This window comes from Parasteatoda tepidariorum, chromosome 10 (assembly GCF_982258835.1).
Source record: "Parasteatoda tepidariorum strain Cologne lab strain chromosome 10, Ptep-v5.0, whole genome shotgun sequence".
Classification (NCBI taxonomy): domain Eukaryota; kingdom Metazoa; phylum Arthropoda; class Arachnida; order Araneae; family Theridiidae; genus Parasteatoda; species Parasteatoda tepidariorum.
This window is the reverse complement of record NC_141764.1, coordinates 60501177-60629303: the sequence shown is the minus strand read 5'-3', so window position 1 is coordinate 60629303 and position 128127 is coordinate 60501177. Positions and strand designations below refer to the sequence as shown.

Sequence of the window (128127 nt, the reverse complement as noted above, 5' to 3'; positions counted from 1 at the left end):
TTTCCCAGGCTTGATGAACTGAAGATTTACAAATGTGTTTGAGGTCCAAACATGTCAAGAGATTACTGCTTAAGTTTTGAGTAGTTTTAGCTATGATATCAGCACGGTCATTTCCAAGAATGCCGACGTGTGAGGGTATCCAACAAAAATATATGTTGAACCCTCGGACTTGCAATTGCATAAAGTGGTGTAAAAAAATGGGGAAACCTCCTATTGCGCAGTGCCGTTAACGACATATTTGAGTGCCGTGAACTTGCATTTACGTTCCCTGGACGTTACACAAAGTACGGTTCGTACCAATTTAAACTGTCCAGTCTGCCAAAGTCAAATTACGAGGAAAACATGGCTCAATGTGTCTTTGACAGAATACATGGACTGTCAGCACTTGGTGGACATATGCATTCCGTGATGGAGAGCTTTGTCATCTCGGAACTTTGCGAGAATCACAGAAGCAAAAAGAGACCGTATGTTGCCATAAAGGGAAACAAGCATCTGGCCAAAATTTTGGATGGTTTAAAGATCAAATATGTGGATCTGGAAGTATTGGGCTGTCCTCGATTTGAACTTTTGAAGGGGTACGAGACTGTAACATGCGGAAAGCACAACCAAAACTTTCGATGTGGCTAAGCTATGGTTTCGGCGTATAAGGAGTGGATTGAAGAAAAATGTTAATGGTTTAATCCCTTTTTTTCCTTAAAAAGAGGGTAAAAATATGGGGAAACCTCCTATTGCGCAGTGGCGTTAACGGCATATTTGAGTGCCGTGAACTTGCATTTACGTTCCCTGGACGTTACACAAAGTACGGTTCGTACCAATTTAAACTGTCCAGTCTGCCAAAGTCAAATTACGAGGAAAACATGGCTCAATGCGTCTTTGACAAAATACATCGACTGTCAGCACTTGGTGGACATATGCATTCCATGATGGAGGGCTTTGTCATCTCGGAACTTTGCGAGAATTACATAAGGCAGGAAATAAGGAACATCCTCGCATTCATTTTGGCATCATGATAACCATCATAATATTATAACTTCAATGAAGGGATTATACGGATCTGACAATTATTGTCATGAACGCGATAAGCTTATCAAAAGGAATATTGACCACCGATGTGTCTTAAAATGTGCTATCTGCTACTCCAGTGATTATAGTATTGGGGAGAAAATTCGCTGCACTGCATGCGACAGTTTTTGTCAATCCAAAGCATGTTTTGATTGGCATAGGGCCTGTGCTGGAGAACAACAGTTTTCAAGCTGCGACCAGCTCTATCAGTGTCGAGATTGCTGCAAGTTGATAAGAACAAGGGAGTGTCTTAAAGGGCAGCATCGATGTGGTACTTCTAAGTGTCCATCATGTAAGAAGTTTAAAGTGATGTCTGAACATCGATGTTTTCTGAGCAGATTGTCATCGATACAGTCGAATCAAAAGTTCATCTTTTTTGATCTGGAAACAGATCAGAGTACAAATGAGCATATAGTTAACTTTCCCGTTGCGCAGTATTTGGATGGGCGAGAGTTTGTCTTAAGGGATATCAGGCATTGAACCTTCTTTGTAGTTTGTTTTTTAACCGTCTCATAATGGATATACTGCTATTGCACACAATATGAGAGGTTTCGATGGGCAGTTTCTTTTATCACGGATGTTAAAGCAGAGCATGACCCCATAAATTATTCCGAACGGATCCAAGATAATCTCTATACACCACACTGCTCTAAACATCAGGGTTACCGATTCTAAATTTCTTGCCCATGCCACTTTCCAAATTTCCCAAGACCTTCAATTTCAGAGAGCTGCCTCTCATCTCTTCAATATTCCTGCCAAGCAAGAATATATCGGAGCACTACCTGATGCTAAATACTACTCCCCAGATAGTATGTGCACCCAAGATCGCGTTGCTTTTTTTAATTGGTAGGATATAATATTTACACTCAGTCAGATGCACATATTTGAAGCTTTTGAAATTTCAATTTTTATTTACTCAGCGAATAATTAATTCCTGATTAATTTGCAAGTGTGAAGAATAATAGGAATGTTAAAAATATTTTTTGATATCAGTTAAAAGTCTGAAGAAAAATCAAAATAAATTTGTATCTATACACACTGTATCTGTATACAAGAAAAATCATTTGTATCTGTACACAAGAAAAATCAAAATAAATTTGTATCTATACATGATAGTTTGTATAATATGATCTTTTTGTTAATATCATATTCACTCTATCACATAAATTGTTATAATATAGGATTATATTTTACGAAAATACCAAATTGTCACCTTGTTATTTGTATTGTTATAGATGTTTGGTTATGAAACATGAAAACTTTTTTTTTATTTCTTGTAAATAAATGCATAAGTTTTGTAGATAAATTGTGTGCTTTATTTAATTATCTTTTTAAAAGCATGTTTGCCTTTTGCAGAAATAATATCATGCGAGAGAAGCAAAGATGACCCATGTGATTTCAAAAAAGAAATGTTAAACTATTGCAGGTATGTTTGCATTTTTTACTCTTTTTCTTATTATTTTTACGTAATATTTAAAAAAAAAATACATAATTTCTTTTTCTCAAAAAAAAAAAATTTTTTTTTAGATCTGATGTGGAAATTCATCGGCGATGCTGTGTAGACTTTCGGGATAAATTTATCCAGATTGCTGACATTGACCCTTTTACGTATACAACCATTGCTGTTACAGATGTTTGGTTATGAAACATGAAAACTTTTTTTTTATTTCTTGTAAATAAATGCATAAGTTTTGTAGATAAATTGTGTGCTTTATTTAATTTTAATTATCTTTTTAAAAGCATGTTTGCCTTTTGCAGAAATAATATCATGCGAGAGAAGGAAAGATGACCCATTTGATTTCAAAAAAGAAATGTTAAACTATTGCAGGTATGTTTGCATTTTTTACTCTTTTTCTTATTATTTTTACGTAATATTTAAAAAAAAAATACATAACTTCTTTTTCTCAAAAAAAATTTTTTTTTTTTTCAGATCTGATGTGGAAATTCTTCGGCGATGCTGTGTAGACTTTCGGGATAAATTTATCCAGATTGCTGACACAACCATTGCTGTTATAGATGTTTGGTTATGAAACATGAAAACTTTTTTTTTAGTTCTTGTAAATAAATGCATAAGTTTTGTAGATAAATTGTGTGCTTTATTTAATTATCTTTTTAAAAGCATGTTTGCCTTTTGCAGAAATAATATCATGCGAGAGAAGCAAAGATGACCCATGTGATAATGTTAATTATCACAAGTTTATTTTCTCCTTAATTTATTTTGTTTTTCTTAATTTGCTCTACTTTTATCATCTTAACTTTTAATTTCTTGTTTACGGATCCCTGCTGTTAACTTCATTTAATGTTCAGTTTACATTTAATTCATTTCATCAATTTACATTGTACATGTTAATTACTGCATATTTTTTTTAATTATTAACTTTTATAGATTTATTGTGTTTTATAATTTTTTATGCAATAGTAATTTGTTTATATTATCAATTGGTGTTTTTTTTTTTCCATTTTCGGTCAGGCACTCCCCTCATGTGATATTTCCCAATCTTATTTTTTTGCACGTGCAGTAATCTGATATGCGCTGCACCCATCATCTTGGTTCCCCTCTTCGTGAACACATGGTGGGAATCACTGTCACATAACATTTAAATACTAAAAATAGGAGGTGCCTCTGCCTTGTTTAAACCAATTGTAACACCCCATCTCATCTATTCTTTTTTTATGAAAAAAAAAAGACAGTCATAAGTGTAATTTAAAAAAAGTATTACAAGGATTTTCTTATAATCAAGGATTAAATTGTTCACCAACTTGGAGAAATGAAAAATATTTTGCTTTTGGAGCAGAAATGTGCAGTTAAATACCTTGTTTTCGCGTGGAAACTTTTGGATAAAAAACCATACAGACACCATTCGTGGTACCCATGCTACGCGCAAATGACTCAAACGTTAAGAAGATTGCGAAAGTTTATAAAGCAATCAAAACTGCCCAAACTGCTGATGGACTTCGTTTTGTCACCAGTAAATGACTTTTAGATGTTGGAAAAACATGCAATGGATTTTTATGGAGATTTTGAAGTTCACCCTTCAGAATATTTAGATACATTCATTCGTAAACTGTGCAGAAAAGAATATTTGGAGAATAAAAGACGACAAAGGGAAAAGAAGCACAGAAAATAAGATTTGCGTGCTGCTGAGAATTTGTCATTGGGACTTACTTATTTGACATTATTGCAATCTTTCATCCAAATTTTGTGAGTTTGGTGTTTTCATTATTATTCACTTAATTATGAACTAGTATTATATTTATAGTAGCCCTCATAATTGTTACTAGTACCCTTTTGACGAATGCATGAATGTAAAATTTTCTCGTTTCATTTGTATTCTGAAACTTAATGTCTGTGTAAATGTGATCATAGGTACAAGCTCTATTCTGAAAAAAGATCGTAGGTTCAAAACTTTAATATTATTAGGTGAAATTTTTTATTAATTGTGTGGTTAAGATCATGTTTGTTTGTTTTCTGCTTATGAAAACGGTTGAATAAGAAGATATTTTCCAACCATAATAATGTACAAGATTTTTTTCTTCCTTTTTTTATGCAACTGACTCAACAGTCTTTATACTGAAATCCCTTAAAAAATAAAATTAAATAACTAACTTTCAGAAGCGAATGTTCTAAAATGCTAATTCAGTTCTTTTTCCTAATTCAACAAGAATGTATCAAATTAGCTAATTTACCTGTTATTGAAAAATATTTACGATGAATTTTACATTAATTTTCCATTGTTTTAAATTTTTAAAAAATTGCTGTATTACCTTTACTTTGCACAAAGTTTAATTAAAAAAGTTCATTATTATATAACGTTTTGTGTTGTGTATATTACTGTGAAATAAAACTTCTAAAAAAATTTAAAAACGTCATAATTAGTGGGAGAGGCAAATAATTTTTTTCGTGTGATTCATTTCACACAAATTGTTGATTCATGCAAAATTGATTTTATCAATTTATTTTTTCTCAATTTTCCCATTCGCCACAAAAAAAAAAAATCCAGTACTGGTTTGTCGCGTGTGAGACAATTGATTTTTTTTTCTTTTAATGTTACTTCGGTGTACATATTATTTTTTTTTGTTGTATTTATCATGTGTATATTTCGTATACTCATTTTTACCAATATGTTTTTGTATCTCAAACGTATTACCCTGTTGAGATGTATACCGATTCATACACTCAAGCATTGCACTCCATCATAAATTAATTTAAGTGTGGATGGTATGCAAATATTTCACACTAATTTTGTTTTGTTAGTCATCAGTCATGTGCACATAAGGGACATTAATTATCCCTTGATGATTTTAACACACTACATGATTAAGTCAGAGTGTGTTTAATGTGGATGATAAATCCATATTTGTGTTTGTATTCAAGAACACCCATCAACAATTTTTCTACATATCGCAACTTTCATACTCACTAACTAACCACGCTAGCACATTAATAACCACTATAAATGTACCAAGGAATCTGCCTGAACGCATCAATTCAATTGCATATAGTGCTGTTGATTTTAATGAGAAAGCGTCGTGCCCATTCTATGTTATTGCAGCTCATGCCATGAACTATTTTCGACGAGTGTGCAAAATTTAAATATCACACAAGCACTTCACATAAAAAAATAAAAAAAAATGTCTGCATCTGGAATCAACTGAGAACATCTTGAATCAACTGAGAACATCTTGAATCAACTGCCTCATTGATAGACTTCCCATGCCTTCTTCCGGGAGTTGCTGTCGTCGGATGGTATTAGGAACATATCCGGAATGTTCTGAAATACCTGTACTCCGAATGATGATCTCCACTTCGCCAAGAAGCTCTACAAATTACCCAGCAGTTTGAATACAGAGGATGTGAGTTAATTCTTCAGAACAATAGTGATCTGTTATATAGTGGTGATAAAGTGGCTAGCAATAGTGGTTACGTTTGCGTCGATACAGTGAGATTATTGCTGATATGGTTCAGTCTCCTTCAAATAGACTATTAGTGAGCATGATACTAATTTTTCGTTAACGTTATTTTGTAACGTTATTGGTTGATCATACTTAAAGAAATGAAGATATGACTGAGAACTTTGAACTTTTTGACACATGGATTTAGCATTGTCACTTTAGTATAACATTTTACAGATCTGATGTCATGTAAATCCTGTTTACATGAGTTGTTTTCTTTTACGAGTGCAATTTTTGAGTGTACGCGCCTCACAATCATCGTGTCTATTCCATATGCATTATTTGATTTTGGCTATTCTACCCTACTAATTTTTTTGTTTGGCTCAAAATTTATTTTTTTATTCATTTTGTTGGTAAATACCAGCAGCTGTTTAATTTCTTATTGAGGATTATTCGATCAAATATTTTGTTCTAGCACATTGAGTGAACAAAAATCTATCTAGTTTTATTTAATTTTTTTTATAATTATCTCTTCAAAAAAAAAATATTTTTTTTTTTGCATCGTAACCTTTTTGTTAATTATCAAGTGTATAAGTTAACATAATGTTTTTTTAAAATTTTTAATGTACTGTGGGTATACAGTCTCAGCAACATGACAAATTATCCACTTGCTCATTTGAATTTTTCTCTTTTTTCATTTGCTTTTAGAGCAAAATGTGTGTTTATATTTTATATATTTAAATTTTTTTGATGTATGTGGCTTGTTATCTGTGCTTTCTATTTTTGTACAGTCTACTCCCCCACTCTTTGCCTAGGCAATAGAAACAACAATCTGGTTTGTATCTCTAACATGTAATACAGCACGCAATCATCTCATCTTCCAATTTTTTTCACATTTGCAACAACATGAACTTTCTTTTCAAGGAACTTTAAAATAAAAGAATACAATGTATTAAAACTTTCCACCTGTATACACCAATAATTACTGCAGGAACGTACCTCAATTTGTAAATCATTTTGTCTTCCATTTACTTTTAAGTTGATATATGTAATAATTAAAATGAAAAATTTTATTCCCGTTAGGAATATAATTTTTCTGGGAGAAGGTGGAGAATTGTGATAATGTTAATTATCACAAGTTTATTTTCTCCTTAATTTATTTTGTTTTTCTTAATTTGCTCTACTTTTATCATCTTAACTTTTAATTTCTTGTTTACGGATCCCTGCTCTTAACTTCATTTAATGTTCAGTTTACATTTAATTCATTTCATCAATTTCCATTGTACATGTTAATTACTGCATATTTTTTTAATTATTAACTTTTATAGATTTATTGTGTTTTATAATTTTTTATGCAATAGTAATTTGTTTATATTATCAATTAGTGTTTTTTTTTTCCTTTTTCGGTCATGTGATATTTCCCAATCTTATTTTTTTGCACGTGCAGTAATCTGATATGCACTGCACCCATCATCTTGGTTCCCCTCTTCGTGAACACCTGCGTGGGAGGATTTTGGACCCTTTTTAGTTGCAGCTGCATCCGATGGTCAACCGTGAGAATTAGATAGATATATAGGTTTTTTATGTCTTGTCCCCTTCACCGCGTGACTTTTTTCCTTCTTCTCACACAGCTGTGTACTTTTAATTGCGAACCGGACGGTAATCGTCATTTTTAACCTTTAGCCATTTTGACCTCGCTTCCCCGTTCACACGAGGGTGTCGCGACCCCCTTCGACCACGTGTTGTCCTTTACTTGCTCCTTCTATCGGCCAATGGTTTCTTGAGGGGTTGAATTTTGAACAACCCTTATTTTTTTTCATTTGTCTACTTTTAAGTTGTCCTACCCCTCGTTTCCCTCATTGGCTTTTCAAGGGTGACCCCGAGCTTACATAAGGTGATGCATGACGGAAAAAAAGGAATTCTGGCTCTTATCTCAAAATGTGATTGAATTTTTTTGATGACAAGATTTTGATCTGGTGATGAAAAAAATGTTGGAAATGCTTTGCGAAAAAATGTGTTTTTTTTATTGTGATTGTGAGTTTACGAAGGCTATGTTATAGTGTTTGTGTCGATGTATAACAACGATTCAAAATAATAAACAGATTTATTTTTACGAGTGACCAGCGTCATGTATCTTCATATTATCACCTTACAATTTAGTTGTCTCAACGCCATGTTGGGGTGAGTAGTCATTGTTTTTTTAGTTAGCACAGATGATTATCAATCTCACAAGAATGTGTTTTCTTTTAAATATTTCTGTATGCAATTCTCCTTATCATTTATATTAATGGTTTTTGTTTATCTACTTATTTTTCTAAATTTTTGGCCCAATGGACCTATTGGGTTATTTCGGAGTTCAACAATGCTGAACCACCACTATTCGGCCTTTTATTTAACGCGATTTAATGTATAATTTTTTACCTTGCCATATTCATTTAAGTATTATTTTATTTTAATTTGTTATGCATTCTTGTGGGTTTGCCTTGCCACATACACATTTTTTTATTGTATTTATTAGATCATGTACTTGAGCTGTGAATCAAATGTCTCTAGTTAGTGTTTATGGCATTATTCTTTCATTAGGTCATTTAGCATTAACCTAATTTTTAATCTTAACTTTGAATAATTGTTTTAATTTCATAATTTGATTATTTTCAATTTTTAATTCCTTTAAACTTTAACAAACTTCCATTAATTAAACTCTTACAACCCATTTGATTTCAAAAAAGAAATGTTAAACTATTGCAGGTATGTTTGCATTTTTTACTCTTTTTTTTTATTATTTTTACGTAATATTTAAAAAAAAAATACATAACTTCTTTTTCTCAAAAAAAAATTTTTTTTTCAGATCTGATGTGGAAATTCTTCGGCGATGCTGTGTAGATTTTCGGGATAAATTTATCCAGATTGCTGACATTGACCCTTTTACGTATACAACCATTGCTGTTATAGATGTTTGGTTATGAAACATGAAAACTTTTTTTTTATTTCTTGTAAATAAATGCATAAGTTTTGTAGATAAATTGTGTGCTTTATTTAATTATCTTTTTAAAAGCATGTTTGCCTTTTGCAGAAATAATATCATGCGAGAGAAGAAAAGATGACCCATTTGATTTCAAAAAAGAAATGTTAAACTATTGCAGGTATGTTTGCATTTTTTACTCTTTTTCTTGTTATTTTCACGTAATATTTAAAAAAAAAATCCATAACTTCTTTTTCTCAAAAAAAAATTTTTTTTTCAGATCTGATGTGGAAATTCATCGGCGATGCTGTGTAGACTTTCGGGATAAATTTATCCAGATTGCTGACATTGACCCTTTTACGTGTACAACCATTGCTGTTATAGATGTTTGGTTATGAAACACGAAAACTTTTTCTTTATTTCTTGTAAATAAATGCATAAGTTTTGTAGATAAATTGTGTGCTTTATTTAATTATCTTTTTAAAAGCATGTTTGCCTTTTGCAGAAATAATATCATGCGAGAGAAGGAAAGATGACCCATTTGATTTCAAAAAAGAAATGTTAAACCATTGCAGGCATGTTTGCATTTTTCACTCTTTTTCTTATTATTTTTACGTAATATTTAAAAAAAAATCCATAACTTCTTTTTCTCAAATTTTTTTATTTTATTTCAGATCTGATGTGGAAATTCTTCGGCGATGCTGTGTAGACTTTCGGGATAAATTTATCCAGATTGCTGACATTGACCCTTTTACGTATACAACCAATGCATCATCTGGTATGCTATTTATAGATGATTACACATCCCCTCTAATGCTGTGGGAATTATTCCTAGCCATGGCTATGTAAATAACACGCTGTACAGTTAAAATTCTATCAGATGGTTGGAATTCCTCGCTGCTCAAAGTAGCATTTTCATATCCCACGGACTAAATGGAAGTGTCTAGAAGAAAATTGCTGGGTTTTCAGTCGATGGTTTCTGTGCAACCAGTAATACTGTTTATCAGTATCAAGTATGCTTTTTCCATTGATGCAGAAAGTGTTATCAACTAGATACCGTGAACCCTCAAGACATGCCGAAATCTTGAAAGAATTAAAAATCTTAGTTATAACTTGGAAGTTCTTTTGGAACATAATTTCCATCGAATGAAAAAGAATAACCAAGATTTGAAAGAATTTTCGATGAAGCAGGATATTGTTGATAGTTGTCCCTAGGGATGCCTTTTTTGGGGGGAAGAACAAACAGCGCTGCAGTTCTTGATTATTAAGGGGCATCAAAATATTACGATTTCACCAGCTTATACCCTGGAGTGAATAAATACTGCAAGGACCCCATTGGGCACCCTAAAATCATCACTAGTAGCTTTGATGATATTCATAATTATTTTGGTATTGTCAAATGCAAACTAGTACCACCGCATCAACTTTTACATCCTGTTTTGCCAGTTAGATGCCAAAATAAGTTGATGTTTCCTCTCTGTAGGACCTGTGCAGAAAATCTAACTGAAAACTGTCAGCACAGAGCAGATGTAAGATGCTTAGCAGGACCAACAGGGTGTGGAAAAAGTCAGCTTTGCAAAAAATAATTGAATTTAAAATTACTGAACCTTTTCCGAAATCAGTGATTTGATGGTTGATTTAAAACCGGATATTGATAATATGCGCCTGCGTACAGGTATATTGCCAAATGATAAAATGATCGTGTATCAACCACGTTAGTCATTTGTTCCGTGGACTTCAAGTAACACCGTAACAACCATTTTTGCACTGTTGCATACAACAAGATCACTTATTTCCATCTCAAAATACCTCTTTGAAAGTGCTCAGCCACACTATATTCTACTTTGAAAATTTCAAACGGATAAATTAGAAGCTAGATTCGGGCAGTACAGACTGATGAGTGGTGGAAACTATCACGTTTCAGTCACTCAAATTTTTGAATCTCAAAGAAAGTTGAAACTTCTTAGTATATTGACTTTAAAGTCTGCAAAGATGGGAACATTCAATATCAAGTCCTTTTTGCAATCTCTAAAAGAGAATGAAATTCCTCTTCCTGATTCCTTTTTAGATGTTGTTTATCCTCTGAGATGATTGATCTCGGTAATGATAATAAAAAAGTATTATTGTACATTGGAGGATATAATGCACGGGTAGTTTCAGAATCTTGCAATGAATGCAAAGAAAAAACTCTAAATTGACAAACATTCAGAGTCATCGAAAAGCTCCAGGTGATATCAAGCAGTATTTGTGTGGTCTTGATCTAGGAGGCTTAATAAGGCCTAGTGAATTTCATGATAATGCTGTGTGTTACGGTTCATAAAATATTTCAAACATGTATCAATGATCCCTACGAAGAAGAGTTTTTATAATTTCAGAATCGAAGGTATTAAATCTGTGAATTGGTAAAGGAAAAACTGCTGAATGAAGGCATAGAATTTTCTGGTTCTTGCAAAAAATTAAATAGTAATATTATATATCCTTGTATAAATATTGTTTAAAATATATGTCCAATAATGTTTAAAATAATTATTCAAAATTTGGGAATAATTTGTTCAGTGAATGTCTGAGTTATCTAACATTTCGAACTTACTAGTTTCTAAAATGATTCTCGACTCGAGTCTACATAATGCCAAGGCACTTCATGTATTTTCGGATGTTAGCCAAAGAGCATACGGAACAGCAATTTACCTTAGCGTGAAGTACAATGACAAAATCACTGTTCATCTTATCGCATCAAAGAGTCGTGTTGCTCCATTATAGAAACTGACTCTCCCAAAACTAGAACCAATGGCTGCATTGCTTGCAACCAGACTCGCAAAGGAAATAGAACAGGTTGTAAAGTGAACAGGATCTCCCACAGTAAATTTTTGGACAGATTCCTAGATCGAATTGTTCTGGATCAAAGGACCTCATCATAAATGAAAACAGTTTGTTTCTTTTGAAGTACTCTTCGGCGGCTCAACGGAAACTGCGTCACCGCAAAGTAATATCAGAGAGAGCAGATTTTCGAAATTGCGAACTGAATTTCTAAGATGCTCCAAATCCTCCTATTCACTGCTGCTACGTCAATGGGTGGAACGAGCAGAATAGAGATTGGATACCCTTTTGACATAAATCACAAGGCAAACGATTACCGCTGCCCAACGTATATACAAGCAAAATATGGCTACTGGCCGTAATCAAGACATAATGGTCACTCCTCAATAAATTCGTTATCAATCAACTCACACTAATTCTTATCCATCTAAATCATAACTCCTTCATTACTGTTCTTTATTTATTTAATCCTTCATCAATTAACTTTGTCTTCCCAGATCAGGGCCTACTATTACCAATTAATCATCATCAGTCCGATTACTAAATAACACACTATAGTACCAATCTCTCTGATGAACGCCTCCACATGTTGACTCACTCTTATTTTTAATAATAGCAATATTTTTTTCCCCTTCTCGTGGTCTTCAATGATTTTGTTTGCTTAAATAAGTAAGTAACTACTTTAATTAATTAGTTTCATTAATAAGTTAATTAGTATTAAACAAGTTTAATACTACTGATTACTGCTGCTGGCAATTTAATCCTGATCCATTACAATCCCTTATTATTACATCATATTACCTTAATTGCCCCATTAGTTAGTTAATCATTTCCAATCCTTAATTGACTAAGATCAGTCACTCATAACAGTTTCTTCCAAGTAATTAATGTCCCATTAATAATCCTCCAAAGCACTAAATAGCACACAAGTTCACCCACTCCCAAAATCTGCATTAAGCTACTTGCAAACCCATAAAAACCAAACACCACAAGTTCGCACTAGTTTTACATCATGGCAAACAACACGCAACAAATGAACAATTTCATCAAATGCATACAAATAAACAAACAACTGCAGAGCAGCAACTGCTCTCTCAGCCAGGTTCATACAGGACAACAACATAGAAATAGCTTTTCTACTGGACCCATTTAAACAAAACAACCGTCTACATGGCTATCCTAATCAATAGCGAACGCACCACACTAAAAATCAAGAGGCATAGCTGGTAATCACAAAAAGCATACCACTCAATTTTCTTCCGAACACCCAAACAGCTGTCTTTGCTAACATAACACAATCAGGCAATCTTTTCATTGGCTCGCAATATGATAGACCCCACGCAGACCTGTCAGCAGCACTGGATGAGTGGCAAGATCAAATAATCGGCTATCCACTGATACTATGTGCAGATCTCAACGCCAGGTCCATACAGTGGGGTTACAAACATACAGACAGTAGAGGCGACATCATAATCGACCATATGATCCAACACGACCTGATCAGGCTAAATATACACAGTAACCTTTCTACCTTTTATACAAACAATGCACAAGGCAATCCGGACTTTACCATTGGTAACCCGAGGGTGCTACTTTAGTCAATGACTGGTTCATAAGTGACGAACATACTGCGAGTGACCATAGATACATCATTTTCAACGTAAACCAAGATACTATTCAACCAACAGACTTAAAACAAACTTCGGTAACCATAAGAAATTCACACGACTAATCAAAAACAATGCATACAGTCTCAACAAAGAATGCGAAGCAGCTGCAACAGCAACAGAATTAGATAATTACCCCAAAAAACTAATAAATAATGTTACCAAAATCTCAAAGCAGATCTACAAGATAAAAACCTCCAAGGCTCAAACCAAGCCAGCATGGTTTAATAGTAAGCTTAAAATCGATAAGAACAGACTAAGAGCTTTACGTAAAAGATACAACAACTGTCAGGACCCCACATTAAAATTACAAAAAACAAATCAACAAGACATTCTGTAATGCTCAAACACATAACTACGGGGCTGCGTTTAAAATGGCCCATAATAAACTCTTTAAGCCAACCGACCTTAAATTACATATTCCTAACATTAGTCAACCGACAAAACAAGAGGCAATGACCTTCCTCACAAAGCATCACTTCTTAGACAAAGACGCAAACATACCAGACCAGCCTCCTCGAACACAAAACAACACCAACACAGAACCTAGGGTCGAGCAAAACGAGGTATATTCTTATTCAAAACAACAAAAGCACCAGGTCCGGACGGGTCTTTGATGCCGACCCAACAGTCTTAACTAACTGGGTCAATAAATGTCTGGAGCTTAACCATTTTCCAAACATCAAATCAGCAACAGTAGTTTATTTCGCAAAACCAAACAAAGATCTAATACAACTAGATGCCTACAGGCCCATATGTCTTCTAGAGAATGAGGCCTTAAATGGCGTAATTTGGAAACGAGTTCCAAAAGATGTGTTTGTAAGTTTGAAAACATTGAAAATTGGAGCCTATGATGCTGTGGTTGAATTTAATGAGGGATGACTGGGGTATTGGGGCGTGACGTATGGGGTATTGAATTCGCTTCCCTTCCCTCGGGCTGTTTCACGTGATAGGATGAAATATTCTCATTGGTTGTACTATTATGTGATGATTTTTTTTCATGTTTTTTGGCAACACCCAGTATAGATTCGTGTATGCATTTCATACGTACATTTCTGTTACCCACTTAGTGGAGAGTGTGGTTAGCGTTACTCGCTTTATGTTTAGTCGTTAAGTTTTAAAATATTTTTTGTTTAAGTTTACTTTTAGCTTTACAAGCTTAAATAAATTATCGATATGGATACTTCACTGAAAAGGAAACATGCTGAAATAGAAGTAAGTACTATTTTATATTATACTCTTTATAAAAGATTTTGTTTTGTATGTTAATGAATATTTTTTCCGGTAGCATCTTATTGTTAACAGTATTCTTTTATCATTAAAGATTATTTTTAAATACAACGTGGCATCCACGAGATCCTGGATTACTTTCAATGAGATCGAAATTATTTCTGTAAATGGTTACATTTATGAATTTGAGATAGTTTACGCAACGTGGTTGTTGAAATATTGAAATTAGTTATCAAGTAGATTTTTATACTTTGTGTATTAAAAACTTGCTGCGTCACGTGAGCCTGGATTTATTTTTATGAGATTGAAATTATTTCTTTAAATGGTTACATTTATCAATTTGAGATATTTTTGAGCAACGTGGTTGTTGAAACGACGTGATCTTGAAAATGGTTATCAAGTAGATTTTTATACTTTATGTATTGAAACCTCAATAGTTAAAAGAACTTATTTATTAAATTAATCTTGATAGTAAAATTAACTATTATTACTGATCTATTTATTTTTTTAAAAAATTTTATGTTTGTTGTACCTGTTGACTCAAAAATATTTTCCCCTTCTTTTATTTAGACCGTGACAAAGAGAAAAGGACAATTCCAAGAGGGAGCTTATCCTCAACATTACTATCCGATTGGTGACAACTTCTTTGTTCTATCGAGTACCTTCAAGGAAAAGACAGCGATTCATGTTAGAAAGTTTAACCGTTACGGAGACGACTACTATCCTTCGGCAGTGGGGCTCACTCTTACGCCGGAACAATTCACTGTATGTTTCAAGCATGGCCCTCCCACCTCCATTTTCGACATCGTGGAGATCAATCTTGCTCTTGAGAATGTCAATGAATATGACAAGAGAGAGTTTTATTTGCTCATGGCAGACGACGGCAAGTACACGCTCACCCATGAGCACAAGTGCAGAAGCGGGCGCGTCTACAAGTTTCCGTTAGACATTAGTTTTGCTCAGTGGAACGCCATTAGAAAAGTCCAAGATGACGTTATCTCTAGCTACATTGCCCTTAAGTTCAAGTCTAGGAGTGTCTTGGGAACTTTCCGCACTGTGTCAAAAAGGAGCCTCCCAGTTGAGAAGCCTGTGAATGCCCGCTATGAAGAAGCCGAAAAAGACATGAATGTGTGTCTCACCATCGTCTTATATAAATATATAGGACAGAAGAAAGGAATTCGCCCGCCAGTCAGGATTGTTGACGAAGAAGTTGAGATCTGCGACTTAGTGTCCGTCAGAGACTTTAACGAATCTTGCATGTACATGAATGTCACGGGATTAGTTAGGGACTTCGAGAAAGAGCTTAGTGACAACATGCTGTTCATTAATAAACTTTTTAAACGAACAATATTTAAAAAAATATTAAATTAGATGATTGCATAAATGCAGCAAGAAAAGATTTTTGTACTTATGAATTTTAATTTTTAATTTACCATTCTTAAATAAAATGTTGTTGTACCAATTTTGTTATTTTCAATGTTTTTAAGTATTTCTTTTTCAGCAGGCATTGAGATTTTCTATTTCAGGTTGGTTCCTTTTTCTTTCAGCAGGCATTGAAATTTTCTATTTCAGATTGGTTAATTTTTTTTTCAGCAGGCAATTGAAATTTTATTATTTCAAAAGTTAAGTATTTAGTTTGTTCATTAAAGAACTTTTGTTGTAATATAATTACCAATATAATTATATGCAAGTTTTTTACGATAGTTTATTTTATCTCTTAATCTTTGCAGAAAAAGTTTTAGTTATTTTTTTAAAATTTTCTAAACAATTTTTTTAAATAGATTATGGATCATTTACTTTCATCAGTTTATACGAAACCTGAACATCCAGGAAGTTTTGGAGGTGTAAATGCTATTTATAATTCTGTGAAAGGTAAAGTGAAGAAAAGTGACGTTAAGAAATGGTTAGAGACTAAAGATTCTTATACTTTGCATAAACCTGTGAAACATAAATTTAAACGGAATCGAGTGATTGTTGGAGGTATAGATGAACAATTTCAAATTGATTTAGTTGACATGCAATCTTTAGCGAAATTTAATAATGGCTTCAAATATTTATTAACTTGTATAGACTGTTTCTCAAAGTATGCTTGGGCTATTCCTATTAAAGACAAATCAGCCAAAAATGTATTGCCTGCTTTAAAAACTATTTTTAGAGAAAGAAAACCTGAGAAACTGCAATCAGATAAAGGAACAGAATTCACTAATAAACTTATACAGCAGTATCTTAAAAATTTAGGAGTTCATTTTTTTACAACGAATAATGAAACTAAGTCAAGTATTGTTGAGAGGTTTAACCGCACTTTAAAAATGAAGATTTGGAAATACTTTACAGAATATAATACGAAAAAATATATTGACGTTATTTCTAAATTAATCGATAGTTATAATCATACCAAACACAGAAGTATAAAAATGGAACCAGCCTCAGTGAATATCGATAATCAAAAAGAAGTATGGAATAATTTATATAGTGATAAGGTGAATAATGATAAGCCTGTCTTTCAAATAGGTGACACTGTTCGCATTACTAAGTCCAAACGTCATTTTGAAAAAGGATATGAAAATAATTGGACACGAGAATTATTTGTAATAGATAAAATAATTCCACGAAATCCTATAGTGTATAAATTGAAAGATTTAATGAATGAATCAATCGAAGGTACCTTTTATGCAGAAAAATTACAAAAAGTAGTCGATTCTGGATTTTATCCAGTTGAAAAAATAATTAAGAAGAAAAAAATAAATGGAAAGATGCAATATTTTGTTAAATTTCTAGGTTATTCCGATAAATTTAATGATTGGGTGACGGATGTTCATAAAGTATAAATAGCGAAACGTTTTCGTTAAAGGTTCATTTTTAAAAATGTCTTTCTACGTGACGTTACCTTCTGATAGCTCAACGCTATTCTTTCCTGATAATAAAATCTCTCATTTCAAAACTCAATTACCTATACCAGTGGATTTAAGAGGTGAATGGGAAGTAGGCCTATCTGAAATCATCTATCCGCATTCTTGGCTGAACGTAAATGAAAATAATAATTATTTTCGATACACGATTAGCAATGGTAATATCGCATCGACTGTTAAGCAAACAATTGATGTGGGGTGTTATGAATCAATGTTTGATATTGTATCAGCTATACAACTTGCTTTACCTAAAAATCCAAGTCGGTTTACAATAAATTACAATAAAGCTACGAAACGAGTAAAAATTAACGCCGTTAAAGGTTGCAGCCTTCATTTAGAGAAGTTAGGTGAATTGTTAGGATTTCAACGAGATGCAGTCATTACGGGTAACCAGAAAAGCGACTTTGTGGCTGACGCATGGTCTAATTTTTCAGTTTTCTATGTGTACACAGATCTTATTTCACCCCAAATTGTCGGAGATACACAAGCTCCGTTACTGCGGATCGTCCGAATAAAAGGACATGATGGTGAAACTATCAGTCAGTATTATGATAGACCTCAATACTTACCCTTAACGAGACATTCATTTCAAACAATTCAAATCGAACTCAGACTGAATTCAGGAGATTTTGTTCCGTTTGAAAGAGGTAAAGTGATGGTTGTGCTGCATTTCCGAATGCGACAAATACTATAAATATTGAGTGTTTTTTAAAAAGGCTTCATTTCAAGATAAGTAGTCAAGATGAAAGTACCTTATGTTTGCTGTTCCAAGAAGTTGGAGGACCATTATGCTTCCCAAGCGGGAAACGGTTTACCTTATTATCGAGGTGTGTCTTATCAAAAAGGTTATGGTCTGGGCGGCATATTTAGACGTATATTTAGAGCAGCCCTACCATACATTGTTCGCGGGTCAAAAACTGCTGGAAAAGAAGCACTAGTCACAGGATCACGTGTTATGTCCGATGTACTAGCAGGCCAAGATTTGAAAACATCAGCCAAAAATAGAGCAAAAGAGTCGGGTAAAAATCTGGCCAATAAAGCTCTTGGGAGAATACAGTCAATGATTGGCAGTGGACGCTATAAAAGAAAACGCAAGACTAAGAAAAAGATCATTTCATCAAAGAAACAGAAAGTGAGAGGACGTGATATTTTCGACTCATCATGACGTTTCTTTTAAAAGGCTCCCCGGAATGTGTGAAGTCTGAACTGGAATTGTTTCAAATGCCCGGCACGCAAACAGTTATACAAAGTGGACAGTGGGTTGAATTTCACCCATTATCGAACGTGTTTGATGGTGGACCCGTTGAATTTCATATATCTGGTTCTGGTGATGAATTTATTGATCTAAGCCAAACTCAGCTTCACGTACAAGCAAAAATTTTAAAAAATGATAATACCAATTTAACAGCTGATGATAAAATTGGTCCAGTAAATTTATTTTTACACTCCTTATTTTCTCAAGTGGATGTTTCTTTAAACGACCGCATCATATCTAATTCCAGCAATACTTATCCTTATCCATCTTACATTGAAACACTTTTAAATCATGGTTATGACAGTAAAACCTCCCAATTGACGGCCGAACTTTATTATAAAGATTCAAACGATGGTCTTAGAAAAAGATCAGATTATTTCAAGCTAAGTGCAACTGTGGATATGATTGGTTGTATTCATAGTGATTTGTTTCATCAAAACAGATTATTATTAAACATGGTTGATATAAAAATTAAATTAAATCGTAGTAAACCCGAGTTTTGTCTAATAGGAAAGTCGGGATATAAAGTTGTATTAGATAGAATTTCGCTTTTAGTTAGAAAAGTACGTGTAAGTCCCGGAGTTATTCTAGGACACGCAAAAGCATTAGAAAAAGATACTGCAAAATATCCTATCAATCGAGTGCTCTGTAAAGTGTATTCCATTCCTAAAGGAAACATGTCATTTGTGCAAGACAATGTATTTGTGGGACAAATTCCTAAACGACTTATCATAGGATGTGTCGAAAATGATGCATTTCATGGAACATTTGAAAAAAATCCTTTTGATTTTAAACATTTCAATTTAAATTTTATCGCCGTCTACGTAGATGGTCAACCAGTCCCCCATAATCCATTGGAACTCAACTTTTCACAAAAACAATATATAAGAGCTTATCAAAATTTATTCATGAGCACTGAGCATATGAGAAGTGATAAAGGTAACTTTATTTCCAGAGAAGAATTTTGTGATGGTTACACTCTATATGCTTTTGACTTATCACCAGATTTATGTGATGGTGATCATTTCAATTTAATAAAGCATAGTAATTTACGCATTGAAATGAAATTTGAGACACCGTTAGAAAAAACAGTCTGTGTTATTGTATTTGCAGAATTTGAGAACGTTATTGAAATTAATAAATCAAGAGACATTATATATGATTTTGGGAATTAATAATGGACGGAAAAAAAATTTACGAAATTTTATCGCAAGATCCTATAACAGCATTCAGGTTCAAAGGTGTTTATGCAAGAGACAGGATACCCTTATTGAAAGAAAAGGAAGCTATTATCGTCAACACTGATTGACTCAACTCGACCAGGATCTCATTGGTTAGCCCTCTACATGACTGAAGGAAAAACGCTTGAATTTTTCGATTCCTATGGACATTCTCCTGATTTCTATGGACTTGATGTGTATAAATTATTTAACATTTCTAATTCATGTTGGAATTCTATAACTTTTCAATCACTCACATCCAATGTGTGTGGAGCCTATTGTATTTTCTTTATTTATAATCGTTGTCGTGATATATCTATGTTATCCATTATAAAAAATCTCAATGTAAATCGAAAAAATGATTTCGTCATGTATCAATTTGTTAAAAAGAAATTTGGTGTACGTTTTGCTTTCAAACAATAAAATTATTATTTTTTTTAAAAATGTTGTGATAATTTATTTTGTGTTTTTCTTTACGTACCGTTATTTGCGTTATTTAATTTTAATAAATATTTTCGTTTATTCATTCTTCTTTATAAATTATGGAGTTCCCTAAACTTAGGCATTCGTTCACATGCATTTTGGCTGGTCCAACAGGATGTGGAAAAAGTCAGCTCTGCAATAAAATAATTGAATCTAAAATTATTGAACCTTTACCAAAATCGGTTATTTGGTGTTATGGAGCGTATCAAGCTATGTTTTAAACAATACCGAATGTGACATTTCATGAGGGCGTTCCTTCTGATTTAAATACTATTTCAAATGCATTAATTATTCTCGATGATCTCATGTCTGAATTGGGGAGTAATTCCAAATTGACGCATTTGTTTACAAAGCATAGCCATCATCGAAATGTCTCCGTCATTTTTATAGTTCAGAACATATTCCATAAAGGTAAAGAGATGCGAGAAATATCTCTAAATGCTCATTATCTTATACTTTTCAAAAATCCTCGTGATCAAAGTCAAATCACGCATTTAGGCAGACAACTCTATCCTACAAAAGTGAAATTTTTCCAAGAAGTGTATCAAGACGCAACTTCGAAACCCTTTGGTTACTTGTTAGTCGATTTAAAACCAGATACTGATGATAATATGCGCCTGCGCACTGGAATATTACCGAATAATAAAATGATCGCGTACCTGCCAAGGTAGTCATTTACCCATTAACCTTGGAGAAGATGAGTAGTATCGTTCTAGATTTCGAAGGGTTTATATTTGATAAAAACAGATGTATTTTAAAAGAACTTGCTGTTTTCGATATAAATAGCGAAGAGTTAAATCATTGGACATTTCAACCACCGTTTAGCTTTATAAAGCTAAGAAAGTATGAGAAAAGACAATATTTTTGGATAAAAAATAATACACATGGATATGATTGGAGTTTTGGAGAATTCTCATACATAACATTATATTATATTTTAGAAGAGATATTTCAGAATTATGAAAAGATTTTTATAAAAGGAGTCGAAAAGACAAAATTTATTCAAAGTTTCACGAATCGTCATTGTGTGAACTTGGAAACTCTAGGGTGTCCGAAAATAAATGATTTGACTCCGTTTCGTGTTAACTGTAATTTTAGACACTTTAACAGAAATCACTGTGCCTTCATCAAAGCGCACTCATTCGGCTATTGGTATAAATTAAATCTCACAAGTAATGGAACAATCAAATGTGAATAGAATGTCAGACAGTAAACACTGTTGTCTCGAGGTCTTAAAAGCTGTGGCTAAATCAAAATCGAAGCGGAAATTTTTAAAGCACTGCCCAGCTAAATCAATCAAACATATTTGTGAATGCGTTCTTAATTTAATTAAAGGTAACATTCCTCTGAGTAAACACCAAAAGAAGAAACTTTCACCTTTTAAAACAAGTTTACGAAGAATTGCAGATAAGAAAGTACCTCTGTTTCGTAAAAGAGCAGTTCTCGTACAACGAGGTGACGGTTTTTTAAGTTTTTTAATACCGGCTGCCATTACAGCTTTAACAACTTTAATTAATGGAGCACGGTAAAAAATTTATCTTAGTACCAGAAGATAGATTACAAACGAATACTGGAGAATACTTATCAGAGTTGGACAGGCAAACGAACGATATTTTAAAAAATCAAAATATTTCCGAAAATGAAAAAGCAGTGTTATATCTGCAAATTTTACAAAAGTATATCAAATTTCCTACTTTTTGGGAAAATAAAATCGAATCAACTCCAGCAGTGGAAGAAAATCAAATGGAAGAAAATGACAAAGAAATTAAAGAAGAAAAAACGACAGAAAGTGATAGTTTAATAGAAACGCAATTAATGAACATCGTACCTATGCGTCAAAAAGAACAAGCTAAAGACCTTTTACTATTCTTGCAATCAAATAAACAACAGTTAACGTGGACTGAAACAGGAGAAATTATGTATAAACAGAAACTTCTGCCGGGAACCAACATCACTCATTTGATAAATAATCTTCTGAGAAATGAAAAGAAACAACCCAAAGGACAGAAAATATTTTTTGAGGCTGTAAAAGAAATGAAAATACCTGAAAAATTTGTTATTAATAAAAAAATGTTAAATGACTCACCTTCTGTAGTTGATTCACCATTATTCTTCGCTAGAAAAAATAGATGGCTGAAATATTAAATATTATTTGTAAATTTTTTATGTTATAATTTTTTTTTGTAATAAACGAATTTAAAATGAAAAGTTTCTTTTGTTTAGTTATTATTTTTTTTTTTTACATTTTAATCAACATAGGTGTACTTATCCATTAAGCTTAATACTATTTTAAGGATTATTATTATTTTTTAAAATTAAATTCACAAATATTTTTCTAAAATTAAATTAACGTAAATTTGAAAGATAAGGAGACATCGGTTGGTTTGAAGTAACCATCCAGAGTGCGGGACGAGGACCCTTCTCCTTTTGGCACTCCGCGGTTATTAAAGTGGACGTCGCCACTGCTTTTTTCTAAGTGGGTATAGCCTCCACTGCTTTTTACTAAGTGGGTCGCCTCCACTATACACTTAGTCCTCTTTAAAAACCATATGGAAGGGTGGATAGATCAGGCTGAATAACACGTTTATTATAGACCATCCGGTAATTTTTAGTCTCCTCTCTATTGATGACCTTTCTTTTCTTTGGATCACGTGTGATTTTTGAGGGGTTATGTACAGGGATCGTAGCATCTTGGTCGAGAGAGCAAACCAAGTGTTTTACCGATTCAAAATTCAATACCGCAGAGTTTCTGGCATTCAATGAGAAACCCCTTACTTTACAGCACGTTTTGCCGCCCCTAGTAGTGTAGGCATAATTCTTTGCTCCGCCTAAAAAAGAACAGTAATAATAAATGAACTCATAAAGAGAAATACAAATTCAATGTTATATTTACTAACTATATATTTACCGGACACGAATGTAGTGATTACATCACCATCCAGCTCATCTGTGAATTGTCCTAAGAAATTTCCTAAAGGTGGGTCATTATCTCCATTAGTGGCGTAAATAATTGAATCTGTGTCGTGATATAACACATCTTCTCCTAACCTATCCATTTCTTGGTACAACTTAAGTCGTGCCCAGGCTGTTGTAAATGTCGCAACAAAGATGTTAGTGGTGGTGTCTTGCTCTATAAATTCCCTGTGGGATTGCCACTGCAAAGCAGCTATCTCTGGGGTAGGGAAATAAACATCTTTAACCTATAAATGAAGCAAAAAAAAAAAAAAATTAATTTTTTAAAGAAACTATGAAATTTATCTCTTTTGATTTAAAATACAATATACCTTCTTGGTCGAATCAGCCAATATCTTATTAAATTTTGGAAGATCGTGAACGTAGGTCAGCTGAGTTTTGGATAGGTTCATACCGAATCTAAAAATGAAAAATTATAAAATAAGTATTACGTAAAATAATATCAAAGTACAAAAAATGAACTATTACTCACTTTCCCCAAAAACTATTCAAAAACAATTTTGAAATTTGTCTAAGACCAGGATTCATCTTAATTTTCTCGGGATCTAATAAAATTCCTTCTATTTCTTCATAATCTTTTAAATATCGCTCTCTTTCTTCCTCTGAATTACAATCTCTTGGCCAACAGCTGCTCTCTTGTTTAATTTTCAAAAAGAGATCAATATAAGAGCGGAAAAGTTTATCGGAGCTCTCATTGAAGTGACAAACTTCGTAAATCTGTAATAAAAATAGAAAATTAACAAATATAAAAATTTAGCTTATCAAAATGAGCAACAAAAATGTCTCATGATACTTACTTTTTCAACCCGATAACCTTTATCCACAGCTAATTTTACTTCCTCAGTTACCCATGTACCTATTAGAGAGCGCTCCTCGTCTTCGTGGTGGCAACGCAACTGAGACAGGCTCACAAGTCCTACAGACCGGAAACATTAGTTTTCCGTTGCATCTGTAGGGAAGCACAGGCAAAAAGAGACCTCGTGGGGGGACAACTTTACACTTTACTATTCCAAAATAAATGGATACATCCTGGAAATTAGAAGTAATGATTTCTGGGTGGCCGACTGGATACTTGCAGTATTTGCTGACCTGTAAAATTAGTATGTTAAAAATATAATTACTTTAATATAAATTTCAATCTATAATTGAAAAAATAAGAAAAGCTTATATTCACCCATGGATATAATATAATGATGTGAAATCCACATATTTGGCTTCGCCTTCATAAAATAGTTTTATAGCATTTGTCCTGCCACCGAAGAAAGAGTCCCGAGGGTTCAGTCTTTCCTGAACTTCATGATTCTCTACGAATAATACCCTGAGATCTTTATTTTCTTTCATCATGGATTTGAATCTGTGTTCCCATAACTCAATAACTTCGTATCCTGATGCCCTAAATTTATCGGTAGTGCCCTTAGTTTTGGCCAGTAAAGTTGCCATAGGAAGTTTCTTAAGAGGGTGTATGGTATCTCCTTCATAGCAGTCTGCACATCCATGATAAAAACAACCCTGTTAAAAAACCATAAATATTTAATAAGACAATCATGATATGCAATAAAAGTAATCATGCATTATAATAAACTCACGTGAAATTGGTATATGGTATTGGTTTGTCTGCAAAATCCATCAACAGACACGCCTCCAATCTTTATTTCCCCACTTCCATTTAAAGCGTGTTCAATTGTTATTCCTCAGCAGCTACAAAATCTTACCACCTAATTGCATCAGAGCTATAATTGGTGTTGTTTATGTATCCATTAACAGGAACCATCGCAATTGTATTTGCTTGTAAATGTCTGCTCCTGTAGACAGCCATGCAGCATGACGCAATAGTTATATAACTGGAAGAAAAAGTGAGAATCACTCGTTTGAACTAAATTATAGTATGGAATGAAAATTAATATAGACATTATTACAGTACCATTAAAAATTATAGTAAAGAATAGTAAAATGAACTATTAGAAACTTACCAGAATGGGTCTACACCAGATATTTTAATCATCTCTTCTCTAAACATTGAACAACTTCTCCTCAAAATATCCACATCAGATCTAAACATAAAACAAAATACGTTTTTTCATTACATCAAAAACATAAAAAATCCAGTAATAAAAAAAAAAAATTGGCAAATATTAAAAACAACTAATTACCTACAATACTCCAACATCTCCTTTTGAAAATCGAACTCTTTATCTTTATTTTTCTCATGCCAGATCAGAAACTCGGCCTTGCCTTTACTAGCCATCGTATCAGGGCAAAAGAATGATGAATCAGGAAAAGGACCCACATATGTTTGATTTTCCGCTCTATTAAATAGATGAGGAAAATATCCTTTTTTAAGCTCCGTAAGGCCGAAGCAAGATGGTAATCTAGAAAGACTCATTGGGAGGAAATTGATTGAATCTATGACATTGATGCTCAAAGTAGAGTGACGAATACTCATCACTTTAGCTCCATTTGGGATGACATCGGGTGTTAATCCCTGTTCTAATAACCATGCCATAATAAATTGGCCATCAAACCTAGACAAAAGTAAAATTAAATAAGTTTTCTATTTTTAAAACGAATAAAAAATTTAAAAAAGAAAATTCATTTTACCCTTTCATATTGTGGGCTATCGCCGTTTAATTTTTGTGCTGAGGTGAGAATAGCCACGAACAAAACTCCTGCAATGCTGAGTAGCCTTTAAAAATTCTCTCATCTCCGTTAAAGTATTGTGCTACCGCGTAGTTAACGACATGCTCTCCTGAGGTCTGGTCTGTCTCGAAGTCGAAGTAAATTATTTTCTCTGAGGGCCTCTTCGCATCAACTTTGCGCAAGTAACATAGATGAGTACTCGTCACAAAATTGCCGCAGGATCCACACTTCGATGTTCCACATCGATGGAGCTCACGAGGACATATCTTCCTCAAAATTACCTTTGAACAGTGAGGGCATTGGTATGGCTGAAATAAAATTGAATAAAATGTAAGTATTGTATTAGTACGATTTCCAAAACTAATATAACAACAATAAAACATAAAAATAGCGTACTTTATCACAAATTGAAAACTTTTGCCGGTTCTCTTTTGCTTTATGAGTAGGGTGACCAGATTTTTTCGGGCAATTCCGGGGACACTCATCTCTACCCCCCCCCCAATTTTATCGACAGAAAAAATTGAAAAAAATTTTTATTATTTATCTTAAAAAATATTTTTTTTTTCGTTTAAATTTTTTTTTTATAATTTAGTATATAAATTATATCGTTAAAATCGTGATCATAACATTTTTACACAATTTTAAAATCTGTTAACAAAACAATTGTATTGCTTTTAAAATTATACTATTAAACACCGTATTTTTCTGAAGAATGAAAACAGTCTGTATATCTTTCTTCAATTCAAGAAATGCTCACGGAGAAAAAACATTGACAGCGATAGCTTCGCATTTTGTTCGGGCACAAGAAAATTTCTTGTCTACAAATTTCTTCTGTAAATTTGAAGTACAGTCCATGCTTCAAACGATTGGTTGTGACGAATGGTGTGAAATGCAAGCGTTCCTTCATATGTTGCTAAGTCAAACAACTCTTCTTTGGATGGTTCCAGCTTACGAAAAAACTGTTTGGCGGTTTTCGTTTTTGTTGCCAAAGCTTCTTTGTGTTTAATCGTAAGAATGTCTGCTATAGCTGTTCGTCCTCCACATCCAACTGAAAACGTTGGTTGCTCCACACATTGTACATTTTACTTAGGAAGAATTATCAGGATTCGGTTCAATAAATGGAAACTCGTTTTTCTTAATCATCCAAATAATGGCATTTTCTTTTATTTGTTTCTGTTGCCATATTGACGTCTATTTTAAAGAAATAAAAAAAATTCTAAATATCTATTACGATAACAAATTATGAGGTTTTTAAAATGTAGAATAATTAGAATTTATAAAAATTAATTAGTCGTAAGTGATAATAATAACAATTTCATAAAAAATGGTTTTATACTTTATTGGTTAGATATTTATAAAGTGTTTACCTGATTATAAAATGTTTTAGTTATTTTTCTAAAATAAAACGGAAATGTAGTAATTGTTGTTGCTTTTAGTGGAAATTAGCTAATATTGGCAGTTTATGTAACCCAAGATATTAATTGTTTTAAAAGCAGCAACTAATATTATGTTACGTCTTGTTTTAAACTTCTTTTCTTATATAAACATGTCTGGCGTACAGCATAGTAAAAAATGTAAACATAACTAGATATTAAAGTTATGTGTTCCAAAATTTCTGTAGTATAAGTTATTTTGTGTTTTTAAAAACTAGTTTACCTTTAATTTTCAATGCCTACATTAATTTGTATGAAAATTTTTGAGAAAATAAAAATTACATATAACATATTTTTATCAAATATTTTACACAAATTTTTTCAATTTTATAACCGGGGACAAATCCGGGGACGCAAACCGACCGGGGACACGAGGTCATCGCCGGGGACAATCCCCGGAAATCGGGGTCGTCTGGTCACCCTATTTATGAGACACAAAACATTCTTCAGATCTACATAGGCGATCGCAATCATGACATCTTCTGGGACTAGCGGATGGAACACACTCCTTTTTTCGACAAATAGGGCATATGGTGTCGCAATAGTGGTTTTCCTCATGATCATAGGCTTTCTCACACCCTTCACAATAAAAGTTAGATGCGTAGAACCCCTTGAGTGATGTAATTACTTCATAGTGGCCGTCATGCAGCCATAAATTGATCCGTCTCCTACGGGGAATGTCACTTTTGTATGACATCACATCTAATAAATAAAAAACTACATATGAAAAAAATTGGAACACAATGAAGAAAATACTTTAATCAAATAAAAATTCCGTTCACTGTTAGTTTTTTGTAACGATAATAGATATATCATAAAAAATTGTTACATGTTATTTGTATTTATTACATTTTAAATAATTTTATATCTTACAGTTTAAATGAAAAATTAGATTCCTGGCTTTAAGATTTCAGTTATTTTGAAAAACATTATTCATTAATTTCTGATTAACAAAATGTACCAATGATAAAAGGAATAGATTACTATTTAAAAATTATCTTGTTTAAGTAGAAATACAAATTAACATGATCCAAAAGCAAAGTGACAAAACATCGATAGATGCAGAATAATATATGATTTCGAGAAATAAAATAAAACTTACCCTGTTTGAGTTCGTTGTGGAAAATACCACAATTTGCGTATCCAGATGACTTTCAAATATTCCTATCTCACGATACGTGCATGGTCCAACTACTACTCCAGCATCTTCGTGCAACTTTCTCGCACGATTTAATAGGGTAGGGCGCCGTCTATCACGAAGGGCATTTATTGCTTTCTTATCGTTATCAACATGAGCTATAGCCATCAGTATCGCCTTAGCGCAACAAAGTCCTTCAGCATCAAAATCTATGGTGATTATTGATCTTTAGCGAAGTCTGTCGACCTCTGTATTAATCACTCTCATGATACGTCCAGCTCCTACATCCCTCCTTACAGTGATGACGTCCACTAAAAACCCACTATCCAACTTGATCTTATCCTTAGATTGCAGGACCTTCAAAAGGATTGACAAAAGCTTCTCCAAAGTGAATTCGGAGACAGGCATCAAGGTGGTAGAAATCGGTTTATCAAGACCGTCGGCCTGTATGCAAAAACGGACTAAGTCGGTGGATTTCAAATTTAAAAAAGTTCTGTCCATCAATAATCTAAACAGATCTCTCACCGCTTCTTTGGCAGCGATCAAGGGGCGATCTCTCAAACTATGAGGCAATTTTTCAACATCCACGCGTGCACGATATATTTTTTCATTGGCTTGATATCGATGATTCTCCCTTTGGTGTAATTGTTCTAATACAATAGCATCATTCAACTAAAAAAATAATAATTTAAAATCAATGATTTTTTTTCTTAATCTGAAATAAAGTAACAAAAAGTATTAAATACATTTAATAAAATGATTCCTACTCGTGATTGATTATTCTAAAAAAATACATAATAAATAAATGTATACAAGAATAAGCATTTAAATCTAGTTAAAAAAATATTTACTTGTAACCCAGACCCATGTTGTTCAACATCGTCAAAAGTATCAATTCGTTGAATTTCTTGCGAGGCATCCAAGAAACTTTGCGTAAGATTACCCCTGAACTAATATAGAAATAATAATAAATTCTTTTTAAACTATATAAGAAAAAATTATAATAGATTTAAAACAACTTTTAAAAATACACACCAAATAATCATCGCTATCACTTAGAGTAATATCGTCATCTTTAAATAGCGTTCTAGATGACCAGTCATCAGCGTCTACAAACAACTATTAAAAAATAAAAAATCATGTACTCATTTCTAACATAAAAATATATAAATCGATATACTCATTTTTTTTAATTACCTCATCATCAGAGTCCCTCATAACAATTTCGGAATCTGCGAAAAGCGTCTTAAAAAAAGAAAATATATTTATATATATATATATATAGATATATAAAAAGGTTTATATTAAAAAATGTGTTAATAAATAAAAATAAATTTACTTACATTGCTTTCTGATGAGAAACTGTCAGATCTCTGTCTTTTTGCCATATTAATTTTAGTAATTCACCACGTGATAAATTACACAGAAAAAAATGTTAACTAACACATCCGACACGCACGGAAAATATATTCCAACTAACTTCTAACCTGTACGCTTGTCTAAGGTACTTACTATGGAACGAGCCTTATCTTGTCAGCGCTTGGTAGGATGACATCACAGTATCCGCAGTGACGTCAAATCCCCCAAACCAGTATCCCCAACCGACGGCATGATTCGTCTCCACACGTGGCTGATAACTACATGTTGCCAGCCGGAGAAAATAGTAATAACGATAAGATTGAAGTAAAGACAGGTAAGGATGAAATTTAATCGTAATCGCCGTTATGCTTTCTCTTGAACACATGTTCAGAGTTTGAATGCTAAACGTATTTACGCAAACATTATTAACCATCGTTGGGGTAGTTGTCTAAGTGTCAGAAACAACTATCCCAACGATAGTTTTTAAATACGGGTGTTCGATCCCAGTTAAAGACGAAATACAAATTTATTATTATTTTTGATAATAGTAATAATTTTAATATAGATATTATTTTTAAAAAATTCCATGCATTTTAATAAAAATTAAATATTATCTAATTTAAAACAAAAAGGAAAAATTATTTAAAGTATTATTTAATATAATACAGAAAAAATTTAATTTCAATATGATTTTCTAAAAACCCATCACTAATCATTGTAATAATTTTAATAATAATATTAAGATTGATATCATTTTTAATATATTTCAATAAAAATTAAGTATTATCTAATGTATAACGAATCATTATTTAATTAAAGTATTATTTAATATCTGACAGAAAAAATTTTATTTATAAATATATCATTTTCTCAAAACAAATTAACACTATTCTTCTGCTCCTTTATTTCACTCATAGATGGCGCCACGACTGTCTTACATATCAGGTTGCCATCCTGTAAACGAAATATAACACTGAAATACATGGGGCAGAAAAAAGCGCACCGAAACGTTGCAGACATAGTTTCGATATCAATGGGAGAAGAAATAAGCAGCAAATAACTTTCTCTCATTGTGACGTCACTACCTACGTCACACGACAAGGGGAGAGGCAACGCCACAGGGGGGGGGGGTCATGCCTAACCCCTTGGCGTTCCCCGTGACGTCACGCTGCCGCATATATTACGGCTATTACTCATAAAAATATACTAAAATATTATGAAATTGCAGTTAATTTTCCTAAAGTTTCCTCTCTAGATAACTTTATCAACAATCTATATGTAAAATGAAATTTATTTCCTATTATCACAAGAAAAAAAAATGATTGTTTTGGAGCGAAATGTAATACTGATCTGAACTGCTTAGAATTATGTTTGAAAGATAAATTATATTAAGATCTGAACATTTCCTAACTATATCAATTAAAAAAATTAATTTTAAGTAAAATTATAGACATTATGGTAAATGTATGCTAGTACACTTACTAACGGTATATGGAAATACAATATTTCTGTTATATTATGCAATTATAAATGAAGATTAAAAAATTTTCAAAGCATTTACTGAATAAAATGCATTGGTTTTAGAAATATGAAAGGTTGGTTCATGTTATTACACTAGCATATACAGCTATATTATAGATTAAATATTGATGAAATGATAATTAAGTCTTTTTTCTTGTTTTTCTCAAAACCAATTTTTACGCTAAATTATTGATTTGTAAACATGATATCTCAAAATGTTTTAGTTCAAATAACTTGAAATTTTGCATAGATGTTTCTTATACACATGTCTAGGAAATAGACTACTCACTAGTTGATTGAACCATTATTTTTCTTTTTACAACAAATTTTTATAAACAATAGCTGTTTTTTAGAAAAGTGTTACATGTGCTGTAAAATATTTAAATATTATTATTATATCTCAGGAGTAGTCTACTCCCGTAGTTGAGCTTTAATAAGTGTCTTAAAGAAGAAAAAAAATGAAAAAATAATATTTAGTAATGAAGCTATGCTGTTTTAAATAAAGGTCAATTTTCGGCCAATTTTGACCCCCCAAAATTTTAAAAAAAAATTATTTTTTAAAATTTTTTATATTTATATCATGTTTTATTTTATAATACACAAATAAATTCTAATAAAAAGTTTCTCAATAAAAAATTTAAAAATTTTGTCCCCGAAGGTATTCGGGCACCTTAATGGTTTAATCCCTTTTTCCTTAAAAATAGGGTAAAAAAAAATGGGGAAACCTCCTATTGCGCAGTGGCGTTAACGGCATATTTGAGGGCCGTGAACTTGCATTTACGTTCCCTGGACGTTACACAAAGTACGGTTCGTATCAATTTAAACTGTCCAGTCTGCCAAAATCAAATTACGAGGAAAAAAATGGCTCAATGTGTCTTTGACAAAATACATGGACTGTCTGCACTTGGTGGACATATGCATTCCATGATGGAGGGCTTTGTCATCTCGGAACTTTGCGAGAATTACAGAAGCAAAAAAGACCGTATGTTGCCATAAAGGGAAACAAGCATCTGGCCAAAATTTTGGATGGTTCAAAGATCAAATACGTGGATCTGAAAGTATTGGGCTGTCCTCGATTTGAACTTTTGAGTTAGTTATTTAGTGTTTTTGCCATTCGAACTGTAGTGTAAGATTAATCGCTTTTCTAATATCTGAATATGATAATGGTCTAACTGAAAGGTTTTGGGTGAATTTAATCCCTTTTTCCTTAAAAAGAGGGTAAACAAATGGAGAAACCTCCTATTGGGGGTTTCCCCATTTTTTTACAATGTATAATGTGCCAAGATTAGATGTCAATGTAAATAAAAACTTAGTATATTCTGAATGAATGAATCTTTTTTATATTTACAACACAGAGTTTATATTTACACACCACATGCAGAGGTGCACCCCTGCCGTGGATGCAACCCGAAATATTACAGCACAAAAAAAAACATGCGCAGTACGATTCTATTGTAGCTATGCATGCGCAGTGGGTTCAATTCAATTTGTATAATCCCTAAAAGCATTTTAAAAAAAAAAAATTTTTTTCCACACAATTCCCAAACAAAATTTAACACCAGCCCCAAACACGATACCCCAACCCAACAAAATGTAATACATGCCAAAAACACGACATCACACATGCCCTAAACAAAATGCACCGCAAACACGATACAATACAAACACCAAAAAATACAGTTCAATTTAACACAATCCCTAAACACGATACAATACAACCCCCAATAAATAAAATTCACCGCAATCCCAAACATGACACTTTAACCCTAAAATGATACAGCAAAACTCAACACATACCAAACATGATTAAAAATAATTTATTCTTTTTTTTAGCGTTTAAAGTTCTAACCGTTTCTAGGTCACCCATTGCGCATACCAACTGAGCACGACACTAGGGTATAAAAGGGCTCGAATGCATATGATCGTGTTCCTTCCAGCTAGACATTATGATGGAGAACGACATACTAGATTTTGAATTGGATCTATCGTCTCTGACGCCTATGGGACCAGAGATGGAAAATTCTGACACTCTGATTTGGCCTCCAGTATCACCTCTTGAGATTTCTCCACCCAGTTCTCCAGTATCACCGCTCCAGTCTTCTTTGCCCAGTTTTATGGAGTCCATGGTGAAACCGCTTTTCAAGCCCATATCTCCCATCTCGTCGCCCGTGGATAAATCGTTACTACGTCCAATATCACCACATGTGGAACAGCGAGTCTTTAGGCCCATTGCAACCGCTGTGCCTTCCAGTTCATCTGTGGATAAACCACCGTTTCGTCCCCCTGGAGATAAAAAGAAAATGAAATCTGTAATTGTGAATCAGTAATCGAACAGAACCTGGAGTCGTGTGCCGATGGTGTCTGCCGGCATCGATTGAATTCGAAAAAGACGTCTCGAGGTTCCTCACCACAGAGGGTGCAAAAGCCATCTAATTCTAAACAGAAAAGACCCACCACAGCCCCTGAAAGACAGACCACAGCAAGTGTGCCACAAACCACCGTGTCCAAACCCACAGTGTCACAAGCCTATTCATCGTATTCAAGTGCACTGACCAGGTATCAAAAGTTCAGACCATTTCATTCGAAACGGTCATACGGAAGAAGAGTACACATGCACGAGAAAGTTTTAGGTGTACTGTGCATTCAAGACAATGGTTACAGCTTGACTAATGGTGTAAAAACAATATCTTGGGACGGAAAAGTGGATCAGACGCGACTCTTGGGAGATGTAATTTATGCAAAGATGTCTGCCGGAGATGCTCGGCATCGATTGAATTCGAAAAAGACGTCTCGAGGTTTTTCACCACAGAGGGTGCAAAAGCCATCTAATTCTAAACAGAAAAGACCCACCACAGCCCCTGAAAGGCAGACCACAACCCCTGAAGGACAGACCACAGCAAGTGTGCCACAAACCACCGTGTCCAAACCCACAGTGTCACAAGCCTATTCATCGTATTCAAGTGCACCCACCAGGTATCAAAAGTTCAGACCATTTCATTCGAAACGGTCATACGGAAGAAGAGTACACATGCACGAGAAAGTTTTAGGTGTACTGTGCATTCAAGACAATGGTTACAGCTTGACTAATGGTGTAAAAAACAATATCTTGGGACGGAAAAGTGGATCAGAAGCGACTCTTGGGAGATGTAATTTATGCAAAGATGTCTGCCGGAGATGCTCGGCATCGATTGAATTCGAAAAAGACGTCTCGAGGTTCTTCACCACAGAGGGTGCAAAAGCCATCTAATTCTAAACAGAAAAGACCCACCACAGCAAGTGTGCCACAAACCACCGTATCCAAACCCACAGTGTCACAAGCCTATTCATCGTATTCAAGTGCACCCACCACGTATCAAAAGTTCAGACCATTTCATTCGAAACGGTCATACGGAAGAAGAGTACACATGCACGAGAAAGTTTTAGGTGTACTGTGCATTCAAGACAATGGTTACAGCTTGACTAATGGTGTAAAAACAATATCTTGGGACGGAAAAGTGGATCAGACGCGACTCTTGGGAGATGTAATTTATGCAAAGATGTCTGCCGGAGATGCTCGGCATCGATTGAATTCGAAAAAGACGTCTCGAGGTTTTTCACCACAGAGGGTGCAAAAGCCATCTAATTCTAAACAGAAAAGACCCACCACAGCCCCTGAAAGGCAGACCACAACCCCTGACAGACAGACCGCAGCAAGTGTGCCACAAACCACCGTGTCCAAACCCACAGTGTCACAAGCCTATTCATCGTATTCAAGTGCACCCACCGGGTATCAAAAGTTCAGACCATTTCATCCGAAACGGTCATACGGAAGAAGAGTACACATGCACGAGAAAGTTTTAGGTGTACTGTGCATTCAAGACAATGGTTACAGCTTGACTAATGGTGTAAAAAACAATATCTTGGGACGGAAAAGTGGATCGGAAGTGACTCTTGGGAGATGTAATTTATGCAAAGATGTCTGCCGGAGATGCTCGGCATCGATTGAATTCGAAAAAGACGTCTCGAGGTTTTTCACCACAGAGGGTGCAAAAGCCATCTAATTCTAAACAGAAAAGACCCACCACAGCCCCTGAAAGGCAGACCACAACCCCTGAAAGACAGACCACAGCAAGTGTGCCAGAAACCACCGTGTCCAAACCCACAGTGTCACAAGCCTATTCATCGTATTCAAGTGCACCCACCACGTATCAAAAGTTCAGACCATTTCATTCGAAACGGTCATACGGAAGAAGAGTACACATGCACGAGAAAGTTTTAGGTGTACTGTGCATTCAAGACAATGGTTACAGCTTGACTAATGGTGTAAAAAACAATATCTTGGGACGGAAAAGTGGATCGGAAGTGACTCTTGAGAGATGTAATTTATGCAAAGATTGGATACATGTTGACGACCGACGAAAACACACATAAAACATGGAAATCAATTGTTGAAAAACTGGACACTATGCATCTCATTAAACATTTGAAAGTCATGAAACTTGTAGTAAAACAGCCTTTAAGGCAATGCTCATTTTGTACAAAACAATGTCACAGATACAAAGTGGTAACGGGTGGTTTTAGCCAAATTTCTCATGCGCTGTTGGATATAATTCAGCATTATATATGTATTGTAAATTTTAAATAAAGCAAAAATGGGGAGACCTCTTGTGAGGTCTCCCCATTTTTTTAATAAAATATAATGTACCAAGATTGGTTTGTCTGTCAAATTTAGATCTAGTTGCGCATTCATTTGTATTGTAAATATTATTTTAAATAAAGTAGAATACACCAAGATTGGTTTGTGCTAATTTACATCCATGTACACCAAAAGTCAGACACGTTTTTTTTTTCTTTTTAAAATTTATTATTTATTTTTCGAAACTGACTATATATTTGCTCCGGCCTCTGCGCCTTCATTCAGAACTGTTTTGATCTTTGAACGAACCTTGTGTATTTTACATGTTTTTTCAACTCAAGCTCGACTCTGGTAAGACTGTTGCTGCCTTTGTTGCTTTGGATGGCAGTATCCTGTGGAGATTGACAGATGTCGGACGTTTATTGGGCAAAGCCAATCCCTATACACGAAGGTCTAGATACAGAGGCAAAATCGCTTCTCAAATGATACCAACGTATTTACATCGACGGTACAATAGTATGGCATTACGATCACACCTGGTTTTTGGTGATGTTTTGACAGACATTTTGATGAAGCAAAATTCAGAGATGCATCAACGTTTGACACGTCTCTTTCGAGAAGGTAAAGTGACGGTGGAAGACAGACCATTTGACAATTTTACGGTCAAAAACTCTTGTGTTGTGGTGAAATGCCAAGAAGGTGGTGTTCCATTTAAAGACTTTAACATGTATGATTTAAAATTAAGCATAAAGTCTGCAGGCTGGTTTTCAAAATTTGCCGTGCTCTCAGACTGGTGAATGTTCTCAAAGCAGGCCGAATGAATGCTCTCAGATTGATGAATGCACGCTGCCGGAAGAATGTTCTCAAATGGATTCTCAGATCGTACCTGACGAATGTACACAGACCATACCTGATGAATGTACACAGAAGAATGGGGCAACATCCAAGACTTTTTCGGCATCTTTGGAGGTGTTGGATTTACGCACAGGTGTCAAACACGATAGAAGAAGACAATATGCCTTTACTCCCAATAAACCACTGGATTTGTCAGTAAAAAATCAAAGAGTAACGTAAATCTTGTAAATTTAATTGTATTAAATGTATTGTAAATTGTATTATAATATAACGTAAACAAATAAATACCCTGATGAGGTATTTTTTTTAAAACCATTGTGTCATTCTTGAAAATTTCATTTCTTGTCACACTCAGAATGTCTTCAAAAACGTACTGGAAGTCCATACAAATCGAATGGAACCCAATGCGCATACATACAAAATTGCTTCAAATACGTACTGCGCATATCCAGGGGTCTTGCAGTGTTCCAAAAGTCGATACAAATCGATTGGAGTTTACTGTGCATACCTAGCTATAATAGATTCTACTGCGCATATCCAGGGATCTTGCAGTGGTCGATACAAATCGATTGCGCATGCTCTTACATTGAATTTACTGCGCATGCCTCGCTATAATAGATTCTACTGCTTTCTGAAAGTATTGTCGCATCATAGCATTTCTTCCCTTTCGCTTCAAAATGACATCCGAAATTGTACGAATTAAATATCATGAGGAGGGCTACCCACACGCCGAACAATTTGATGTTTTACTCGAGAAAGTAATCCTCGTACTAAACGAAATTCGGGCCCCCGATATCGTCGCAATACCCGTTCGAATGCCATACACTAGAAGGTATTGTGTCTCATTTTATGATTTGTTATCTGAAATATATAATATAACAGATATATGTTTAGCATTAGACGAACATAGATTATTTTTAATGGCATTTGAGAAATGGAGACGGGAGGGCCTGCAGCCCTTTATTCAAATCAATTGGGTAAGAATGGCCCAAGAGAGTTAATCGATTTCATGTACGCTCTGCTCTGGATATGAGCGATTTTTTTTTAGAGAGCCGGACAATTGCTCTATTTGTTTAGAGCAAATGTTCAGTCCTCAGCGACTAAATTGTGGCTATTACTTCCACTCAGCGTGCATTATGCAATGGATGCAGGTGGGTGATAACTGCCCCACTGCAGATCAGATTTACGTTAATTTCTTCTCTACATTTTTCATCCATATTGTTTATAAAAATTTAGAAGGCTCATGCTGGAGCCTCTTCATCAAAAGCATGAGTTTTTTGCTTCTATTTGTCAACTTATATTTATATTTTATTGACATTTTAATGAATATATATATATTACCATTATGAAATGTTTAGAATTTAAATATATTATAATAAATGTATTAATCCCCTCTTTCCAAATCTATCTATCCTCTCTTTCCAAAACTATTGAAAGTGTAGTTTAAATTTTATGTGTGTCATTCTTGAAAATTTCATATCACTCAGAATGTTGCAACACTTTGTAGTCACAACACATTTTGGCCAATCAGAATGCCTTACGTCATAACACTTCCTCCTTTTCGAGTATAAAAGGGGATTCAGAGCCTCTCCATTTCATATTCACCATGAGCTCTAATCTATTTTGCCTTATGTACAATCGTGAGGGTTTTCCTCATGCTGAACAATTGTCAGTCTTTTTAGAAAAAGTAACGCGCGTGTTGGACAGCATTCAACCGCCAGATGTCGTTGGTCCATCTCCTCCTATGCCATTTACTAAACGGTATTGCGGATCGTACGTCTTTAACTTTTTATCCTCTGTGTATAACTTTGCTACATTTGTACACAAGTTGGATGGACCCTTATCACAAATTGTGATGGACGATTATGAAGGATCCATAGCCTGGCAATTTCAGGGAAAGTGCTTTCTCTGAAAAATGGCTTTTGAAAAATTTAAAAGAGACGGTATTCAAACTTTTATCCACATCAACTGGAAAAGAATGGCGCAGGATATTATACAGCAAATATATGCACTGGACATGCCAGAATACTTTTGTAAGGAGCCAGAGGATTGTTCCATCTGTTTCAACCCCATGTTCAGCCCTGCGATATTGAAATGTGGGCACCATTTCCACGAAAAATGCATCAACAGATGGTGTGTGGAGAATAAATCTTGCCCTTTCAGCAGGGAAATTTTATAACTCTGAATTTGTTCTCCCTAAAAAAATGGGATGAGGTCCCTTTATGGGGTTATAGTACAGTATTGGTAAAAATATAATTTATTCAGTGAATAATATTACATTGAATTGAATATTTGATAAGTTGACATTTCTCTATTACACGCTGAATTATCCATAAAGGGTTTTGACCTTTAACTATAATTACTTCGATTTGAATATATTAAGAAAAACTTCATATTTCTGTATTAAATGCCAGCAAAAGAAATATTATGATAAAAAATTAAATAAAGAAATCATTGTTTAAGTAGGAATAGTTACAATTAATTATGATAGAATGACTTACAACTTTTGTGTTTTGTTCTTTGTGTAAAACTTTGCACATTTTTTACACTTCCAACCGTTGCCTTTTAATTAGTTATTATAAAGTTTTATTTAATTGTGAACTTTTTTTTTGTAAAGGAAATGTGTAATAATGAATGCATGCGCTCTTAAGATTTGTTTGTGTGATTCATGTATCACTTGATATTTTACTAGTAAATTGAACAGAATGACTGATGGAACACTGAGTAAATAAATTATCTTATTGTTTAATTTATATACAGTGTTAGAGTGGGCAGAAACTGCTGTCAAAAACTTCACGTTATAATTATTGCTATAATTAGGATTAATATATATCGTGGATAAAAAATTATCACCATATTAAAATTAATTAGCCAGAATTATTGAATCTATTATCTGCTTTTTCAAAAAAACATGGTACTATTTTTTATTTTATTAGTATTATTTGATGTATTATAATGAATATATTCAATTTATATTACAAATTCTAACACTGAATTGTTAACAGTTTAAATATTGATTTTAAATTTTTTTTTTATAATGTAAACAAGTTTTTTTTTAATTTTAGGTGAAACTATTCTAGTCACGTTATTGTCTGATATCAAGTTGCGATTTTTTTTTTTTTTTTTTTAATATTTATTATTTGTATTTGATGTTCATATTTGTGTGTATGTATATACATACATAAACATTATCTATAAATCATGATCACAATATATTCCCTGATAAGTAAGCTAATTTTAATATACAAAAAATATAAATGCTTGTTGAAATCAATTATTAATATCTTCAATCAATGAACTCAATTGATAAGTTATTATCAATATTTAGCACAGTTATTAGAATAACTTTCCTAATGCATGTTGATTTTACATTGTTATAATAGTTTTAATTCAATTATGCTAAACAATTAATGTGTATAATAGGTTTTGATTTTCGATACCAAAATGTTGGATTTTTAACAGCAATTGTCAAAACAAAAGAATGTTAAGGGGATTAAAGAGCATAATAGATTAATCACTTGTAGTTTCATACATACTTTATTACAATTACTTCATTTTTATAATAGCCGATAATTATTTTCTTCTTCAAAAACTTGCCTAGTAAACAAATGCTACATATTTTAGTAGTGATTTATTTATTGATTATTTTTTAAATTATCAGATTTGGAAGCTAGAGAAAGGTAGACCTGTATTAAAACTTGGTGCTGTGCCATCTATTTTCCCAAATGTTCCAGTCTATTTGTCAGATTTTACAAAGAAAAGAAAACTACCTGCTGTAAGAAATATTGTTCATAAAAGAAAGCTTTCTCATTCTTAAGATTTGCCATCGACATTGACACAAAATTTATCTACATTTCCGCAAGATTCATCTACATGCCCACGAGGTTCATCAACTGATCAAGAGTTTGATGGTTATTATTTCGCCGATGCTTTATTATCTTTGGGTGAGACAAGATTTATTCAATTTCATTTTTATCCTTTTTCATCTATCTACTTTTAAAACACTCAACACAGTTTTAGATTTAAAGAGTGCATTTTTTCAGCCGCAACTAAAAGAGCAGGATAGAGCCAAACTTGCATTTTGTTGTGAGATTGGAAATCTTCAACCTACTCGTCTTCCTTTTGGATCTCAGAGCAGTACTTCATATTTTCTTAATTTAATTTCAAAATGTTTAGATGATATAAAAAGGGCCTAATGTAAAATTTTTTTTACATGATAAATTTATTGTTAAAAGTATTTGAAAGAGTTAAAAAATTTAACTTTAGACCCTACAAAAATACAAATATGTAAATCTGAGATAGTTTATTTAGGTTTCAAACTTCATGCCATGGTTTCAAACTTCATGCAATGGTTTTTCACCAGCTCCGGATAATGTAAAAGAGATAGTTTCCTATTCTTAAAAATGTCAAGCAGGGACAAACTTTTTAAGACTTGGTTAATTATTTTCGTCATTTAATTTATAATTTTGCTGATATTGTTAAACCAATAGTAAATTTAATTAAAAAAATTTTTGAGTTCAATTGGAGTGAAGAGTGCCAAAAAGCTTTTAAATTCATATCAGAGCAATTAGTATTCACAACTACTTTAAGAAATATTGAGGAAAATAAATTTTTTTTATATTGTTACTGATGCTTCTAAGAACTCTTTATGTGGTATTTTAATGCAAAAAATCGAGGAAAATTTTGTACCAATTGAGTTTTACTCCAGACAACAACTTTTGCAGAATCCAAATATCCATCGATTAGGCAAGAACTTTTAGCTAATGTTGATGCGGTTAAACATTTTCATCAAAATCTTTATGGTAAAGAATTTATTATTTTAACTGATGCAAAAGCATTAACTTTTCATATTAATTTGCAAAAACGACCAGAAATTGTGAGAAGGTGGCTAATGTATTTACAAGAATTTAATTACCAAACTAAGCATATAGAGGGATGAAAAAATCCTGCTGATTATCTATCCAGGCTACTTATCACTGATGTTGTTGTTAATAATGTAAATATATTTGAGGTGAATGAAAATCCTCAAGTTGAGAGAATATAATTAAATTTCAACAAAATTGTAAAAAAAATTAATGAAATATTGGAAAAACTTCAAGAAAAGATCAATGACAAATTCACTTAAAATTTTTTTTTTTTTTAAATGATAAGGGAATACTTATGATAAGAATTAAACATCCCCATAAGACGATTAGTAGAATTTTTAAACCTGAATCTCTTGGAGGTGAAATTCTAAAAGCAGCTCATGCTTCACATTTTGGTACTTTTAAAACATACAATTTAATAAAAAGAAATTATTCCTGGTATGGCATGTTAGCTGATACACAGAATTTTGTGGAATCGTGTGATGCTTGTTTGGCAAATAAACCTAAAGCAAAAATTACAAAAACTAAATTTATTGAGAAAAGTGATCTCGGTGTAGGACAAAGATTGTCTATTGATATTGTCGATAAATTGCCTAGGTTTATTGATAATTTTTTTTTTTTTTAACAAATATTGATCATTATTCAAGATATTTAGAAGCAATACCTTTAATAAATATAAAATCATCTAACATAATCAGTAGCTTTAATGACTATTTTTCAAAATTTGGTTTAGCTCAGGCAATAATTAGTGACAATGGCACTAATTTCACTTCTGATGAGTTTGAAAACTTTTTAAAATCATTAAATATTGAACATAGACTTCATTTTATTACCCTTTGTCTAATGGTTTACTGGAGAGATCTCACAGAATTTTAAAAGAATCAGTAGCTTCAATGTGTAACAATAGTTGCGAATGGACTAAAAAACTCTTATTTTTCAAATTACATTATAATTCCTAAATAAATGTAGTAACAGGACATACTCCTGCAGAATTATTTTTTGGTAGAAATTTAAATCTGCCATTAAATGTAAGTGATAATGAACATAATTAAGAAAACCCATGTAATTACATTAAAAAATTAAGAGAACACAAAGCAGAAACCAGGGAAATAGTGAACCTGAATAAGAATAAATATTTTGAAATACATAAAGGGTAGACCAACTCTTAATTATGAGTGTAGGGATTTTGTTTATTTAAAAATAAATACAGATGTTAATTCTCTAGATCTCAAATATGAAGGTCCATTTGAGATCACAAAAAAGTTTAGGAATAACAATTACCTGATACATATTAAGGATGAACAAAGACATTTGTTCAAAAAATATCATGTGAGTAAACTTTTTAAGAAAAGAATTAGATAATGAGACAAATGTAAATGAACATGATTTAAGTATAGAATACTAATGAGTAAGATTACACTAAATCAAAATTAAGATGTGAAATTGTTTGAGTTAGATGATAATGACTATGATATTATGGTAAAAATGCAAATGGTTTAAGTTTATAAATATCATTTTGGTTTTTACTCTTATTGAATTGCATTTTTCCAATATTTTTAAGGCCTAGAAATGAAAATTCAGTGAATTGATGGCTGGCCCAAATTTCATTGAATAGGAATTAAGATCTGATAAGTCTTACGAAATGTGATAAAGAAATAATGTATGAGAGAAAGAGAATTAAGTCATTATCATATTGGCAAATATAAGAAAGATATGCCAAAATTTTTTTTTATATGGTATTACCAACACCAGAGTGGGATTGTAAAAAAAAAGAAACCTACAAATATATGATAAAAAATTGTGCTGACTCTGGTGATAAAAATATGTTTGAAAAAATAAATTTAGGATGCTTGATACTAAAGACAATGTTTGTTAACAGCATGAGTAGATTTAAAAGTGTATATAGTATTTTTGCTCTATGTTGGTAGAGAAATGCATTTTTTGGAGAGAGAGTGATCTAAATAATCTCACAGGAGATGACAAATTCATGGTTGTGAATTTATGCATTTATAATTGTATGTGATTTAGAATACTCAAGAATATATATGTAAGTGCTTTAGATTTTTTCTTGAAGTCACTTGGCATAATTAGTAGAATGAAAAATTTTTATAAATTTTTTTTTCCTTAAAAGGAAGGAAAATGTTACATTAATTGTAACACTGTTTTTGAACTATTTAGAACTTTTATGAATCCCACCTATTTCACGAATTCTTTCGAACACTTTTAATTCATTAGCACAGTGAACTATGATTCCAATGCCCGACCATCTGGGAGAAGGCAGAGCCATCTAGGTATAGGTACACCAAGCAACCAGGCAAAGAAAAGCAGAGACATCTGCACTCTGGGGATTAATGGGCTAATTTTTACCTAAAATGTGCCATGATGGATTTTGAAGCAGGCGTTCTAAACGCTCTCAGAGAAACCATCACTTGGAGTTGGGCGTCACTTAAAAGTCCTTACAGATGTCGACGGACTTAGAAAAAAAATCTGTAATCAGTATAGATTTCGATGATAAAGGGCTTCGTTGTGCAAAAGGCATTAGCACACGTGTAAAAATGCCTTAAGCGACGTCATGCTCTGTTGAATCGTGCGAGGAAGTTGCATGAAGACGCTGGAGTGCCCATAGGAACGTGCACGCATCGCAAGATAGCGTTGTTCGAATGTTATTTTGACACGCAAATTGTGGTATTTTCCACAACGATTTCAAACAAGGTAAATTTTTTGTTTTATTTATCTAACATAAATTTTATTTTGCATCTATCGATACTTTATTCATCCGGCTTCTTAATCACGTTAACTTGAATCTCTAATTAAACAAGATAATTTTAATTAGTAATTCAATTCATTTATCATTTCTATTTTTCGTTAATCATAAAAAAATTGTCTTTCAATCATAAATTATGAAAAATGTTTTTCTTTCACTATTGTGTTACCATCTATCGAATTTGGTTGGTTGGATTTTATTGGCGCAAGAGCCAGAAATGGCTCCATCTGACAACCCCAGAAAATGTCATGATTGTGATAGTTTGTGTGGATCCGAGCAATGTGTTATATCTCATAAAGCGAAAGAGAATAGGCAATAGTTTTCAATTTGCGTTAAAGTATGTATTTTTATTATTGTTACTTTGGTTTTAAAAGATTTTCATACTTTGTTTAAACTTTGTTCAATTTTAGCTATACCAATGCCCTCAGTGTTTGAAAGTAGTTCTAAAGAAGATTAGCCCTCGCGATTTCCATCGTTGTGGAACATCAAAGTGTAGATCATGTGGCCACACATTTATGTCACCTACGCAAAAGTGATGCGAAAAAGCCATCAGGTAAAATCATTTATATTCATTTTGAAACTGACTAGAGTTCCGGAATTGAATTGAATGTACCTTCTCCTCACCTTCTTACCTCATATTTTACATTTGAGAAAACGATGTGAGAAAACCTTAAATATGTTGCGAGTACTTTCAAATACCTTATGGGGTGCGGATCGTGTAGTTTTACTCCGTTTGTATCAAGCATTAATACTTTCACGCCTAGATTACGCTTGTGCTGTCTATGGAACGGCATCTGCATCTAACTTAAAACGTCTAGATACGGTGCATCATACGGCGTTACGCATATGTAGTGGAGCGTTTCGCACTTCTCCTGTTGAGAGTTTGTATGCTGTGTGTCATCAACCTTCTCTCGATTTCAGACGCATGCAGCTCTCCTTGACATTTTACTCTCTCGTCATGTCATCTTCATCGAACCCTCTTCGACGTGAGATTATTCCACTAAGTTTACAACGATTATATGATGCACGACCCTCATATATACCACCTTTTAACTCTCGCATGCGATCACTCATTCAGACTTTGGATTTTTGTGATATACCATCGCAATCTGTAAATTATTTTCTCATCCCACCATGGACTATTTCATCATATTATCTTGATTGTTCATTTGTGTCATACAGTAAGTCTAATGTCTCACCTAGCATTTTTCAACAGATGTTCACTTTCCATCGTCATCAGTATATACAATACATAGCAGTTTTTACAGATGGATCTAAGTTCCCTGGACATGTTGGTTGTGGGATTGTTGTGGCTGATATTACTTACAGCTACGACATTCCTGCAATTTGCTCTGTTTTTACAGCGGAAGCATTTGCGATCCTTTTAGCTTTAAGACTCATTTCTTCGCATTCGGCTAGAAAATTCTGTATATACTCGGATAGTTTGAGTGTTTTAAGACAGTTAGAACATGTGAGAAACGAAGCTCATCCAATTTTAATTTTTATTCAACATATATTGACTTCTCTATACAAGAAGGGTTTTAAAATTTTATTTTGCTGGATTCCCAGTCATGTAGGTATTAAAGGAAATGACAAAGCTGATTCTGCTGCACGATCTGCCTCTTCTCCAATAACATTATCTGTCCCATTTTCTGATTTAAAAAACCACATTCGCAAACTTGTTCAGCGTTTATGGCAGCAACACTGGGACCTGCAAGGCGAAAACAAATTACATTCTGTTGCCTTGGCCTGCATTGCACATGCGCAGGGCAGATGTCAAACTCACCCGCTTGCGAGTAGGACATACTCGACTTACTCACCTTCATTTGCTATTTGGAGAACCGCCTCCCAAATGCAACGATTGCAACGTTTTACTCACGATTCATCACATTTTAATACTTTGTCCATGTTTTAACCAGCTTCGCCTCACCTTTTTTGGTAGCTCCATTTTATGCATAAAAGACTTGTTAGATGAAAACCATCATCCTAACATATTTGCTTTTCTTCGCACTATTGGTATTTTAAACAGTATATAAGAAATTTATCAAGTTTTATCCACATATAAAAATACTTGCATTTTCACTGTTTTAGAATTCTCATCATTTTTACTATACTTATTGTGTAATTGTACTCTATTCTACCTTTTAATATGTTTTTAAAACCGTGTGTCTGGCGCAGCATGTCCTCTCTGGACCTTGTGCCATCAAATCTTACATTCAATTCAATTCTAGAGTTCCGGAGAGCATGTAGTCAATTATGTTGTTGAGCAGTAATTTAACGGCGATGAGAAAGTAATAAGGTTAATTAAATTAGGTCCCCGACCCCCCCCCAAATATGGGTATGCGGGAAAAATTTTCAACTTGTCGCCGTGTCAGTCTCCCGCACAGCCGGAGGTGGATAGAGTATCTGGCACACGCACTGGCCGAGAGGCCCGGCGAAGCCCCTCTGTGGCATTTGTTTAAAAACAAAGTACTATTTTGGCAACAGCCCGCAGGTAATCGGGCAAAAATACAAAATACATGAGAAAGTAAAGGATACATAGCGCTGCAAGAATTTTCCTGGCTGTTCTCTCTTCATACACAGTTTACAGCAATTGCTCATAATATAAAAAGGTAAGATACGAAAATTAAAAATTTTATAGGAGCATTCTAAAAAGAAAACTTATTTATTTATATTTTTTCTAGGTTTGATGGACAGTTTATTATGGCGTGGTAGTTAGAACAAGGATTAACGCCCGATGTAAATGAAAATAACGAGTATAAGACATAGCTGGAAATCAAGAAGTTATCCTAAATGGATACAAAATTATGAGTGTAAGACATCGTTGGAGATCAAGATTTAATTAGTTCAACATTTAGAAGAAGGTGTAAAATGAAAAATGATGATTTTATTTTATAGGTTAAAACAGATCTTGTTTTTTTATAGCTAAAATTTCTAGGAAATATCATTGGCCCGTTGTAGTAGGGGAAAAATGGGGTTCCCCCACTTCGTTAACATGAATCAGTATTCAACCCCACTGATAAGTACTAGTCATTTTTTTTAAAACTCTGTCTTTTGATTTAATCAAAATTTGATTTTTATCTGTGTTTTGGTGTGCTATCTCTATAAAGCATTAAAATTATTATTTTGAGACTTGGATTTTTCTTTTCTAGTGTATAAAATTACTCATTTAATGAAATAAGTTAAATAGTTTCATTAATTTCCTTGAGGATTATATTTGATTTAGGAATGTTGAAGATTACATATATTTTCTATAGTATTTCTTCTCCTTTATTGTTTCCGTAGTATTATACATTACACTTTTCATATAACTTCGATTTTCTTCTTCTCGACACTATCATTTTTGCTAACTTTAATATGATTTTATAGTTTTTGCAGAATTTTTACTTCTGTCAAAAAAAAAGTACCTCATGTCATACATTACGTTTTAGATAGCATAAATAGAAATAATAGGTTTGATAAAATTTAACTATTGTGAGTTATTCATTATCAATGGAATGTTAAGAAGGTATAACACATTTTTACTTAAAATTCCTATGATTCAGAAAGTTTCTAGAATTAGCACACTAAGTTATTCAGACTTATGGTGCCACACCATAAATGGTCACATGTGTGTTTAAGCTACTCTAATTGGTTGACGAATGCTAGAAAAGCTCTGTGGCTTAGAAACAATTTTTACTTTACTAAAGTTGGTAGAAGTGTTGTAAGAAATTTTCTTTTCCCGTGACCATGAAACGTTCTTTCGCTGAAATAGAGAAGAATTCTAGTATGCCGGCTCCTTTGTCATCTACTCCGATGGAAAAGAGTATAGTTTTACCTAAGCACCACTATCATCTTAGTGAGTTAAACTATGTTGCAATGACATACTTCTCCAACACTTTACTTATTCATCTTCGAAAATATCTGCTTGGAGAAAAGTTAGTTAAGTATTATTGGAGCAAAAGCCATACCGCACCTACAACTTGTTTTATAAGAAACATTCTGCTATAAGTTATAGCTATATTGATTTATAAAAACCAATGTCCCTTAGATAATTAAAAATGCTATTGTGTGGTTTATCCCCAATTAAAGTCAATGTTGGATTAAAGCTACCAAAATGGCGTCTCTGTGTTTTAAATTTGTTACAGTTAGAAAAAAAAATATGTTTAATAGTGAGCGGTTCTCTACAATGAGAACATCCGGGTGCCTGCTTGGAGAAAAAGGAAATCGAATTCCAACAAGGAAAGGCATCACATTGACTATTCCACTTTGGCTATCCATTCTAAGAAAATCAGAAAGCTACAAAGAATTTGTGTTAGCTGGGGATATAGTCATCGTCAACGACTGTTTCCTTATTGCAAAGGTGGACCTCGACATCGAACCTCACGTAACTTTTCAATGGTATTTTAGGAAAAAAGACTTTACAAGACAATTTTGTACTTCTATGTTTGTTATGTGCCAGAAAGTTTTGTAAAGTTAATGTCTGATAGAGACTTTCAAAAGAAAATTTCCTCTAGCTCCTTCAAACTGTGCTGCTAGTCCTGCTATCTCTCCTCAAATGGAACTATGTGACATTTAACTTGTGTCAACCATTACCATGGTAGAGCTCCTAAAATCCAACATCGAAGAGAAAGTGATATCTACATTTGAGTGTACAGGCTGGGAGCTTCATTATGAAAATCAGCTGGGACATGAATGCATCAGTTATAATTATGCACAGAAACTTTCAAGCTGTGGTGATATAGACACACTCGAAATCACTTTAGAACAATTGTCGTGGAAAAATTTAATGAGCCTGAGTTACCTCCACCTGAGTACTTAAACAATAGTTTAACCGATGAAGAAATTAGCGAATCAGATTACAATCACGCTCGCCATGTTTTTCAATCTTTTAATATGCAAACACTAAAATATTAGCATGTCAAGACTGACACTCTTCTATTGGCTATTTTAGTTTCTATTTCATTAATTAAAATTTTGTTAGTGTATAACTTATTATTACTTTATTTTATGTAAAACTAAATTTGTATAAATCATTATTTTTTTTATTTTAGGTTTGTCCCATATGCTGCAAATTTTTCAGCCGGAATTACAATTACATACAGCACAGTAAAATTCATGAGGAAATCAAGGAGTTTAATTGCCCTCAATGTAACAAGTCCATCTCGCGGAAGTATGACATGAACCAGCATGTGAAAATGTTTGCACAGCTAGGAATGCAAGTATAACTTCAATAACACAGAATTAAGCATGTTCTACTTAATTTGTGTATTCATTACTGTAATTTCATACAGGTTCACTAATGTGATCAATGTTCTTCAAAATTTTCTAAAAAATCCGAGCTGCTTTCTCACACAAGGTTGCTTCATTTAAAGAGGAAATCGAGCGAGGAGTCATCATCGTCCAAAAGAGTTTCGCCATCACCAGCGTTAGGGGTTTTCTCATCCTCATTTTTAACTCCTAGCGAAGACTCCATGTTTGACTTCAATTTATTCTTCGACGAGATGCGTCCGAAAACTGAACGAAAAACTGAGAGGTGAAGTTCGAGAAAAGGGGAACATTAAATTCTACCTAGTGGTAAAGACCTTGTGCAGTAGAAAAAACTCTGAGGGGGGGATACCTGAATATGCAACCCCCTGCTTTAGAAGCAATTGTTACATCCAGTTGTTAGAAAATGGTCTGGAGGTAAATATAAACACTGGTTTTCTAAAAATTCATGGTGCTTTTGAAAAATTTTGCAACAATGGTTCAGGTTGGATACTTGAATTTATTGATTTTAAGGAAGTATCCAGTGCTAAATATTGCCCGTTAAGCATGAGCAGTTAGTTATATTCCATTGCCCACTAAAATTTTAAGTAAAAAAGCAGTTTTAAATATTCAAAATTTAGATCAAAAATATCTCGTATGGTGTCTTTTGGCTTTTCGAATGAATATTCATAAATCTCAAAATCCACGAGCTAATATTTGATTCGAATGGTAAATAATGGTTAACTTGGGCAATTGAAGCTTGCCAGTACCCATATTCCAAATTCCTAAAATCGAGACACTCAATAACATTCGTATTAACGTCTTTGGGTATGACGAGGTAATATTTCCACTGTATATTTCCGAGCGTGAAGATGTTGAATGCTGCAACTCACTTTTAATTTCAAATGAAAAGCAAAATCATTATTGCCTCATTCGAAATTTCTCTCGTTTGATGGTTGATGCCACTAAACATAATCCTAAAAGCTTCTATTTTTATCGTTGTCTTCATGCAGTAGAAGAGACCCTTAAAAAACACTTAACTTTTTGTAAACATAATTCCCCTCAAGATATTAAAAGCCTGATGATAAAGATAAAATTGTATCTTTTCATAATATTAATTTTCAGCCTCCCATTCCTTTATAATTTACGCAGATTTTGAGTCTCTCATTGAGAAAATTGATAGTTGTCAACCTAATCCTTTAGCCTCATATACTGAGAAAATGTCAATTCATACACCCCGCGGTTATGCTTACGTAATCGTAGGACCTGATGGAAAAACATATAAACCTGTTACGGTCTATAGAGGATCTGATTCTGTAGACCACTTTTTGGATTTGAATTGAATGTTGGGTTTAATGGCAGAAAGTCCTCAGAAGGACATGCTGCGCCAAACAAACGGTTTCAAAATAAATCCTATGTAGATGTTATACTACAAGTTTTTCCCCTCAAAAATCACACGGAATTTATAAAACTGAATACAACGAAACCAACGCATTCAAAAGTGAGTAAAACCAGGTAAAATGTAAACATAGTAAAGCATCATAACAGTTGCATTCAAAGCTGAATAAAATCACATAAAAGCTGAATAAAATCACCCAAATGGATACAAAATTATGAGTATAAGACATCGTTGGAGATCAAAATGTAATTAGTATTTTTAGTAGAGGTTCAAATTCAGAACAAGGTGTAAAATGAAGATTTTATTTTATCGGTTAAAAGAGATCTTGATATTTTTTCATAGCTAGAATTTCTAGGAAATATCATTGGCTCGTTGAAGGTTTCGCAGAATGGAAAACAAAAACAGTGGAAAATGTTAATTATAATTTATTTAATTCTAGTTTTTGAACTTATGCAGATTTTGAATACATTTTAATTAAAAATGCATCTAATAGTGATACGCGCACTGAAATAACTGCGTAACATATACCCTGCTGTTATTCATATGTTCTTATTGATAGCGAGGGATCATGTCTAAAGTTGCCTTGTGTTAAACACTGTTTAACAATTTTAATGTCTTTAAGAAAAGACATAGGTTGCAAAAATATAAGACTTTAAGTATTGCTTTGTACAAGGAAGAAATTGCATGGACTGATCCTATAGGAGCAGATTATCTCGAGGAGCAGCTTTTGAAACGCCATGGGATTAGGTTGAACTTTCCCCGCAGCGACACCTGTCAGCTGAGTTCCCGAAGTGCAACTGTATTCAACAAAAAGTAATGGCAACGTGGGAGTGAGGGACTCCTTTTCCCCCTTTTTCGAGAAGATTCAATCGATTTCTTTGTGGGCCCCCTGATGTACGTCTGTGCATCAGGGAGGCGTGGAGTCTGATTTTTAGAAGAAATTGATGACGATTTTTTGAGCATGAGACAAATCCATTTACATCTCTAAAATTGTTCTATAATTTTTAATTTGTGGTCTGTGTGGCTGTAGATAGTGATGTTTTGCATTTATACGTTTTTTAATTTTTTTAAAAAAAAGAGTGCTGTCTAACAAATAAAATGTGGTGAGTTTACAAATTTCTGTATTTTTGTTTTATCTGTCTCATGTGTTTTTTAACTCTAGGCAATCCATTCCTTTTCAGCTATTTATTTTTCTTTCAGGTTATTGCGACAACGCAAATCTTTTTAAATTATACTTTTGGCCATGTTTCGAATTAAGATGATACGTATCCGTTTACAGGATATTGTTATTCTAGTAATTTGTAATTGTTTATTCTAAATTAATTCTTAATGGTTCATTCTAAATTAATCATTTAATCTTTGGTTTTATTTATTAAACCTTTTTCCCTAAGCCATTAAGAACACACGTTATTTACCTTGTTAAACTTCGTTTAACCGTTATAGAAATGTCTTGACGTGAAAGACATGTTTAACGCAAAAATGCGATAATGGAAGAAATGCTTTGTAGTGAGATGCTTTGCAGCAAGAACGCAAACGAAAGTGCGTTGGACTGATCTTGTAGGAGCAACTTTTTGACATTCACTCTTGACGTAACGAGGTTAGACTGGATTTTCCCCCTCAGCTGAGTTGCCTAGTTTCCACAGAGTTCGCTAAGAAGTAATGGCAAAGTGGTAGTGCAGGGATTCCTTCCTTTCCCCTGTTGAAGAAAAACCATGGCAAATAATTCCTTTGATAAAGATTTTCGGGAACTTATGAATAACAGTGTTTTTGGAAAGACTATGGAAAATCTGAGAAATCTTGCAGCTGTAGATCTAGTAACCGATAAGAAAAAAAGTTTTAAAATTAATTGCATCACCCTCTTTTAGTTCATTTAAAATTATAGACGAAGGATTAGTAATTATATCACGTCACTTTTCATCTCTTACTCTCAATCGTCCTATTTATATAAGTTTCACTGTATTGGACATTAGCAAAATTTTTATGTATGAATTTCACTACGGTCACATTAAAGCAAAATAAGGAAGTAAGGCAGAATTATTGTTTACAGACACAGACTCGCTTTTTTACGAGATACAAACGGATGACATCTACCTTGTCATGGCCTAACACATTAACTTATACGATACATCAGATTATCCATTGAGTCATTAAAAAAAATTTTTTTTTTAAGGAAAATGAAAGATGAGATGAACGGTGTTGCAGTGAAAGAGTTCGTAGGTTTAAGATCGAAAATGTACTACTTGTTAAGTAATAAGGGAGAAAAAAAAGACAGCGAAGGGGGTTCTTAAAAGCATTATAAAAAAAAGAGTTAAAACATTCTGTTAGAACTTAATTGTAACACTGTTTTCCAATTATTGATCCTAACAATTTCACGAACTCTATAGAACCGTTTTATAGAACACGTAATGGCTTCTGATGTGCCAGACTCCATACAAGCCATATCTAGGAGTGAACAATTGTTAATTGTTTTAATGAAATTAAAACTGAATTTATTTGCCACGGATATTGCCTATCGATTTGGGACATCCAGAAGGACCGTTGGAAGGATCTTTGATCTATGGTTTGAACCGCTTCCTGAGAAATTGAAATCTTTGATAAAGTTGGATTGATTTTGAGAGGGACGCCAGTAATTACTGTTGTTGACACTGTCCGACAATTGTTCGAGTTATTAATTTCAAGAGTTTGCAATACGACAGATAGGTCCCCTTGTCTTAGATTACCAATCTGTGTTTTAAAAGTTTTGCAGTCGAAAGACCAAATAGAGTTAGATTAGGGATTTATAGTTGACATCATTACTATAAGGAGAGATGTCGGTGCCGGTAGAGGAAATAGAACAGTTAATATTTTTAAAGACAGGAATACCAAAAAGTCGATATTAACTATTCATCCAGACGAACAAGTGTTGTGCTGTGCTAAAGCCATTGTTTATGCTTTAGCACATTTAAATAACGACAGAAAGCAGATTGATGTTTTGCGGAGGAAGAATCGACCTGCTCTTTTGAACAAGGCAAAAGATTTACACTTTGCTGCAGGCGTATCATTAGGCCCCTGCACATTCAACGCAATAGCCATTTTCGAACGATTTTTGGACATTCAAATCTCTGTCATGTTTTTTTTATTTTTATGAATTAAGTATTAATTATTTTGTATGAATGTTTAATAAAATTATGTATTTTAGGTTGCTTATACAGGGGAGTACAAAGAATCAATCTTCTATTATCAAATAACCATTACGACGTGATAAAACGCATGAAAGGTTATCATGCAAGTAATTTTTATCGTGAGCAGTGTGAAAAGCCATTTGCACACATTGAGGATCATTTTTATTCTAATTCATGCAGAGTTTGTGCCAGAGTTGACTGCGAAGATGGACAAAATATAAGATGTGGAGATTGCTTCAGGCTGTGTAGGTCACAAGAATGCTTTAATGCGCATAAGTTTACATCTGGACTGCAAGAGAATTCTTTGTGCGATAAAGTAAGACAAAATTATTTTTTATATGTATGCGTACGTACATTTATAAATTTTTTCTCAGTGAATGTAACAAATATTTTTTTTTTAAATTATTATTTTAAATTTACCAACGCAGAACCTGTTGTAAAGTCGTTCGAAGGCGAGAATGTCCACCAGAGCTACATCGTTGTTGGACAATAAAATGTCCTTCCTGTAAAACCTTTGTGAAGTCTTCAGAACATAGATGTTACTCTAAAACCATCAAATCACAAACGCCGTCTGATAAGTTGATCTTTTTTGATTTCGAAACGGACCAATCGTCAGGGGAACATCTGGTAAATTTTGCAGTAGCTGATGGAGTAGAAAAAATTTTCAAAGGGTATTCTGCATGTGATGATTTTTGCTCGTGGCTGTTTTCCCGCCCTCATAAAGGATTTACAGCGATTGCTCATAAAGTATGATTGACTACCTGAAAAAAAGTGGTGTTAAACTGAGATAATCTATCAAGTAAACAGAAAAAGAAGTTGTGATGTGAAGGCTAGTTTAAATTCTTGACTATTTTTCGTTTTGAATCCTTTTCCTGAACATCGATTTGAGAACTAATTTTTAAATTCTGTATCACGTTGTTTGTTATAATTTAAGTTACGTCGCATTAGTTTAACTTCTCATTTACAGTTTTGCTTGTTATTTATTATTTGTTAAATATTCGAAAGTTTAATAGTATATTCAGAGTGTTTCTATTTAAAAAAAAAAACTTCTTTATTCATTCATGAGCTCTGTGAAAAAGTCCAGTGAGATTTGGTCACATTTCACTGCAAGTGATTAGTTTATTACAAAGGAACTTTCTTCAACAGCTAATTTGAAAAAAAAAAAAACAAACAAACAAACATCTGAATCGAACTCATCCAACAGTACTACAATGGAGTATTGAAAGGCAAGAAGAATCCTCATCAAATGAAATAAACGACGTTGAAGTAAATAACATGGCAATCAAAATCACCAACGAAAAAAAAAACTAAACTCCAGCAAAGCAAAAATTTTCAGTTTGCGCCTAAAAAGTTGTGTTTAGATGAAGGGCGGAAAATTGATGACGTCTTAATGGACTTGTTCATTACTGAATTTTAACCATTTAGCGTGGTTGAGGATGAAGGTTTTAAAAAATTTGTGAGAGCACTGAATCCTTCTTATCAGCTACCGAGCAGTAAAACTCTTTCCGGTTGTTAACTGCCAAAGAAGTACAAGCAATGCATACATGAAATAAAACAGGTGATGACAAACGTTGAACAATTTGCCTAACTACGGATTGTTGGACGTCATCGATATGTGAATCATATTTAACCATAACTGCTCACTTCATCTATGATGAATTCAGGATGAAATAAATTTTGCCTGAACTTACAAGAATGGTGGACTCTCACACTGGAGAAAATTTCTCGCAAGAAATGGAGAGAATCATTGAAGAATGGGGTATATAGAGTAAAATAAAGTGCATTGCTTCAGATAATGCATTAAGTATGAAACTAGCGGTCAAAAAATGTCTCAAGAAAGAATTAGGTGCTATGCCCACACCCTAAACCAGATTGTTCAGGACTCGTTAGAGATTATAAAAGAATAGCAGGATAAATGTAAAAAGATTGTGTCCCATTTTAAAAGAAGTACTACCGCCAGTAAACGCTTACTAAATTGTCGAAGTTCGACTGGCTAATTTCTAGGAATAAATATTAATTTAAGTACTGATTATTTAAGCATGGATCTAGAAACTAATATTTTAAGATTACTTAATAAATATGAAATGTCAGATAGCAAACATTCTGCATTACCCATACAGCCGAAATCGACTTCGGCATATTTTATTGATAGTTCTCCTTTCATAGGAGAATATAGAGAGTTAGTAGGCTCGCTTCTTTACTTGTCTCAAGTATGTAGACTAATAAATTTAATTTAGATGATATTATGTATTTGTGTAAATTTGTTGAACATTACTCATGATTATGGATTTTAAAATTTTGTTGAATGTAACATATGTTTCTAATTTATTGATGATTTATTTTAAGGATTGAAAATGGTTATGTGTATTGCCCCTGGTTGTAAACATTATAACTAGAGAGACACCTGTCGCTTTTTTCGAATACCTGCTAATCCAAAGGTGCAAAAAATATGGATTAGGAATATAAGGTAAATTAATTACAACTTAATATAACTTCAAAATTTTTTTGTCTCTTTAATTGCATAATAGTAAAGAATTTTAATTCGCTTTATAGGAGAGATGATATTCAAATTTCGAAAAATCATGTGATATGCCAGTGCCTTTTCAAAGATGGATTAAAAGAAAATGGGCCAACGCTTTTTGAGCACAATAAGGATAAAATTTTCAATTTTCAATCTCCTGAAAAAGCTTGAAAAAAAAAGGTATTTCGATATTGGATTCCAACAGTTTTGTCGAAATGGTATGTAAACTGCTGTTTGTAGAAAATGCAACACCATGAAGGAATCATCAGAATCAAATGAAATTCGCAGCAAATGTCAATTATAGGATATTATGCAAATTAATAAAGTTTCACAGCCATCGCGCGTGCGTGGCGCGCGCAGCGCCCTCTGAATTGATGCTGAAAGCGTATAAATAAAGTGCTGTAGCGGGACGTTGAAAATAGTCTATGATTATTTGTTAGTGGCAAACGTTTAGTGAGACCTGAGTATGCCTCCACGACGGAAGAATAAGAAATTCAAGCAACTTACGGAGTTTGAACGAGGGAGGATAATCGGCCTTCGAGAAGGAGGATTTTCCTATCGCGCAATAGCAGCTCGTATGCAGCGGAACAGTTCCACAGTGATGCGAGTTTGGAAGCAGTGGACCGACGAGCACCGAACAACTCGAAAAACAGGCACTGGACGACAGAAGGTGACGTCAGAGCGCGATGATCGACACCTGCTCCGCATGGCGGTGAATGATCGCACAGCTTCCTCCAGGCAGCTGGCAGCACATTGGTCTACTGCTACAGGTGTACAATTGTCGGCTTCGTCAATTCGTCGTCGTCTGCTGCGCCGTGGATTGCGTGCAAGGGTGCCATTATACAGGATTCCCCTCACGGCGGATCATCGACGGCTGCGTCGGCAGTGGGCTCTTGAGCACAGAGACTGGCGAGCTGATTGGCACCAAGTTGTCTTTTCAGATGAATCACGCTTCAATTTGTGGACCCATGATGGCCGTGTTCGTGTTAGACGTTATGCCGGTCAACGCTGCCTTCCTGAGTGTATTATTGAACGACATAGTGGTCGAACACCCGGAGTTATGGTCTGGGGTGCGATTTCGTATCATGGACGATCCAATTTGATACGAATTGAGGGTAATCTCAATAGCAACAGATACGTCCGTGAAGTGCTACAGCCCGAAGTCGTTCCTTTCCTTCAAGGCATCCCTGGAGCTATCTTTCAGCAGGATAATGCACGCCCACATGTTGCGCGGACTGTTAGAGACTTCTGTTCAGCACAACGCATGCAACTTCTTCCTTGGCCTGCTTATTCGCCGGATATGTCGCCTATTGAGCACGTGTGGGATATGGTTGGTCGGCGTCTCACTCGTGATCCGCGTCCTGCAGTTTCCAAAGACGAACTTTGGTTGCGCATACAAGCGATATGGAATTCTCTTCCTCAAGCAGATATTCAACATCTGTTTGACTCCATGCCACGTCGTATAGCAGCACTTATTGCAGCGCGTGGTGGCTGCACCAAATACTGATTTCGGACGCTTAATTTGTTTTGAAAATTTCATCATTTATTTGTATCAGTACAAGTCGTTTCTGCATTAAATTTCATTTGATTCTGATGATTCTTTCATGGTGTTGCATTTTCTACAAACAGCAGTTTATATTATGTTTCTCCTCCTCAGTATATCTGATATGTCTTCCGCATTTAAAAGTATTATCTACATAAATGTTTTGTATAATTTCTTACAATGATGAAAAAAAAAAATTAGCAATTTTCTTATTATGACTTTCGTTCAAGGTATATCTGTTCAAAGTATGTGTAAAAACTACATTATTTTACTATTTATTACGCTATTACTAAAGTAGTTTTTGACTACTTTTTGTTAATGTAGTGACTACAAACTGCTTTGAAATTGTAGTAACTACTCCGCTACTCGATGGAGAACTTAATTTACACCTATGTTCAAAGTGGTTTTGAATAAGAAATTGGCTTACATTAAATATAAGGGAATAACATTAGGCCAGTTTGTTATTCCAAAACATTTTTTTCTTTTACTTTGTTCATATAACCTTCAACTTTCTTGACAATTGATTTGATCTTTACCTGAATTAAAATTATGCTTTGCAGTATATATTTATTTTATTATTATATATTACTCAATTTATGACATGCTTTTTTTTAAATGAAATATGATTACAATACATTTATGTGTTTTTATTTTAGAAACATATCAGCAAATCCTTCAGTTTCTGACTGTTCACTAACCTCCACTGTTCCCCAGTCTCTTGCTGCTGCTGATATTCAGACACTTACTCAAATCGCCAATTTGAAGGAGGAGAACCTCAAACAGAAGGAGGAGAGCCTCAAACAGAAGGAGGAGAATTTAAGTTTGAAAAACGCTTTGGCAGAGCAGGAATTTTTAAAGAAGAAGCCATTCGGGTTTTATAGTATAGAAAGTAATAATGATCATATCATGCAATATACAGGTTTACCTAATAAGGAAATTTTCAATATTATATTTTATTATTGTGATAAGGTGTTAGACACGTATTATGAAGAATGAAATGCAACTTGCTTGGATCGAAAAGATCAGTTGTTGGTGACTTTGATGAAATTAAAGTTGAATCACACTCACACTGATCTTGGTGTTCGATTCCAAGTAAGTGAAGGTACTATAACTAATGTTTTTTTAACTTGGCTTTACTGTCTGCATGAGGTGTTGTACAATTGTCTAATGGCAATTGTACCAACACCAGTTAAAAATGAGTTGCGTTTGCCCTCATGCTTTATGAATTTTAGGATTTGCCGGATGGTTATTGACTGCACTGATTTTTGTGTTCAAAGACCCAAAAAAAATGTCTCATCAGCGGCTGTTTTACAGCTCTTATAAACATCGGCATACAATGAAGGCTCTAATTGGAGTAGCTCCAAATGGTGTTATTACTTACACTATTGAGATGTATCCGGGATCTACTTCCGATAAAGAGCTTTTTAAAAATTGTAATGTAAATAATGTTTTTCAGTCTGGGGATCTTGCTGCGGCAGATAAATAAACTATATTTAGCAACTTTTATTTAAAAAATATTAGTGAATAGAGTTTAATACAGAATGTAAACACATTGAAAAGAGTGGATTTAAAATTATGTTTAGTTTTGTAAATTAATTCAATAACATAATTTTTGTGAAAGTTTCATCTAAGGGATGTATTTGAGACAAAAAGTACCAGCTTTTTGTATTAATATAAAAGAAATGGCTTTTACTAATCTCATATCTGAATGTAACTATAGTATTATAATATTCATAGCCTAATTGCTGACTATTGTTTATTCGAATAGGAGATTCTGGATATCCTCTTGAGCCATGGCTGCTAACTCCCATCAGTGGGGACAATTTATCTTCCTCTGAGGAAGAGTACAACAGGAGGCACGTTTCCGGCAGGGATACCGTTGAACGGTGCAATGGAACACTGAAAAGTAGATTTCGGTGCCTTTTAAAGCACAGAGTACTGAATCACTCGCCTGAAACTGCAGCACAAATCATAAATGCCTGTGCTGTGTTGCACAATATGTGCATCAAAGAGAATGTAATCTTTGAAAAAATAAGTATCTGCGGAGCCGATGTGCCTTTTGACACAGGAGTTTCCTTAAATCCAGGGCAACGAGAAACTAATGTGAGAGAGAAAGTTATACGTGTGTTTAATGTTTAAAAAAGAATTACCTTTTAAAATTTCTCGCAAATTTTTTAAAAAAAAAATGCAACGCGACATGCAATCTCTTTCTAAATTCAATACAGGGTACAATTACTTATTAACGTGTATTGGCGTTTTCGCAAACTATGCCTGGGCCATACCGCTAAAAGATAAAACGGGAAAAAATTTAAAAGTAGCCTTAGAATCTGTTTTTAAGGAACTAAAACCTGAATTACTTTAATCTGATGATGGAACAGAGTTTAAAAATAAAACTACGGATGTGTTGGAGACACCACTAGATAGCTCAGTCGGATACATCCTGGACGTCGACTTAGAATATCCGACCTCCATCCACGATGCTCACGCTGATCTTCCACTTGCGCCTGAGTCAGCCATACCACCTGGCTGTAATGAAAGGAGGCTCCTGACTACCTAATTCAACAAGGAGAGGTATGTGTTGTATTATAGAAACCGACAGCTCCGTTTGCAACACGGCCCCAAACTCACCAGAGTTCACAGGATCCTCCAATTTACTCAGGCTCCATGGTTAAAATCATACATTGATTTAAACACTCAACTCCGAACAGCTGCTAGCAATGAGTTTGAGAACTTCTACAAGCTCATGAATAACGCAGTGTTCGGAAAGACCATTGTGTACATCAGATGTCAAACTCTGCGGTAATGCTAGGAAGGCAGAGAAATTGATTGCGAGGTTCAACTTCCAGGATAGAACGATCTTTTCTGAAGATCTGGTTATTGGCTTTTATACGATTTTCATAAAATTTTGCTGAGAAAGCACATCCACCTAAACAGATAACAAAAGATAATACTCCTTTTAAGTTTGATGAGAGTGCGTTAGTTTCCTTTCACGAACTAAAAAATAGCCTTAAAACTTATCCCTGCCTTTTTCTACCTGATTTTGAGAAAGAGTTTGTGCTGAGCACTGATACTTCGAAGTACGCTTTAGGTGCTGTCAGTATGATAAAGACGAATTTCTACACCCTGTCGCTTTCGCCAGTGAAAGCTAATGGGGTGCCGAGATAAATTACTCAACGGTAGAAAAGGAATTACTAGGTGTAGTTTATGGTGTTTCATATTTCAAGCAATATCTCTTAAAGACTTAAAATTTTTTGTGATCAAGCCAGTCTTTCACATACCCTTAAACTTAGAGATCCCACATCCCATATCACTCGTTGAGTTATGACCTTACAGCAATATGATCATCAAATAATGCATAAGTCCGGGTAATTAAATATTACTGCTGATTACTTATCTAGAAGTGTGGAGCAAATAAATAAAGTAAATATAACTTCCATTCAACCTACCTTATTGTCTAAGATTAAAACTGATCAAAGAAATGACCCTTTTAGCCAAAAGATTTTTTCTGAAATTGAAGCTAATGCTAATATGTCTAAACACAAGTTGAATTTTTTTTATAAAGGATGAGGTTCTTTATTGCACAACTAAAAATAGTCCATCAAATTGTATTGATCGCTTAGTTATTCTAAATTCTGTTATACCTGAAATTTTGGCACTTTGTCACGATTCACGAACCGTGACTCATCAATGTTTTTGTAAAACGTTAAAACGTATTCAAAGTAGATATTTTTGGCCTAAAATGTATGTTCAAACTAGTAATTATGTAAAATCCTGTACCTCTTGTAACGAGCGCAAGGCTCATTTAAAGAAAAAGTTAGCACCTTTGCAACGTATGCCTATTACTACTAAACCAATTGGGTATGTTGCTATTGACGCTGTTGGTCCACTTCCTCTTACTTATTCTGGAGATAAATTTTTGCTTGTTGTGTCTGATTATTTTACCCGTTGGCCGGAAGCATACCCAACCCCTGATATTAAAAGTGAAACGGTTACTAAGATTTTAGAGCAATTTATTACTCGCCATGGCGTCCCTAAACATTTAATTTCAGGACGTGGTACAAATTTCTTGTCTGCTTCTATATCAATTGTAGCGTTTTTATGGCCGAGCTGACGGCCATTAACCATGCTCTCTTATGGCTTGCAGAGAAGGACTATCCACATGCTGCAATATACACTGACTCGCTCTCCTCATTGCAGGTCCTAGGCGACTCAACTTCTAAACTTGCCATCATCGAAGACACGAAATAACTGTGGAGACAAAACATTAAATGCCATTGGGTAAAAGCGCATTGTGGGATTACAGGCAATGAGGAGTGGATTAGGCAGCCAAACAGGCTATCAGCATCGGTCCGGTCAATATTGAGGTTCCGAGTACAGCCGCCCAGATCAAAACCTTTTAAAAAGCTCATAATATGAAACAGTGGAAATTAGAGTGGCAGAGTTCTGACAGAGGCCGGCAGACGTTTAAATTTTTCACGGACCCTTCAATAAAACGTCTGCAGGTTGACTTTTATCGAATTCAATTTTTAACTGGCCACGGGGTGTTTGGGGTACACCAAAACAGATTATTTAGCAAAACTACTAACTGTAATTATTGCCAAATTGTACAGACAATAGACCACCTCGTATTTGACTGCGCGCACTTCCAGACACTCCATGGAGATCAATTAGAAGGTAAAAACAAACTTCAGTGTTACGCAGAGTTGGCCTGCAGGAATAAAATCAAAACAATCATCAAAACCACGCTTGAAGAGGTACTGGCAAATACAACCACCTAGCATCAGAACCTGCCTGCTCCAGACACTTTATCACTTATCTTGTCCACTTAGGCTGGGATTCAACTGAAACAGTCTTAAGACACGCCACTCGACGGTCTTAAGTTCGGGAACTTACGCCACTCGTCTCATATGGCTATTCAAGTGAAACACTTACGCCAAATCTTAAAAGTAGCTTAACTTGAGACGGGGATTTTGTTACTCGTTTCTCCCTCGAGCTTATGATGACGTAGGATCTATTTATCCAATGAGATTGCTTAAAAAAAATAACAATTTAATACTTAGAAAGCTACAAGCAAACCTCTTATATACACTGGTTATCATAAATTAAGGAAAAATCACAAAAATAGCGATAACTCTTTCAAAAGTAAGCCAAACCGTGCAAAATTTGCATATGTTGTCCACTAAGAGTAGCTGAGTAAAATTGCAATATGCAAATTAGTGGCGCTGCACTCGGCTTACGTCATCTGCCTGGAGCATAAAAGTCCAAGTTTGAGAGAAAGCACACAAATTTTACTGTGATTGCGACATTGAAAATCTGAGATAGCCAATTCGTAATAATGACCTCTAGGCATCATTTGCCTGAAGAACTACGATGGAGAGCCATCGGGAGACTAGAGGCAGGGCAGAGTCAATCAGAAGTGGCCAGATGGCTAAATGTGAGTCCATCTGTGGTTCATAGACTTTGGAGGCAATTTCAAACCACAGATTCGGCATCTAGGAGGTTCAGTCAAGGACGGCCAACTGTTACGACCAGTGCCGATGACCGATATTTGACATTAAGTGCACGCAGGAATAGAACCGCTACTCCGACACATCTTAGATCCTCTCTTGCTGCAGCCAACGGAAGGTTGGTGTCAACGTCAACTGTGCGCAGAAGGCTCCACGAAGGTGGTCTGTATGCGAGACGACCAGCCATTTGCGTGCCGCTCACATCACGCCATAGGAGAGACCGTTTGCAGTGGGCCCGACAACATGTCCACTGGACGTCAGATCAATGGAGGCCTGTTCTCTTTACGGATGAGTCCAGGTTTAGTCTAGAAAGTGACAGTAGACGTTATTTGATATGGAGAGAACCTGGGACCCGTTATCATCCATCAAACATCCGTGAAAGAGATGCATACGGAAGAGGCAGTGTCTGTGCTTGGGGAGGCATATCCTTAGGAGGGCGCACATACCTCCATGTCTTTTCCAAGGGGAACCGTGAATGCTCAGGTTTATCGAGACAACATCCTTGATGCTTATGTGCGCCCATATGCCGGGGCAATTGGTGATTGCTTCCTGTTACAGGACGATAATGCAAGACCACACAGAGCTCGCATTGTTGATGATTATCTTCAACAGGAAACAATTACTCGCATGGAGTGGCCAGCTCGATCCCCGGACTTGAATCCTATCGAGCACGTTTGGGATGCTCTAGGGAGGCGTGTATCTGCCATCAATCCGCCCCCTCAGACCCTTGCAACTGCTTTACAAGAGCAATGGCTCTCACTTCCTATTGAACTGATAGACCGCATAATTGAAAGCATCACACATCGCTGTTTGTGCTGTATTGCTTCTAGAGGCAATCATATTCCATATTAAAGGTACTTTTTCTATTGCAAACCGATACTTCCAATTTGTTTATTTTATACATGTGCTAATTTCTATACTACTATTAATGTCTGATAATTTCTTTTTATGTTGTTTAATACTTTTTTTTATGTTGTTTATTATGTTGTTTCTTTTTATGTTGTTGTTTTTGTGTTGTATATTGTGGGTAAGTTTCATAAAATTCCATGTGTAATTTCTTGAGTTATCGCGATTTTTGTGAATTTTCCTTAATTTATGATAACCAGTGTAGTATAAGATTATATATTTCTTGACACATCCCAAATAAACTTGAACTTCTCAAAACGTGTTTCTGCTGTCAAGGTTATTTTGAAGCATTGAAAATACCCAAAACGACGAGCACCGAATTTTTCTCAAGAAGAGATTGTTTCGATTATTGAAGAATTAGAAGGAAAACGTGAATTCGATTTTGGGGCAATTACGCCGCTGCTACAAAACAACAGCGTGAGTACCAGTGGTTACATTCGTTCCGGGGAGGAAATATAGAAAAAAGGTGGAAAGATTCAGAATCTTTCACAAAAATGATGAAAAAAAAGCATGATGATGGAACGAACATTTGTGAACCAGGTTTTGAATTTAATGAATCAGATGATGAGGTAATAATTGTATAATTTTTTGTTATTTGTAATTTATATTCGTTATTGTATAATTTTTGTTTGTTAAACAATATTAATTGTTAATACTATAATATTATTTTTCAAATCAATAACTCTAATTTTAGCTTTTGGGAGAATTAACGCAAGAATTTCTGGAAGACGAAGAGCATTTAATTGGGGATCTCTCGCAAGGTTTTGCAGAAGCAACACAGGTGTTTAGAAATCTTCCCCCTTACAAGTGTATGTTAAATATTTTTTAGATGTGTCTTCTTAATAGTATTTAAAATATATAAATCTAATTTGAGATTTTCTTTTTCAACTGAGAGATGCTGTAATATTCGAGCCCTTTTATAAGAAGTTTAATTCAGACGAAAAGACTTACAGAGCTAGCGTAGATGTCAATAGGTCATCGTATGATTTGAGAGAAAGACCACTTATTGCTACTAAAGAGACCGTGCGGGAACTTTTTGCTCTTTTAATGGAGAGAACTTTTAGTGGATTGAGGCCATCGGATCTGGTGAGATTTTGTATACAAGCACATGGTTTGGATAAACCGATATCCACATGTCTGAAGACAGTTAGTGAATTTACTCTCGAGAAGCTTCTGGCTATTGTGTTAAAGGTTTTGCAATCCAAAGACAGAATCAAACTGAGTGATGGTTTCACAGTTGATGTGATCACAGTAAGACGTGATGTAGGTGCTGGGCGCAAAATGAAGGTGATCAACATTGAAACAGACAGGCTCAGAAAAAAAAGTCTATTATTACAGAAGATAATTAGTTAGTTAGTTAGTTGGATTTTATTGGCACAAGAGCCAGAAATGGCTATGCTGCGCCAGGCACTAGGTTAATAGTCGGACTCTAGGTCAAACTACTGATTTATTATTTAAAGCTGAGAATGTATTATTTTAAAGCAGAGAATATAGTCCAATAGTTTTGATGAACTTTAAAAGGTTGTGATGTATAGGGTCACCAAGTAAAGATTGAAGATTAGGATAAAAGCTACCAAAAAGTTTGTTCCTCAAATGTTTGAAACGTTCGCAGTCTGTTAAAATATGTTTAATAGTAATGTCGACATGACATAGAGAACAACTAGGTGCAGGTTCAGATTTTAGTAAATGCATGTGAGTAAAACGAGAATGACCAATGCGCAGTCTATTGATAATAACCTGGGTTTTGCGATCAATATGTATTGTTTTAAAGTTGTCAAGATTAGGATAAATTTCGTGCAGTTTATTATTAGATTGTTTATACCAATGTTCTTTCCAAGCCTGTTGTATTGTGGATTTACAAATGCGTTTGAAATCAAGAGATGTTATAAGGTTATTGCTTACGTTTTGAGTGGTTTTAGCCGTAATGTCAGCAAGGTCATTCCCCCTTATGCCGACATGTGATGGTATCCAACAAAAGTAGATATGGAAACCTTCACCACACAATTCTGTAAAACAACTTTGGATTTTACATATCATGGGGTTTCGCCCGGTGTGAGGAACACTTGATATAAAACTGCGAGAGTCAGTATAAATTATCCACTTGCGGTAAGTTTGGTCAGAGATAAAATTTAGAGCTAGTAAAATAGCGTAGCATTCTGCAGTGAAAATTGATGTGTCTTGGTGCAATTGTTCAGATATAGTAAAATTTTCAATAACCACACCACAACCAACATGGTTATCATGTTTTGAACCATCAGTAAAAATTGGTTTAAAATTATTATAATTATTACGATGTTCATAAAATTTTTGGCTAAAAACACTAGAGTTGGTGTCAGATTTCTTGAAATTTCCAAAAATATCTAAGACACACATCGAGAGATTAACCCAAGGTGGGATCGTCTCTATATTAGTAAAAGCTGCGAAATTGAAAATATTAAAATCATTAAAAATTTTTATGATTCTTAACCCAAATGAAGGGATGTAAGATGGACGTGAAGAGAAATGAGTGGTAAATTGCGGATTGATGACACCTGAATACAACGGATGACGTGGATTTGATTTAATTTTGAAATAATAATCTAGGGACAGTTTAGAGCGACGAAAATAAAGAGATGGCTCGGAACATAACGCATACAGACTCTCAATTGGCGAAGTTCGAAACGCCCCCAACGATATTCTAAGACCTTGATGATGAATTGTGTCTAGATATTTTAAAACAGATGAACGAGCTGATGAATATACGGGAATGCCATAGTCTAGTTTTGAACGTATAACAGCACGATATATTTTAATCATTGCGTCCATGTCAGCCCCCCACGAACAATTAGTAAGAACTTTTAAAATATTTAATGAATTAGATGTTTTTTTCCTAATGTAATTTATGTGAGGTTTAAATGTGAGTTTTGAATCAAATATCATTCCCAGGAATTTCGTTTCAGCAACAACGGGTATAACGCAACTATTTAGAATGATTTCCGGATGAGGATGTAGACCACGTTTGCGGCAAAAATGCATACAGTGAGTTTTTTGAGTAGATAATGTAAAACCATTTTCTGTCGTCCATACTAAAATTTTATTGACAGCTAATTGCATTTGTCGTTCAATAAGTGACATATTAGTAGATCGGCATGATATCCGAAAGTCATCAACAAACAATTCACCATAAACTGATGGAGGAAGTTGAAGTAAAATGTCGTTTATTTTTAAAATGAAAAGTGTCACGCTTAAAACGCTACCTTGAGGAACACCCTCTTCCTGGATAAAAATATCAGATAAAACGGAATTAATTTTAACCCTAAATGTTCTGTTTGATAAAAAACTTTTGATAAAATAGAACATGTTGCCACCGATTCCGCAATTAATAAGATCCCTAAGTATACCATACCGCCATGTTCTGTCATATGCCTTCTCCATATCGAAAAAAATTGAAACTAAATGTTGATTTTTTAAAAAGGCATGACGGATGTCTGTTTCAAGTCTTAGTAAATTGTCAAGAGTGCTTCGACCTTTACGGAAACCACTTTGGTATTCAGAAAGTTGATGTTGGGTTTCAAGTAGAAACATAAGGCGTCGATTCACCATTTTTTCAAGAAGCTTGCAAAGACAGCTGGTCAATGCAATAGGTCTATAGCTAGTAGTTTCTTCGGGGTTTTTTCCTGGCTTTAAAATGGGGATGACATAAGCAGTTGACCAGTTTTTTGGAAAAACTCTTTCGATCCAAATGCGATTATAAAGTTTTAGGAGAAGACTTAAAATTTTATCCGGAAGGTTTTGAATCATAGTGTAGTGAATATCATCAGGACCAGGTGTTGTTGGATGAATATTTTTTAGAGCTATTTGAATTTCGTTGAATGTAAAGGGTTCATTATATTTGCTATTTGTATTCTTAGGCTTTAGTTTAATTTTTTCTTTATTTCTTTTAATTGAAGCAAATGGTTCTGGGTAGTTAGAAGAGCTGGAAACTTGAGCAAAAGCACCGGCAAGGGCGTTCGTAACATCGTGTATATCTGAGATTGGTGAATTATTACACTTAAGAATAGGGATATTATGTGCTGTATATTTACCAGAAATCGTCCTTATTTTATTCCAGATTAAATTTGATGGTGTGTTATACTTTATGGAAGAGATATAATTTTTCCAGGAATTTCTTTGAGCGTTTCGTCGAGTTTTTCGGGCCACTGATCGGGCTTTTTTGAAAGCAATCAGGTTATCAGTGGTTGGATGTTTACGAAAAATCTGCCAGTAATGTTTTTGCTCTTTTTTGGTTTTTTGACAGTCATCGTTCCACCATGGTTTAGGATGTTTTGGTAATTTTGTGGATGACAATTTTGAACTATGTTTGGTTGCTTCTAGTATCATATCTGTGAAATGATCAACTGCAAGATTTATATCAGCTTGGTTTACTATGCTTTCATCAATATGTATCCAGGTAGTGAATTTAACCCAGTTCGTAGTGTTTAATTTTATTCGCGGTGTTTTGGATAAAATGTAGCTGTTACTGCCTGTGTAAGTAAGTACTAATGGAAAATGATCGCTATTGAAGAGGTCGTCATGAACATAAAATAACCAATCTGGATAAATAGATGGACTGCATATGGCTAAATCTATAGCATGAAATGATCGCGATGGAGCATGAAAGTAGGTGCTTTCCCCTGTATTAAGAAGACACAGAAGATGGTCATCAATTAATTTTTCTATTTGGAGACCCCTATTATTTGAGTCAGGACTTCCCCAAGTAGGGCTATGGCCATTGAAATCTCCTAATATTATAAATGGCTGCGGGAGTTGACCGATCAAGGTATCTAAATCAATTTGGGATATATTATCTCCGGGAGGAAGGTAAATGCAGCAAATTGTTAAGAGAATTTGAAGGGATAGTTGGACAGCAACTACTTGCAAGTTAGTATTTAGCGATAACATATTAGACGGATATCTTGCGGACGTCATAATCATAACTCCGCCACAAGCTTTATTGTTATTGATGTTATCTTTTCTGTTTATATTGTAACCACGTAGTTTAATTGTTTGAGTTGGTTTGAGAGCGGTTTCTTGAAGACAAATGCAACAAGGGGAAAATTTATTTATAATATCAATTATGTCTGGTTTTGTAGTGTTATAGCTTCTGCAATTCCAGGATATTATTTTGGCCATTTATTATCTTTTAATTTTTAGTTTAGATTTCGGACAAAGGTTTGGTGGAGCCTCCAACCCCTCGTCAGTTTGCATTTGCTGGTAAGGTAGTTCGTCACGGTTTTCTTCGTCGGTGCTCATTGCATCAGATTGCGAAAGTTCTTTGTTTTTTGGGTTTTTTAACTTGTCTTTATGGAACTTGTTTTGTCTACTTTTTGGTATATATTTAAGCTTGCTGGCTTGAGTCAGTTTTTGTTGTAATTTGTTTATTAATTGAGGCGTTAATTTCACGTATCTTTGGCTTTCAGAAGTGTTTTGTATAGGTGAAAGAGATGCAGATTGTTGAGACTGGGAGGATATTGTTTGGTTGGCTGCTTGTCTGGGCAATACTGTTTTAGGCTTATTATTTTGTGTTTCAGATTCTGTAAAGTCACATTGACAGCCTACAGATTTAGTATGTTTGGTATTTGAGATCGGATTCATAACTGCTGCGGCATACGAAACATTTGGTCGAGGTTGCGAGCTTAGAAATTTAGTTTTAGCTTCGAAGTAGGAAAGGTTTTGCGTTACTTTTATGCTTAAAATTTGCTTTTCTTGCTTCCATTTTAAGCATCGTCTGGAATTAGCAGAATGATCTTCATTACAGTTGGCACATTTTTCAGGAGATGAACAGGATCTGAATGAATGTCCAGGTTGGCCACAGCGGGAGCAGGTTTCTTTCCCTCTGCAATTGTTGGTAGAATGACCAAACTTCTGACATTTAAAACAGCGTAAAGGATTTGGAATATATGGACGGATTTTGCAGTTTCGGTAACCAGCTTTAATATCAATAGGTAGATCAGCACTATTAAAAGTTAAAATTATATGTTGAGTTGTAAATATATCTGAACCTTTCTTGATTGTTATGTGGCGTGCATCTATAACGCCTTGATCAGAGAGACCTTCTAAAATTTCTGAGATTGGTATGGATTGTAATGCTTTTTCTGAAATTACGCCTTTCGAAATATTTAGAGTGTTGTGAGGGGTTACTGTAATTTTAACGTTTCCAATTTGATTCAATTTGAGAAGTGAAGTTGTTTGTTTGGTAGAATTTGTTTCAACTAATAAGTCTCCAGATGGCATTGGTTTGACATGTTTTGGATTTCCAATGTGTGTCTCAAGAGATTTTTGGACTAGAAAAGGTGACATAGAGGAGAGTTTCTTCTCTGCAGAACTTAGAACAAGGAACTTTGACTTGGAGGGGTCGTAATTTGAGCAATTTGATAGATTAAAACTAGGTAATGAGGCTGTTCCGCTTTTGTTCTGGTGAGCGGAACTGAACACCTGTTCATTTTCAGCCATAGGAAAAGAAATAAAACTTCCACTATCGGCGGCACCACCCACCACGGAGTCCAACTCAGGGGATGCGAGGAATAGATATAAATCTGTTACTCAACATCGATGCTGACCAATAGTTATACGCCCGAAAGTCACCCCTGAAGCAGCCTCCACCCTTAACGAGGTGCCCAGAAAGTGACCCCGGGCTTGACCCTAGCCAACAGATGACATTAGTGACTGGCCGATTGATGCATACGGGCCACTATGCACCTCCCGTTTATCTGAAGCAGGGGCCAAAGCAGTGTGTTGGGGTACCAAGATACCCCTCAACTACCAGGATCTCCTTTTCCAGGGACACGGGTCTCCACGCACGGCGAACACGCGGGTGGTTTCTTCTCATCAGGGTTCAATATAACACCGAACCAAGACGAAAAGTCCTTACCAGTTAATCTGGCAACCACGATAAGAATGAGAATCGATAACTAATAAGGAATTGCAACAAGATAATATATCATATAATAAATAAGAATAACAAGATAATTTATATAAATATGTCAACGTAACGAGAAAAAAAAAATACATCGATAGTCTAGAAACCAATATTCTGCAAATGATATCCAGAATTTGAAAGTAAATAAAATAATTTTCGCTCACTAGGTCAATGTACTTAAATGTGAAGGTCAGAAACTCAAAACAGGACCGTCGCAAGGGAGAAATTGAAGTATGCTAAGGTCCAGCTCGGGGCCCCGGGCGCGCCGTACCCGTCACACAAGAGTGTGCCCCTGGGGGGATTACAGAAGATAAAGGCGAGGATGGACTTTGCTGTGCTAAAGCTATTGTGCGGGCTATATCTCAGTTGGAAGGTGACACGAGGGCTATAAATGCATTGAGAGACAAGAGACGTCCTGCATTTTTAAACAGAGCCAAGCAGCTACACGAAGATAAATATCATTTTTAGCATATAATTTTTCATTGAATTTTAAATGTTCTTTATATATTTTAAAAAGTTAAACACTATTTTTTTTAGCTTTACTAATGCCCTCAATGTTGTAAGGTGATTTTACGGAAAGATTGTCCTCGGGAATCTCATCGTTGTGAGACCACAAAGTGCGTCTCTTGTGGCGAATTTGTTTCAAGTGATCATCTCTGTTTTCTGAAGAAAGTAGACGCGAAACCTCATTCAGAAAAATTGATATACTTCGACTTCGAAACGGATCAGAGTACAGGTGAGCATAAAGTAAACTGTGCAATCGCCCAATACTTTAATGGAGATGAGAAGATTTTTGAAGGGTATACAGCATCACAAGAGTTTTGTTCTTTGTTGTTTTCACCACTCCATAAAAAATTCACAGCAATTGCCCACAACATGAAAGGGTATGATATATTTGCTTATGTTAATTTTTAAAGTGCTTTTAAACTTGTTTATTTAAAATTATACATGTATTTTTATTATAGATTTGATGGTCAATTCATCATGTCGTGACTTTTAGATCAAGGACTTACTCCCGAAGTTACACCCAATGGGTCAAAAGTAATGTGCATTAAGCATTTAACACTTGGAATCAACATAATTGATTCTTTCAATTTTTTACCCATGGCTCTGGCTAAACTACCGTTGTAGTGATTGGCTCACAGCTAGAGGGCGAGTTAATCACTAACCCAATTAAAGAATTAAGAATTGAGTAGATGAAGAGGAGCCGGCGCGTAGGCTGGTCTTTCCTCGATAACAGAATATTTCTATAATTCTGTATTTTGGCCGCTGAGGGCCCTTATAATATGCTCATAATTGTTCTGTTTATCGTTTTAAATTTGAATAAATATTATTTTGTTGCGTTACATTGGTGGATATATTTCAAAAGCAATAGTGCACATGACAACCGTCTTACTTTGGTTTGGTAGAATTAAAGAAGGGGTATTTCCCACATCTTTTTAATACCACAGGAAATCAAAATCATGTAGGTTGGTTGGTTGGTTGGTTGGATTTTATTGGCGCAAGAGCCAGAGATGGCTATACTGCGCCAGGCACTAGGTTAAAATTTTGTCACAAGGTTAAACTAAGGTGTTATTTTTTAAAGCAGAGAATTAAGTCCTATGACTTTACCAGAACCTTCCTTTTTTTCACTTGATTCCATGTCTATCAAGGGTCGAGATGATTTTTTAAAGTGGTACAATGAACGGAAAAAGGAGGAATTAAACTTTCGAAAGGAAATGATCGAATACTGCAGGTAATTATGATAAATAATTTTTAATCTTACCATTAGATCAGATGTAGATATTCTTAGAAGATGCTGCAACATTTTTCGCTCAGAAATGATAAACATAACTGGCATAGATCCTTTCTGGTAAGTTTAATTTGAAACTGATTTTTTATTGAACTAAAATTTAATTTTAAGTAACATTTTTTATATTACTTTTCAGTTATGTGACTATTGCTTCATCTTGCATGGCAGTGTACAGAAGCTCTCACATACAGGAACCATGGCAATAGTTCTATCTTGTAAATGATTACAACAACGGGACCAATTACAGTGCAGATGCCATTAGATGGTTGGATTTCGTCGCTCATCAGCAAAACATCGATATTCAACATGCACTTACAGGAAGAGGAGAGGTAAAAATAGACAATATCAGTGTAGATGGCTTTTGTAGTGCAACGAATACCATATATCAGTATCATGTGAGTTTATTTTATTTATCTATTTTTAATCGACCGAAACATATACTTCATTGTGTCGGACTGTCTAGTGCGGACTTGATTTCCGATCCCCTTTTGTCACCGACTTTCTGGCTTTCAAGAACTTTTTGGAGTTGATTTGACTGATGTCAGATCTATGAGGATAAGCAACAACAACATTTGGCGTGTATTTTTAAAAAGCATTTAATTATTAGTTCAAGGGCAATCTCACTCAAAGTTTCTAGGACGCCTCACAAGAAATTTAGAGACTTGATGCTTCTCAAAACTTTCAAGCACTTGACAATATTCAGCAACGGGGGTCCGGGTTACAGGTAAATCTGTAATAGATTATTACAGATTTACCTGTAATAATCTATTAAAATCTGTAATATCTGTAATAGATTATTAGATTTAAATCTTTGATTGTTATTAATTACGTATTTTTAGAATAATCCTGGTCCATCTCTAGAAGAAGCCTGTTCATTAAGCGTATGTAATACTTTTTGTTATATTAGTTAAGATTAAAAAATGAAGTATTGTCTTTAATTTATAATTCTTTTCTTTTAGTTGAATGATGCTATATTATACTGGAACCATAGCACCAAAAAGAGAATCAACGCTATCTAGGCAGTGAGAAAATATTTCGTGCTCAAATAGATCTGGATATATTTCCTCGTGATTTGAAAGATCACTCTTTAATTGCGGCAAAGGAAGCAGTGAAAGACTTGTTTAGGACCGAACATTTATCAATTTGAAACCTAGAGACTTATCTAGACCGTCAGCTTGAATACAAAAGCGGGCTAAGTCTATTTCCACCACTCTGATGCCTGATTCTGACTTACACATTGGAGAAGCTCTTTCCGTTGCGATGAAAGTCCTGCAGTCAAAAGATTAAACTGGATAGTGGATTCTTAGTCAGGGTAAAACGTGATCTTGGAACTGAGCGTCACTTAAAAGTCATTGATACAGATCTCGACAGACTTAGAAAAAGAAAAATCAGTAATCAGCATAGATTTCGATGATGAAGGGCTTTGCACACATTGAAAAAAACCTGAAGGCTATAAATGCCTTACGCGACGTCCTGCTCTGTTGAATCGTGCGAGAAAGTTGCATGAATACGCTGGAGTGCCCATAGGACCGTGCACGTATAGCGAGATAGCGTTGTTCGAAAGCTATAGTGATGCCGCAATTGGCATTACATATTTATTTCCCATCTATTAAAATATCTTTAATTACTTAAGCTTATTTTATTAATCGATTTATATTTAAAATAAATCAAAGACTTAATCTTTTAAAGCGAACATAAAATACGTATTCTTTTTTTTTTTTTTATCGATCAATATAACGCATACTTTTGATTTCAATACTAATGCAGACTTATTAATACACTGCCGAGCCTAATCGAAAACAAAAATCTATTTATTTTTTATTCTAAATTTCTAACCTCTATTTCAGTTGCACGGCTGTAAATTCCCATAAATTTGTGTGCGACTCGTGATCGCCAAGGTATTTTAAAACCCTATATTAATTATAATGGTTTGGATTTGCTTTGGCTATGTTATATTTTGATAAACTCGCTAATTTTGAATATCCAAGATAACCCATGATGAATTTTTATGTATTTCCACTATATGCTATGGTGGCCAACACCAAATAATGGTGCCTTAGTCATGGAAACGAAACCGAGCAAATTTGTTGGTTTGAAATGAATTTTGAGCATCTGTTGAAATTTACCTGTATCCTTATCTCCAAGATCCCAATGAATATCCAAAGAATGATGATGTCATCCAATCAACGCAGACGTTTTGAAAAGATATAATCAGTTCAGTCTCTCATACATAAAGTTTACAAACCAATATGGTTCCAAGAAGATTTTAAACTTAGCAACAAAAGAAATATCATTAGTGAATAGAAAATTCATGTGAACTGTTCTTAAAAAGTGTGTGATATTTCAAAGATGTGTCGTGTATTTCAACTTAGTGCCTAAAAAAGGAAGTGAATGTTTACATTTTTCTTATCACTTTCAACAGTGAATATTTTTTTTTTTTTTTTACACACAAACATTTAACTTGCATTATTTAGTGTTTTACAATTTTCATACATGAAACTTATTGTTTAACATGATTTAATATTTTGTGGGTTTTTTTCTCGGCATAACATTTAAAGCCAATATATTTCTTATTCTCATTAAATATTTTTAAAAGGTCATAATGAAACTTTTCATTTAATATTAATGTCTTATATTCGAATTATTCTAATGATACTGATTTACTTTCATATTTTTAAAATGATTATTATTTTTCTTAACTTGGTGTTTTAATTTGTATAACTCTATTTATATATATCTATAAAATTTTAAGATAACTAATTATTAAATAAGTCTAAAAGTAAACATAATAATGCAATTAGAAGATTATGTTAAAATTAATTCTTTAAATCAAGAACAAGCAATTGCAACTTTCAGATCTTTAATCTTAGGCAATGCTTTAAAGTTTTATATTGAGGAACTTTCATTGGTTAAAATAAAAACACTGGATGAAATAAAACATAAATTTTTGGATTTTTTTTTTAGATATGAAAATAACTCATCAATTTTTGCTTTGAACAATATTTTATTGAAACCCCAGGAATCAATTAGAGCCTTAGCACATAGGATCAACATAACTTTCAATAGGGTTTATCCTAATTTAAATGATCCAGAAGTAATTGATAACTTAAAGTATACACATCTAATGCGAGCACTTCCTCGTGATATGTAATAGGTCACAATTTTGAAAGAAAACATTAAAAATTATGGGAATGCTGAATAAAGAGCACAGTAGCTGCAGAACATTGACACAGCAATTCATAATCAATTTAAAGGTTATGATGAAATCTTAATTCAGAAATTTTAAATTTAAAGGAGCAGATAAGCAGCATTGTTTCGAATAATAAAGACACTAAGATTTTTGAAAATTGTAAACAAACATTTTTTGCTCAATGCCACGCCCACCCAAACCGAAACTAAACTATGGATTGCTCTTGTTGACATGTATATAAATTTAGATTAGCTTTTAACTTTAATAGAACTTAGTTTTTATATTTAGTTTTGTATGGCAACAGCAACTATTAAAAGATTTGAAGCGAAATCAGCTTTTTATTCGATTGATTGCGTGTGTTTACAAACTTTAGAATTTGATTTTATGTGAAATTTGCATCTGTTTTCTGCAAAGTTTCAGAAGAATTTTGTGCAACTATTTTATTATAGTCATTTTAACTTATTTTTTTAATAAACATGCCACGAAGCCGAGTGAAAATTTTCAAAAAACGTAAAGCATATGGAATTCATTCTAAAAATCCAGTGGCTTGTTCATCCACAGAGGTTGATTTGAATCAATCTGCATCAAAAACAAAACTAGACAGTAATTTTTGCAAGTTTGAACCCTTTTTAAATGATGATTCCACAAATGAAGTTATAAATCTACATTTATTGTCAAATTGTTTACATAATTCAGTTCTATGCTCAGCATGTAAAAACAAGAGTATAAAACTTAAGTTTCTAAGGCAAGTTCAAGGGCTTGCTTCTGAACTTTCCTTATATTGTGAAAAGTGTGACTTTCAAACATCTTTTTCAAATACTGAAGTTGCTACCAAAATGTTCAACAACAAAGAAACTAAAATTTACGAAGTGAACACTAGATTGACATATGCCATGAGAAGCATTGGTAAGGGAAAAACAGCTGCTCAAATGTTTTGTGGAATTATGAACTTGCCTGCTCCACCACACAGATTTGATGAAGCTGTAAGTGAATTAGGATCTGCAATTCAAAATGTTGCATTGAAGAGCATGAATGATGCAGCAAGAGAAGCTGAAACTGCAAACAATTTGTAGTATGGTATACTACATATTAAGTAAAATCAATTGTTAATTCTAATTTAATTATCTAATCATCTAATTTATTTAATCATCATCATTCATCTAATTTAATATTCATTTGTTAATTGTTAATTTGTTAATAATGTATTAAACGCTTAAATAATTGTAACTGTTAAATTTGTGATAAACTTTTAATTGTATGTTTTTTTAATTTCTTCTTTTTACACTTATAATTAATGTCATTTATTTATCAGTATTCAATAATTCTTTGCAATATATTTCATGTAATATTTAAGTTTTAAGCCTCAATTTGTTTTGTAACCTTGGGAAAGTAATCTTTCTCTGCATTTATGTTCTTCCTTTAAAAGAAGATTCCTCCTTTTGTTACTTGCTGACAGCAAGATGTATGTCCAGTCAGCAAACCCCTTTTGTTGGAGGGAGAAGGAATGACACCAAGTCCTCTTTCCCACGTTTCGGCTTGCATCAAATGCAAAGCGCCCCTTTTGATCTTATGATGGCGCCGAGAATGTTCCAGAACATTCCACAAAATTTTTACCAGGTGTGTCACCACTTTAGACAACCCCGCTTCATGTTTGGCATGGAGCTTAACAATTAATTTCGCCAGTTGGCCAATATTTGCAGCTCTGTGATTTGCCCCTCTGATCCTTCTCCAACCAACCGAGTGGTTATTCGCAAAAGTTTAAATTTTTTGGCGAGAGTTTTTCCCCTATCTTCATAACGAAGAAATAGTCAGTAGTTGCTTTGTTTTCAATATTGCTGTATGTTTGTCTCTGTACTCGGCTGAAGCCGATTTTTTATGTTGGCATGTTTGCTAACTTGTCCAGTTTTTTTATAATGCCTTCAATTATGAAATAAATAGTATTTTGCATCTTAGAGAATGTATCTGGTGAGTAATTTTACAGTATAAGTTGTTTTCTCTTCCATTTTTTTTTCAGCATGCTCCTTTGTTGCGCTTACCTGAATATTTGCACCCACTTCCACTGTTCACCATTATTACCTTTTCGGCCTTTACATAATTAGTATCTAAATTTTATTTAATCTTAATTTGACTTAATGTTAGTCGCCCCCCCCTTTTTGATTTAGCCACACCACACAATTCAATTGACATTCCTGTAGCAATCGTAGGTACCTGGCAAAGACGAGGACATGTGTCAATGAATGGTGCGGTTGTTGCAACAAGTGTTGATACAGGCAAAGGCTTGATATAGAAATATTGTCTAGGTTTTGTAAATGTAAAAATAAACTAAAGCACGATTTCAACTGTCGGGCAAACTTTCATGGCAATAGTGGGGCCATGGAAACACACGGTGCTGTTGCAATATTTAAGAGATCTGAAGCGTTACATAACCTTCGTTACGTTAAATTTCTTGGTGATGGTGATTCAAGGGCTTACAAAGCAGTGTGCGAAGCTAAACCATATGTAGATATGACTGTTGACAAAATAGAGTGTATTGGTCACGTAGAAAAAAGAATGGGCACAAGGCTGCGTGCATTGAAACAAAAACTAAAGGGTCAGAAATTGGACGACAATAAATCTATAGGAGGACGCGGTCGACTGACGGAAAAGGAAATTGATAGGCTTCAATTATACACTGGTTATCATAAATTAAGGAAAAATCACAAAAATAGCGATAACTCTTTCAAAAGTAAGCCAAACCGTGCAAAATTTGCATATGTTGTCCACTAAGAGTAGCTGAGTAAAATTGCAATATGCAAATTAGTGGCGCTGCACTCGGCTTACGTCATCTGCCTGGAGCATAAAAGTCCAAGTTTGAGAGAAAGCACACAAATTTTACTGTGATTGCGACATTGAAAATCTGAGATAGCCAATTCGTAATAATGACCTCTAGGCATCATTTGCCTGAAGAACTACGATGGAGAGCCATCGGGAGACTAGAGGCAGGGCAGAGTCAATCAGAAGTGGCCAGATGGCTAAATGTGAGTCCATCTGTGGTTCATAGACTTTGGAGGCAATTTCAAACCACAGATTCGGCATCTAGGAGGTTCAGTCAAGGACGGCCAACTGTTACGACCAGTGCCGATGACCGATATTTGACATTAAGTGCACGCAGGAATAGAACCGCTACTCCGACACATCTTAGATCCTCTCTTGCTGCAGCCACCGGAAGGTTGGTGTCAACGTCAACTGTGCGCAGAAGGCTCCACGAAGGTGGTCTGTATGCGAGACGACCAGCCATTTGCGTGCCGCTCACATCACGCCATAGGAGAGACCGTTTGCAGTGGGCCCGACAACATGTCCACTGGACGTCAGATCAATGGAGGCCTGTTCTCTTTACGGATGAGTCCAGGTTTAGTCTAGAAAGTGACAGTAGACGTTATTTGATATGGAGAGAACCTGGGACCCGTTATCATCCATCAAACATCCGTGAAAGAGATGCATACGGAAGAGGCAGTGTCTGTGTTTGGGGAGGCATATCCTTAGGAGGGCGCACATACCTCCATGTCTTTCCAAGGGGAACCGTGAATGCTCAGGTTTATCGAGACAACATCCTTGATGCTTATGTGCGCCCATATGCCGGGGCAATTGGTGATTGCTTCCTGTTACAGGACGATAATGCAAGACCACACAGAGCTCGCATTGTTGATGATTATCTTCAACAGGAAACAATTACTCGCATGGAGTGGCCAGCTCGATCCCCGGACTTGAATCCTATCGAGCACGTTTGGGATGCTCTAGGGAGGCGTGTATCTGCCATCAATCCGCCCCCTCAGACCCTTGCCACGCTTGCAACTGCTTTACAAGAGCAATGGCTCTCACTTCCTATTGAACTGATAGACCGCATAATTGAAAGCATCACACATCGCTGTTTGTGCTGTATTGCTTCTAGAGGCAATCATATTCCATATTAAAGGTACTTTTTCTATTGCAAACCGATACTTCCAATTTGTTTATTTTATACATGTGCTAATTTCTATACTACTATTAATGTCTGATAATTTCTTTTTATGTTGTTTAATACCTTACTATGTGTTGTATATTGTGGGTAAGTTTCATAAAATTCCATGTGTAATTTCTTGAGTTATCGCGATTTTTGTGAATTTTCCTTAATTTATGATAACCAGTGTATTATGGTTTAGCAATTCGCAACAATACGAATGATTTGCAATCCATGAAGCAAGCTGTATGGGCAACATTTTTCCATAAATTTTCAACGGATAAAAACCCTAATCATGGCCTTTGCCCACAAGATGAGAATACGTGGTGTGGGTATATAAAAGCGGAACTCTCAGGTGGGGAATATAAACATAAGAGCAGTTTGCCCCCAGATGTTTTATTGAAGATAAAACATGTGTATCAGGATTTGGCAAAACCTGAATTGCTTGCTAAGTGTCTTCAAGGAAAGACTCAAAACTCAAATGAGAGTTTTAATAATATATTGTGGTCTCGAATTCCCAAGAGTACTTTTGTCCAACTTGATACACTAAAGATAGGTGCTTATGAGGCAGTTGGATGTTTCAATGAAGGAAACATTGTAAAATGTAAAGTTTTGTCTGAGTTGGGTATAACGCCAGGTTATTACACAGCCAGAGCTATGTTAATGACTGATAAAGCTCGTATCCGCAAGGGAGAGTACGATGTAAAACAAAAGACAATGGAGGCTAGAAAAAGAAGAAGGTTAGAAAAATGTATATGCGAGGATAAATTATCAGATCCAGATAACCCCAGCTATGCCAAAGGCATGTTCTAAATGTAATACTTCAAATTTTTTTGGACAAATTTTGATTTTATTATATAAATGATATTTTCATCATAATTTTCTAATCACATAATTGTGTTAGTAATGTAAAAATTTGTATTAATATTGAAAGTTAATTTGATAATGATATCTCGTTTTTTGCTAATAGTTCGTATTTATTATTATACGTTCTTTGAATTTTTTAAAATTATTTAAAATTTAAACCTGAAAAGTCTGCATTTTAAATGTCTTATGTATTGTATAAAATAATTATATAAAAGAAATAAAAAGGTTAAATAAATTTCCTGCAAAAATATATATCAAAGTGAAGTGATGTGTATATTCTAACTGAAACGGCCATCTGCGATGTGCTAATTTTAAACTGGATAATTGTCTTTTTTAAAGAAACTAATTAATCTAGGGAGCTAAAAATTCAGATATATATTATCAAGAGTACATTTATTCATAATTATTTAATATACTATAAAAAATAGTTACTATGAGTAAAATATCATTATTTTTTTCACTAAATGTTGATTTTCTCAAAACTAAGATTTTTGCCATAAAATGTACCTTTTCTCAGAAACTACTCATCCTAATGAGATTAAATTTTGCAGACCTACTTTCTATGCATTGATAAATAATTTGATCAAGTGAATTTTGTCTACGTAAATAAACACATGTTTTGTGGGCGTATATATAGCAGAAATTTTATAATTATCAAGAAAATCCTATATGGATGAAGATTATATTTTTTTAAAAAATAATGATAACTCAAAATTACAAAAGCTCTGATTAAAGTGTGTGCAAGAATGCATAGAATCAGTAGAAAAAATAATTAACTAAAAAGAGTAAATAGTTTTTTCAAAAAGGTACATCATGATAGGGTGATTTTAACATTATCGAGATAGGAAATTTGCTTCGTGCTCCTACCCCCTTAAGAAAATTTCTAGAAATAATATCTTCTATGCAAGGTTTATATGTTATGTAGACTTGCGGCGTCACACCATAAATGGAAATGTTTGATAAAAATACCTCGATTTCCATCACGTGTTTGTTAAAACTGTTGCTATTGGTTGATAAATGCTTGAAAAGCAATGTAGTTCAGAAGCTACCTACCATTTTTCTAAAAGTTCTTTCTGTGAGACGTTACTGTTCCATTCTATTCAACTATGAAACGTTCTTTAGCTGTAATGGAGGAGAGTGCTAATGCATCCACCCCTTCATCACCTACTCTCACGGGAAATGGTGTAGTTCTACCAAATCATCACTATTATCTTGGTGGATTAAATTATGTAGGTGTAACCTACTTCTCTGGTAATGTGTTAATCCATCTGAGACAATATCTGCAAGGTGAACATGGAAATCTCATCCCAACTAGGATTGGTACTACTCTGACTCCCTCACTCTGGCTTTCCATAGTGAAAAAAGCTGAAAACTATAAGGAATCTGTGATGGCCGAATAAGTGATTACTATGAACGATAATCTGTTCATTTCGAAGGCGAACCTCGACATTGAACCCCATGTAACTTTCCAGAGGTATTACAGGAAAAAAGACTTCTCGAGACAATTTTGTCCCACAATGTGCACGCTAACAGAGAGTGAATTTGAAAAACTTATGTGCGACAGTGATTTGCAGAAGCGAATATCATCTAGTGTGATCGAACAATTATATTGTCACGTCGTCCCTCATATTGTGTTTCAAGAAGTGAAGAAGTGTCCCAACCCTCCTCCTCCTCCACAAATCGATCAAAGTGACGTTGACTTACTGTTAACAACCTCGTTAGTAGAACTGCTAAAAACGAACTTAGAAGAGAAGGTGGCAACTTCATTTGAGTGTACAGGATGTGTACAGCACTATGAGAACCAACTGGGGCATGAATGTCTCACTTACAATTATGAACAAAAACTTTCAAGTTGTGGTGAAACGGCTATACTGGATATCAATATGGACCAATTAGCTCAAAACTTTGCAGAAATGAATCGACACATTTCAAATTACATAAATGCAGACTTTTTTTCGAAATTGAATACTACTATGTTAATGCGTAGTGCTAAAGAAATGTTTATAGCTTCGGACCCTTTTCCATTAAGAATGTTTTAATTCAACGTTTTTTCCTTTTCTTTAGGGAGCTATTTGCCGACCAGAGGCTTTCAGTGGTCACAAAATTTGGATATATCTGAAGAATACATCATATCAATGTCAGATGAAGGGGGGGGGGAATGATTCTTGAAGTTGATTTGGAATATCCCGCAGAGCTACATGATTTGCATAACGATTTACCTGTAGCTCCAGAACTGGAGAAAATAACATCAGAAATGCTCTCCCCATACTCTCAAAGAGCCGCCTCTGAGTTAAATGCAACAAAAAACTGTAATGTATCAAAACTCGTACCTAATTTGAAGAGTAAAAATAAGTATATCGTGCATTATAGAAACTTAAAATTATATTTAAAATTAGGATTAAAACTACACAAAATTTTATAATTTAAGCAGGAACCCTGGCTCCGCCCGTATATTGATTTTAACACCAACATGAGGAAAAATGCAGCTAATTCTTTTGATAAAGATTTTTGGAAACTGATGAACAATGCAGTCTTTGGGAAAAGTATGGAGAACGTGCGTAATCGTCTGAATATTGACATAGTCACAGATAAGAAAAAAGCCCTAAAATTAATTGCATCCCCTTCATTCCAATCTTTTAAAATTATTGATGATAATCTGGTTATTATAACTCGGCAGATCACGTCACTCACTCTCAATAGTTCTATATATACTGGTTTCTCAGTTTTAGATATCATTAAAACCTTTATGTATGAATTTCATTACAACCATATTAAAAATAAATATGGTAGTAAAGCGAAATTACTCTTTACTGATACCGACTCTCTTTGTTATGAGATTCTGACCGAAGATGTCTACCTCGACATGTCCCATCACCTCGATTTGTACGACACCTCCGACTATCCCGAAGATCATTTTTTGTACGAAACGAAAAATCGTAAGATACCTGGTAAAATGAAGGATGAATTGAACGGAACAATTGTAAGGGAGTTTGTCGGTCTTCGATCAAAAATGTATTCATTACTATCCGAAAATGGTGAAAAGAAAACGGCAAAGGGTGTTACAAAGCATGTGAGGGAAAAACGATTAAAACACACTTCATTTAAAAAATGTCTTTTCGATTACTGTCGAATCCGTGAGAACATGAAAACTATCGTGTCAAAAAATCACGACTTATTTTCCATTACCACTAATAAATTAGCCCTTTGTCCGTTAGATGATAAACGATATAAACTGCTGTTTGTAGAAAATGCAACACCATGAAGGAATCATCAGAATCAAATGAAATTCGCAGCAAATGTCAATTATAGGATATTATGCAAATTAATAAAGTTTCAGAGCCATCGCGCGTGCGTGGCGCGCGCAGCGCCCTCTGAATTGATGCTGAAAGCGTATAAATAAAGTGCTGTAGCGGGACGTTGAAAATAGTCTATGATTATTTGTTAGTGGCAAACGTTTAGTGAGACCTGAGTATGCCTCCACGACGGAAGAATAAGAAATTCAAGCAACTTACGGAGTTTGAACGAGGGAGGATAATCGGCCTTCGAGAAGGAGGATTTTCCTATCGCGCAATAGCAGCTCGTATGCAGCGGAACAGTTCCACAGTGATGCGAGTTTGGAAGCAGTGGACCGACGAGCACCGAACAACTCGAAAAACAGGCACTGGACGACAGAAGGTAACGTCAGAGCGCGATGATCGACACCTGCTCCGCATGGCGGTGAATGATCGCACAGCTTCCTCCAGGCAGCTGGCAGCACATTGGTCTACTGCTACAGGTGTACAATTGTCGGCTTCGTCAATTCGTCGTCGTCTGCTGCGCCGTGGATTGCGTGCAAGGGTGCCATTATACAGGATTCCCCTCACGGCGGATCATCGACGGCTGCGTCGGCAGTGGGCTCTTGAGCACAGAGACTGGCGAGCTGATTGGCACCAAGTTGTCTTTTCAGATGAATCACGCTTCAATTTGTGGACCCATGATGGCCGTGTTCGTGTTAGACGTTATGCCGGTCAACGCTGCCTTCCTGAGTGTATTATTGAACGACATAGTGGTCGAACACCCGGAGTTATGGTCTGGGGTGCGATTTCGTATCATGGACGATCCAATTTGATACGAATTGAGGGTAATCTCAATAGCAACAGATACGTCCGTGAAGTGCTACAGCCCGAAGTCGTTCCTTTCCTTCAAGGCATCCCTGGAGCTATCTTTCAGCAGGATAATGCACGCCCACATGTTGCGCGGACTGTTAGAGACTTCTGTTCAGCACAACGCATGCAACTTCTTCCTTGGCCTGCTTATTCGCCGGATATGTCGCCTATTGAGCACGTGTGGGATATGGTTGGTCGGCGTCTCACTCGTGATCCGCTTCCTGCAGTTTCCAAAGACGAACTTTGGTTGCGCATACAAGCGATATGGAATTCTCTTCCTCAAGCAGATATTCAACATCTGTTTGACTCCATGCCACGTCGTATAGCAGCACTTATTGCAGCGCGTGGTGGCTGCACCAAATACTGATTTCGGACGCTTAATTTGTTTCTTTTGTTTTGAAAATTTCATCATTTATTTGTATCAGTACAAGTCGTTTCTGCATTAAATTTCATTTGATTCTGATGATTCTTTCATGGTGTTGCATTTTCTACAAACAGCAGTTTATCTTAGAAAATGGGTGCGATACTTTAGCATACGGACACTTTAAAATTGGGAGCATGTAACTCCCCATTTATTTTATTTATTTATTTTTATATTCGCGCAGCACATTTCCCATCTCTTTTAAGTGAATCTATTTACCAAAAATTTGTAAAAATGAAATCATTGTGATTGACAATTTTTTTTTTCATTGTTTCATCCTCCAAATAATGAAGTAACTATTGTAAATATTGTACTCACTTTTTATTGAATAAAAAAAGTTTGATTTTATTTATGTGTCTTTATTGTCCACAAATTATCATGAGATTACTGTTTCAAAGCAAGTCTTTAACTATTCTATTTATTCATTATTTATCAAATTCCTCGCAATTTCTTTCTTTCTTTTATATCAAATAGAAGCCAGTTTATTCACTAGATGGAAGTTGGAAAAATATAAATAATTTTTAAAAAATTTTCATTTTACACATTCCATTTTTAAATTTATTCACCAGATGGAGTCACGAATCGTGGATGGGAAAAGAATACTAAAATTTTTAACTGCTTTCAATAAAAACCTTAATTTTCTTTCAATCCGTATGTGTTCATAGTCTGTTAGTTAGCGTCTGCGCTAAATTAACAGACTATGAACACATTTTATATTGAGACTAGGAGATCGCTGGTTCGAATCGTATCTAAAACATCTTTATTTACAAATTATTTTTAAAACTTTGTCTATCTGTTTAAGAAAAATAAAAATATTTCTCTTTTTTAACACTAGATGGCAGCTGCAACAAACTATAAATGATTTTAAGAATTTTCTAATTCACAATTTTAGTAAATAAGTCATTCACCAGATGGAGTAACGAAGCAGCTAAAAACAAATATTGTTGCTATCAACCTATTTTAATCCAAAACATATATTTTTCTCGAGGGAGATGGGATTTAAATGATGTAAGGGTAGAGCTTATCAGTGGGGTGGGACCCTGAACCATGTAAGTGGGATGAGAGCCCCATCCACAACACCGAAGTAACTGGGGTGAGAACCACACAGAGGTCATTGAACTGGGCTGTGAGATTGAGTGGTATGAGACGCCCAAGTGGGATGTAGAGCCCAAGTGGGATGAGGGACTCACTGGGATGAGGCGCCAAGTGGGATGAGGGACTCAATTTTCTACTACTATCGTTTGCTTTCAAAAACTGTAAAAAATTGCGTTTTATAGATTTTGGAACAAAATTTTAAAATGAACTTAAGTAACTAAGCTGTTATAAACCTACTTTTTAGCACAACTAAGTATGTTACGCTGGAGTAAGTTAAAATAACATAAAAATAAATAGTCATACTTGTCTTAGTTTTATAGTTTAATTCCTAAAATAAGACGTTTAAGAGCAAACGATGTTTTGCATCTCGTTATAGACAAAGACATCGATTGCATTTTTTGCTGGTTATTCAAAATTTTATTCAGAAAAATTAGTCATGACTAATGAGTTTATTCATTAATCATTATTCAAAATTTTTTATACATTTGCATACCCTCCAACTTATGAGGATTTTGAAAATAATTCTTTCTAGTGGTAGCGAACCAAAGTAGAAATTTTTAAAGCAAATGGATCTCTCATAAAACTTTTATCAGAACTTAAGAATCTAGCCATATGGCCTGCACTTTTATAAGTAATAGTGGACAAGTTACGCTAAAATTAATTTTTTTTAAATATTAAGACATTAATTTTGCTACCGTCAGAAAAGAAGATTTCTGAAACTACGGAAATTCCGTAGCAGTTGGAGGGTATGCATTTGCATAATGAATGATGAATAATGACTAAACATTTTCATATGAATTATAAATTATTTCAGAATAATAATTTATAATTCATATGAAATTGATTGAATCATATGAATTATAAATTATTCTGAATAATAATATTATTTCAGAATAAATTTAGTCATGAATAAAATTTTCGTGAATGATGCCCATCACTGCTCCTTGGTCACCGATTGATAATAGCCACGTAAAACTTAAGCCAACAATTCGTCCGGATGGTAAACCCTACACTTTCATGGGATATGAACGCCCAAAAGAATCCTGGAGGGAAAGAGAGCAGATCGAACCATCAAAATTATTGGAAATACAGCAAAAAAATATTGTTGAGAGGAACATGGCCGAATGCAAATATTGGGTGGCTGATCACCCCACAACTCACGATCATGATCAGATTGGAACTTTTTTGTATCATCTTCCATATCATCAGGTGGAATATCAGCCCCGACAATTTGATCGCCGTGTTTGCAAGTTTTCATTTCAGCCTTCTTTTTTTAATATATATATTTCTGTATAAAATAAAACTCATGTATGCCATAGACTCCAAAACAGACCCGAATTTTTTAGAAACCTCTTTAGCTACTTCCTGATCCTCCATCTGCAATGATAAGGACTTATATAAAAAGTGAACATTTAAAAATAATATATACATGCTTTTTAAAATCTAATTTACATTTTATTCTTCATCCTCCATATCATCAGGAGGCATATCAGCTCCACGTTCAAGACCTGTATTATTAACAGGCGGTTGACTACCTGGCGGGTCAATTGTAGGTTGAGGTAGATTAGCTTCAGGTTGAGAAGTATCTGGCCCTGGGGGGTCTCTTTGTAGAACTCCATAAGGTGGAGGGGGAACAATAGCCACGTTTCTGTCGCGACCGCCTACTTCAACTATTTCAAATGAATCATCTTAAAATTAGAATCTTCCTACCTTGTACCCAAGTATTCTCCCGTTAATCCGAAATGGTGAACAGCTGTAACTTTTGGTTTAAGTCCACAAGAAAAATCATAATTAATTTAAGTCATTCAATAAATCCGTTATAAATAATTATACATAACACATAACAACATTAAAAAAATACGCTAGCTTTATCATCATCAGACATCAAAACCGTTGGAGGAAACTAAAAACAAGCTTCCCTCGTCAAAGGTTGACGTACTCATCGGCGGTGCAACGGAAGATGCTGGAGTATTGTAGGTAATTAGTTGTATTAATATTTACCTGTTACTTGTTTATTGTGGACTCTTAATGCAAAACAAAAAAAATTTCTTGTTTTATGTAGATATTTCGAGGAATGATCTATGCAGATATTAGATCTGATGTAGATATTTCGAGGAAAAATTGTTCCATATTTAGAGAAGAAATCATTAGAATATCTGGTGTTGATCCATCGTGGTAAGTTTATATTAATTCATTTTATATTAATGTAAATTAGTTCAAACGAGTGATTCTCACTTTCTTTCCAGTTATATATCACAATTGCATCATCATGCATGGCTGTCTACAGGAATAGACATTGACAATCAAAAACTATAGCTATGGTTCCTGTGAATGGGTATACAAACAGAACAAATTTTAGTGCAGGCGCCATAAGATGGTTGGAATTTGCGGCTCGCCAGGAAGACATTCAAATTCCATGGAATACCCATTATCGAACATGGAAGATATTGCCTAAATTGTTCGCATGTAAAATCTCACCCTGATTTAAAAAAAGATGAACGTTTCATTCTTGAACAACAAATTAAAGATATGTTTGTATTCGATTCAGGAACCAGGGAAGAGTGCAGAGTGAGCTGAAATGTTTATAAAAATGATGCATAAACAATCTCGTAGCAGCGTTATAAACAATTGGGCCCGAGGCAAAAGACTACCTATTGCCTACAAGCGTACAAATGCCCAAAATGTCACGCAGTATTAGAAGCGTCTGTTTGTCCTCGCAACAAGCATAGATGTAACCATTTTACTTGCCTTGCCTGCAAAATATATGTGCCAAAAGAAAACCATCTCTGCTGTATGACCAGGATACAACCAAAAGCTGCATCTTTTTTGATTTCGAGACTGATCAGTCCTCAGGAACACACGTTGTCAACTTTGCAGTGGCCCAATATTAAAAAGGGGAAGGAGCGGGTTTTTTCTGGACCTGGTGCGTGTAGCGAGTTCTGCCTTTTCCTGTTTTCTGCTGATCACAAGAACTTCACAGCTATAGCACACGATTTAAAAGGGTTTGATGGGCAATTTATTGTACACTGGCTCATCAATCAAGATGATAATTTTTTTTTCACATTTTTATTTAGTCTATATTTTGTCACAGCCATGATCTTAAAAATGCTTTTTTTTTCTTTATATTTCAGGTCGCAAACCAAGTGTTCCGAACGGAACAAAGTTGATGCGAATTGAGTGCATGGGCGTTACATTAATTGATTCGTTCAATTTCCTGCCCATGCCTCTAAGAAAGCCGCCAAAATCTTTTGGAATTGTGGAAATCAAAAAGGGGTTCTCTCCACACAGATTCAACAGGCCAAAAAACCAAAATTATGTGGGTAAATTACCTTCCAAGGATTTTTTTGATCCAGATATGATGTCTGTATTAACTCGAGTGGCATTCAACAGTTGGTACGAAGAGCGACGACATCAGCCTTTTGATTTTCAAAAAGAAATGCTCGAATATTGCAAGTAAATTTGGGGGATCTGCAATCATCTTTGAAAAGTATAATTATTTTTTCTTTTTACTAATTGGTTTAATTTTTCTTTTAGAAGTGATGTCGATATCTTGAGGAAATGCTGCTTGGAGTTTAGGAGACAATTTATTCATGCTGGTAATGTTGATCCTTATCAGTATCTGACCATTGCGTCATCTTGTATGTCCGTTTTCGGCGGGCATCATATTCTGCCTAACACGATAGTTTGTACTCCACCTCGTGGCTATATCACCAATTTGAATTATAGTAAGGACTCAATTAGAGCGGAAGCAGGGTATGTTTATTCAACATGCTCTTAACAGCACAGGTGAAAAGAAGATAGCGGGCGTGTTTGTAGATGGATATTGTGAAGAGTTACGTACCTTTTACATGTATCACGGATGCTTCTTCCACGGATGTCCGAAGAGCTTTGATGCTGATGTGGAAAATAAATTAATACAAAAATGCGATAATTGTTCTCATAAACAGAGAAAACCAAGAACAGGCTTTTAAACGCTGGATACAAGTACGTTGAAATGTTAGAGCACGATTTCCAGTCACTAAGAAAGGAAATTCTTAGTTAAATTCAAGATGTTGAGATAGTAGATCGCCTCAATCCACGAGACTCAATTCTTTGGAGGTCGTATTAATGCAGTGAAGTTGCTTTACGAAGGACCCGCACACTATTACGACTTTGCAAGTCTTTATCCTTTCATCAATAAGTACAGTAAATACTCTGTAGGTCATCCGACTATAATTACTGAGAATTTTGGAGACACACACGAATACTTCGGCATAGTTAAATGCCAAATTCTTCTTCTGAGGACTCTGTCACTCAGTTTTGCCCGTTAAATCTAACGGAAAATTGATACTCCCTCTCTGTCAAAAGTGTGCGGACACGCTACAGCAAGAAATATGTAAGCATTCAGACGAAGAACGCATGCTAGTGGGTACTTTGGTGAGTGAAGAAGTAGTGAAAAAAGCTGTGGAAAAGGGATATCTTGTGAAAAGGTAAATATATATATATATATTTTATTATCATTGATTAAATCATGTGAACTTTTTTTTTTCCATTTCATTATTTTATGTTTAGATATATGAAAAGTATCACTTCACAGAATCGTCAACTGAGTTATTTTCTTCTTACATTAATTTGTTCTTGAAGATAAAACAAGAGTCGTCTGGTTGGCCAAGCCACTGCAAAACAGAAGAAAAACTGGCATATATTTGTAAGTATGCGGAAAAAGAGGGATTGTCCACAAATAACTCCCTATTGGCCGTACTTGGTAGAGTAGATAAAAGTTCGTTTATTTTGATGAGAAACAACGTCACGCAAATAACACTTCCTCGCGGAACTCCTTCAAGCTGGTTAAAAACATCCGATAAAATTGAATTGATGCTTACCTGAAAAGTCCCGTCAGCTAAAAAGTTTTCAATGAAATTTATTATTAGCATTACTTTTCACTGACTCTTATTAACTATGGATAAAACTCAAATGTTAGTATTTCCTGTTCAGTAGATCGTTAGTCACATTCCTTTAAGTGTTGTATTTTTAAAGCTTATTTAATTTCTTTGCTCTTAGAATTTTGCATCGTTGAATTTGTAAAAGAAAAGGTTTCCGTGTCGTCCCTTTAGAATGGCTAAATGAAGAGGCAGAAGGTTGGTACCTCTACTGGTTCCCATCGCGTGACTTGAGGTCAAATTTTCACTTAGTTCAGTTTAAAAAGTCTGATATAAATATAAGTGTATATTTGTTTAGTAAGGATGATTCTATTGCAAATTTATATGAATTTTAATATGGTAAATATTTTTTAATGTAGTAATTATTATCCTTTATGCTTGTATTATCATTAGGGGCCTCGGGGCACTGTTAGTTTTGGCTTTGCCACTAACAGAAAGGCTCCTGTGTGTTTACAGACAGTGTGTCCCCTGATGAAGTGCTGCTCTGTAAACACACAATTTTAATTTTAAATTTACATTATAATTTAAATTATTTTTAAGTAAATATATATTGTTACTAGTTTTTAGTTATTGACACAGTCCCTTTTAAAAATTATTTCTGTAAAAGTCTGAAATTTAATCAGAAATTCTTTACATTTTTAAATTGATTATTTCAAAATTCGACTAATTTATATTGTGATTAACTCAAATTTAAAAAAAAAAAAAAAAGTTTGCTATTGAAGTTTTATGCAGTTTTAAAAGAATATTTAGTGAGCAGTGACATTGAACTGTTTTCCGAGGAAGATTTGCGTCCCTTAATGATCACTGCCTCCGTCATCCAATCCTCTACCCCACCAGCTTCCAATATGCTTAACTTCAGGCTGGCAATGCCATCTTTCTCTGCTGAGAGAGCTAATGAAAGACCTTTCTCAGTGAAAGGCGAGTGTTAGTTTGCTTACAACAAGAGCTCAGTGCACAGGTTTTGCTAAAAATGTAGGTATTTTAAATTTTATCGACATATTTGAATTAAGTTTTAGTTTTTTTTTCAATAGAACACCATCCACCAAAAAATAATATTCCTGTTTAATGATTTATTGTTGACAAATTTAAGTCCTAAATCATTTCTACTTTAAAATGATTAAATCTTTGTATAATCTAAAATTTCGAAAGCAGGTAAATTAGTAATTTTGGCAAAGCAATTTTTGATCTTAATATTCAAGAGCATTAACGCCTTAGCCTGTAACATAATTGGTTGGTTAATTGGGTTTTATTGGCACAAGAGCCAGAAATGGCTATACTGCGGCAGGCACTAAGTCGGTTTCTAGGCCAAACTACTGTGTTATTTTAAAGCAGAAAATTGTAAAATAATTGATTAAGAAGTATTATGAATACTAAAAAATGGAAAGTTAAAATAAATAAAAAATAAAACAAAAAAACAGCAATAACTATATGTATACCCAGTTTTGAGATAGACATAAACAAATTCGGACATAGACAATTACTAGTATATTTGAAGTATAAGCAAATATGTGTCCTTAAGATAAGCCTTCACAACAGGATGATCAAACGGGTGTGTTTATACCAGGCAATTTTTCACTTTTAACTTTGCAAGTACTCCCGACGTTTAGGGGAAGGGACTCTACTAGGAATTTCTTGACAGCCTACGAGATTCCGGGTCACAGTGGCAATGGACAGAGTCGGAAAAATTTATTGCATTAAAAGATAGGTTGTTTGGGAAGACATTAACAATTTTAAAACGTTGAAATTGTCTTGATGGAGATGTAGTCAATAAGTTGAATAACAGGAGAATGAGTGATTTCCAGGCACAATCAAAGACGTTGAAATTCTCGTGACTCGTTCTTTGGAGGGAGAACTGATCACAGCGCGGACGAAAGTGTGTCCTGAGTGATCGTGACAGACGATCATTAAGGGCAATTGTGACGAAATATAAGAAGACCACAGTTGCAAAAGTTACTGCTGAAATGAATGTTGTGTTACCGAACCCTGTGAGTACCAAAACAATTAGAAGGGAGCTTCATAAACAGGGAATTGCTGGCCGTGCTGCAATTGAGAAGCCACTCATCAGTAATGCTAATGCCCGTAACAGGAAAAGGTGGTGTTTAAGTTATAAAGCCTGGACTATAGAGCAGTGGAAGCGAGTAATATGGTCTGAAGAGTCTTCTTTCACATTGTTTCCCACTTCTGGCTGAGTTTACGTCTGGAGAACGCCATCTCAAGCCTATAATACAGACTGCTTGTTGCCAAGAGTGAAACATGGCGGGGGTTCTGTTATGGTTTGGGCAGCCATATCGTGGTTCTCTGCTGGCCCCATGATAACTGTGTCAGGGCACATGACTGCCAAGACTTGTGAACATTTTGGCCGATCAAGTTCATCCCATGGTACAAACTTTGTTCCCCGATGGTGATGGTGTCCAAGACGACAAAGCCCCTGTTCACACAGCTCACATTATCCAGGACTGGTTTTCTGAGCACAAGGATAAGTTGTCCAATCTCACCTGGCCACCAGACCTGAATATTATCGAACCTTTGTGGTCTACATTGGAACGGAAAGTGCGTTCTCGTTATCCACCCGCCAACATCGTTATCTGAATTTGCCACCGTTTTGCAGGAAGAATGGTATAATATTCCCTTGGCAAACAAACAGGAACTGTATTTATCCATTCCGAGAAGACTGCAAGCTGTTTTGGATGCCAACGGGTTTTCTACACCATATTAAGCAAAGAAACATGTTTTTTTGAAGGTGTTTCCATATATTTGTCCAACCCCTGTATATTCATCTAAAAAATAATGTCTATCAGTGTAGGAATATATACTGCAGCAAAAGGTTAAATACAAAAATTCTAAAACTTTCAGGCAGATTAAAAACAAGTTAATAAAGTCATAAAATGTTTTAAAAAAGCAATTAAGTGCATATATTATGATGTCTTACAGAGGCCGGTGCGAGCAAGAAAGCCTGTGAAGCATTTCAGGGCGGAGTGTTCAAGCTTAGAAAAAATATGCTACAGGTAACAAAATTCATTAACTCTCCAAGATTATATTCTAACTTCATGAAAGTACTTTAATACGTCAAAAACGTGTTAACTCAAAATTGAGCATACTTTTTTTTTATTTCAGAAGGGCACGAAATGCCGAAAAAAATCAGAAAATTTCTTTATTTTAAGCTTCTTAGAACACTTTATTTCGCATAGGCATTCATAGTAAACTTTAGGGTCACGCTGTGTACCCCCTAATTGACATATAATTATTTCCCGTGGTAGGGTACACTATTACCCTGTAATATAATACTATGCAAAATAACTCAAGTGGCCTATGCTCAGGAGGAAAGACGAAGAGCAAAAGAGTTCCAACAGCAAAGGGATCGGGAAGAGAAAAAGAAGAGGAACGAAGAGAAGAGGCGAATATTTTCCGAGGATAGCACGCTGGTGACCTCCCTAGCCAATGAGACAATGGTTCAGCTGGCTTCAAGATTCGTTGACAGGATGGCGCAGGGCTTATCGTTTGATGAAGCCCGAAGTCAGCTGGACACGGACATCCAAGAGAGAAGTGGGGAGCAACGAAGATCCATCCTGGAATCATTGAACCGGTCATTTCCTATTGAAGAGGAAGAAATAGCACAAGAAAGCTCATCCTCTCCTGCCACCCGCGATCGATCGCCAATCGGCATACCGTCTCCACCACAGTTGCCAGAGAAAACACCACCCTCTTCTCCCATAGAGCATTCAACTATAAGTCCACCACCCCCTCTTTCTCCACCTTCATCTGCAATTAGACCTTCAACACCAAGAGTCGAGTCACCACGACCGCAGACACCGCCTCAACAGCATCAGCCACCTGGTGCGCAACGAAGGAGACGAGGTAATCCTGGAAGAAGGAGTACTGAATTGGAACTCCTACTAGACTCAAGCAAAAACTTCTTGGGAGTGAATCAACCCCCCTTCAGTAGACTTAGAAGGAGGCCACGGTTTCTTGGGAAATACCCAAAGTAAGTCCAAGCCCAGCGTCGTTTTAATCCAAAGACCAGCGTCATTAGATCTCCACCGAATCCCCTTCGGTGAGCTGACTACCGATGAAGAACGTTATGAGTTCGCAAATCTGAGAGAGATAGGGGCAGATGAAAAAGACATTGACGTTATTCTCCAATACACAGAAAAACACATATCGTACCACGGCACGAAAATTGACAAAAGTAAAACAGAAATTTTGAGGATATGTCAATAAAAAATATGCATGAAGTGCCTCATCAAGCTCAAAAAGTGTCAGTTTTGAGTCGATTGATTGAATGTAGAGGTTTTATGGCACAAGATCCAAAGGAGGATATGCTGCGCCAAACAATTTGTTGAGTCAGATCTAATGGTAAATTACACACAATTATTTCATTGTCATAAAATAAATGAGACTTATAAAATTGTTTATCTCAAGACACGTATTTTTAAAAGTTCATCAAAATCGATAAATAGCGTAATTCTATAAAATACACATTAAAAGTAAAACGGCTCATGAATAAAAAATAAGAGTGAATAAAATCAGATAAACAGTTATATACAATTTAAAATGCCAATAACTCGCAGAAATGCGAAAATGTTAGGATGATGAATTTCACCTAACAAATCCTTCATAGATAAAATAGTGCTGTTAAAAAGGACAAGACGATGTCGGTTAAAACAAGGACAAATGGTCAAAATGTGATGAACCGTAAGAAAAACATTACAAGAGTCGCATTTGGGAGGAGATTCTCTAAACAACAAATGAATATGCGTAAGTCGAGTGTGGCCGATTCTGAGACGGTTTAGCTTTACATCTGCATTACGAAGACGCAATACAGGTAATGGATATATATATGGTTTGATGTTATAGAGTTTATTTTGAGTTTGAAGGTCCCAATGCTGTTGCCAAAGGTACGAGATGAGCTGCCAAACATGAAGTTTAATGTCTGAGAATGGTACAGATATTGTTAATTCAGTAATTGCAGTTCGTGCTGCAGAATCAGCCAACTCATTCCCTGTTATACCGACGTGACTTGGTATCCAGCAAAATGAAATATCAAATCCCTTCTTGTGAAGAGCGATTAATAAATGATTAATGAAGCATAAGATTGGATGAGTATCGCTGCGAACATTTTCTAACTGGTTCAAAACGCTCTTACTATCGGAGTATATAAAATATTTTCGTTCGGAGCGTGAAGAAATCAGCCGCAATGCCAAAAAGGATGGCAACAGCTTCCGCAGAGAGTTTAAATCTGTTTGAGCGCCGTCCTACCATGCCGGCTCAATTCACGTAAGCAAATGCACGGGAGTGAAGGCTAAACCTGACCTCCCGTTCAAATGCAATGAGTGCCCCAACCTCTCCTTCGGGAGTAAGAGGGGATTAACTCAACACCAAAGGCACCGGCACCCGTCAACACTCAATGCAGGGAGGTTGGAGCAAGAAGAGAGGAAGCGTGCAAGAAGCTCAGGCGGAAGAGTGTGAAGCACCGCTGAGGAGCTCCTGTTCTGGACGCTAGAGAAGAAGCACCACTGGGACAGGAGGACTTTACTAGGACGCCTGAAGGAAGTCTTTCCGGATAAAACGGAACGACAAATAGTGGACAAGCGGAAGGCATTGCGAGAGAAAAATCGAGAGGGGACGCTTTCAGCATCCCTTCCGAATATTCTAGCGAGTCAGGAACCGATTGCGAACGGTACCCCACCAGCAGCCTCAACCGAGGAACTGGACGTCCCTACAACACTAGGAGACACGGATACATTCCTTAGGGAAGTATCCTTAGGTTTGGACGACGAGATTGGAAGTGGGTGGTCAAAGATACCAGATCCCTCGTAGCACGGATGCTGCTACTCCAGCCACCTAAGAAACCAGGAAGGAGCAGGCCACCGGGTTTAAAGGTAAAAGGGAGGGCCAACAATAAGCATAGCAGTCGTAGAGCCGAAAGGTTCCGCGGCTTTCAACAGCTATTCAACGGCAAGAGTAGCAGCGTCTGTGTTGGATGGAGTCACAACCACAGACTTGCTGCCTGAGCGGGAAGCCGCCTTCAAATACTTTAAAGGCGTGTTTGAGACCCCTAACAACCTATGCGGCAACATCTCGAGAATAACGGAACCAACATGTGGTCAGCCGGAGCGCATTGAACCTGAGGAGGTTGCAGACGTCATTAGACACTGCAATGCAAACAGCGCCGCCGGTCCTGACGGCCTGCGCTCCACGAGCCTCAAGCGGGCTCTAAAGAAGGGCGTCGAATATGAGATAGCAACGCTGTTTACACAGTGGCTGAAGCACCGGAAAGTACCGAAATCGCAATGCGAAAGTAAGACGGTGCTCCTCCCGAAACCGGAGGCTACCTCTAAAGATTTGAGCAAGTGGCGTCCAATATCTATGGGAAACGTACTTGGTAGGGTATTCACCAATGTTTTAGGCCGGCGCATCGCCAGAAGTGTTCGTCTGATTGCAAGCCAGCGGGGTTTTCGGAAATGCCCTGGCATCTCTGAAAACTTACTCTTGCTGAAGACAGCGATGCGTGAAGAGAACACCGAAACTGCCGAAACCGGAGTGGTAATGCTCGACTTTGCAAAAGCCTTTGACACGGTGAGCCACCCCCATATATTCGCCGCACTCGAACGCTTGAATGTCTGCAGTGCGTACGGCACCGTACTTGCGGATCTTTAAAGTAAGAGCTCGACAAAGCTATCCATTGGGGGAACTCTTTCGCACGAGATAAGGTTCAAGAGCGGGATGAAACAAGGCGACCCAATTTCGCCTTTGTTATTCAACTGTGCGATCGACGTGCTGATCCAGAGGCTTTGCTATAGCGGACACGGAGTGTTTTTACGGGGAGCACCGGAATTCCGGACTCCTGTCCTGGCCTACGCAGACGATCTCGTCCTGCTTGAGTGAACTGAAGGCCCTATTAGGCATCGTGGATGACTTTTGTGAGGAATTCGGGATGAAGCTCAACGGCAGTAAGTGCGTCTCCGTGTTGCTACGCAAGTGCGGGGATCACTTCGTGGTCGACACAACCACAAGAGTGTTCCTGAAAGAGGTAGAGATTCCACAGGTCGGACCCGAAGGCTCCATGAAGTACCTTGGGGTAGAGATTACCCCTCTTCCATTCAGGTGTGCACTGAAAACGGCCGAGACCTTGGGGGGTTGGATCGAAAGCATCAGCAGATTGCGGAGTGGTCCGAAGCCTGACCAAAGGGTCGAGCTTCTGACCACCTACGCGCTGCCGCGGTTGCTCCACACCCTCCAAGCCCACCAGGTCAGCGCAACACAGCTGAAAGTGCTCGACCGGATGGTTCGCAGAGCGGTCAAAGAATGGCTGAAGCTGCCTAGCTCTACTTGCAACGGGCTACTATACGCCGCTCGAAAGGATGGCGGGTTGGCCATCCCCTCCTTAAGGATGAACTGTGCGCGTGCCCACGCCCGCACTCGAGCAAAGCTTTTAATGTCGGACCACTCCGCAGTGCCTCCTTGCGGGACTTTGTCCCGGGAGGGGGTAGAGTCGGCAACTGGAGGCGGAAAGAGTTCGACCGATGGGCTCAGCTCCCCGTACAGGGAAAAGGGATCATCCATTTTAGGAGCTCGAAGGCTAGCAACAGCTGGCTTCGACGTCCCGAGGGTTGGAAGGTTAGCACGTGGATTAGAGCGATGATGATGCGAGCTGACGACAACAGGGCAGAATCCTGCCGACTATGCAGGTTCCCTCATGAGACCCTGCACCACCTTCTAGCAGCCTGCCCCGCACTCCAGCGTATGCGTATTCGCAGGCACAATAGAGTCGTGAACACACTCTCCCGTATTTGTTCAGAATACGGAGTCCGGAAGGAGTACCCGGTCCGGCTTCCAAACGGTCGTTTGTTGAGACCGGACCTAATCCTACTTGATAGTAGGAGGGCGATCGTAATCGACGTTACAATCCGGTACGAGACAAATGAACCAGATGTCCTGACGAACGCGTACGTGGAAAAAGCGTCGAAGTACCAACCTCTGGTTGCAGCCCTGACGCTTGAGGAAGATCTGACGGAGGGCGTCACCATACACGGTTTCGTCCTCGGCTGTCGAGGCGCCTACCCAGAGATCAGGTGCTTGATGATATCGGGATTTGTCGTGCGGCGACCAAATCCCTTTTAGCACGGAGGGCCATTCTCGGGTCCCTTGACATGCTGCGGCTCCTAGGAGAGCGCAAGAGCACTTGGGTAGACGCCGACGATTGAACAGGCAACCAACCTTCTAAACCAACCACCAGCTCCATCTACGTAAGCGACGAGTGGGATCGGATGTGTACTGAATGGCTATATTTTATGATGCAAGGCTCAAGGTGCAATCCCCCGCCTCCACCACCTTCATTTCCCCTCCAACTATCGTGCAAATTCTTGCACCCTGGAAGCCCGTGATCTGACCAATGCCTCTAATAGGTACATCTGGCCATATGGTGACCACGCCAAAGCGGACCTATTCCGGCAGACCGGAAGGGGCGCCAGTCCTGCGAAGGGGGCACGGAAAAAGTCCGCGGAGGCAGGCCCGACTCATGGGTCAAAATAACCACTTCCTGACTACTCCACACTGCACTAATGATGCCATCATGCGGTCACTGGTTTCAGTCGGAACGGCCGACCAACGGCGGCCATTGATGATTGAATGTGAAGGGGCCAAACTGGTTGCGAGGGGGGAAAAGGAGGTCGACGTACTGACTCCCCAGTGTACCCCTACATGTGCCTAATAAATACCGGAAATACCACTGGGTTCTTTTTGGAATACGTCTGTAATTGCCCTCTGGCTCTGCCAAGGCTCCCTTCCTTCGGGTTGGTCTGGCGCCACGCCGGGAAGAGCTAGATTAGGGGTTACCCCAGCCACTCTTCACTCCCTGTCGCTACCCCTTGGTCAAGCCAATATTGAGTTGAATTTGAACAGCGCAAGCCTGTAATGAAGTCGTTAATGAAAGGTGAGTAAATGGTAATGCATTAGAGGTTAAAATTGAACCACCTCCATGAGGTCCATTATTAAATGTGGCCGATGGCAAGAATAGTTGCGTAGTTTAAAAGCAGATGGCGTTAAGTGAGTCTCCTGCAAGGCAATACAAGCAGGTTGAAATTGGGAAACAATGTCTTTAGCATCTGACAGTTTGTTTCTCAAACCGCGACAATTCCGTGAAATGAAGCATATTGACATTATGAGATATAAAGGGATGATTCAAAAGTAACGTCATTATTAAAAGGTTAGTCGAGTAGACATTCGTCGTCAGAAGGATGCAAAGACAATTTCACTTCAACGTGCACCTTCTGCAAATCAGCAGAAGTGGGTTGATTAAAAAGTTGAATGTACTTTGCATCTTTTTTCTTTCGAGAATATCCAGGCTTAAGACTTGGGGGTAGTTTTTTGAAGGGATTTGTTTTGGACAACGTCGATTTTTTTCAGAATTATCTAGTTTAGATGTTATGCTAGGTGGAGGTGAAGTGGTTCTACACTGCTGGACAATTGCTAAGGACGGATCACAAATTGCAATGTAGCATAACATTAAGCGAGACATGAGACCTAGTAGGATAAAGTATAGTTGCCACACTGTTCAGACATTAGAATAAAGAACATTCATTGTTCTGGAAAGTACAAAAGCTATGAAACATCTGAAAGAAAAAAAATGTTCATTTGATGCTGCGTACGGAATAATGGAACAATGCATTTAAATGTCAGCAGGCAACTTGAAGAAAGGTGTCAGTACGGAATATGTCCACCGTGGAGTGGGATGCAACATTCTACAGGTCGTACCATACTTCGCACAACATTATCCAATAGCTGTTGAGGCAATTTATCCCATTCCTCTTTCAGTGCACGGATGAGGGTGCTCTTGTTTGTCGGAGGATAGTTTCAACCAGCAAATTGCTTCCCCAAAGCATCTCAAACATTTTCAATGTGGTTTAGATCTAGAGAACGTGATGGCCATACGAGGCGTTGAATACCCTCACTGTCTAAACAATTCTGAACAGCGAGTGTTCGATGACATGTTGCGTTGTCGCCCATAAAAACAAATTTATCACCGACAGCACCACGGAAAAGACGAACATGAGGAAGTAGAACTTCCTCAAAGTATCGTTGGCCCGTCATAGTCCCATTCGCAACCACATGTAGGCGCGTGCGGCCATTGATCATGATGCTGGCCCACACCATGACCCTGCATGTCGGATATCGGTCCCTTTCCTGAATATTTTCTGGACGATAACCAGTACCACTCTCGCGCCAGATCAGTTGGCGTTTACAATCCGATGACAGACTGAACCTACTCTCATCTGAGAAGAGTACGCATGCCCAGTCCTGTTCAGTCCAATTGTGATGCTCACGACACCATTGCAAACGTGCAGTACGGTGCTGTCTGGTCAATGGGACGCACACAACAGGTCTGCGGGTGTATAGTCCTCCTCCTCTCAAACGTCTGGCAACAGTTTTTCGGGAGATCTGCTTTCCTGTGGTAGCAAGAAACTGATTTGCCACCTGCTGAGCTGTGGTGCGCCTGTTCCTTTTTACTGATAGGACGATGTATCTGTCTTCAGCAGGCGTCTTACTTCTAACACGACCTCCCCCTTGCCGCTTACTACACATTCCAGTAGTTTTAAAAGATTTCCACAGCCGTTAGACAACACCGTCAGCGATGTCGAACTCCCTGGCAACGTCTCTTATTTTTCGCCCTTCTTCGATCTTTCCAATAATTCGGCCACGCTTAAAATCATCTAAGTAATATCGGGAAGACATGCCGAAAATTTCAAGTTCGTCAACTAAATCTTTCCTGTAAAAATTTGACTTGAAACAACAACTCTCCACAACGCGTCAAAACCTTTAAAGCTCTTATCAGCGCCATCACGTGATGAACAAACGTGGACAAAAAAATTTACATACGCATACCCCTTCTTACTATATCCCGCACTTATTATAATTTTCCACATTTTGCTTCCCTTCATTTTGTGGTTGCTATGGATGATAGTGTTATCCGTCCTTAGCAATTGTCCAGCAGTGTATTAGAGGTTGATGGTGCGGTAAAGTTAAATTGAGGTCTTGGCGTTGGGAGCTTAATCTGTTTATTTGTGCTACATTTTTGCGTTACGGAATCAGTTTGCGTACTGACAGAACAATAAGAAGTCTTAACAGCCGTGGAATACGACACGCCTGGACGAGGTATACGGGCGGTGACGATTTTGGGACCATTTTGGACAACTCCTGGAGTATGCAACATGATCATTCTTGCAATTGATGCAAAGGGGTGGCAACTCACAGAATGTGTCGCAATGGTCAGTACCAGAGCAGCGAGCACATACAGGTTGACCACGGCAGGATTGTTTTGAAAGTCCAAACCTTTGACACTGAAAGCATCGTAAAGGGTTTGGAACATAAGGTCGCACTGGGCAGTTATGCCAAGCCATTTTAATTGAAGATGGTATTTGTGGTTTACTGAAAGTGAGGATTAGATGTTTCGTAGGGATGAGTTTACCATCTCTACGAATCTTGATCCTTCCGACAGCTGTTACGTTTTGCTCTTGTAGTTCTTCCAGAATCATTTCTTCGGTATCATTCAAAAATTCGGATTCCGAAATTACACCTCGAGAGGAATTGAGAGTAGTATTGTGGAGCGTAACTGTTACATCAAAAGAGCACATGACATTACATTTGGATAAGGTGCCGGCTTGTTTTGAAGAGGAGACCTGTATTAAGAGGTCACCTGATCGTTTCTTTTTAACGGAAGCGACTTCTCCCAGTACGGAGAGAAGAGCTTTATGTATTAAAAAGGGGGACACTTTGCTAAAGGACGTATCTGGTATAGTTGGATTATTCAATTTTATCAGAAAATACTGAGCGTAATCATTCGGTGTAGTAGTTGTTCCGCTGTTTTTACTATGGTGTGCAGAACATAACACCTTGCTATTTTCAGCCATAGAAAATTTCAAACATTTCCACTATTAGCGACACCACCCACCACGGAGTCCAACTAAGGGGATGTAAATATCAAACTGGTGTTGCCACCAATCCACTATTTAACAACGGTGTTAACAAACAGTTATACGTCCGCGAGTCACTCCTGAAGCAGCCTCCACCCTTAACGAGGTGCCCAGTAAATGACCCCGGACTTGACCCTAGCCACCAGATGATATTCGTGACTAGCCGATTGGTGCACACAGGCCAATATGCACCTCCCGTTTACCTGAAGCAAGGGCCGAAGCAGTGTATTGGGGTACCAAGATGCCCCTCAACTACCAGGATCCCCTTTTCCAGGGACACGGGTCTCCACGCACGGCGAACACGTGGGGTGTCTCTTCCCATCAGGGTCCGATACAACAGGATGGTATTCGAACAGACAAAAAGGCCTTACTAGTTAATTTGGCAACCACGACAAGGGGGAAGAGAAAGGAGAAAGTAGGAGGAAAGGGAGAGGAAACTGAAGGGAGGACAGATCACTTGGGCACCCTGGGGCGTGATTCCCTGTGTTTACCTAAAGAAGGTAAACTCCCTTAGGGGTTCGCATTAGTAAATCAAAAAACTTACATTTGAGAAAGGATATGAAAATAATTGGACACGGGAATTATTTGTGATACATACGAAATCCTATAGAATGAAGCAATCGAAGGTACTTTTTAGGCGGAAGAATTACAAAAAGTTGTCAATTCTGGTTATTTTCCGGTTGAAAAAGTAATTTAAAAAATAGAAAATCAATGGAAAGATGCAATAGTTTGTTAAATTTTTAGGTTACCCTGATAAGTTTAATGATTGGGTGACTGATATTCAAGAAGTATAAATAGGATGGAAATGTTAAACCAGTCTCATTAACATTCAATGTACATGGTCTTTATAATTAAAGTTCCACTTGAAATGGCTACAAAAATAAAACTACCCAACCAAATGTCATCAAACTTGGTAAATGTCTATAAGAGGTCATGGGATTTTAGTTACCGCAAAAACTTGGCCAACCCGATCACCAGACCTCAACCCCTGTGACTTCTAGTTGTGGGGTTATCTCAAAGCCATTGTTTATAGTGATAACATAACCAATTTAATGGAATTGAAGAATGCGATACACAGACATGTCCGTAACATTTCTCCAGATGTGCTAAGAAGTGATGTTGAGAATGCAATATTGCGATTTAATTTGCTTTCAGAAAATGGCGGATGCCACATTGAGCATGCTTTGTAGCAACAATAAAAGTGTTTGCAACTGATGTTTCCTCTGTTATTTCGTTTAACCTTATTGCATACAGCGCCATTCACCGCTAGAGGTGAATTTTTGAACACTAACGAACCAGATACATCGGCCAGAAGGATGTGTTACGGACGAGCAGAAGGATGAATACGTGAGGAATTATTTCCAAAAGGAAGGAATTTTGTTGGACAAGGAGAAACTACAATCCAGGTCAAAGTTAGCCCTTAATAGCTTCTGGGGTAGATGGGGCATGAGTCTTATTAAGATGATGCTAACCTTCGTCAACTCTTCAGAGGATTTCAACAACTTGCTTGTTGACAGCACAGAAGTGGTAAGAGAAAAGTAAATCAATTGATTAATTTTTTAGGAAACTGAAATTATTCATTAATTAATCAATTAAATTAATTCTTTATTTCATTGAAGGTGCAGGATGTTTCTTTCCCTACAGAACAAATATGTGATATGCAATGGAAGAAAAAGGCTGAATTTACTGAACAGGACATCAGTACTAATATATTCCTCGCCGCCTTCACTACATGTCATGCTAGATTAAAACTCTATAATGAGTTAGACAAGCTCGGTGAACAGGTTCTGTATTTTGATACAGACTCAATAATCTATTCATCGAATGGTCAGAATGACCCACCATTGGGAAACTACTTTGGGGAGTTCACTGACGAGCTTGAAGGAGATACAATAATGAAGTTTGTTTCTGGTAAGACACACGTTAGATATATCTGTTTCCTTTTGTTTAATATGCTTGATTTTTCTACGCTACAGTCTTTTTTTTTTAATTATTTCAGGTGGGCCAAAAAGGAAAGCGTTTGGCATTCATTGCAAAACAGCGTGCTCATCAACAAACATTGATCGGCGTCAAAAATCAAACTGGATAAACATGTAAATGATTATGAATCATTTCTGAATAATAATGCAAAGGAAATAATTTAAATTTATAATCTAATTGTTTGAATGATTCTGTGTTATGCTCAACTTGCAGAAACAAAAGCATAAAACTGAAGTTTTCCAGGCAAGTTCAAGGACTTGCATCTGAACTTTCTATTTACTGTGAGCAGTGTAATTTTAAATAGTCTTTTTTAAATACTGAAGTTTCATCTAAAGTGTGCAACAATAGAGACACAAAAATTTATACTAGATTAACGTATCGTAAGTTAACGTAATCTAGTATTAACGTAAGTTAATACTAGATTAACGTATGCCATGAGAAGCATCGGAAAAGGGAAGGCAGATGCTCAAATGTTTCGTGGGATAATGAACTTACCTGCTCCACCTCACAGATTTGATGAAGTCACAAGTGAATTAGGCTCGGCAATAAAAAGTGTCGCTATGAAGAGCATGAGTGATGCGGCTAGTGGAGCCGAAGCAGGTAGCAATTCCAAAGACATTCCCGTTGCAATAGATGGCACATGGCAAAGGCGTGGGCATGCCTCAATGAATGGTTCTGTTATTGCAACTAGTAATGACGTAGGCAAAGTACTGGACATTGAAGTGTTGTCCAGATTTTGCAAAGCAAGAACAAACAAAAACATGATTTTCTTTGTCGGGCTAACTTGTACAAACTGATATTGTGCAAAAACTGGACGTTACAACTTCCACCGAAGTATTAGACGAGTATAGCTTGGAGGGAGTGGCAATTTTATGGAAAGTGCTGCCTATGGAAGATGGCCTACGAGAAGGCCTTCAACCATCCATACAGATCAATTGGATAAGAATGAGCCATGAAATTGTTGAGCAAATTTTTGCTCAGGACGTGCAGGAGTACCTTTTTAAAGTACCAGAGGATTGTTCCATCTGTTTAGAAGCAATGTAGGGGGCCCCACAGAATGCCTTTTTTTTAAAAATGCACAAGTCTTTCGCTTTGTTTTAGACAAATTTGATCTACGAATGTCTTCAAAATTATTGATTATACTGTATTGAATATATAATAAATATCCCACTGGGATATATATTTTTTTCAAAACACTTAGTCATTCTTGAAAATTTCACGTCTTCACAATCAGAATGTCGCAACACTTTGTGGTCAACGTCACACTTTGTAGCCAATCAGAATTGAAACATTTCCCCGCTACATCTATCGTCTAACCGAACTGGTGTCCATCATTCAAATCTATTACAGATATCTAAAGAAACATTTTCGCCTCATTCATAAAATGAGTAGATTGTTAACTCATTTAACTGCGCAAAGAGCAAAATTTTACTGCGATTTTTGTCTTCATTGATTTTCCTGAAAAATGCACTGTATGATCATGTAATTTACTGTAGGGAACATAAGTTGCAAAAAGTAACGATGCCAAGCGAAAAAGATCGCATTTAAAATTTAGTTCTTTTCATATTCCTTAAATTATTCATGCTGATTTTGAATGCATTTTAGTAAAAAAACTCAAATTTAGGGTCTTGTACTCAAATAGACGCACAACACATTATGTGAAGATATTCATATGTCATTACTGACTACGTTGGGAAGTGTTTGAAACCACGAGATGTATTTTATGGAGAAAACGCAGTGTAACATTTCATACACATCTTATTAGGAAAGGAAAAACTAATCTTAGATTTATTTTCCGTTAAAAAACCAATGCAATTGGCCGAAGAGGAAGAAGATAGATTTTTAAATGCAACGCATTGTTATATTTGTAGAGTCATTAGAAAATAATTGAGTTCGAGACCATTGCTATCTCATATCTAAATATCGCGATGCTTTACATGCAGTTGCAATTTAAACTATAAATTAACTAAAAAAAATATCTTTAGTGTTTCATAATTTAAAAGGTTATGATAGTCACCACATAATAAAAACAATGATGTATTGGAACCAATGCGGAGCAGTTCATTACTTTCTCGATCGGTTATTTTCAATTTTTAGACTTTTCTGTTCATACCCGCCTCCCTTGATAAGTTCGTGATAATTTCATGTGCTATCTTCCTAATTCCTTAGCTATAGACTCCCTCTTTCAAAAAGCAAGGGTGTTTACCCTTACGAATATTTTAGTAAGTGTCACAATGTTGTGTGACAAAATTTTCTTATTTGTATTAATTTAATGCTTTAATTGTTTTAATAATTTTTTTTTGTTTATTGTATGGTGAAAATTCCCACATCTGTGCTACATGCCCTTTAGGTGTTTAAAAAAAATTATTTCTCGTTCACATTGTTTTATTGTGTTTCTTTGTGTGTAACTAAACTTTGGTCATTTGTGAGCTACTCACCCAGAATTACCGATGTTGTACCCGTTTTTTATGTGGAGTATAATTCTGTCCAGAAATTTGATTTCAGATGCCATGAGGTGTGAATCCACGACTTGGTGCACCAAGCCTGATGTCCACCTTCATTGTGTTCGCCTAATCATCCGAATGACAATGGTTTCTAAACAAGTGTATCTTATCTTGCCTACCGTCATCGAAACCGACTGGGATGTGAACGGACGTCCAGTGGTGCATCGTTATAAACACCGTGATGATAACTCTAGTGCTCCTAATCCAGATAGTGTTATGGACTAAAAGAAAAAACCGTAAAACCGAACTACCCCCGCGTAGAAGTTTAAATGAAAAAGATGTGAGACAATCGGTTTATAATCACGCACAAGCTGTTTTATAAAATTTCAACATAGAAACATTGAAAGACTATTACAATTCATATGTAAAGATAGAAAAGCTGCTTCTCGCTGATGTCTTTGAGAAATTTAGAACTTTATGCCTATCGCACTACGAAATTGACCCGGCGTATGTATTCACCGCCCGCGGTTTAGCTTGGAATGCTTGTCTGAAAATGACGAAGGTGATATTATAATTTTTAACTGAACCCACTTTGCATTTGTTTATAGAGAAAGGGGTGAGAGTAGGAGCGTCGATGATATCCAACGGGTACGCCCGCGCAAACAACAAATACATAACTGGTGATTACAACACTAGTATACCCTCTCCCAACTTAATTTATTTGAATAAGAATAATCTCTATGGTACAGCGATGATGAGCCATCTACTAACCAAAATCTTTCGGTGGTTTCTGAACTTAGATTTGAGTGTTAGTTTGACATATTAAATATGCAAGATGATCAGGATGAGGAAATGATTCTCGAAGTAGACTTGGAATATCCTACGGAAATTCAAGCTCTGCACAGCGATTTACCAGTTGCCTCAGAACAATTAAAAGTTACAAATATGCTTTCACCCTAGAGAAGCGGCAGAATTAATTGTGAGTAACCCCTCAAACGTTTCAAAACTATTACCTAATTTATATGATAAGAATAGATATGTACTCCATTACAGAATCTTAAAATTAGGGTTACAGAGAAAAAAAAATTTAAAACATTTTACGTTTAAAACAAGAAGCCTGGTTACAACCATTCATAAATTTTAATACAGAGATAAGAAAAAAGGCAACTAATTCTTTCGATAAAGATTTCCAGAATGCAATTGTATTGACCACGGACCTAGCGTACGCCTAAGTTCATTCTCACTATAACTTCATTATGAGGAAGGGTATATCTTGAAAGCGGATTTAGAATATCAGCAGGAGATACATGATTTGCACGGCGACTTACACGTTGCATCACAAAAGTTAAAAGTAACATCAAATATGCTTTGGCCCTACTCTCAGAGAATCATATATGAAGACAGCTTTAAATGTTTCGAAACTTAATCCAAATTTAAACGATAAGTATAACTACGTAGTTTAAGTAAATTTGAAAATATATTTAAAATTAGGTGTGCGACCAAAAAAAATTCATAAAGTTTGATCTTTCAAACAAGAATCTGTTAAAACCATTCATCGCTTTTAATACAAAATTTGAGTAAAAAGGCGAATAATATTTTTGATAAGGACTTTTGGAAGCACATGAATAATAGCGACTGAAGAAAAACTAGGGAAAATCTCTGTCACCGATTAAAAAAATGAAATGCATTAAAATTAATCGCTTCTCCCTCTTCATTTTGTTAAATTTATTGTTGAAAACTTAGAACATGTCACACAACATGTAACATCTTTGACACTCAATCGGTCCATATATACTGGTTTCTCCGTCTTCGATACCAGAAAGAGATTTATAAACGGATTTCACAAGAGGCACATTAATAAAGATAGATCGAAAGCAAAATTGTTGTTTACAAACACCGATTCAGACAAAGGATAGTTTTCTTGACATGGTGGAAAACATTGATTTATATGATACACCTGTTTATCCCAAACATCACTTTTTACATTCCAATAAAAATAAAAAGTACTTGGTAAGATGAAAAATTAATTAAATTTGTAATAGTTTAGGAATTAGTCAGATTACGTTCTAAAATGTATTTTTCGTTGAGCGAAAACTGTGAGAAAAATACAGCAATGGGATTAGTGAAAAGTGAAAGACAGAAGCAGTTGAAACGTATTATCTCCTTTTCCCGGGACCACTTGGGACAACTACTGGAGTACGCAGCATGAGCCCCCTTGCACTTAATTTATAGGGGTGGCAACGCTGTCTTCATGGTCAGTACCAAAACAACGAGCAAAGACCGGTCGACCGCGACAAGATGTTTTGGAATACCCAAACCTTTGACATTGGAAGCACATCAAAGGGTTTGGGATATTACGAACCGGGCAGCTGTGATAAGCCATTTTGGGGGGAAAATAGTGAGTTTGGCTTGCTGAACGTGATAAGATGTTTTGTAGAGATAAATTTACCGTCCCTCCGAAAACTTATACTACGGTCAGCAATAACATTCTGATCTTTTTTGTTATCATTTCTTCTGAGTCATTATTTCATGTTCAGATATAACACCGCGAAATATGCTCAGTGATAAGGACTTCAAATGAGCACATCTTTAGAAAAGTTGCTCGTTTTTCGGTTGAAACTTGAATTAATAGGTCACCAGAGCGTAACTTTTTCAAGGAAGCTACCTATCTTAATGCGGACAAGAGACCTTCGTGAATAAAAAAAAAAGTGACACTTTTAAATAGGAATGAATCAGGATTTGTAAATTTAAGGATATAATATTGAGTGTTATCAAATGGTGAAGGGATTTTTCCGTTGTTTTTGCTATGGTGTGCCATGCTACTTAAACACCGATACCGACAGTTATACGCCCGCAGTCACCCCTGAAGCAGTCTCCACCCCTAACGAGTAAGTAACCGCGGGCTTGACGCTAGCCACCAGATGACGTTCGTGACTAGCCGGTTGATGCATACAGGCCAATATGCACCTCCCGTTTACCTGAAGCTCGGGCCAAAGCAGTGTATTGGGGTACCAGGATGCCCCTTCAACTGCCAGGATCCCTTTTTTCAGGGACACGGGTCTTCCCGCACTGCGAACACGTGGGTAGGCTAGCCACTCATTTTATGTGCAGATCTTAAGGACAGGTCCATACAGTGGAACTACAACTACACAGACAGTAGGGGTGAGACACTAATTGATCACATTATTGAAAATGACCATATCAGACTGAACGAAAATAACATTAAACCAATATAAATTTGTTTCACTTAGTAAAAATATGCGTTTAACAGTATTATAAGTGGTGAAATTTCCTACTGATAACAAAAATCGAATTTAATAATACATTTAAAAAATACGTATTATTCATATTACTTAAACCAGTTGACATTTACATTCAATTTATAGAAATTGAATAAATAAAAACGACATCAACAAAATTTGTGCAGCTCTTAGCTCGTTTTGTAAAAACAAAACTACCCAGAACTCACCACGAGGAGGTGGCTGCAAGTCGAGTTCCATTCAAAAATTCCAGTCACTGTGATAGTAGTTATAACCATTTAATAGCATTATTTTTCCCTTTCATCATGACTAAAATCATCTCTATTTACTGTAGAGATTTTTTGATCAAATTCAGGAGCAGCACTAACTAAATAACATGCTGAAAATCTGCTTCCAAAAACATTAGGATTTAGATTAAATCTTAGCTTGAAATATGATCTTAAGAACATCCGCTACTGATGGTAATAATTTTTTCTTTTTAGTTGGCAACCTGAATTTATTATTATTTTTTTAAAAAATTTGTAGAATTTTTAAAGAACAACTTTGAAAGTATTACTATAATATGGGTTTGATTATCAGTCAAGGAAGTTATGAACCCCCACAGAAAAAAAAAATCCCATGGTGTGAGATAAAGATAAATAGGCTTTTAACTATAGCACCATTATTTCACAGAGATGCCGGTGGTGATTGGTCTTCTAGCTCCTTCTATTTGGCGACTTACCAAAAATAGCCTGTATTACCCCAGCAGGTAATACAGGCCATTTTAATTAATACAATAAATGAAAAATTTTATTTCACCATCAAAATCAAGAAGAAATTTAATCTTTTCTTTTTTAAAGACTCTTTAACAAGTCTATTAGAAATAGCTCAACAATAATTTGAATAAATTAGTCAAATTGAGTTGAACAGAAATCTTATTTTTAAATATGAACAAAAAATTTTACTAACTGATTCCAACTTGGGGGAAGAAATAGCAATTTAAAAACAATTACTTGTGAACTACTCATTTGTAGGAACATTTAAGAATTTTTGAAAATAGTCATTAACTTTAAAGCTTATTCTTTTGTTTCTATGCAACAAAATCAGACCAGTATGAGATATGTAAGAAATTGTATAATACAGAAATGAACAACAGCCATTATAAAAAAAAAGAAGAGAAAACATAGCTATTAAAAATTGAAGAGTTACATAAAAAAGATGTTTTAGAAGAATGAGTTTATGCTAACATGAAAAAAATTAAATATCCTAGATTGAAAGAATACGAATCATATTTGGTATTGACTCTTACCAGAGAAAAGTTGAAATGTATCAGATTTAACTGGGTTAAATTTGTGCAATTTTTTCATGTTAATACAATAAAGGAACTTTCATAACACTTAGCAGAAAATATATTTCTTGTAACAATTTCAAGATAAACATGAATTGATTTTAAAATTAAAATTTGTGAATTTCAGAGGTACATTTAAATTCATTGAGAATTTTAGATTTTCTCTAGATTCCAGCTATAATCAAACTGTATTTTAAATATTTATGGTAAATAATACAACAAAAAACAATTTAAATTATTCAATTTAATATCACTGTGCATAGCTGTACCAACAGAGCACACAATGTCTTTTTTAAATACAATTAATAATTTATTTGACAGTAATTGCCAATTTTTCGATCTCCTAAACAATTAAACAGCTTCTCAAGTTCAACGACGGATGCTATTGAATCACCTTAAAAAAAAAATCATTTTTTAATAAGAAAAAAAAATAGCAATGCATTAATTCCCTATGAGAAATTTTAAGCAAACAAAACAAACTATCAAAATTAGTTATAAATTATATATTTTTTGCTTTATCAGTTAAGATTTTGGCTGCGGACTGTGCGCGGATGGGGGACGACTTGGATCAGTCTGCGTAGGGGACGAGGGTGTGCGGTATTGGTCCTCGTTAAACTGTTCTGCCGTAAAGTGCTCGACTTTGCGCACAGTCGTCTTTGGGCTACTGAAGTAGGGGTGACAAGAGAGAGACAAGGCTAGAGGGAAGACAAATTTATTTCAAGAAAAGTATCACTAAGTGGGGAGACAGAACAAAAGAATTCTTTTTGCAGGAAGGTAGTATCTTTTTGGAGGGGATACACCAGGGCGCATTTTATTATATCAGGGCGGGATAAAAGGAGTAAAGGGCAACAGGGTGGAAATTTCTCATCAAAAGAGCATACGGGGCAGGGCGCCCCCCAAACCCCGCCTGGAATGAACCCTGAGAGTATTAATTAAAAAATCTTTATGATTTTGACAGAAAATGCATTCTTTTGTTCAACATACCCATTGGTTGCTGTAAGATCCAATTTGTAATTAAAAATGTATAAAAGAGATAAATTATTTATCGCCAGGTGTATTATGTTTTTCTATCATATACGTTAGTATTATATTAATTACGATAACACTTATTACAAAATATTAGATATTTTTATTCATTTTAATGCTCACTTTAGAATTACCCTCTTATATCTATGTTATTTAGCAGCAAAAGATGAATTTTTACATCTTACAAACAGCAGGAAAATAGTTTTCGGTAAAATAGGAAATTTTTTTTAAAATACCTCAACATTTAAAAATAAATGCAATAAAAAGAGAAAAAATAACATTTCATTTTTTAAAAAACTCATCATACTAGTTTTACTGCAGAAATTTTCCTTCTTAGTAAATAATTAACTATTGACAATGTAAGCAAAACTTAATTTCACATGATTAAATTTTCAATAAAATTAATAAATGCCAAGGTATTTTACATCTATACCTGTACTTACACAGGCCTAGATGGATTAAACTTATTAAACATGTATCAAGCAAGTGGCTATGTGAAAAACTAAAACAAATTGACTCTTAGAGAAAAGGGTCTGGATGAAAATTTCTTATAGTTTATTCAATTAAGAAAAGAATAAAGAGCACAGCATGCAGTTAGTTATAAAAGGATATTTGAATATTTATAAGAGAAACAACAAAATGCCATTTATTATATTAGGGTGACCCGGGGTAATTCGTTGGTAATTATATTTTACATCTATACCTGTACTTACACAGGCCTAGATGGATTAAACTTATTAAACATGTATCAAGCAAGTGGCTATGTGAAAAACTAAAACAAATTGACTCTTAGAGAAAAGGGTCTGGATGAAAATTTCTTATAGTTTATTCAATTAAGAAAAGAATAAAGAGCACAGCATGCAGTTAGTTATAAAAGGATATTTGAATATTTATAAGAGAAACAACAAAATGCCATTTATTATATTAGGGTGACCCGGGGTAATTCGCGATCATTCTGTTTCTGGGGTAAATAATAATCACTTAAGTTTTACTAAAAAAAAAAAATTATTTTTTTAAATTTGAGACACGGATAAGAATGATTCTACACTTTACTAAAGCATAACTATATTTACTTAATAGTTTTTTGTTTAAACTAACAAAATAGGTATCTTTTAAACTGCTTTCTGTATTTTCCATTTCAAAGATGGGTTTCAAAATGTACACATTTCTGCAAAGATCCACCTCCTTCTCTTAATAAATATTTTGAGTTTCTTTTTCTTTAATATAAAAATAGTGTAAGCTTTTGTTTAATTGTTTCACATCTACTGTAAACATTATAATTGATTATAGGAAACTATATCAAATGCTGTCCCCTAGAGATGAGGTAATTATTGATCACTGGGGTAATTCCTGATCATTGTCATTTCTTCTCATTGTCATTTCTTAAATAACAGTTCATATTTATTAAGTGGAACAACTATAAAATATATTTTAACTGTAATAACAAAATTTATTTTTAACTGTATACAAGATAAATGAGTTCTGATTTGCATCATTCTTGGTTTGTCTCACCTTGCTTCTATCTTAATTTTATGTGTGTACAGTGTTAGATTAATTTTTAAATATATAAATTAGCCTAATAATATAAATATGGGATGAAATTACAAGCTTTAAAAGGATACTAAGCTTCTAGAAAGCAAAATTAATGAATTTCTTTTAATGATAGAAAATGAAAATTTCATTGAGAGCTGTTGACATTCCTTACTTAACTTTACACTCTCACCTTAATGAAGTTAAAAAAACTAGTTAAAGTAACCCAGGTGGGAACTCTTTCTTATATTCCAGCAGAACATGAAAATGAGTTGGCTGCTTGCCTAAAATGTATTGCACAATGCAAAGATTTTTGAAAAATTTAAAAGGTTAATCTTTATTCTTGCTTTCAATAGCTGCTTATAAACATATCTTTTTGGTTTATTTCTTTGATCCTGATGTCTTATTTGTTAATTACCAATGTATAATTATTTTTAAACAGTACCATTACTATAAAAACAGGTGATCAGTAATTACCCCAGAAATGATCAAGGGAAGGGGTAATTCCTGATCACTTTTAAATTCTCATTAGATTTTCAAACAAAAGATAGCATAGGACTCATCTCATATAGCCTCTAACTTCCAGTAAATATAAAAATTCTATCTTGAATAGTTTTTTCACAAAATACATGCCTGCATTTCTTAATCAGGAATTACCCCAGGTCAACCTAACTATCAAACTGTTCACCCAGTTTAATTCATTCTTTCAAAGAAAAGGGTTGATTCCAATCAACCAATGGTCATAGTGTCAGTTCTTCGCAATTAATTTTTGTCTCAGAAAATATGGGGAATTAAAAAAAAACAATGTGGATATCAATAGCAATAACTTAAAATGTCAATAGCAATAACTGTGAAAATTACAAAGAAAAAAAAAACAGTGATATCACCACATTAAAGAGTGAGTAATAAAAGCATGAATAGAATTTTGTGTATTGTAATAATTAACTGCAATAAAATAAACAAAACACCCCATGGATTTACCATGCATTGAAAAGTGATTACTCAAATGCCTAATTCAAACTTTGCAAGTTGTAATAATTTTGCTAATTTAAAAGTCATTAAAAAATAAACTGCAAAAAAAGAAATGAAAATATGAATTTACTATGGTATCAAGAATGTTTCAAACTGATTACTGTAATGCACAGTTCAAAATTTCTGAGTTGTGATATTAAAATAATTTAAACCAAATAAAAAAGATGGCCAAATATATCATTGATTAAATAATTTTTTAGTTGCTGTTCAGAATTTGCAACATTACAACTCATTAAAACACAAGTTAAAAAATAAATAAATAAGGGAATAATTAAAACTTTAAACTTAGCATACAAATATATTAATAGCATGTATTTTATACATTTTTGTAAATAATAATAATAAGCTATATTTCTTTTAATTCAATATAATAATGATATAAGAACTCAAAAATTTTGAAGTTCAAATAACACATACATTATTATTCAGAAAGACAAAACTTCACAACTAAATATGGATCAAATAAGAAATTTATTATTCAGATGCAATAAAAGTTTAATATGATAAACTTTTCCTGCATCTGTAATCTTTCTGCATTTCATATATATTTCTGGCAAAACTTTCCTCGTTTTGAAATTACTTTTAAAACCACAAATAATTGAGAATTACAATTAGAAACGCGAATGTAAGAATTTAAAGATAAATGAAGAAAACTATGATTTCTGTAATTTACATGTTTCAATACATTTTCTTCATACTATGACAAATCAAGCGAAATTAAATTATGCTTTAAACATATATAATTTTGTAACACTTGAAAAAAAATAGGCAAAACTTTTAAATAAAATTGATAATTACCCAGGTATTTATGAATTTAAGAGAACCTGACTAATAACTATACTATCTACACTCCAGATGAATCACATAAAGAGAAATTAATTGATACCAAGTGTTTCAGTTTGAAACTAAAAATTACTGCATTATCACCTGGGAGACCTGCTTACTCTTGCCAACAACCGATAAATCATGTTTTTATATGTCAGTTGATCTCAAACACTTGCCCAATAGACACCTGAAATAATTAAAAATAAAAACTAATGAGTCAAAAATTTGTGAAATTGATAAACAAAACTTTCTGGTTACCCTTGCCAACAACCGATCAATCATGTTTTTAGCAATCAGCTCGATCATGTTTTTATCAGTTAGTTGATCTGAAACAACATTTGCCCAATAGACACCTGAAATTATTAAAAATAAAAACTAATATGAGTCAAAAAGTTAACAAATTAATAAACAAAAACTTTCTATCACTTTAATTTTCTTTTTAATTTATTTTTACCAAGATTAAGTAAAGTTGATTTCACTCAAAACTTAGTGTTTACTTAAAATAATTGTTCAGAAACTATATGAATTTAACTTTAAAATTCGAACTGAATCCACATTAAAATATTTTAAATCTGGATCATAGTCTCAGTTTAAAAAAACTAATAAGAATTACCAAGCTAATATCTGTCATCAGTTATGCATAATGTACATGCATGAAAAAAACTTGTCACTATCATGGAAAATTTGGGAATATATCCGTATCATGATCTGTCGTGCCAACTATAATCGTCAAGGTGTGAAATAGACTTTAAACTTGCAAATTTTAAATAAAAAAAAAAAACATGTAGATGCTTGCCCGGGTTATGCCTTTGGTCCGGAAGTTTCCAAGGTGATTATTGTCACAGATTATGATACTGAAATCTCCACACAAATTCTTTGCAATAAGCATTATTAAAACAAAAAATAATATTGTACACACGCCACTTTTTTTTCAATGGTCATAGCAAGTATGCAAAATGATTAGGCAAGCATATGCAAAAAACAACTTTTAGAGCAAATTAAAATAACAATTTGATTTAAATACTGTTAATACTCAAGCAATTTATTACAGAGGTGCCAACTAGTATTATTTGTCCCGCATTAGGATTTTAGAGTCAAGATTACAGATTGATAATTTAGTAATAGAAACTTAAGTTTTTGAGAATTTTACTATTCGGCTTAAAATTAGTTTACGACTCTTAAGTACTAAGAGTTATGAAACTTAGTTATTTGGAAAGTTGGCATACCTGCTAATACATCAATTTTTATAAATGAGTAAACTAATAAGCAACACCTGAAAGAAAAACAATGAAAGTCTATAATAAAAATTAACTTTTACTTCTTCAATATTTTAAAAAGATCATAGTAAAACCAATTTTTATAATTACTGGCATAAAGAATAGTTTTCTCACTATTTAATAACAAATTATATATTAAATATAAAATTACAAGTATATTGAACAATAAATAGCATACCAATGAATCATAAAATCTAATACTAATAAGAAAGAATGCCTAAACAAACCCTTAGATAATAAAACAGATTTTGAAACTATTAGTTCAAATTAGTAACACGTAAAGTTTTCTTTAAAATAAAAAAAAAGGTGATTTGAAATGATTTATACTTTCTAGTGGCATCATGTTGAAAGTTAAATTGATAATTTATTATAATTATAATAATTGTCTAATTTATTAAAATTTATATTTTAGCTATTACTATAATCTAAGTTAAACAATTGCAAAATCCATATTTATTTATTTCATTAAAATTGTCAAACACTGGTAAAAAAAAATGCAACAGAATATAAACATGAATTACATACTTTTGAAGCGCCACTGATTTTAGATTTTATTAACAATGAGTAAAGAAATTAATTGACATCAAATATTTAATTATTATTATGATATTTTTAAGATAAGGACACTAAGAACTGCCTGGTATTTGTTAAAAATCTGCTTTACTCGAAATTTGGTTTCTAATGGAAAAGATTAGCTCATCAATTCTATCATGCTTACTTTCGAAACATTAGGTCGCCATTTTTATGAAATAATTCACTATTTACATTAGTAAAAGCTTGGCGGAAATTCAGAAAAATTCCAATAACAATAATTTTTAGTGAATAAAATCAAACATTCTAATGATGTTTCTCAGATTTTATAAGTAAACACTGGAACCAGAAGACGTCGATTCGATAACGCTTGCGTGGCAAGGCGGGCGCCGCAGTAGATGTGACGTCACAAATCTTGTGCGGTGCCGCCTTGACGCTTGACGTCACGTCATCCTCTAAAGGGCTAGCGAAAATATTTCAAACTTTTGAGCAACGTAAAATATTTTTTACTTTAGCTAATTTAATACTTAAATATTTTTAAGAGGTGATTTTTTAGTTTTTATTAGATTAAATCAATGTAATTTATCACATTATAATTCACTAGAATGAACAAGCAAGACTGTTTGATGCTTTTCATGAAGCTGTGTTTATGATAGAAAATAATTTAACAAGAATTTTTTTCTTTTAATTTTAAATCCTGATTCATCATTACTATTTTAATATTAAAAGAATAAAGCTTATTTAACTGTATAATTTATTATTTTCTAATATGTAGTCAAATATTAGATTTAATCATATATTTGAAAATAAGAAATGATATATTTTAATAAGTAAACAAATAAGAGATAAATAAACATATGTTATATCATGACAAAAGAGACATAGAAATAATTCTTTCAGGATCCTATGATATACATTTATATTCCAAGCGGAAATATAAACATAAGTACTGCAATTATTTACAAATAAACAGAGCATATAGTATTCAAATAGCACTAGTAATTTAGCTATGTAGTAATTATAAAGTTATAATTATAAGTAATTTAGCAAAGTATTTCGATCATTAAGATTGTAAAACTTTGAAATAGTATAAAGATATATTATTTTCAAAAATAAATATACCTTTTTTCTATTATAAAAAAAATAAAGTATTTTCAAATCTTAAGTTTTTCTAATATATAGCAAATTTATTGAAGACAATCTTTCTTATAAGATTTGTTAAAAAAAATATCCCAAAACAGAGTTTCCTCTAGAGCATTTTCAGTATAATATTGGTACAATATTTTGAACTGAAATTGTTCAATAATTAAAAAAATTTACTCACTGAAAAAGGCAAGAAAATATTGATTGTTTTTTATGAACTGCATTTGAAATTGTCTACAAGTTTTTGTTAAATCATAATTTTAAAAAAAAATTATGATACGAAAAATATAAAAGCATTTATTAAAATAATTTTTCCTGTCACTCAATAAGATACAACTCATTAATTAATATATTTTATATAAGATACATTTCAATGAATATACATGTGTATAAATTTATATATTGTTTTAAAGTTTGTTTACATATACTCTTCCAGATCTATAAAATAAACATAAAAATGGGTATAAAATGAGAATAACACATTTAATCTGGAGCAAATTCAAAATTTATTTATCCTTAACGCTTATTAATGCAATATTTTATGAAGTACATTAGGCTGGTTCTAAAAAAAATTATTACTTATTAAAATTATTATTGAACTCGAATTCAAATACGAAAAGCATACAAGTGAAAAATTTTTCGCTTTAAATATTACTGCTTTTTTGTCAAAAAAAGCACAAAAATTTATAAAAATTTTAGACAGAAAGATAAATATTTTTCAAAGTGTCATTTGAAAGTTTCAGTCAAGCAATAAATAACTTTTGAACACTTTTCACAATCTTTTGTTAATGTGACGCATTAAAATTTAACTACAATATTTAAAAACGAATTATAATATAATAAAAAAATTATTTAAGATAACACTAAAACAATTTATCTGTATTCGAAAGATTTATATCATATGAATCATGATCAACAGTTTCATTAATATTCTTTTAAATAATAACGTACAAAAATTAAAATGGCTAACAATGAATTAAATTCCTTTTTTATTAATATAATTTAATGTAACGAAGTTTTTTTTTTTTTGAGTTCAAGTATGAATATAGACGAAATTTTACTCATATGATCGTAAGCTATAGTTAAGAAAAAATAAGCTTCAAATGTCATGTTATTAATTTTTATTTCTTTTAAAAATATAACGAAAGCATTTTTAGTTTTTTAAATAATAAAAATGTTAACTCTTTAATGACATCTGATATTTGTTTATATATACATTTAAACACGACAAATGATGTTTAAATTTGTTTTATTTCACGTCTAAGAGTTTTGCAGAAGTACGAATGTTTTGCTAGTTTTATATTCTAATGTTCACTAACAATAAACAATACCTAAAACAATGTAATTCTCAAATTATTAATTAGATTATTTCATAATCTAATTAATAATCTAATCATTTCATAATCTAATTATAAAGCTTATTATTAAGTCTGCAAAAACGAATATTAAAACATAAAAGATAAATAAAACTTACTCGACCATTAACTGTTATTTGATAACTGTCTCGTTTAATGGATTAACGTTTATCTATTTTTGTTTCATTTCCTTCCTTATCGGAAACCTAAATACAGATACTTTAAGCCCATTTTTGTAGTTCCCTTTAAAGGTGTAATTACACCTTAGAACTACACACGTATATGCCACTGTTAAAAGCTATTAAATAATGCAACATATATATATTTTGGTTTAAAACGACATATCCGACGGACAAACGAGACTGAAATGAAGAACAAATATTTGAAATTGGCGGATAATCGCATATCAGCTCAGTGTTGCCAGAACTTAAGATTAAAAAGTAGCGAATGGGAGCTCCAAAAGTAGCGGATTCGAACATTTTGTAGCCCAAAAATAAATCATATATATATATATATATATATATATATATATATATATATATATATATATATATATATATATATATATATATATATATATATATATATATATATATATATATATATATATATATATATATATATATATATATATATATATATTATAAATTTATTTACTGCACTAATTTATTTGGCAATATTTCTGTAAAACAGCGCCGTTTGCCAGAAAACACTAAAATTATAATAACATTGGTTAGCTCGTTTTTTTCCAGCTTTTTTATGTGTAAAAATCAGTCGGAACTGTCTTCGATATTTTAATGTTGGTGCGGTCTTTGAGCTGCAAGAATACTAAGGCTGTTTGAATACTAAGAGGTTTCGACCTCAGCTCGCTTCGTTCCCCAACCTCAAGAACCTTAATTACTCGCACATAAAAATGTTCTCTCTAGCTAATTTTTTTTTAATAAAAATTATCTCGCGTTTCGTGGAAATTAAAAATAAGACCTAACTAGGACCCAATCTCCAACTAGAAATTCAGAAAAGTTCAACTTCATGGGCCTACATCTGTGTGTATTTAAAAATAAAAGGCAAAAAATCTTTTTTTGATAAGCAAAATAATTTATTTAATCATTTCTGCTCTGAAGTTCGAAACAATACAAAGTACAAACATTCAGCTGGCAGATGAGAAATATGACTTTGCTTTTCTTTGTAACAGCATCAATAATTGTTTTAAACTCGTTTTGATAGTAATTTAGTGAACAAATGAATATTTTGATTTGGACCACGTATGAAACAGTATTTTAAAGCGTCTACGAAGCAACAAATATTTTTAACTAATTTTTTTTTCATTCATAGTAGCCGTAACATCTGTTGTAAAGTTAAAAAAAAAACAATGATAAAAAGATAGATTTGCACTAAATGCTCGTAAATATTTTCTTTTCTCTCAGCTCGCCTTAGTTGCTGTGCTTACTTTACTTGCACAGTGAAACCTGTTAAGTTGACCATCTCTATAAGTTAATCACCTATCTAAGATTTTGATGATCAAGTGCAAAACTGGTAAAAACAATTTATTATCATTTTTATAAGATGACTTCTCTTATAAAACCATTAAATTGTAGTTCCACTTCTGATCAGTTTACGATAGTTTCACTGTAGTAGCTTTAATAATTTTCTTAACTCCTTTTATAACACGCAGCATATACATTACCGTGTTTATCATTTAAAGTAATTATCTTTCCTAGTTATTTTGCAATTACTATAAATGTTTCGAAAGGCTTAAAATGTTGACATTTTCGAATTAAAAAAATTGTCGTTATTCAGTTTTCCTGATCCCTAAGTGCATTATGTTTCAATTAACTTAGTCATTTTTATTCATAATTTCATTGTTATAGTTAATTATTATTTGAAATTTCATAGTATATATTTTTGTTTTAAAAACAAAATCCATCTTTTGCGTTTCATCGTCATCATTGGGTGGGCCTTGGCCTTCTATGAAATATTTCTTCATGTCGTTCTCCTTGATGCCAATTCTGATTATCATTTGCGTTTGGTAATACGAATTTTATTTTAATATGATAACTATCCAAAACTTAATTTTTATTTGTTTCATTTATTTATTGCATATTTGGCAAAATGAGGTGAAAAATAATAACTGTAACCATAGCAATACATATTATAGCTTCCTTTAAAAAAATAATAATTTCATCATTTACAACGGGCAAATCTAAGCTCTAGAGCAGGGATGGGCAAACTTTTTTGGTCGAGGGCCAAAAATCGAGAAAAATTTTTTTTTGGTGGGACAAATAAAACTTTCAAAATTTAAAAAAAAAAGCGATATACAAGTTTTAATTTAAATATTTAGTGAGATGAATGAAATTGCGATTTCATTTTTAAAAGTTCCTTACATTATATATATATATTTTTTTAATAACGGCAGGCACTTGAACTCTCGTTCTTCACCTCGGAAGATGCCGGAAGTGTTGCTCATTTAGCGTTACCCAGTGGGCACCTGTGAACCTAAGTCACGGAGGCGAGCAACATTACCCACGCCGCACTGCCACAAACCCGTTCATAGGGCGGGCCACATTCACACATCACACACAACAGAGGATAACACAGAGAGAAACATCCATGCCCAGAGCGGGATTCGAACCCGCAGCCATTGGCTTCGCAGTCAGGCACGCTAACCGCTCGGCCACCTGGCCGGTCCTTACATTATATAGATGTGCCTATTTTACGGAACAAGGCTAAATGCTTTTCTGTTAGTCCACTTCTGAAATGATTCTTTCTAAGGTTCAAAGTTGAAAACTCTTGTTCACATATATAAGATTAAGCAAACATAGAGCTGATTTTCTGGGCATGAAATATTAAATTTTGGAAACTAGCTTTTGGTAATGATTTGTAAAACTTTGGCATATTTAGAAACAACTGCTTCAGATGATTGTTAGATTGTCCTCTCGTTGGATCTTAAAATGCGTAGTCTGCCAAATGTGAAGTACAATTTACCTATATTAGATTCCTCGAGAAAGACAAACGCTAGTTAGAGCCAATCTAAGACTATTCTATGAAGAACTTCTGCTTTCAACATTTTACCAATTGAAGCTGTCTGTGCTAACTATTTCCATCAATTTATGTTTTGTAGAACAAAAATAGAGAAAGTAAAAAGGTCATCAGTACTTTGTTAAAAAAGGAAAAACAGAAATAATTTTAAATAGTTGACAAGAAAATGGATGTATATTGTTTATGTATATTGCCACTGATCGGCAAATTAAAATTATATCCGCGGGCCGGATAAAACCTTCCGGCGGGCCACAGTTGGCCCGCGGGCCGTAGTTTGCCCATCAGTCCCTGCTCTAGAGAGATATAAAAATTTTCCTATTTTTCGTGCAACTGTGAATAGATCGTGATTTACAAAAGTGAAATGAATTCACTAAAAAGCATTTAACAGTACGATATTTTTTGGAAACTCATTGTCATTCACAACAACTATTTTCATTCATCAGGGAAAATGACTTTGGATTTAATTTTTCTGAGTTTCAAAGCGAGTAACGTGATTTTTTTTCTCCAGAAGATAAACGATTAATGATAGTTGGAGTTAAAAAACATTTTCCCCATTATACTCTCCGTGCATTTTTCCATATTCCTTTGCGATTTTCCGAGTCTACGATTTGAAACATAAACATGGAAAGATTATAGACTCGATCAGTAAAACATATCAAGAATCCAAAACTGAAGCGAGAACGTTTTCAACAACAACAACAAAAATGTCCTTTTTAAAAATGGTAAAGAAGCTGCAAACTTTCAGAATCATTTTATAATGGGAAAGGAAAAAATAAAAAAAAAAATATATATATTTCAGTAAGGAAAAAAAGTAGCGCATATTTAAGATTTGTAGCGTTCGAAAAATAATAAGTAGCCCAAAAAGTAGCAAGTAGCGAAAATTCAATTTTCAGTAGCGGGGACTTTTAAAAGTAGCCCAATCCGCTACTTGTAGCCCAATCTGGTAACACTGTATCAGCTCTTCACCACTGCATGTGACGTTGGTGACCTTGGTGATCTCAACGGCCTTATTTCTCGGTAGCTATGGATAAGGTTGGTGATAAGAATAAGACAGTTCCTTTCGTGTAGATAGGAATGGAATGTAAATGATTGACTGTTGATGATGATGTGGGGGGGGGGGGATCTCTGCTACTCGCTTTTATCCCCCTTGCTGTAAGGTGTATCTTTTGTGCAGGGCCGGATTTACGTATAAGTAGAGTGACCAGATTTTTTCGGGCAATTCCGGGGACACTCATCTCTACCCCCCCCCCAATTTTATCGACAGAAAAAATTGGAAAAAAAATTTGATCATTTATCTTAAAAAATATTTTTTTTTTTCGTTCACATTTTTTTTATAATTTAGTATATAAATTATATCGTTAAAATCGTGATCATAACATTTTTACACAATTTTAAATTCTGTTAACAAAACAATTGTATTGCTTTTAAAATTATACTATTTCTAAACACCGTATTTTTCTGAAGAATGAATCTTCTTTAAAATTTCAGGATTTTTTTCGAGTAATTGAGAAAATATGTCACATGAAAAATCAAAATTAATCAGTACAGATAAAACCGCTTTCACTGTATTCACATCCATTCGCGATTTTTCTTTAGTCCAATAGCTATTTATGCGCGAAAATACCCGTTCTACAGGCGCTTTGATGCGTGGCCAGCACATTGCAAGCTCAACAATTCTTTTGATATTTGTAAATGGTATATTGTTTTTTTTGAAAATAATTGTTTATTTCGTGCCATTTGTCTGTTATGTGTACGGATTGGTACCATTTATCGTCTTTTGAATCCAAATAACCTTCAAGATAAGTAAACTCGTCAAATAAATCGTCGGAATTAGCATTCAAAATTGCACATTTTGAAGAGAGAGACAGAACTGCCTCGTCGAATTCAGACCGTGAAGGCTTACAATCTAAAAGAAGGCACTTCAAATCAGACATATCATCGTTGTTATCGTTCCAAGCTTCTAAATATGAAATCGCAGCTTCATAGAATTCTTTCGACGTTTCTAAATAAGAATCTTCAGTAATGATATTCTCAGCAATCAATTTAGTCAACTCAGGTTTTACAACAGGTGGAACAAATTTGGCATTCTTTCATGCTTTCAATTTAAATATCAAATCCTTGACAACCGCTCCAGATTCAATAACACATTTGTCATCGCTTTCAATTTTCAAGATGCTTTGATTAAAAATTACAGCATGCAAATGCGCAAAAAATAACCATAACTCGGTTGTTTCACTCTCAAAATAATTCTTCAAGATTTTTGGGCACTTTTTTTCAGGCAACATAAATTCTTTAAGAGATGAATAAATTTTAAGAATTCTTTCTACAGCAGGAAGTAAAGTCAACCACCTAACATGAATGTGTCCTAAAATTTGATGATATTCTTGGTCAGCATACTCACAAAATTCTTTCAGTCTTTCAATTCGGACTGTGTAAATTTTAAAATAACTAAAAAGTTTAGATACCATAACTTCAATATCTACAGGCAAACAATCAAAAGCAGTTTTAGCGCCATTATGTATAATATGCGCATTACACCCATAACCAAAAATATCTCTTCCTAACTAAGTTTGAAGTTTAGTATGAACATTTTCTGTTCCTCTTCTTAACAATCCTCCAAAATTAGTGTTAGTATTATCCGCAGGCAAACCAGCCATTTTATCCTTCAATTGGAACTCGAATAGTGCGTTTAATATTTCTGATGATAAAATCTTTGCATTTTCATCTTTAATTTCGTTTAGTGATACAAGTTTATTATTAATTGGATCTTTAGCACAGTCCCACTGAAAATACCACACTAAAATAGGAAGTAAATTTACATGATTGTGATTGGAAGTATCGTAAGATATTGTTACAAATTGAACAGACTGTAAATCTTTCTTCAATTCAAGAAATGCCCACGGAGAAAAAACATTGACAGCGATAGCTTCGCATTTTGTTCGGGCAGAAGAAAATTTTTTGTCTACAAATTTGTTCTGTAAATTTGAAGTGCAGTCCATGCTGCGAAACGATTGGTTGTGACGAATGGTGTGAAATGCAAGCGTTCCTTCATATGTTGCTAGCTAAGTCAAACTCTTCTTTGGATGGTTCCAGCTTACGAAAAAACTGTTTGACGGATTTCGTTTTTGT

At 34.7% G+C, this 128127-nt stretch overlaps 7 protein-coding genes and 2 long non-coding RNA genes across 10 annotated transcripts; 3 read left to right on the top strand and 6 right to left on the bottom strand.

Annotated features, from left to right (window-relative positions):
- The first annotated feature begins 14307 nt into the window (after window positions 1-14307).
- Window positions 14308-16092, top strand: LOC147802971 (uncharacterized). Its single transcript, XM_087153935.1, has 2 exons — window positions 14308-14616; window positions 15202-16092. Exons 1-2 carry the CDS (start codon window positions 14578-14580, stop codon window positions 16000-16002), a joined length of 840 nt encoding a protein of 279 aa, XP_087010061.1. The 5' UTR covers window positions 14308-14577; the 3' UTR covers window positions 16003-16092.
- A 120-nt stretch (window positions 16093-16212) lies between these two features.
- Window positions 16213-23864, bottom strand: LOC107437165 (uncharacterized). Its single transcript, XM_087153938.1, has 3 exons — window positions 23783-23864; window positions 23407-23698; window positions 16213-23326 (listed from the first exon to the last, which is right to left on the bottom strand). Exons 1-3 carry the CDS (start codon window positions 23861-23863, stop codon window positions 23037-23039), a joined length of 663 nt encoding a protein of 220 aa, XP_087010064.1. The 5' UTR covers window position 23864; the 3' UTR covers window positions 16213-23036.
- A 578-nt stretch (window positions 23865-24442) lies between these two features.
- LOC107437164 (uncharacterized) lies at window positions 24443-26208 on the bottom strand. Its single transcript, XM_087153934.1, is given in 7 exon segments — window positions 24443-24560; window positions 24646-24980; window positions 25058-25158; window positions 25161-25312; window positions 25442-25522; window positions 25622-25993; window positions 26070-26208. Coding segments are annotated over 7 exon segments (1134 nt in total). The 5' UTR covers window positions 26078-26208; the 3' UTR covers window positions 24443-24475.
- On the bottom strand, window positions 25877-28238 carry LOC107452960 (uncharacterized). Its single transcript, XM_087153939.1, has 3 exons — window positions 27974-28238; window positions 26505-26551; window positions 25877-26416 (listed from the first exon to the last, which is right to left on the bottom strand). The coding sequence occupies exons 1-3, from the start codon at window positions 28236-28238 to the stop codon at window positions 26096-26098; spliced, it is 633 nt and encodes a 210-aa protein (XP_087010065.1). The 3' UTR covers window positions 25877-26095.
- Window positions 28239-28905: 667 nt separating this feature from the next.
- LOC122270958 (uncharacterized) lies at window positions 28906-32226 on the bottom strand. Of its 2 annotated transcripts, XM_087153936.1 has the most exons (5): window positions 30023-32226; window positions 29877-29924; window positions 29715-29798; window positions 29531-29629; window positions 28906-29351 (listed from the first exon to the last, which is right to left on the bottom strand). In XM_087153936.1, the coding sequence occupies exons 1-5, from the start codon at window positions 30065-30067 to the stop codon at window positions 28908-28910; spliced, it is 720 nt and encodes a 239-aa protein (XP_087010062.1). In that variant the 5' UTR covers window positions 30068-32226; the 3' UTR covers window positions 28906-28907. The 2 variants fall into 2 exon arrangements, with proteins under 2 accessions (XP_087010062.1, XP_087010063.1); XM_087153937.1 differs by lacking the exon at window positions 29877-29924.
- Window positions 32227-45265: 13039 nt separating this feature from the next.
- On the top strand, window positions 45266-55899 carry LOC147802970 (uncharacterized). Its single transcript, XM_087153933.1, has 3 exons — window positions 45266-47397; window positions 47443-49663; window positions 49797-55899. The coding sequence occupies exon 1, from the start codon at window positions 45266-45268 to the stop codon at window positions 46571-46573; it is 1308 nt and encodes a 435-aa protein (XP_087010059.1). The 3' UTR covers window positions 46574-47397; window positions 47443-49663; window positions 49797-55899.
- Window positions 55900-65415: 9516 nt separating this feature from the next.
- LOC147802969 (uncharacterized) lies at window positions 65416-65750 on the top strand. The gene is made up of 2 exons (XR_015429938.1): window positions 65416-65490; window positions 65616-65750. It is a non-coding gene; the product is annotated as an uncharacterized LOC147802969 (long non-coding RNA).
- A 37630-nt stretch (window positions 65751-103380) lies between these two features.
- Window positions 103381-104169, bottom strand: LOC122269836 (uncharacterized). The gene has a single exon (XM_043044745.2). It carries the CDS (start codon window positions 104167-104169, stop codon window positions 103381-103383), a length of 789 nt encoding a protein of 262 aa, XP_042900679.2.
- Window positions 104170-113851: 9682 nt separating this feature from the next.
- Window positions 113852-119837, bottom strand: LOC147802968 (uncharacterized). Its single transcript, XR_015429940.1, has 2 exons — window positions 119652-119837; window positions 113852-118009 (listed from the first exon to the last, which is right to left on the bottom strand). It is a non-coding gene; the product is annotated as an uncharacterized LOC147802968 (long non-coding RNA).
- Window positions 119838-128127: the final 8290 nt, after the last annotated feature.

Coding starts and splice junctions, on each gene's coding strand:
- LOC147802971 (XM_087153935.1), top strand. CDS start 14,578: ATGGATACTTCACTGAAAAGGAAACATGCTGAAATAGAA. Junction 14,617..15,201: donor GGAAACATGCTGAAATAGAA/GTAAGTACTATT, acceptor TCTTTTATTTAG/ACCGTGACAAAGAGAAAAGG.
- LOC107437165 (XM_087153938.1), bottom strand. CDS start 23,863: ATGAACCTATCCAAAACTCAGCTGACCTACGTTCACGATCTTCCAAAA. Junction 23,699..23,782: donor TGGCTGATTCGACCAAGAAG/GTATATTGTATT, acceptor CTTCATTTATAG/GTTAAAGATGTTTATTTCCC. Junction 23,327..23,406: donor AATCACTACATTCGTGTCCG/GTAAATATATAG, acceptor GTTCTTTTTTAG/GCGGAGCAAAGAATTATGCC.
- LOC107452960 (XM_087153939.1), bottom strand. CDS start 28,238: ATGTCATACAAAAGTGACATTCCCCGTAGGAGACGGATCAATTTATGG. Junction 26,552..27,973: donor ATCTGAAGAATGTTTTGTGT/CTCATAAATAGG, acceptor CTGGTCACCCTA/CTCATAAAGCAAAAGAGAAC. Junction 26,417..26,504: donor AGTTTTCAATTTGTGATAAA/GTACGCTATTTT, acceptor ATTTTATTTCAG/CCATACCAATGCCCTCACTG.
- LOC122270958 (XM_087153936.1), bottom strand. CDS start 30,067: ATGGCAAAAAGACAGAGATCTGACAGTTTCTCATCAGAAAGCAAT. Junction 29,630..29,714: donor GTGATAGCGATGATTATTTG/GTGTGTATTTTT, acceptor TTTCTATATTAG/TTCAGGGGTAATCTTACGCA. Junction 29,352..29,530: donor AACATGGGTCTGGGTTACAA/GTAAATATTTTT, acceptor TTATTTTTTTAG/TTGAATGATGCTATTGTATT.
- LOC147802970 (XM_087153933.1), top strand. CDS start 45,266: ATGTACCTTCTCCTCACCTTCTTACCTCATATTTTACATTTGAGAAAA.
- LOC122269836 (XM_043044745.2), bottom strand. CDS start 104,169: ATGGCTGAAAATAGCAAGGTGTTATGTTCTGCACACCATAGTAAAAAC.